The following is a 144,179-nucleotide window of genomic DNA, read 5'->3' on the forward strand; positions in this document are numbered from 1 at the left end:
ACCAGTTGCTTGAGGGCCTGATAGGAGCCCTCTGGGAACCTGATTTGGCCCCCGGGCCGCATGTTTGACACCCCTGACCTAGTGGGATCTGCAGAGGGAAGGAGGGAACTGGTTGCAATCAGCACAACCTTATATGGTATTGGCATCTTGTAATCAGAAACAACATGGAAGTTCTACTGGGAACTATAGAGGATAATGGCTATTGAAAAATTTCTTTCCCAAGTTTCTATTGTCATTTAAAGCAATTTAAGCTCAAGGTCACCATCACATAGCTGGACAATTTATTTCAAAATTTAATCATGTATTCTGTGAAGAAACACTTGGATGAACATCCTGCACAATGATGTTAAGTGTCATGGGTGCTGGGGACCCTGCAGAAGAAACTGTGCCCCTGCCACCTGCACCAGTGCCCCTGCCTCCTGCTGGAGAAGATCCAAGCCCCCCTGCCTCGCCCTCTCGGATGGCTCGTGTGCATGACCACCTTCATCAGGACCTCAGGGATCGGAGGAGGGCGGCATGCTCACGAGCAAGACGCTCCCTGAGCCCTGAGTTTTGAAAGGATTCTGGCCCTTCTAGGAGTGAGGATGCTTGAGTCTCAGCAGGATCCTGGCTGCCTCTCTGAGCCAGCAATTAGCCCAAATGGGCAACAGACAGCAGAGGGCTATATAGCTGTGGGCTTTGGGAGGAGGCTTTGTGGAAGCAACTAGTCACTTACCTGACGTTCTAGCATCCACTTTGGCTTTTGACTTTGGCTTCTGGACCCCCTGACTTTGGCTTTGACTTCTGGACCCCCTGACTTGGGCTTCTGAACCTCTGACCTGCGATACCTGGACTGTGATTCGGTTTTGGTGCCTTGGACCCTCTTTGCTCACCGGCTACAGACCTTGGACTGCCCCTGGACTTTGCCTGACCTGGACCCAGCCCGTGTCATTAAGTCTGGATGACAGTGAGGCTTATTTAGGGTTGCTAACTCTGGAGTGAGAAATCCTGGAAACTGGGATGTAGAGCCTGTAGAGGGAGCTTAGTTGGGGTATAATGCCATACAGGCCACCCTTCAAAGCAGCCAGGGGAAATGGTCTGTGTCATCTGGAGATCAGTTGTAATTCCAGGAGATCTCCAAGCCCCCCTTGGAAGTGACCCTAGCCTTATTTTTGAGCAAGAAGATATTTGCTTAAACACACTCTGCCCCAAACTGGCTTGGCCTGGGATACGGCTCTTATTCTACAGCTCCTAGTTCAAGTTCTTAAAACACCTATGATTTGCTATTATAATCTATTATATTATAGAATACACACACGCACACAATTATACACATGCACAATTATATTTCTCAGATATCTTTCTCCTCAGCTGAACACCAGCAACAGAAGTGAGGATGACAGGGGGCCGGGGAGATGTAGTGGGAGGCTGCAATGAAATTAATGGTGAACCCAGGGAAAGATCAGCTCCACATGTACCCTTTGCTCTTAAAAAAAATCAGAACCTAACCCCTGCTCTATGCATGATTGGGGCAAACTTGTTTAAACAAATTGGTCAGATAACATTGTGCCTAGTTTGGCCTTCAAAAGTTATAAGAGCTTTATAATATAATATAATATAATATAATATAATATAATATAATATAATATAATATAATATAATATAATATAATATAATATAATATAATATAATATAATATAATATATTATAAAGAGCAGTTGTAAACCATGAGTTCTCCCATAAGAGCTGGAAGAAAAAACGGAGGAGAGTGAACTGAGATCAACATATATTTAAAAATTATTTGTCAGAATGGAGAGCTGCTAAACTGTCAGTGGGAAGCAAGGAAATTATAACAAACAGTCAAAAGCGATGGCAGATGTGATTTTATTTGGGTTGACCTGTGCAAAAAGCTGCTTACTACCCATGATTAATGTCATATTAGAGAGAGTCCGCATGGAAGATCACCACCACTTCTTCAAGTAAAAAAATCATTCTGCTTCTGCAGTTCATCTACCAACAACCATATTCTGTGCTGATATGAGTGGATAACTTGCAAGAGGAGGTGGGAGCTATTTTGCACAATTACATCTTAACTGCAAATTATATCTTAACTGGTTTTATGACATAGTTACATTGTATGGAGAATCATAAATACTAAGCTTCATGCAGCCTTTGAAGGTCATCCAGTATACACTTCCTGCTCTTTCACTGTGTTAATTATTGCCCTCTAAACCACCCCTCCACTTTTTAAAAAGACAATATAAAAATATTTTATTTGCAGGAACTTTAAGCAATCTTGCACACAATGTAATATAATGGAGCGTTATTCCAATCTAAACCTATTGGAATACGCTGTCAGACTTAAGTCTCCATAGGACTGCACTGATTGTCAGATATGCTCAGCTAATAGCTCACACAAGCACAATGGGCTGTATATGTTCTCTTTCACTATATGAAGAATCATCTGTTGAAGAAGGCTTCTTCCCTCAGAGGAAGGACACTTTCCATCAACTGAAGATTTCCCAGTTAGTGAAAGGGATCCATTGCGCTGGTTATTTAACTTGCAGAGGAAGTTCCCAATGTGATCCAGTTTAGCATGCACAATGCTGCTTTTGGTCAAAACAGAGTTTTTCCATCTCCTTTTATACCTCCAAAGGTAGTTTTTAAAAACTAATAAGGCTTTCAAGAAAAGTTTGCGCCTGAATTAATCCAGAAGGAGAAATTAAGCACATTTGTTTGAACTCAGTTCTGCCACATATAACACAACAGAAGATTGTCTAGTATTTAACAAAGAGCAGGGCTAAAGCAAGCTTCTCTTTTGCTGGTGGTAGCTGCTTGCTTACCTCCCACAGCCTCACTCCCCAAACACTTAACTCTCAGTTGAGGTCTGCTCCAGTACTGGAACTCAGCTGAGGAGAACACCACAGGAGGTCCAAATGCATTGCACTCAATATTAACTTTAACCCACTTTTTATGGAAAGGGAAAAAAGTGGACAAAAGGATGAGAGGGGGATATGTTAAAGTAAGAAGCTAAGAACTCCAACTCATTTGGAACTACTTACCTTGATCTTCAGCAGCAATAACCAAGAGTGCTGTTGCTGCTGAGCCCATTAACAAGCTGAAAATGCAGACAGATGTCATAGTTCTTGCTCTGGCTGTTACAATAAGTGCAAAAGGCTGTAAGATCTGGCAGAAATATATGGTCAATGCAGAAGAGGAAGAAGTAGCAAGCAAGCAAAAACAGGGGCTTTCTGAGAAAAAGTCCACAGGGAATTGGCCTTAGAGAACAGAAAAATGCTTATCAGAAACCATCTTGTTCCTTTCAAGCACTGTGTGAGTTCTTGGCAATGTTTAGCTTAAGATTCATTTTCAGTTCCAGAAAACAGTCCTTGAACAGAGGAAAGAAGAAATAAATGTACTTGAGAGTGCATTTTAATCAGGGGTCGTTTTGTAGAAAAATAGGTGGTGGTGCTCATTAGCACAACTCATTAGCATATGCTGCCCCCCCTCCACACCAGCCAAAAGCAACTCGATGTAAGAAAGGAGAGCCCTGGGTGAGCTAGGTCTGCTTCCGCTGGCTAGAGATCCAGCCAGCCCAAGCAGGCCTCACTCACCTGGCGCTCTCCTGGGCCACCCCTCCCCACAGTCAAAAGGCCAGCAAGTCACCTGCCACCCAAAATCAAATAAGAAGTGGAGAAAGGATGGTGTGGGCTTCTCCAGGGCTTAATGAGGGCTGCTGGGGGCGTGGCAAAGCTTCTGGTGGCTGGCTGGCTGCCTGCTCTCTTAATCCAGGGATTGTTATGCAGCTGCACCTACCATTCAATGGACAAGGTAGGTGGGGAGGAAGAGGGGGACCCCTCGGAAAGGTTCAGGAGCTGTGCTCCTGTGAGCTCCTGCTGAATTCAATCATCCCACTTGCCAAGACAGCTATCAACTCTCACAGCTGGCTTAAGGTTAAATGGAAGGACTCCCTGTTCAGAAGTCAAGAGATCCAGGCTGCTTCCATACAGCAGTTATTTTCAGGTTGCTTTTATCATTGATATATAAATGCAGAGGCATTCACATTGACAAGAGAGCTGTTTTCTACAGACTTTCCTGCTATTAGCCGCTCATGGCCACTATTTTTCCTGCCTCACCACTGGATAGCTTTAAAAAAAAAAACAGTAATTGCTGTGTTGCTGTAGTATTAGAATAGTTTCTATTTGTTAGTTTGTTTAAAAGAACCTTTATTGTGATATGTTGGAGGAAAATTTTAGCCCTTAGTGGATGTTGGCAGGAGAATGTGACTGTTGGGGGTGGGGCATTTGAAAATACATTCTTCTTGACCTGATGTAGTGACAACACACTTGGACTATGTTTTTGCATAAAAGGTTGGAGCCAAGTAGGTTTTAGAAAGAGCAAATTGAAGACAAGAAAACTTGAAAAAAGGCAATGCTAAAAATGGAAGGGGGAGTGCTCCAATTTGGAAGCAAAGGCAGTGAAAAATCTTCATGTGGAAGTGGTCCCCAACATATAACCTAGGGATGCCGAACTCATTTGTTTTGAGGACCAGATCTGACATAAATGTTACTTTGCTAGTCTAGGCCATGTGTGCCATAAAATGTAATGCCAGATGCCAGAGATATAAACTTTATAAATCATAGATTCATAGAGTTGGAAGGGACCTCCAGGGTCATCAAGTCGAACCTGTTGCACAATGCAGGAACTTCCCAAATACACATACATCCCCAGTGATCCCTGTTCCATGCCCAAAAGAAAGCAAAAGCCTCCAGGATCCCTTTGTCAAACTGACCTGGAGAAAAAATTGCTGACTGACCCCAAAGCAGTATCAGCATTTCCCTGGCATGTAAGAAAGCGTCATGAGAACTAAGGACAGATGCAACCTTTCCTGTCCTCCCTCTCATTATCTACCTAAGATCACAGAATCAGCATTGCTGTAAGATGGCCATCTAACTCTGTTTAAAAGCCTCCAAAGAAGAAGAGCCCACCACCTCCAGAGGAAGCCTGTTCCACTCAGGTAGTTCTTCCTAATGTTTAGCCAAAACTCTTTTGATTTAATTTCAAGCTGTTGGTTCTGGTCCAACTTTCTGGGGCAGTAGAAAACAATTCTGTACCATCCTTTATATGACAGTCTTTCAAGTACTTGAAGGTGGGGATCATATCACCTCTCAGTCACCTCCTCTACAGGCTAAATATACCCAACTCCTTCAGACTTTCCTCACAGGACTCATTCTCCAGACCCCTCAGCTATATTCTTCTTAAATTGCGGTGTCCAGAACTGAACACAATACTCTGGGTGACACAGATAAATAAAGGACAAAGGTAAACTCAGTTAACAATATTATTTTTTACACAAAATACAAACAGAAGCAATTGATTCTTAGCAGTGAGAGCAGTTGATTTACTGGGGAACCCACAACCCTCCCTCCCTAAATGTTTTTAATCATATGCAAGATAAGTTTTTCCTCAGGGGATACCATAAAGTGGGGGGCGGATATTTTACACCATAAAAATCAGCTACTTTTTGTATTTATAGCACTTTTAGGAGATGAGTCATCATACTTACAAGTAAATAAGGTAGTTTTTCAGCACATGCCCAGCCTCAGCAGCTCAGCATGGCTACAAGAGAGAGCACTGCGATCAGGGACAAAAAATCTGTTGTCTGCCCCTGGCCCAAAAGAAGCCAGGCTGTGTGTGACGAGATGTATTAGTAAAGACTGTAATGTATTGGGCGTTTCCTTTGCTTGAGCTCTCATGGTTACGGCTAGGGGCAGGGCTATTTTGAGCAGGAACACAATTCCAGCTGGCTTTGAATCAGGAGGTGTGGCCTAATATGCAAATGAGTTCCTGCTGGACTTTTTCTACAAAAAGTGTATGAAACAATGGCGATTTCACAGGGTGTGGCCTAATATGCAAATGAGTTCCTGCTGGGCTTTTTCTACAAAAACCCTGTGGGTATGCTTTTTAAAGGTATTTCTTTGTTTGGGTTCATTGGAGCTGGAAAAACTTCAGGTTTCACCCCCCCCCTCCAAAAAAACCCCAGATTGCAATAGCAGTAAAGTATTTGGATCCAAGCTTTTTCGAGTCTAGTAAACCCAAAACAGCAAAAAAGCCACAAACATCTGAGAGGCAGCTAAGCTGAGGCTTTTTTGGGCAGTCCCTTGAAACTGGACTAGCCAACACAGCGTGCAAAGTAGCAGAGCCTGTGGGGAGAATTTTCCCTGTTGGTTCAACTGGGGCTCTGTTGGGCAGTTCGCAAGCCTCATGGGCTCAGCTGCTTTGCAGGCTGTGTTGGGAAATCCCTTTAAACTGGACTGTCCAAAAGAGCCTAAGCTGCGGCAGTGGGGAGTGCGCTCTCCTCTGGCTCAATAATTTTGTGGGCTGCCTTCTGCAGCCTCTTTAGATACCCGGTTTAAGCACTCTGTTCAAAGCAATTGCAGAAGAAAGTCTGAAAACAGCAGAGCAATCTGCTCCACCCCCTCAGCTGTTTTTCAGGGTTTGCTGGTAATTCCCAAATATATTTGGGATTTTGGGGGGGAATTTTTTTCAGTTCTTCTGAAAATTGCAGATATGTTTGGGATTCCATAATATACCCCCCAAATAAGTTGTTTTCTGGGTAAAAGGTATTTTCGGGATATATTGGGCAGATCTGAATGCATACCACTAGTTGCAACCATTTATTTATTTCTTTATTGGCTACTCTTCCCTGCAAGCAGGGGTTAGGATGGCTTACAACATTAAAATACAGTAGAGTAAAAATAAAACATTAAAAATGCCAGTATCAGTGATGAAAATAGAACATAATCCAAGATGTCCTTAAAGTTTCAGAACCCACTAGCCCCCTGGGGTAAAGGGAATGTAGGGTGATGGGAGGGAGGCAGCCGGGAGATGAGAAACTGTCACTGTCCTCAACCAAATGGCTGGTGGAACATCTCTGCCTTGCCAGCCCTACGGAAAGACAGGGCTTTTTTTCTTTTTTTTTGTAGAAAAAGCCCAGCAGGAACTCAATGGCATATTAGGCCAAACTCCCTGACATCACCATTGTTTTGCACAGGCTTTCTTGTAGAAAAAGCCCAGCAAGAACTATTAGGCCACATCCCCAACACCAAGTCAGCCAGAACTGCATTCCTGTGTGTTCCTGCTTAAAAAAAAAAAAGCCATGCAGAAAAGTAATAAACCCCCTAGGGCACAGATGTCTTCAGGCAGAGTGTTCTATCAAGTAGGGGCCAGGTCCTGGTAGGGGAAGGTCCAAAAGGGGGCCTTCTGAATAGTTGGGTCTTCTCTGGTAAGCAAGAAAATCTTAGCTTTCTTTTTTATTAGAAACCAAAAAATGGCATGATGAAAATGTTCACCATCCTTCAGGAACCTTGGAATTTTGAGGCACATTGAGCACTGGGGGTTTTTTAATAGAGAACAACTAGTCAGCTCCAGCTAAGATCAAGGAGAAGATTATGACTGGTAAATATGCACCATCACACACTAGGACAGGACATTACAAGTTTTTAAAGACCTGGACTACTTTGAAGCTAGCAGATGTAGAAACTAGGGACTTAAATTTCACACCCTGTGCACCTTTGTTATTAATATACTATTATAATTGTGGCTTTTGGGATTGCTTTGTTTTCTAGTCCTCCATGAGGGAAATTAGTCTTCCACATCTCAATCAGGGTGCCGTCTTGCATTCATTTGGCCTGTTATGAGGGGATTATAGGCTTGTAGAGGAACCATATAGTAAACCTTCCGAAAACAAATAAGGAAGAGTTTATGCATGGCTTGTTTGTTTTCCTTCTCTCTAGTCCTCTCAGTATTACAGTAACAAAGTTACTGGAGATCTCCGCCCTGAGTATGTGTAAAAGTTACAAAGCAGTGTTTTCTTGTTTGATGGATTCAGATGTATAAGATAAACAGAAGGGCTTTTAACCATTTTTGACAGGAATGGCACTCAAACTACTGTTGTTGTTGTTCAGTCACACAGTCGTGTCCGACTCTTCACAACCCTATGGGCCACATCACACCAGCCCTTCCATCTTCCACTGTCCTAAGTTCGCTGAAATTCATGTTCGTTGCATCGCTGTCTAACCATCTCATCCTTTGCTGTCCCCTTCTTTTACCTTCAGTCTTTCCCAGCATCAGGGTCTTCTCCAGTGAGTGCTCCCTTCTCATTTGGTGGCCCAAATATTTGAGCTGCAGTATCTGACCTTTCAGGAAGTCAGGATTGATTTCCTTTAAGATTGACTGATTTGAACTCCTTGCCAACCAAGGGACTCTCAGCAGTCTTTTCCAACATCACAGTTTTTTGGTGCTTGGCCTTCCTTATGGTCTCACAGCCATACATTACTACTGGGAATACCATTGCTTTGACTATACGGATTTTTGTCGGCAGTGTGATATCTCTGCTTTTCATTAGTTTAGTTTATTTGTAATTTGTATCCCACCATTCCCACCAGGTGGCTCAGGGCGGCTCATTATGCTGCCTAGGTTTGCCATAGCTTTCCTCCCAAAGAGTAGGCATCTTTTAATTTTATGACTGCAATCACTGTCTACAGTGATCTTGGATCCCAAGAATGTGAAGTCTGTCATTGCTTCCCTGTCTTCCCCTTCTATTTGCCAAGGAGTGATGGAACTGGATGCCATGATCTTAGTTTTTTTGATGCTGAGTTTCAAACCAAGTTTTTCGCTCTCCTCTTTCACCATCAGCAAGAGTCTTTTTAGATCCTCTTCACTTTCTGCCATTAGAGTGGTATCATCTGCATATCTGAGGTTGTTGATTTTTTTCTGGCAATCTTAATTCTGGTTTGTGTTTCATCCAGGCCCACATTTTGCATGATGTGGCGCAGAGTGGTAAAGCTGCAGTATTGCAGTCAGAGCCCTCTGCTCACGACCTGAGTTCGATCCCAGCGGAAGCTGGTTCAGGTAGCCGGCTCCAGGTTGACTCAGCCTTCCATCCTTCCGAGGTTGGTAAAATGAGTACCCAGTTTGCTGGTTGGAAAGTATAGATGACTGGGGAAGGCAGTGGCAAACCACCTCGTAAAAAGTCTGCCATGAAAACATTGTGAAAGCTTGCACAGGGGACTAGCTTTACCTTTACTTTGCATATAAATTAAATAAGCAGGGTGACAATATTCATCCTTTTCCTATGCCAAACCAATCAGTTGTTCCATATCTGGTTCTAACTGTCACTTCTTGACCCTTGTACGGGTTTCTCAGGAAACATGTGAGGTAGTCTGGTACTCCCATATCTTTAAGGACTTTCTACAGTTTGTTGTGATCCACACAAACAAACTATACATAGCTTTAAAATACCTGAAGTTTCTAATTGGCTTTCTGCCTAACCAGTAGAGCTTCTAACCATTCTCACACCAAAATCCAACCACCCTGGATTCTGTCAATTGGCCAGAAGTTAATCTGACAAACTTTTTTTTTCTTTTCAGCATTCCAGTCTAGATGAGCAGGAAGTTGTGCATCTAGCCTAAGAGTTCAGCAGTCTTATGCTATTTCATTGTGTGAAAAGGATGTCTTTTCTATTCTAAATAATTTCCCCATGTTTTTGGTAACTCAGGACAGGTCATCCTCTCATTTCTGCCAGTACATATTGGACCATCACATTTACTATGAGTAGATCTGAGGGGAAAAGAACTCCCAGCCTTGGAAGTGAGTGGAGGAGCAAAGGGAAAAGGGGAAGCTAATGTCACTGCTGCACATCTGAATAGTCACAGAGACAAGAGGTAAAGTGAGTGTTAGGACAGGTGGGGGATGGTGACCTCCCTTCTCCCCACATGTTCTTGGTCCATGAGGGAAAAGGGGTTGCAGGAGGATAAAAAGTCCCACCACCCCCTGAAGGTTTCAGAAACAGCCTTTCTGTCAGGTCTTCCCTAATCAACCACACCCTCCTTGATGGGTCCAATTACACCTTTTCCACCATCCACCTTTTCCCTCTCTGTCCAACCAAAACTCAGGAACCTCCCCCCCTCCTTGACCTATCCAATCAGAACCCAGAAAGTACCCCTTTCCTTCTTTCCAGTTAGAACCCAACAAGTCAAACCCCGTCACTCTTGGTCAAAAAGCCCAAAACTTTCGTTACATAAGAAAATCCCTTGTTATACTAATTGATACCCGATGGCCATTGAACCTAAGTGAACCAAAAGGGCAAAACCCATTGGGAATAACAATTTCTCTGGGACAAACTTTTCCCACAAACGCCTGAGAACCCTATCTCACCCATTCTTAATCAATACCTTGATACATATATCATAATAAAGCATAATATCATATTGTATCATAGTAAAATCATACACAATCAATATAAAATCCCACACATGTGAGACCAAGAATACTACCCATATGTGAATAATCAGGAATATGTGTAAAATCAGGAATGAATATAATTCATATGTGTGTGTATATATTCTACTTTGTCCTATTGATCTCCTAACCATTAGATGTCCACTATAGCCCTTTAGCCTATTTGGGAGGGGAGTCTAACAAATCCATTTACTAAAAATCTCCCTCTCTGTGTCCAGCCTGAATTTCTGACAGGTTTTTCCCTCTCTTGACAATCTCTCTCTCACTCCCTCCTTTCTCCAGTTCACCACAAGTGGAATGATTATTATAGAAACCCCTCTATACATCTTCCTTATCCCCTCTCATCCCCCCCCCCCCAACAGATATAGATAAGCATCCATATATTCAATAGAATTCAGGCCGTTTGCCAGCATTCCTTCACACTGGGACGCATTGCTCCATATAAGGGCATTGACAAAAGTTTCCTTCCGTAATGAGTAACAGGTTTGTTGTTTTCAATTCCAAATGGCCCAAGTCACAATGTTCTGAGAAAATGTTCTGAAAGCGACGCATTGGGACCATTAACTTTGTTTCTGTATGACGTCCATCCCAGCCATGGAGCGGAGGAGACTGCGCCGCCAGGAGCTATCCAGGTGAACGGTTTTGAAGCGCTGACCATGGAATCCACCATGGAGGGCTAATACCACATGCAGCCATCTTCCTTCCAGGCTTGACCCCATTCCAGCAAAGCGGACAGCTCACGTACTCGCCAGATGTCACCTGTGCCTGCAAGCAATCTACCCACCCCAGGAGTGGTTAATCGTCCAACCGCCACGGTCTTTGTCTAATGGAACTCAAGACAAAGACTGGTGCCAAGGAGAAGACAGAAGAAGAGGAAGACCATCTTCAGCCAGAGCCAAGTTCCTTTGTGTAAACTGGGTGTTACCTAGGCCATGATATGACCCTCTATTGCCACCCTTTTAGATAAGTCTAATAGCCTTAAGTATCTCCCCTCCCAGTAATCTCCTCTATTCTTCTCCCCAACTGTCATTTTGGAGCCTCCCCTTGGTCCATTTCAACCTGAAAGTTCACTCAGGTATCCAGGATCCAAGCCAGTCCATTGGTCAAGAGCAAACACCCAATTAGGTGCCACCAATGAACTTTCTATTGGTTGTCGCAGTAGTCCAGCCCTTATGGTCACTGCGAAATTTCCCCTTTTTGGGAGGTCATGCATCAGCTGACCACCTTCCTCCTCCCTCGTACCTCCCATCCCCTAAGGGCTCAAGAGAGTCCTTATAATCTGTGGACTAGCTACCCACAGGTGTGCTTCTATCAGTATCCCAATTCCGCTGCATAGATCCATCCCCGATTCCTGATCAGTTTCGGGTCCCTTCTCCCACTTCCTCACTCGTTGCTATTGGAGCCTTCCTTGAAGACTACGATCGGTAAATATCACCCTGTTCGTCTACCCATGTGTTTCCCTCTCTCTCTCTCTATTTTTCTTAGGACTGTATGTATGATTTTATGAGTATTTATCTTGTATGGAAGCCTATATTTTTCTTAATAAATTTTAATTGTTTTACTTAATTAAAGTCCCTAATATTTTTAAGCATTACTTTCTGGACGTGGAAAAAAGGTAAAAGATCCTGACTAAGCCAGGTGGCCCACCTGACAATTCCCCAACCTCGTTTTGAGGGCATTTTGGCTTACATGCTCAACATGGCAAAAACAGAACACATGATGAGGGAAGGGAGTTCCACGCTAGGATTGACATAGGGATAGTTAGTACATAAACACGTACTTTCATTCAACACAACTAAATCCTCGGGGCTACATGAAATGCCAGTTTGGTGTAGTGGTGCATGGACTCTTATCTGGGAGAGCCAGGTTTGATTCCCCACTCCTCCACTTGCAGCTGCTGGAATGGCCTTGGGTCAGCCATAGCAGAGTTGTCCTTGAAAGGGCAGCTTCTGTGAGAGCTCTCTCAGCCCCACCTACCTCACAGGGTGTTTGTTGTGGGGGAAGAAGGTAAAGGAGATTGTGAGCCGCTCTGAGACTCAGCTTCAGAGTGAAGGGCGGGATACAAATCCAATATCATCATCTTCTTCATCATCCAAGGGTACCAAAAGAATTTGCAGATGTAATTTCTGAGTCTGTCAATAATTTTTGAGAATTCTTGGACAACTGGTGAGGTGCTGGAAGATTGGAGGCAGGCAAATGTTGTAACCATGTTCAAGAAGGGGGAAAAGGAGGATCTGGGCAACTATTGACCTGTCATGTTTACATCTATACCTGGAAGAGTTTTAGAGCAAATCCATCAGTCCTTGAGTATTTAGAAAAGGCTGTGATTACTAAGAGCCAGGATGGGTTTCTCTTTTTTTCTTACTACTTTGCTGGATCAGGGGAATGCTATAGGTATAGGCATAGTTTATCTTGATTTCGGTAAGGCTTTTCATAAGGTTTCACATACTGTTTTTGATGACAAGTTGGTAAAAATGTGGTTTGCATTCTGTTACTGTTAGGTGGATCTGTAACTGGTCAGCAGATCACACCCAAAGAGTACTAGAAAATGGTTCCTCATCCTCTTGAAGAGGAATGACAAGTGGAGTGCCTCAGGGATCGTCCTGGGTCATGCTTTGTTCAACATCTTTATAAATGATTTAGATGAAGGAATAGAGGGGAAATGCTTATTAAATTTGCAGATGATACTATATTGGGCGGGGTCACAGTAGAAGACCGAGTCAGGACACAGGATGCTCTTGACAGGCTGGGAAACTGGGCTAAAACAAATATAAAGAATTTTAATGGGGATAAATGTAAATGCAGGAAAAATCAAATGCATAATTATCAAGTCAAGTCAAGTCAAATTTATTTTTATATCCCGCCCTCCCCCGCCAAAGGCGGGCTCAGGGCGGCTCACAGACATGGAAGCCATGATTTAAATAAAATACAATACAATGTAAACACGAATTTTAAAATACAGTTCAAATACACAAATTAGTTAAAATAAATAAAAACAGATGTTATAAGGTGCTATAAAATTACAATCAAACATAAGATGGCTAGATGGTTACAGGTCAATTCTAATTTCGATTTAGCCAGGTTCTATCTCAGGATAATTATAGGATAGAGGAGACTTGTCTTGGCAGTAATATGTGTGAAAAGGATCTAGTGGTCATATATATTTATGAAAAGGATCTAGGGGTCACAGTAGACCACACACTGAACATGACCCGGCAGTGGTAGCTAAAAAGGCAAATGTGATTTTGGGCTGTATTAACAGTAGTACCCAGGTAACAAGAAAAAATGGTATCGCTTTACTCTGCTCTGGTTAGACCTCACCTAGAGTAATGCATTCAGTTTTGGCCACCATAATTTAAGAAAGATATAGATAAGCTGGAATGGATCCAGAGGGCAATAAAGATAGTGAGGGGTCTGGAGACCAAGTCATACAAGAAAAGGTTGAAGGAGCTGGGTATGTTAAGCCTGAAGAGGAGACAACTGAAAGGTGATTCAATCACCATCTTCAAGTACTTGAAGGGATGTCATATAGAGCAGGGGTGGCCAACAGTAGCTCTCCAGATGTTTTTTGCCTACAACTCCCATCAGCCCCAGCCAGCATGGCCAATGGCTGGGGCTGATGGGAGTTGTAGGCAAAAAAACATCTGGAGAGCTACCATTGGCCACCTCTGGTATAGAGGATGATGTGGAGTTGTTTTCTGTTGCCTCAGGTCAGACCAGAATCAATGTGTTGAAATTAAATCAAGAGTTTTTGGCTGTACATTGGGAAGAACTTCCTCAGGAGGTGGTGGGCTCTCCTTTGGAGGTTTTTAAACAGAGATGAGATGGCCATCTGACAGCAATGCTGATTCTGTGAACTTAGGCAGACTGTGAGAGGGAGGGCAGGAAGGGTTGCATCAGTGCTTAGTTCTTGTAACCCTTTTTTACATGTCCAGGGAACACCATTTTGGGGTCAGGAAGCAATCTTTCTCCAGGCCAGGTTTGGCAGGGATCCTTCAGGGTTGTTATTATTATTATTCCATCTTCTAGGCATGAAGCAAGGGTCACTGTGTGTGTGTGAATTTCCTGAATTGTGGTATTTGTGAATTTCCTGAATTGTGAAGGGGGTTGTCCTAGGTGACCCTGGAGGTCCCTATCAACTATGATTCTAGCTGTTAAATGTTGGGAAGGAAGGAAGATGTACTAGAGAGAAGAGCACAAGTTTTTTACTTCCTCCAAGTTGTTAACCAGAATTAAAGTACCAGGAATATTATGGCTGTCTATAAGAGGGTGATATTGTGAATGGTTTCAAAATAAGAATGGGATTTGAGAGTACACATCCTCATAGGGCTGCCCACATATACAGACAACGCCTGCCCTTGACAGCCAAAGGGCATCACTCACCACCTCCTCATATCTCTTGAAGTAGGAAAAAAAAAAGACTCATGACATTTGCAATTTTTTTACTCAAGGATTTAATATATATGCACAAAAAATATTAAGATAATTATAATCCTTACATACACACACTTCAGTTTTCCTTCATTTTACCAAATATATGAACAATTCAGTGTATAAAAATTACATAAACACATAATTTCCTGAATGTAACAAACTTTGGCTCAAACCAGCCAACAACAACACTTTTGGACACAATTATTTCACTGGAAGAGAAATGTGCTAAATTCACTCCCAATGAAATTCCTGTGAACCTAACTCAAATTTTTGGTTAAACCTCGCCTGTCTTTACTAAGATATACAAAACAAAAAACACTGTTTTAGGCACATTACTTTTTTAAGCCACAAAGGGAATCATGAGATCATTCGGGATGGTTCTGCATAAGTAACCCTGGGGAATTTCATAGGAAAATGGGAGTTTGAACAGCCACAGTTGCATCTCATCAGAAAGGTAAATGTAGGACAAACTTCCATCCAAAACTCCCAACAAAACCCTGACATCTTCACATTCTTAACACAGGATAGTGCAATGTGTCCATAAGACAGACATGACCAATCCCCACTCCATCTAACTATTAAAAATGTAATGGCATTCTGCAAGAGTAGAAATGCAGCTCAGTTCTACGTAGAAGCAACATGCGCAAGTGCAGGATTTTTTTTTTAGGCCAATACCAATTCATACTCCAAAAGGCTTACATTATCTATATGGCTCCCTATTCTTGTGACACCACTAAGTCTTTCTCCTCAGATTTCTCACTCCATTTCCAATATTTAAAAGAAAAACAGAACTACTGGGAATCATTCATCAGCTGCAAGCTAAATGGAGCAAAGTCTTACTTCAGAAGCTCAATGCGATCAAATCAGTATCTCATAGACTATGCCTTTTCTTCTAATGAAATATCTGTATTATGTGGGACAGCAGTGTAAGACTCAGGGACAGAGCCAGTGACAGTTTTCCTAAAAAAAGAAAAAAGAAAAAAAAGGAATTAGTAAAGACACTTCTTATTTAACTCCCCCCCCAGCAATTTCTTCCTTTTTTATATCACGAAGAAAAGCAAACATATATTTAATTGCACAATATCCATTCCCCCCCCCCCCAACAAATGTTAGTCACTCTCAAGCAGTATCAATTGCAGAAGCTACAGTAGCAGAACTCTACTGAGTATCAGGTACAGGAAATAAGCAAAGCTGTTATATAGATAAATATAACAAAAATAGACTACATCAGCATTTTCCATTTGCAGGGTTGCGACCAGGTACTGGGCCACAGAAGCCTCAATACCGGGTCACAAGAAAAGCCAAAGCTAGCTCCACCCCCAGCAAAGCATGAGCTCTGCTCTGCTTCCTTCCCCATCTCTCTGTTGTGCAGAGAAAGGCTAGGCTTGAAGACTGACACAGGCTGCAAAGCCTGAGCTCCATTTTCCTTCCTTCCTTCCCCCAATGTCTCTGTGTTGTGCAGATAAAAGCTAGGCTTGAAGACTGACACAGGCTGCAAGGCCTGAGCTCCGTTTTCCTTGGAGACCTCTATAGAAGAAAGAGACAGGCTTTCCTGTCTCCTGGCTCCAACCCCAAATTTTAGTGGGCCATGAAGGAGAAGTGTAAAAATAATAGGAGAAAAAAGTTTGGGAAACCCTGGACTACATGAATCCCAGAACTAAATACATAAAAGTAACACTAGTGCATTCAACATATTCCTCTTGTTGCCCCCAAATCAGAATTCAACAGGCACTGTGCACACACAAGGGCTTCTTCACATACCCATGGATCTGCACTCAGAAGCTTTCCCATGTACAAGTGCCTCTGCTGAAACTCCCAGATGCTAAAGGAGTTGCTGAATATGGAGTTTACTGAAAGGGACAAGGTTAGGGTTTTCCAGATTCTGGAAAAATGACAGCTTAGATCAATGGCACTTAGGTGCTTTAATCACCAAAGGGCAAGGGCAGAGAGGTTCGAGGCAGGGATAACAATGGTATAATCCCTTTAAATAAGTTTCCAAACTAAATTTTTATAGAAATATCATGTGGTACATAAGATCTGGAACTCTAAAGAGGCATGTTAAAGAATCAGAATTAGCCAGTGTTCTAAGCAGGCAATTATTAATTTGGTCTTCAAAATACACTTCATTGTTAAACCAGGAGAACCAGCGATGATGTCATAGACAGTAAGGATGTGGGAAGTTTACATTCAAATGGCAGCACAAAAATAATAACTGGGATGCCCTGAGCATGTGAATGTTGCAAGGCTAAAAATTCCTTCTTGAAGCAAAGGTAGTGTGTAGGAAATTCATATGAACACACTACACCCCAGACTTGGCAGGCACGGGGAGAACAGCCTATTTGCCCTAGCAAAGTACAGATATACCTTGCTAGGGCAAAAGAATAAAAGGAACTTTGACACTTGCAAGGACAATATTTTGAAGTTCAAGAGAAATCTAATGTCAAAGCACCTTTTTTTGGAGGGGGGGGGAGCATTTGAAGTTAACAGTTACATACTGTGTTCATTACAAACATTCATGTCAGCAAAGAATGAGATATCCCCTCTACTTGTCAATGTAGATGACTGGGTGCTGACAGAGGAGCAATTTAAATTCCAAGACGCCTTTCATGACTTAAGATCATTTCAGGACTCAACTAAGACCTTTTCATCTGTGAACTATTTACAAGACAGTTGTTTTGGTGATAGACTGATTTGAAACAAACAACTGAACGGCAGGAAGTGAAGGGGGGAAATGAAGTTAGATCTTAATAGAATGAGGTTCTTATACTGTAACACTCAAGATCAGCTACAAGTACACTGGTCCAATGGACAACACCCTCTTGCCTTGATGAAATAAGACTGCCCCAAAGATGAAATGTTTATTGAAATGTGGAAAATAACAACACTTGTTTCATTCCAAATACACAGGGAAGGCCACAGCAGGAAAACCCATGTTATATACTGAGAATTATGCAAGCTGTTAGGGCTGGTGATCTGATTAAACATTTACCACACTTAACAAAAATGAAATGTTAATTCCAACTTCAAGAATGCTAGCTTGCTTCCAAACAACTCTGAAATTCAGTTCTGAATATGTGATTATTTATAAGTAAAGTGCGCCCTCAAGTCACAACTGATTTATGGTGGTCCATGAAGTTCTACCTCATGAAGTTTTCAAAGCAAGTGATAAGCAGAGGTGGCTTGTCTTTGCCCTCCTCTGCATAACAAACCCAAGTCTTCCTCAGTGGTCTCCCAGCCGAGTGCCAACTCTACTTAGCTTCGAAGCTCTAATAAGATCAGACTAGTATGGGCTAGGTTTGTTGACTAATATTTATAGTTAACAATATTTTACAATAAAGGTGAGAAATACTCATTAACTCAAGTACTTGGGTTTACCCTGAAGCTCACCCCTCAACTCTGCCTCATTACAAATATATACAATTCAGCCTTTACATGTGAATGAACTAAGCCAATGTGAGTGAAGTGGTTAATTACAGACCAGGACCTGGGAGACCCAAGTTTCTGGCTGTCTCCCAGGCTTTTGGTTAAGATAGAAGGAGGTTATTCAGAAGATTTACTTCAATAAATATATTACTATCTCAGGAAAGAACTGGAAAGTATTTAACAACAAGCAACAAGAAACACCAAACATTCCATTTCAAGAAGATGAAAGTAGCTAAAACTCTCAAAATAAAGACAGTTCTACACAGTAACAAGCCTAGGAGATTAACCTTAGGGATAGTTCTGACAACCTTGTTCCATGTCTACCTCAAGGGAAATACTTATGCTGAAAAGAACATCACATTCAGTTTGTTAAGGAGTCCTGGCAAACAGTTTCCATTAAATTGACCCGCATCCACAACCCCTTGGATTACATCAGCATACCTATAAATCAATGATTAAGCAGAGAATTAAAACACTGGAATGGTGCAGAGAGATCATTTGTAATCTTTTTGTTATGAGTTCCCTGTACTGGATGTTGGATCCAAACAGGTTTTCTGCTGGTGTAAAGGGGAGGGGGGGCATCCCGGCTCTGACCACTCCAAATGTCTGTGCTGGGGATCATGGGATCTACATTGACAAAATTCATGTGGGTCAGAGGCTGTAGTAACAAAGAGAACTGGGGACAACAGCTGTCTGGATCCAATCCAGTATCCACAGCCAGGAAATCATGTGCTGGATTAAGAAGGACACCCCTTCTTAATTAGTGTTCACCCAATTCTGTGAGCATATGTTAAAAATAACAGGAAAGCAACATACAAAACACTACATTGAAAAAAGTCACTAGGTAGCAGCCCTGTACACAAAAACACACTGAGGAAAGCAAGGAAGAAAGCAAAGAGATGTGCAAGACAAAAATGCTCTGAAGAACTCCGTTTTAATCTGTCTAGAAGACTGTAGTTGAAAATTATGACTAGACCTGTATCTCAGTTCCCAACGTAGCCTAAAAACTGCTCAGTCCTGAAGGACTTTACTGAGTTCAGTTAAGAGAACACTCAAGGAACTGATTTCATGGTTGGGTCTGAAAGGCAGTAACAAGCTATTGACATCTGTGGATTGGGACACAAATCATGTTTGCACCATACTTTGACAATATTAGAGATTTTAGGGACTTCAATACCAGATTTTTCTACTACATACAAGACATTTCCAAGCCAGTATCAGAAGTGTAAATGATGCATATAATTTCCATCACTACAAAATGGCAGTGCAAAGCACCTGATAAAAAGCAGCAGATTAGGCATTCTAGACAAATAACGATGCTTTAGTTGCTTTCTGTCTGTTGCACAACAGGTCAGTACAGTTGTTCAGGATGCAACACACCAGCCTTTCTGGACAGCAAGCACATTTATATGGAAAAGTAGGTTCAGAGAAACCCAGAAGTATACACTTGCTCCAAGAGCCACAAAAAGTCTATAAGGAATCCAAGAAAGCATATCTTCAGCGGACTCACCCCTGTCTTTTATGGTGAGCTCTGTATTTCAGAGCAGCAACAACTATAGCAACCACAGCTATAACAGCAACAGCAGCTCCTTAAAGGGAAGGAAAAATCCCCCAGTGATAAACATTACCATAGTTTACAAGATGAAGCAACTAACAGTTTTTCAGTTTATGAACAAATCCTGAAGTTAGTGCATCAACACAGAATAAAATGTATTTCCATTGGTAGCTTTTGAGACAAGACCCTAAACAGGGCTTGAATCTACATCAACCTTAATTAAAAAATGTCACTGGTGAAAACTCAAAGGCAAAACAAGGTTCCACTTGCTCTCAAGCTACATCCTAGGACTAAAAGCAGAGCTAGTAATGAGGACTATGCTTGAGATGCTTGACGACAACTCACTGGTTTCCAATTTTAAACCAATTATCAGATATGTTGCCTCACAGGAGGAAACAGATATTTCCAGGTTGCTGGCCCACAAGGGAACTATGTTGCATATGAAAGTAGAATATTACCTATTCTGTGTGCACTAAGCAGTGTGAGCTGTATGAAACCTATATATATGTCAAACAATCAAAATACATATTGTCTATTCTATGTGAGTGAATTGCATTCTTAGATGCTAAAAATATTGTTAAAGATTTAGTTTTCTTGAGCAGGGAATCTGGGTGAGAAGCAAAATCATAGAGACTTATATGTCCCATACCACAAAGGTTGCAGGCTGGTCCAAGTTGTGAAAATTGCCAGACTGGCATTTCTCCAACTGTGCCAGCTTAGGCAACTGGCCCCTTACCTGTCCTGCCCTGACCTAGCCACAGTAATCCATGCAATAGTCACCTCCAGGATAGACTACTGTAATTCTCTCTACACAGGCATATCCTTGCATCTGATCCGGAAGCTCCAACTGACCCAGAGCACAACTGTGTGGAGCACCACATAAAGTCCAAGGTCTTAGTTTTTACCTTTAAGGCCCTTAGCAGTCAGGGACCCACCTCTCTCAATCTGCCCCTGAAAGAGTGTTATGCTCTGGGAATAAGAACCTCCTAGTGGCCCCCAGCCTGAGACAGATCCAGACATCCTCACCTTTTTGGCCCTGACTCCTGCCTGGCAGAACACTCTACCAGAGGATGTCCATGCCCTGTGGGAAAGTAAGGCAGGGAAAGTAAGGCAGAGATGTCCCACAGAGCATTTGGTTGAAGACAGCGACAGTGCACTATACAATCTGGCACTCTTGTATTTCCCCCCATGGTCTGCAACCCTTCCCTCCTAGTCAGCCTTTAGAAACATTTTCTCACCATCTCAAGAATTGTATTGTTTTTATTGTATTTTAAATTTTTAAATGAGTTATTTATTGCTCCTTTTTTGTTGTAAGTTGCTCTAAGGGTGACTAAGAAAACTAATTTAATAAAATAAATACATTTATATCACAGTAAAATATTTTACATCAATTACTTACCAACAGTAACTGGAACATATGTGCTAGATCCTGGGGGGAGGGGGGAAGAGAGTAAACATTTGAAGTTAAACAAGTGCCAGAAATACACAAAGACAGTGGCAGATCATACCACACCTTTTAAGTAATGAGTCAGAAATTGTAGACAATATTTTTATTGTACTAACACTTATTGTAAACTGTAAGCTATCATACAAGTCTCCTTGACTGAAAGACAGTATAAACAAAGGAAAGGAAATATCCACCCCAATAGCAGTCATACCAGACCCCTCCTCTTGCTGAGGGGCAGTTTACAGCTAGAAAACCATAAACATCCCTCCTCAAATATAATCTCAAATATTGTAAATGCAATGCACTGCCATGCCTAAAGTGACACAAAATGGATGCCAGCCAGGGACAAGTCTGGACATATAGTTCGAAAGTATGGGAAAGAGCAGCTGGCTAGCTATCGACCTCCACTCCATCCTAGAGAGACATATAATTTAGGACAACTGATCTCCCAAGAAAACTCTTTTCACCTTGGATTATCCTCATCCACACCGAGCCTCGCCTTCTCTCATCCATTTACCCTAAATAAGCAACACTTAACACTATTCACAAAACCTGGTGGCTTTTCCCATCTGGTACTTACAGGGTCATCAAGCACCATTTACACCTATACTTCACCTCAGGAAAACCCATCAAGTCCAAATCATTGTCCATCTTCAGACAAACCATTAATTTATTGTTTTTGGGGCCAATACATTAGTTTGTCCCAGGGAGTGTCTTGCCCCATAAAGTATGGCATTCTGCTGCAAAGTATTGGATCTTCCACACATCCCCAGATGCACATGGGCCTTCTCTTTTCCATGAAATGCTGTTTGTTTTCCTGCTGCCTCTGCAGACCTCTATCTTTGACACGGGTAACTATAGCCTTTCTCAAAACTGTTTTCTCTCCTCTGTTCCCTGATTTTCTCTTAGCCGGCTTGTGTGCTTTTTGTGTATTTATACATGTGTGCTTTGCCCTGTTATTCCTATTTCAATAAAACTCTTTATCTTCTTGATTGTTATATACAAGCTTAATTTTATGGCATGCATGAATCACAGGAGAAATACTGAGCCTCCGAAAATCTTTAACAACTTAATCTCTTAAACGGCAGGAGAAAAGCCTAAGGAATGTCTCATTTGGCACACCGCTGTCCCAGGTCATCAGCAACTGGGAACATTAGTCTCTGCCTAAATTACCAGCAAAGGAAGGAAAGTCATAGATTTCTACAGGGCTGAGGCCCAGAAGGCTAAAATGCAAAATCCTTTCTGCCTCATTCTGTCACCTCCCAGCAGGTTAATCAGGAACTGTGGGAAAGAAGTGGTCCCTGGAGAACCTACCTACCTCTCATTTCCTCCTCAGTCTGATGTTCTGTATCAACACAAAGCTGCTCTGAATAAAAAAGCTGCCTTACTTATTGTAACTACAACAACCAACTAGAATGCACCTCACCACCAACACCCTTTACCTGGTCCATCCGTAGTCAATTCTGGTGTCTGTGTATCTCCTACATGAAAGAAAAAAAAGGCTTCTTAGTTTGAGGGGGGAAAGTCCTCTTCAACTTCCTACTGCTGCTACTCTCATATCTTCTTTCTAATCAAAATTTCTTCATTATCATCCAATATATTAACAAGCATGTTCTTTTTCTGCCATCTTCATTATTTTTAAAATAAATTTTATTTCAATATATAATTACAAAAACATAAAAACTACAATAGTCTCAATCATGTGTAGAACACAAACAATAATCTACTACTTCAATAATATACAACAAAAAACCAGCAATATCCAATACAAAAAAGCCAGCAGGAACTCATTTGCATATTAGGCCACACCCCCTGATGCCAAGCCAGCCAGAACTGCATTCCTGTGTGTTCCTGCTCAGAAAAAAGCCCTGTACACAACCATAAATGTCACTCTGTCAGGCTGGACCGTATGTGCCATAAAATGCAATACGAGGCATTGGAGATATAAACTTTATAAATACTATTTCAGATGCTGAATAGCAATAGGCTTGATTGGATTACATGTAGAGGGGTAGTAGGCATAGAGATATCATCATTGGTAATAAGACAGGAAACCTAGGTCTCAGTTCAATCCAGGAAGATGCAAAGAATAAATGGACACAAGTCTGAAGAGGTGAGTAGTTATTCATGAAAGCTCATACTCTGCCACAAATTTGTTAAGTCTTCAAGATGCTACTGGATTCTTACTCTTTCTACAGCTGTAAGAAACCACAACATTAAAAAAAGAAGTGTGTGTGTGGGGCGGGGGACCTTTTAACCTTCCAGGGCATTCAGTTGCTGCCCTAAGAGTATCAGTTGTCTTAGAAAGGAATTTCAAAGTCAGATAAGAGAGACTGCTGAATTGCAACTGATAATGAAGCTCAATATATTCTCCTGGGCTGACTTGAGACCTAGGTTTCTTCTCTTATTACCAATGGTTGCTATTGTTATTTGGCATCTGAAATCACTTCACTCTCCAAGATATAAGGACAGATTGACTCACATTCTAGCTATAGCTGAAAAGTGAGCAATGATGCATGAAAACTCATGCCTTGCCACTAATTTTGTTAGTTATTAGGGTGCTAACTGGGGGCTTGCTCCCTTCCACTAATAAAGATTGTAAGTTGCGCTGTTAGATTTCTTTCATTATTTTTTTTTCATCTTTAGAACTGGAAAGGGGGATCTCTCTAATCAAAATAATGTGTTGCTTTCAGACTGGACAAAATCCACTCACTGCTAGTGATGATAATAAAAAGTTTAAAAAGAAGGGGAGGTATGAGAAAAAGACAGCCAGTGAGGTGGGAGGGGAGAGAGCAAGACCCCATGTTGAACTGGAGTATATGGAATCATAAATGTATTTTTAAATACATAGCCATCTACTTACAGTCATTAAACCATGGAATCCAATTCAAGTGTTGTAACTCCTAATCAGGATCTTTTTGAAAGAAAATATTTTTTTTGGGGGGGGGGTAATTTTCCTCCAGCATCTTTGGATTTTTTTGGAGTCTAATACACCATTCATATCTTGAAAAAATAATGTTTGATAAAAACTTTCAAATAATTCATTTTTAGTATTGTTTGTGATATATATTTACGCCAATGTACATACTTGTCCTGGTAACCTAGCCTTCAAAATCAAGTATTTTCCATTTTGATTTTTTAATTCTTTGAGAACTTCTAAAATGTTGTTAATATATATTGCTACACCGTTATTCTTCATTTGTGCAAATGCAATATATACTTTACCCAGTCTTCTGCTATTCAATATATGTTCATTTTTTTATTTCTTCGATACATAATATATCTGCTTTTAGTTCCTTCAACTAAAACTTTGATCATTTAGAGGGCAAGTTTAATTCGTTCAAGTTTATAGAAATTATTTTAAGTTTATCCTCCCCCCCCCTTCTTTTTCTCCTCTCTTTTCCTTATAACCCCTTCCTCTTCTCTAGATGAGGGCCCAGCACCTCCTGCTCCCAAACTCTGATCACCATCCTTAGCTTTCAGTTCTTGTAAGAGGTCTTTGGCTTCTTCAATTGTTATTATTTTCTTACCCTATGTCAAAAATATTTTTAAAGCAAAGAATTTGTATTTCTACCTGACAGTAGCACAAATTACACTTGCAGCAAGTGTAAGTTAGTGGCCCTGCTGGAGGAGAAGATACAGGGACTGGAGGCATGATGTCTGCTGTCTGCCAGGAGCACGCATCCAGCATGTGACAAAAAGGATTGGAAGACTTATCAAGTCCACAGATTACTATCCTTTCTTGCTGATCCACGTGGGAACGAATGATACTGCCCATCATATAGCCCTGAATGTATTAGAAAAGACTATGTGGTTCTGGGTCAGAAGGTGAAGGAGCTGGGCAGGTTGTGTTCTCGTCAGTGCTTCCTGTGGCTTAGAATGAGAAAGAAGAATACTTCAAATAAATGACTGGCTACGTCAATGGTGTTGTCAGGAAAGACTCTGGAGACCAGCCGGGACTCCAGGCTCTGCACTGGCTGCCAATACTCTACCGAGTTCGGTACAAGGTGCTGGTCATTACCTTTAAAGCCCTATATGGCCTAGGACCTGCCTACCTGAGGGACCGTCTCTTCCCACATGTTCCCCGGAGAGTACTGAGATCGGGAACTCAAAATCTCCTGGTTGTCCCCGGGCCAAAGGAAGCCCGTTTGAAAACTACAAGGGACAGGGCCTTCTCCGTAATGGCCCCTTCCTGGTGGAACCAGCTGCCGGAAGAGGTAAGGGCCCTACGGGACCTTGCTCAATTCCGCAGGGCCTGTAAGACAGCCCTCTTCTGGCTGGCCCACAACTAACCGGCACTGAACTTGAACTGAGTGTAGCTGTAAGATCGCTGTATGGTTTAATGTTTATGTATATAACTGTGATAAATGTCTAGATTTTAACTACATAAATTATGAAATATTAACTTTTTATGTTTAATTTTATATTCTATGCTAGTTTTATATGTTAGTTTTTACACGTTGTAAGCCGCCCTGAGCCACCTGATGGGAAGGGCGGGATATAAATTCCAAATAAATAAAATAAATAAAAAATAAATTTGGATTTCTGGACCACGGCTTAAGCTTTTGAGATGGTGGTCTTCTATCGGGAGATGGTTTGCACCTTATGGCGGTAGGGGAAAAGGTTTTTGGTAACAGCCTTGCTAACCTAATAAGGAGGGCTTTAAACTAAATTGTATGGGGGAGCGAGACAATAATTCAAAGCCTCGTATGATGCCAGAAACTGGGGATAAGAACATTAAAGATTTGTAGAGAGTGGCGCATACACTAGGTAATGTTAACTTGCAGGCTTGTACGGAAACCAAACCCTCGGGATGCATAAAATGTGGATTCTGATGTCTCTACACTAATGCACAAAGTATGGGAAACAAACAGGAAGAACTGGAAGTCCCGCTAAAGGAAGGAGACTATGGCATAATAGGCCTTACTGAAACGTGGTGGGATGACACTCACAACTGGAATTTTAGGATTCAGGGATACAACTTTTTTAAAAGGGACAGGCAAATAAGAAAGGGTAGAGGCATAGCAGTATATGTGAAAGAGGTATATACTTGTGAGGAAATATGTGAATCGGAGCATGGCAACTCAGTTGAGAGTCTCTGGGTAAAAATAAAAGGAGTAAAAAACAAAGTGATATTATTGTGGGGGTCTGCTATAGACCACTAAGTCATGCAGAGGACTTGGATGAGATACTTCTACAGCAGACTGCAAAGTTCTTCAAGAGAAGGGATACAGTGAACATGGGAAATTTCAATTACCCAGACAATCTGTTGGAAGTCCAACTCTGTTAAAAATGAAAAGTCAAATAGATTCCTGACTTGTCTTGCTGACAACTTCTTTTTCCAGAAAGTGAAGAAGGAAACAAGGGGATTAGTTATCTTAGATTTTATTCTCACCAACAAGGAAGAATTGAAGAAGTAGAAATAGTGGGCACCCTGGGCAGTAGTGACCATGTGATTTTGGAATTTACAGTCTTAGGGAAGGGAAAAGCTATACGTAGTCAGATTTATAGGTTGGACTTCAGAAAGGCAAACTTTGATAAACTTAGAACTATGCTGGGTAAAATCCCATGGTCAGAAATACTTAGGAGGAAGGGGGTTCAGGACGGATGGGAGTTTCTTAAAAGCGAAATACTGAAAGCGCAATCATAGACGATTCCTATGAGAAGAAAAAATGGAAAAAAGCCTAAAGAAGCCGAAGTGGCTCCATAAACAGCTCTCTAAAGACTTGAAAAATAAAAAAGACTCCTTCAGGAATTGGAAGGAGGGCCTTATAACCAAGGATGAATATAAACAAATCACCAGTGCTTGTAGAGAAAAAGTTAGGAAAGCTAAAGCTCAGTATGAGCTTCGGCTGGCCAAAGATGCTAAAAACAACAAAAAAGCATTCTTTTCTTATTTTCAGAGTAAGAAAAAGAGCAAGGACATGGTAGGCCCATTGCGAGGGCAAGAAAGTGAAATTGTAACAGGTAATGAAGAGAGGGCGGAATTGCTCAATTCCTACTTTTCCTCAGTCTTCTCTTCTGAGAGGAACGGTGCTCAACATGGCAAAAACAGAACATATAAGGAGGGTATGAAGTTCCAACCTAGGATCAACATAGGGGTAGTACATAATTTGTATGTACATAATTTGTAGTACATAATTTGTATGTAATATCAGTATGAGCTTCGGCTGGCCAAAGATGCTAAAAACAACAAAAAAGCATTCTTTTCTTATTTTCAGAGTAAGAAAAAGAGCAAGGACATGGTAGGCCCATTGCGAGGGCAAGAAAGTGAAATTGTAACAGGTAATGAAGAGAGGGCGGAATTGCTCAATTCCTACTTTTCCTCAGTCTTCTCTTCTGAGAGGAACGGTGCTCAACATGGCAAAAACAGAACATATAAGGAGGGTATGAAGTTCCAACCTAGGATCAACATAGGGGTAGTACATAAACACCTAGTTTCTTTAAATGAAACTAAGGCCTCAGAGCAAGATGAACTGCATCCAAGGGTTCTAAAAGAGTTTGCGGATGTAATTTCTGAGCCACTGGCTATTATTTTTGAGAATTCTTGGAGAACAGGAGAGGTGCCGGAAGATTGGAGGAGAGCGAATGTTGTCCTCAGAAGGGGAAAAAAGAGGATCCGGGTAACTACCAACCTGTCAGCTTGACGTCTATACCTGGAAAAGTTTTAGAACAAATCATCAGTTGGTCCTGGAACATTTAGAAAGAATGGATGTGATTACTAAGAGCCAGCATGGTTCTCTCAAGAACAAGTCATGTCAGACTAACCTGATCTCTTTTTTTGAGAAAGCGACTACCTTGCTGGATCAGGGGAATGCTGTAGACATCATTTATCTTGATTTCAGTCAGCCTTTTGATAAGGTTCCACATACTATCCTTGTTGACAAGTTGGTAAAATGTGGTTTGGATCCTGTTACCGTTAGGTGGATCTGTAACTGGTTGATAGATCGCACCCAAAGAGTGCTTGTGAATGGTTCCTCATCCTCTTGGAGAGGAGTGACAAGTAGAGTGCCTCAGGGATCTGTCCTGGGACCTGTTTTGTTCAATGTCTTTATCAATGATTTGGATGAAGGAATAGAGGGAATGCTTATTAAATTTGCAGATGATACTAAATTGGGGGGGATGCAAACACAGAAGACAGAAACAGGATGACCCTGACAGGCTGGAAAACTGGGCTAAAACCAATGCAATGAATTTCAATGGGGATAAATGTAAAGTTCTGCATTTAGGTAGGAAAAATCCAATGCATGGTTATAGAATGGGGGAGACTTGTCTTAGCAGTAGTATGTGCGAAAAGGATCTAGGGGTCTTAATGGATCATACGCTGAACATGAGCCAACAATGTGATACGGTGGCTAAAAAGGCAAATGCAATTTTGGGCTGTATCAACAGAAGTATAGTGTCCAGATCACGTGATGTGATGGTATCACTTTACTCCGCTGTGGTAAGACCTCACCTGGAGTACTGTGTTCAGTTTTGGGCACCACATTTTAAGAAGGATATAGACAAGCTGGAACGGGTCCAGAGAAGGGCGACGAAGATGTTGAGAGGTCTGGAGACCAAGTCCTATGAGGAAAGGTTGAAGAAGCTGGGGATGTTTAGCCTGGAGAGAAGGCGGCTGAGAGGTGATATGATCACCATATTCAAGTACTTGAAGGGCTGTCATATAGAGGATGGTGTGGAATTGTTTTCTGTGGCCCCGGAAGGTAAGACCAGAACCAATGGGTTGAAATTAAATCAAGAGTTTCTGGCTCAACATTAGAAAGAACTTCCTGACAGAGTCAGTGGAACAGGCTTTCTCGGGAGGTGGTGGGCTCTCCTTCCTTGGAGGTTTTTAAACAGAGGCTAGATGGCCATCTGAGAGCAATGAAGATCCTGTGAATTTAGGGGGAAGTGTTTGTGAGTTTCCTGCATTGTGCAGGGGGTTGGACTAGATGACCCTAGAGGTCCCTTCTAACTCTATGATTCTTCAAATTCTTTACTTTTCTATATTGTATTTGGTGGTAGGTCTTGAAATATTTTATTTCTTCTCCTTCAGTTTTGAGAATGGTATGTTTTAATAAGATTGTATCTTTTAATTTTTTAATGGATAAAAACTGACTAGGACTTCCCATGGTAGTTTATTTTGATTTGTGTAGTTTGAATTAATTCTGAAAATTTGTTCAATTTTGGGGAAGCTGTTTTGCACCTTCAAATAATCATATATTTGTTTTCAAAATCATTTCCCTAAATCCAAGTCACCAAAATTTTCTGGGATAACGTGGAACTGTAAATTGTTGCTTCTATGTTTCATTTCTAAGACTTCGATTACTTTATCTGCTTATATCAGAGAGCTTGCTTGTAGTTCTTGCACTAATTCTATTTTTTCTTGTTTCCATTTAAGTTATTTTTGATAATTTGACTGTCTTATTTTCTTGAATTTTTTCACATACTTCTTGCTATCCAGATGAAATCTATGTCTGTATCCTTTGTATATCTTCCATAAAAGTTCCCTGCACTTTTTGATCTGTTTGCTCTAATTGAATTAGGAGCTTCTGCTTGTCATATATCCTTGATAATGTCCTGAATCTTTTAGGCACTTTATTAAGTTAATACATTTTTGTTTCCTTGTCTTAACTCTGTTCAGAGGGCTTTAATTTGTTGTGAAAGAGAAAAATGTTATCTTCTCAAATTTCTATATCATCTTCATAGCTGAGTTCTTTTTTGGCTGCTCTGGTATCTGTCGCCATTTTTTTTTTAATTTTGCCAACCTTCTTCTGTATTTAAATGCTCTGTACGGTTTTTTCATAAAACCATGAAATCATAAAACCATGTAATCTTAAACAATATAACAATATAGCCATACAAATATTTTATATAAACAGACTTTACCTTAATTTTCTATGAACCCCCACTGGGGTTAATTAACTAACCCTGTCTGGCAGATTTATGCCTTTGATGTATATGTGCCTTCAGTCAGTTTCCATCTTGGATTCCTTCCAACTTCATTAGTCTTGACAGAAGATTTCTCCGCTTACTACTTCTAGGTGTTTCAGAAACATACCCCTTCATCTCTACTTCTTACCACGCATCCTTTCTGCAAGCTCCAGCCTCCAGTAGCTTATAGTTTAGAGGGGGAGGGCAGAGTATGCCATGGGGAGTCCTTTTGGCAGAATAGCCTGCCCAACATCATGAAAGCTCCTGCACTTCTAATGCTTCACAAAATGTGTATAATGGAACTACTAAGGAACACATTTTTAGAAAGAGAACAGGGACCTGACCTGGAGTTTTCTAAATAAAGGTTACAGGGTTGGAATTAGTTTCCTGTGAGTTTCACTTGGTTCCTTCTTCCCATCTTCATATTTTATTCTGATAGGTACATTATGTAATTTTTTTAGCTTTCAATTTTTACTTAATTATGAATTCAGACTAGCGTATTATTTTTATTTCACTGTTTAATATGTACAATAACACTGGGTTATATACTTATACTAGTCTTTTTCACACTGTCCTTATACTCTCAAATTATTTGGAATACCACTTGAAACCATGAGGACAACTGTGCTATCTCATTATATTGCTGAGGTTCAAAGCAATGCGAGCAAGCAGCATTGTGCTGAGGTGGTGAAGAATGTGGTCTCAGTCTTTTATTGTCCTTTCTTTGTCCCTAACATGCTCAACAACAAAGCTGGAACAAACTCTCCTTTTGGTTAAATGGGTTTTTAAAAAAACATTTGCTAACTAGGACATTTCCCCCCCAGAACAGCAATATTGATTATTTACTTTATTTAGATGCCACTTTACTTACTCAATTGTTTTATTTAGAGGACTTGCATGTACTAGAGAAATTTATTTCTGTTCCTGTCGCCTTTTCTATAAAAAGTGCCATATAAGGATCTAATCAGGCTTTCTGCTGGTGGCTTCCAGTCAGAGAAGACTTTACATTGGGCCAGCATATTTTGTGTGCTGGGCTTCCCATTTTTACATAGCTTTGCGCCTCTCAGCTTAAAACTTGATTTGGTTTAATCTTTTAGAACTGTAATGATTATGTATTTAGCTAGGTTTAAGAAATCTGATTTTCATCATATGAATTTTCCTGGTGTTGTGTATATGATCTGCAATTTATGTATTTAATGGCATTCTTGCCTGGCTCATTGGAGCCTGTAGGATTGAGCTTGGGGATTCAAATCCCTACTGCCCTGCTCCAATCACGGGCCCCCTGCTGGTTTGAATGGTCCAATAACGTGCTTGCATGGGAACCCTGAGTGTATATAAGTTGGCCTCGTTGGCCCTGTAGTCAGACTTTTCAGTGCAGCTCTATACTATGCTGTACCTAACAGAGAGCTATGATCACTACCACCTCGCTTCTTCCTCACACTGAACCCACTATATTATACCTGGATTTGTAGTATTAGTCTGGACCATGCCTAACATCATGCTTTCTTTTCAATAAAATCATTATTGCAAAGAAATTCTGATTGTTTTGCTGGCAAAAAAACCTGATGTATACTATTTCATTGTGCAGCAAGAGTTAAGTCTCTCAGAGTCTGCTTAATAGTCCCTAACTTGGACTTCCACACCTGTGTTCAGCTAATAATGCTTCAACTCTCTAGTCGGGATTTTTTGGGGCCACCAGATAGGAGGTATTTAAAGAGACTGCCTTCCCTTTAAACACTTCCAGCTGAACTCACCACTTCAGAGTCCACTCATGGTGCAGCTTGCAAAAAGCATTCCCTTTACATGCCTTTTTTCTCCTCCACTGGAAATAATGGCGGACATGGGTACCTTCTTTTGGGGCTCACAGAACTGGACCCCCTAGTCCAATGTTTTTGAAATTTGGGGGGAGGGGTTGAGGAGAGGCACCAGCAGCTATACTGCACATGTGGTGCCTCTACCTCAAAAAACAGCACCCAGAGCGCTCCAGCTAACCCTGGATCAACTCTCCATTATATCTTATAGGGACCACTGACTAGAATGGTCCCCATAGGAAAAAATGGAGCTGAAAAATTTCAAGAATCCTGAATATTTACAGAATCTGAATACCATAATGGAACTGGGATTCAGGAAATACTGGTGCTTTTTTCCCCAACAAATCCAAACTCCAAAAATACTCGGGGGTTTTTTTGCACACCCCAATCCTAAATGAACAATGATCTCATTTCCTCTAAAACAATGTCCTTGAATATTTATGTTTAACACAATATATGGAACGATAGACGTGTACCAGGGGAAACAACCTGAACCTTAGATACCAGGCACATGCAACCATGTAATAGGAGATCTGTTTTACCAATTTCAGTTTTAGTAGTTTCTTCCATTGGTTTTACTGTTGACCCAACAGATGGCCGTTCAGCTGACTCTGTGTTAACAAGAGATATGGACTAAGCTTCTCATGCTGGCTGTAATGTTTGTTTAATAATAATAATAATAATAATAAATTTTATTTGTACCCCACCCTCCCCCGCCGAAGCAGGCTCAGGGCGGCTAACAACACAGTGACCAATGGTACATTAATAAATAAAACATTAATAAACAACATAGTAACCAATGGTGCATTAATTAAAACCATTACATTAAGAACATTAAATTAAGCATTAACTTAACCTTAAAAACCAGTAGAACATTAATTAAAACAAACTATAACATTATCATTGACGCTATTCTAGTTAGTGCTAATGGCGGATTTTCTTCGTTGTAAAATTGTACTTCAGCTGTTCATAAAAGCTAATTTAAAAAGAGTGGTCTTGCAGGCCCTGCGGAACTGATCAAGGTTCCGCAGGGCCCGCACCTCCTCTGGAAGTTGGTTCCAGAGATATGGGGCCGCAGCCGAGAAGGCCCGTGAGCGGGTGTTCTGTAGTTTAACTTCTCTTGGCCCAGGGGTAGTCAGTCTGTTTTTTCCTACTGACCTCAGTGCTCTCTGGGGCTCATACGGGGAGAGGCGGTCCTTCAGGTAGGCCGGTCCTCGGCCATATAGGGCTTTAAAGGTAATAACCAGCACTTTGTACTGGACCCGGTATACAATCGGCAACCAGTGCAGCTCGCGTAGCCCCGGCCGTACAAGTTCCCATCTTGGGAGACCAAGCAGCAGCCTGGCCGCCGCGTTCTGCACTAGTTGTAATTTCCGGGTCCGGCACAGAGGCAGCCCCATGTAGAGGGCGTTACAGTAGTCCAGTCGTGAGGTGACCGTCGCATGGATCACCGTCGCTAGGTCCCGACGCTCCAGGAAAGGGGCCAACTGCTTCGCCCGCCTCAGATGGAAGAATGCTGACTTGGCAGTGGCTGTTATCTGGGCCTCCATTGATAATGAAGGCTCCAGCAGGACACCCAGACTCTTCACCCGCTGCGCCGCCTTTAGCTGCACACCGTCGAAGGTCGGGAGGGATATTTCCCTTCCTGGAGCGCCGCGACCCACACAGAGAACCTCTGTCTTTGCCGGATTTAACTTCAGCCTAACATGTCTGAAAAAATCCCAACGGAATGCCATTAAAAGAAATTCACACAAACTGCTGTTTCTCAGGCCATCCCTGAAACCAAGTTTGATAACGTGAGAACTTCTGAATTACCACATTTGCTATGCATGCTTTCTCACTCCATACATTCAAGCAGCTGCACTATACATTGAATGCAAACCTATGGTTTACAATGGATGCCTTTTAACCTGAACAATTTTTATTCCAGATTGACAGAATATGAAGCAATGACATCTACACCTTACTAAAGAGTTGAGAAAGTCTATAAAGCCATCACAAATTTACACACAGCTGCCAATTTCATGTTTCAAGCAAAATTACCCAAAGTTAATATTTTTGCTTATTTTATGCTGCTTCTGAAAGTGATGAGTGATGAAGACAATTATGCTTGGTAGGAAGGCCCCACCCTCATGAAAATTCCTCTCAGCTTTCTCTCACTTCTGAGATTTTACTAACCATTGCCTGCACGTTTTTCAGTCTGCAAGCCTTTACACATTTGCTTTAAAAGAAGCCTCTCCAAGCAAATCAAGAATGAGTTTGCTAGCAAGGAAAACATAAAAGGACCTTATGACAAATGGTGCTACACATACCAAATATCAAATGCTCATATTTCATAATACTGAATCAAGAAAATGCTTCCTTACTGTTGATGGGCACAAACCTCACCAAGACCTAGTTTCATCACGAACAAAGCTGTTCATAAATCATGAGACCTCAGTTTGCAAGTCTGCATCTCCCATGAACCACCCATGAACTGCCATTTTTTCATGGGGGTTTGTGAGGTTTGTGCTGACAGTTCATGAGCCACACATGCTGGCACAAATTAATTGTCAAAGCAACAGTGGGAGGGAACTGAATTCTGCAGCCCTAGAAATATCTACAGTAGTCCTCCAAAGTATGACAGGTAGCTCTGGCTGCCAATAAGATAGTTTCCATTCTGCTCTATGAAAGCAGAATTATATATACCACAAGCTCACACACAGCTCTTTTTACTTGGCAGCAGGCAGTTAGGCAGAAAGGGAGTTAACTGTAAGAGGAAGAGAGGGAAGGAGTACTGTGAACAGTGCTGGTGCTTCAGGGCTCCCTGAGGCACCTGTCCCTCTGCTACAGTCAGGCAGAAGGGCTGAGCTAGTGGGTTCCTCAACTGAGGACCCACATAGTCCCCCTCAGTGGGAGTTTTCAACATCTCTGAGCTACCACCTATCCCTCTGCTACAGCCAGGAAGAGGGGCTCAGGCAGTGGGTTCTTTGGCTGAAGACCCAGCCTATTGCTTAAATGTCAACACACCTCTGTACTATGGGAGTGAGCATGGGGGACAGGGGTGTTCATCATGGTCCATCCCCCCAGTCCCATAGGCCCCCATCCCTGTGGAGCAAGCCTGACATTCCAGTCCAGCTGTATTGTAGTGTCACCAGGGGGCTCAGAGGCAACTCCTCTTTTGCTTGATGTGTTCTTGGGAAGGCAAAAAAGCTACTCGTTCTGCCCAAACAAGAGGACTAAAAATGTTTGTGGAGAAAGAATCTGACAGTGGTGAGCTAGGGGGTGGTGGGAAAACATCCAGCCCCTGAGGGGGAATGGAACCTTCAGCCACAGGCAGGCCACCCTCAGAGGTAACTCCCAAGGAGATGTTGGCACTGCCAAGCAAAAGGACTAGGGGGAAGGTCCAGGAGGCAATTACTCACCTCATTGGTGAAATGGTTGCAGTGTATGGTCTTTGTGAAGGATTTGGCCTTTTGCCAGCTGTCCCCCCACAGAGGATCCTGAGCCAGTGAGCCTTGCCCTCCATACACCACTCTGAAGTGGAGATGGTCAAGGTTGAGCTTTCCAGAGAGTGAAGGTGGATTGTATGATTCATGTCAACATGTGGAGCAGCCAGAACCATGGCTACCTCTTCCTCACTGCTCACTGGTGGCAACCAGAAGACCTCTGGACTGCCAAGGCAATACCAGGGCCCCATGAAGGAGGGAACAGTCCTGCCACTGGGCTACAAAATGGTTCTGCTCAATGCACAGGGGATGCAGACCACATGGCCAAGAACATCACTGTGGCGACCCATGCTAGCCTAAGGGAGTGGGTGATGAGGTTCACATCCTCCATGGCTACATGGACGCTGGTACCAACATGCTAGTGGAGGTGAAGGCTGCACACATCAAGGGCATCATCTGCTTGGTGCACACTCTGCACCTTGTGGTGCTCTAAAAAGTGGCTGACCCTCTCCCAAATGATCCATCTACTGAAGCCATTCCAGGGCAGAACCAATATCCTCTGCTCCATATGGCAAGCCATCTCCTTGATCCATGGGCTGGACTGAGCACTGGACTTGATACTGAAACAGGTGGCAGCTCTCCTCCCAAGGGCCAGAGCCTTGGTGGAGAGATTGAGGAGAGGGTATGGCCATTCGATCGCATCCTCTCTGCAAAGAGAAGGAGAACAAAATGGCTTGCGTTTATGACCCCCATACAAAGGGCAGCATCGCTCTCTGTAATGTGGTGCTCCTGCAATAGAGGCAGCATCTCTGCAGATAAGTGTGGAGGCTGCACACCAACCAATGTGGCCAGAATGAACAGGGGATGGAAGAGGAGGAGCAGCAGCAGCAGCCCAGCACTTCAGTCCCCAAGAGCCCAACCAGAAAGAATCCCTTCCAGTAGAGGACCTCAGTGGTGAGGCTAGGAGGTTGATCACCAACTCAGGAACATCAGGAATCCTTCTGGACACACAGATTAGGCACCTTAGCCCCCAAGGGTCTAAACAACTGCATTGATTATTTTTGCTTTTTATGAACAGTTAGTCCCCTTAATGTAAATTGCTTCAAATGTAATTCTGTTGTGCAGTATTACTATGTATTTCTGATCTTGCCACTTTAATTGTAACAGGTATTTGAAATTAACAAGGCTTGCCATTATTTAATGTTCCTGTAGCTGAAGTTTTGAGAGTTCTCTCCACCGCAGACTATCTATGCTTGGTATGAATATGAACAAATTGGGAGTGGTGAGTTTTTTCTCCTTATTGCATAAAGGGTTTAGGAAGTGTTATGAGTTTGATTGGAAAATGTATGTTATATTTCAGTTTCAGTTTATATCTCGCCCTTCTCACCGAAGCTGCTCAGGGCAGCTCACAACATAAGATCTAACATAGATTTTGGTTTTAAAAATACATCAATTTACAACAATTAAAACAGTAAAATAATAAAACAAATAAAACAGTGATCTATTAGAATACTACACTACAACCTTCTATAAAGTTTCCACTGCCAGTTAGTTATAGGCCAGCCGGAAGAGGGCTGTCTTACAGGCCCTGCGGAACTAGCCAAGGTCCCGCAGGGCCCTCACCTCTTCCGGCAGCTGGTTCCACCAGCAAGGAGCCATTACAGAAAAGGCCCTGTCCCTGGTGGATTTCAGACGGGCCTCCTTTGGCCCGGGGATAACAAGCAGATTTTGAGAGCCCGATCTCAGTACTCTCTGGGGAACACGTGGGGAGAGACGGTCCCTAAGGTAGGCAGGTCCTAGGCCATATAGGGCTTTAAAGGTAATAACCAGCACCTTGTACCGGACTCGGTATATTATTGGCATATCATATATAATAATAATAATAATAATAATAATAACTTTTATTTCTATCCCGCCCTCCCCGCCTAGGCGGCTCAGGGCGGCTAACAACAACTTACATATTAACATAAATAATAAAACTTTAAATTTAACAATTAAAATTAAACATAAAAACCAGTCAGTTAAATTAAAATATAATATATTATACAGACTTGGAATCTATTAGATTGTGGACAACTGACCAATACCTCCATGAGGAAGGTTGACTGAAAGTGATATTAGAGGCTGTTTTTGGGGGCCCAGCATAAGATTTTGGGATGCAACATCTATTACATATGAAAATCAGTGCTGCACAAGCACTTTATTGGACTGGATAAGTTTATTTTTCAACATACAGGAAACTACTGTGTCTTGTCTAACTCAAAGTATGAATTGATTATTGAATGATTGAGCTATTTTGTATGAATTTACTCTAAATACGTTGTGTAAAATTTATTATCCTACCACAGTCTATTTGTATATAAGGCATTATTGTTCTACGGTTCTCTCTTTTTACAATAGACCTCTTTACAGGCCTTGTAGAACTGTAATGTCCCACAGGGCCCTGATCTCACCTGGGAGCGTGTTCCACCAGGCCAGAGCCAGAGTTGAGAACACTCTGGCTCTGGTCAAGGCTAGGCATATGTCTCCTGGGCTGGGGATCTCCAGTAAGATATCAAGAGAACATATCAGAAGATTGGTGTCACATAAAATTACAGGTATGTGAAAATTCAATTTTAGTACTCTAATTCACGGCAATTAATGTAACTGAAGAATCATTAATCTGCCTTGAATAAAATGCCATGACTCAGATCTGGACAATGATGTAAGAAGTTCCATGGACCAGACACATTTCTTAAGCAGACTGCCTGGACAGATGGCAACCATCTTTCAAAACCAAGTAGCATCTCATATACAGTTTAGCATATGTTATGGTTATCTGCTATTCAAAGGAAAGCTCTCTAGGCAACCCAAATTGTTGGCTACACCTAAAATAGCCCTTTGGATCCCTGACTTTATGTTAGCTAGAACAGAAGCAAGGGGCAGACTGCAAAATTATAGAATAGATGAGTTTATGAAACACCCTGTTGCTGACTCCAAGGCAAAAATATGCATCTAAAAATTCAGTGCCTTAATCTAATCATGATACAGCTCACCTGCTGAAGTTTGATTTTTCCTATTTCCTCCTGAAGAAGTTGGATGAAAAGCTGGCCAACGGGGGAAGTGAAGGGAAGATAACTGATGGTTTAGTGCTACACTTACAATGGTCAGAATTAAACACTGGTCAAAATATATGAAATATTTACCCCGGACACATTCTGGAAGAGAAGGCTGCCAACTACTATCAGCTCCACAAACACAATCTCCTCTGTTATCTTTTAGCTTAAATCCTGGGTCACATTCAAACAGTACTCTGTGCTGATATCTGTATGAAGACTGCCATGAAGTTATCATTCTTCCATTCGGGACAGAAGGTGTCCTACAGCTCACCGCTGGAAAAAGAAGAGCAGCATTAAATAAAAAAAAAAATATTTGCACCAAAGAAAAAAATTGGGGACCAATTCTTCAAGGTGAAAATAATCATGAACCACCTCTGGTGCTTAATTAGCAGCTATGCTTGCCTTTTTGTTTGCAAAAAAAAATCAAAATGAAAATTGAATGTAAGAGCTACTGTGCTTTCAGTTAAAACACAGTGTAAGGGTCAGCATTTATAGTTCTCAAGGCTTTCATTAATTGTGGTCAAGCTGCTAGGTTTTACAGGTTAGTTGCAGCCTGTTCGAGCTGAGCATTAACTAAAAGCACCTGGTGGCCTTGACCAGCTGATACAGGACACTCGTATTTAGTTGCCTGGGAGCCCCAGGAAGACAGAGGTTCATGACTTCAAGATGGAATGCCAAGACAGGAATGGACTCTCTTTCTTAAGCCTCTGGGTGAGACAGTCAGATCGCTGGACTATCCCAGAGAGGGAAGCCAGCAAGCATTTAATGTTTTAGAGACTCAGTGTCTACCCAGCACAAGAATATTATTTTCTGTGCCACTGTTGTGATCTGAGAGTGATTTCTGTTTTGCATACACTCTTCATTATCTGGAAAACGAAATAAAGGCAAAGGTAGCTTTTATTTTGTTGCATCAGGGGTATTGCTGAAGGTCTGTTTATATCCTCAAAGCAAACCCAAAGGCCTCAATAAAGGACCAGCACCCCGTGAGACCTTAGTGACTCCAGGTGGCTATGGGCTCAGTGCCTGTGAACAGGAGTAGAGGTGGTCCTTGGTCCAGACAGACAAATAGCTAAGACATAACATTGTTGAGACGGTAAGCAGCCCACTCCACATTCTTAAACTTATTTCAAAGCACACTTAACAGTATTTACATCCCTGATGCCACTAAATAAAGTGACTGCAAGATACTATACTAAGGATTAAGGACTAGTCTGTGATCTGAAGTTTGTTTATTTAGAAACCAGTAAAATTAATCTGATTATTCTTACCATTGTGGCTTGCTTTCACCATGTGGTAGAGAAGGTAGAGAAAGAAGTACTTTTCTCCCTTTCTCACAATACAAGAACTCGTGGACATTCAATGATATTGCTGAGCAGTCGGGTTAGAACTGATAAAGGAAGTATTTCTTCACCCAAAGGGTGATTAACATGTGGAATTCACTGCCACAGGAGGTGGTGGCGGCTACAAGCATAGACAACTTCAAGAGGGGAATGGATAAGCATATGGAGCAGAGGTGCATCAGTGGCTATTAGCCACAGCTTATTGTGGGAATTCTCTGTCTGGGGCAGTGATGCTCTGTATTCTTGGTGCTTGGGGAAGGGGCACAGCGGGAGGGCTTTCAGCCCCACTGGTGGCCCTCCTGATGGCACGATTTTCTTGGCCACTGTGTGACACAGAGTTTTGGACTGGATGGGCAATTGGCTTCTCTTATGTTCTTAAATAAAAACTATCTTAAGACCCACAGAAATACACAGATCCATTTGCCAAATATATGTTTCACTGAAAGCAGTATAACAATGCAATCATTATTAAGTTAAGCTGTATAATGGCTATGCTGAAACACTCCCCCCCCCGGCCCAAATCATTTTAGCAAGATATATAGAAGGACAATAACCTCCCCCCTTATCACTGTTCCTACACAACTTCCATTAGATCCCTCATGCAAACAAAATGACAGGGAGTTGTCCAGTAATACAGTGCTTGTGGGATTGTGCTGCTACCAAGTATTTTCATCCCCGCCTCACAGTTATTTAAAAGGAAAACAAATTAACACATAGCAAGGAAAGTATAAGCAAGCATTTCCATCACCTTTACATTCGGGTGCAGGTCTATTCCACTTTCCATTCAGGTTTTGGTCAGATATACATGTAAGACTCTCTTCTCCAATCAGAGACAATTCACGGTTATCACATCTGTATGTTACTGCTGTGCCAACTGTATAGTCCCTCAGTTCATTATAGTAACCATTGGCAATTTTAGGAGGTGGAAGACAAGGAATACCTAGGGAGATCAGTGACATTTTGTTTAAGGAGTTCAGTTGCAAAGTACAATACCCTATTTGGGCTGTAGCTTTCATTTACAAATGGCCAGTTAGTTGCAGCAGTCAAGCAGGTGTACCTCCTGACACCATTCTGGAAGAGAAATAAACTTTCTTCTAGATAAATCAATACATTCAATAGTTCCAAAACCATTTGAGCCAATATATATGGTCTTCCCTACTTCATTTCATACTCAACAATCTTGCTAAATAGGTTTGGATGAGAGTGAGCGGCCTAAGCTCATCCAGCAAGCTTCATGGCAGACAAGAGTTATGAATACAGGTTTCCCAAATCCATGTATGATATTCTAGCTATTATTTTATGCTAGCTCAAGGAGCTGACATCTTTCCAATGCCTTCTAAACATAACAGCTGAAAGTTTCCAGTGCCTTCTAAACATAATAGCTGAAATGGTCTGGTAAACTGATTATTCTCCCAAGATCAGCTTCTACAGATAGTTATTTTTGAACAGATGCTGATACGATAAAAATTTGCACACTAGACAGCACAATTTTCTAGTCCAGAATATAGCAGTTCTGACAAAATCCTGATAATTTTACTTTCAGTATACATTTTTGGCCTCACAAGTATGTGAGAAGAAACACTTTAAAGTTCAATAAAGAGATCTAGTAGGTACTGTTTTCTATAAGCCCAGTGCCTTCTTGGGAGGCCTCCAGTGATCAAAGGACGTAATTCTCACCCAATTCATTCTCCCAAACAATCTGCCCTAACCCTATCAGTGCAATATTCTGAAGCAGGCAAAGTACAAGTGGAAAGAATGGAGCAAGATTAAACCAGGCTGATCCATCTCAAACTTGAAAAACCATTGTAATAATATGGAAACGATTTCTGGTTTAATCCATCCCATCAACTGAAAAAAGTGAGTCTATCATTCAGAATTCTGGATTATGCAAAGCAATGCTATGTCAGACAGAGCAGCCTAGAAATAAACTTCAGCTTACAGATACCAAACTTTGGGTTATTGTCTATGGATCTCTTCCATTAACAATGGTAAAAGAGCACAGTTATCATGCCTTTTACTAGTATGTATAATCTACAAATACTTCCTAATTCTACACAGCACACATACACACACAAAATAAGGAGGCTGAAGAAATGGGAATCTGATGAGCCCTTTGGCAGCACTTCAGTTATTAACTCAGGTTTTCCTCTCTTCTCACACAAATCCCAACTGCTTCCCACAACTCTGAAGAAACTTTCCCATCCCATGAGATTTTCCAAACACAGATGACAAGCCAAAGTGGCTGTCATTTCACAGTGTTTTCATGCCTTCAGAGAGGCAGCAAGGCAACAGCTGAGTGAAAATTATTGTTGTAAATTCATTACCCCAAATCAGTGATGAATGCCAGTTTGGGGGAAGGAGGGAAGGCCAAGACAATATAAGGAGATTATGCCTCCCTGAGGATCAGTACATTAAAACATTTTAAACACTAGGGTTTTTTACTAAGGCCTCAGCAGCTTGAGAGTCACACTGAAATACTTCAATAAAGTCCTTAATGAGCAAATCAACTTACGTTCGCAAAATGGAGGATCATTATTCCAAACGACTTTGTTATCTTGCAATATACACTGAGCTCCATTCTGCCCAACAGGTCTGTGTCTAAAAGGAAGAGAGTTTTACATATTAGAGCACATGGCACAATATGAAAATACAGAATGTTTTCTCAGGAGGTGGAAAACCCACATTGCCACAAAACTCCTTATTACTGTATCTTTAAACCTTTATGTCAGGGGTGTTGAATTTATTTCTTACGAGGGCTGGATCTGACATAAATGAGACCTTGTCAGGATAGGCCACGTGTGTCATAAAATGTAATGCCAGGAAGTGGATATGTAAACTTTATAAAGGGCACAAACAAACACAATTAAAGATTTTTTTTAAAAAAAAAGCTTAAAACAAAAAACGCTTTAAACATTAGCACTCTTGCAATATTGTGTTTATTTAACAGTTTCTGACAACTGACACCACTTGCTCTGAATTATTGCATCAAAATCTAGAGATGTCTGTGCTGTAGCAATCTTGAGTATGCTGTTCAAGGTGTGTATCTATAAATTGCAAACCTACTTCTGATTCATTGCCCTTCATTACAGAAATCTCATAGTCAATGCTCTGCGCCCTAGGACCCAGGAGAAAACATGAAATGGCTGGTTGCTTTATGTGCTGGTAAAGAACAAGTGAAGGCACCATGGCACAGACTGAGGGCTACGTGTTTATCTACAAAGCTATAGTCTTTCCCAGAAAAATAAATGCAATTCTTATGAGGCAGTGCAAGAACAGAGAGATAATAATATACAGTGGTCAGTATTAGCCTACTATCTGGGAAGCCTAAGTTCAAAACCTGCAGTGTCTACCTCACTGGGTTCTTGTTATTCCTCATCTGAACAATTCACATTGCTTTCCTACTGAGAAAGATTGAATCATGAGGGCATGAACACAGTGAAAAGGAAGAAGGAACCCAGTTGCACTAGGAAAGCCCTGGAAAAATCAGACTAAGAATGGGGGGTAGAGGGAGGGAGATGGGGAAGGAGAGAGAGGGAGGGAGAGGGAACAAAGCTCTTACTTACCTTGAATAAAATTGTATTGGTTCCATGGGATTGAAGCAGCCAAGCAAAGCAGCGTCTCTCTCCTCCAAGGGAAGGGGAGGGAGGAGGAACCTCAGCTAATGAAGCCTCAGCTAATGGGGCAGCTTGGCTCTGTAGTTCTGTTGTGTGATTGAGAGAGCCTGGCACAGCTCTAGCTTTGATTGAGAGAGCTCTAGTTGTGCCAGGCTCTTTCAATCAAACAGCCAAGCTACAGAGACAAGCTACTCCATTGGCTGAAACTCCTCCTCCTCCCTCTCCCTCCCGTGGGGAAGAGGAAAAGAGTGAGGAGAGGCTGCTTTGTTCGGCTGCCTCAATCTCATGGAGAAAAACAAAAACGGTAACAAAAGCAGGAGAGAGGAAGAAGGAAGCAAATCAATACCAGGCTGCACAGAAGGCCTCTGGGAGCCTGATCAGGCCCGTGAACCAGACATTTGACACCCCTGATTTATATGCTAGAAGCTATGTTTTCAGAGATTCCAGTGGATCTTCTTAGTTCAAAACATTCATTTACCAGGAAATACTTGCTTTTGTTCTTAGTTTAAGAACAGTCATTAAAAAACAACTAAAAACAAGAAACAAAGCAGGTCCACATGAGTTCACAGTATGCTTGCCTAAGACTGCGATCACACACACTAAATAATGCACTTTCAATCCACTTTCCAACTGGATTTTATCAGTTCACACAATAAAAGAGTGAGACAATAAGACAAAGCTTTATGGAAAAACTAGGAATAAGGGCCATTGTGAGGAAAAATACAATGGGCTCTAGAAAGAGGCTCTGGGCAAGTGCCCCCCCACCCCTGCTGTCTTTCCACCCACCCAATAGAAGGCATTCACTCCCCCCACCCTTGGTTTCTTCCCTCCCATCCACCCACAACAGGGGAGCATATTGATGGTCACACAGATGCTGTGGGAATCAAAGCAGCTTACATCATTATTTTCCACCCTTTTTGAACTCCACAACAACCCTGGGAGGTAGGTTAGGCTGAAAGTTTGTGACTGGTCTGAAATTACCCAGTCAGTTCCCACAGCAAGAACCAGGGTCTGGCAGACCCTGCTCTGAAGTGCTGTTTCAAGTTATATGAAGTTCATACAAGCTTTTCTGCAGTTATCTCAAAAAGGATATTTATGTGGGGCTTGCAGGTTTTTAGCAGCCCTGTGGTGCAGAGTGGTAAAGATGCAGTACTGCAGTCTGAACTCTCTGCTCACGACCTGAGTGATTCCAGTGGAAGCTGGATTCAGGTAGCCGGCTCAAGGTTGACTCAGCCTTCCATCCTTCCGAGGTCGGTAAAATGAGTACCCAGCTTGCTGGGGGAAAGCGTAGATGACTGGGGAAGGCAGTGGCAAACCACCCCGTAAAAAGTCTTTCATGAAAACGTTGTGATGCGACATCACCCCAGAGTCGGAAACGACTGGTGTTTGCACAGGGGACCTTTCCTTTCCTGCAGCTTTTTACTGGCTGTGTTTCCCTTGCCTTTAAAATCAATTCCCATGCCTTTAAAATCAAGCCAGTGAACTTCTTTCATCCTTTTTTATATCTACAGGAGAAATTTAAATTGGGTGTCAGACAGCTGTTAGAAGCAGGACCAGTAAAATGGTGCCAGGTTCATAGTACCATCACTTCCAGTGCTGTTGAGATATACAGCAGTAATCTCCAATAATCTCTTTCTGACCCACACCTCTCAGTCTCACTCACACAGAATCTCATAGAAAGGCCAGCTGGCTACAACTGGAGTTGCCAACTTTTCAGTGGCAGAGCTCCTATGTCTGCAACAACACTATGATGAACAGAAAAGTTTCATCCAGAGGAGAGGAGAGGAGAGGAGAGGCGAGGAGAGGAGAGGAAGAACATAAGAGATGCCATGCTGGATCAGGCCAGTAGACCATCCAGTCCAAAATTCTCCCATACAATGCTCAAAAAGCACAAGAATGTCCACCAATGGGGCCAGAGCACTAGAAGCCTTCCCACTGTTGCTTCCCCCCCAGCACCAAGAATACAGACACAGCATTACTTGCAAGGAAAGAAAGAAGGAAGGGGGACAAAGAAAAAAAAGCCTTACTCACCATCAACCTGCCTTTGGCAGGGGAGGGCGGGATACAAAAATAAATTTATTATTATTATTGTTATTATTATCAGATGACCCCAGTCAGCAACAATTCTGCCCAGGGGTCGTTTGAAAAAAAAATAGCTTCAGAATGCCCTCTCCCCGCCCCTCCTGGCTGAAAAAAAATCCCCCCTTCTTTGCTGCCCAGGCCTACCGGGAAAATCTCCCCAATAAAACATACTGCAAGGCACATGAAAACTCATATCTTGAAGAACACTTCATGGGTCTAAAGTGCCAGTGGATGCCAGCTTTTCTCTCAAACACTGGGAGGGGGAGAGAAGGAAGGAGGCAGCCCAGCTCCTCTCTGCACAACACAGAGATAGGGGAAGGAAGGAGGCCAAACAGAGCTCAGACTTTGCAGCCTGTGTTAGTCTTCAAGGCTAGCTTTTCTCTGCACAACAGAGAGACAGGGGAAGGAAGAAAGCCAAATGCAGCTCAGGCTTTGAAGCCTGTGTCAGTCTTCATGGCTAGCTTTTCTCTGCACAATAGAGACGGGGGAAGGAAGGAAGCAGAGCAGAGGTCATGCTTTGCTGAAGGGAGGGCTAGCTTTGGCTTTTCTTGTGACCCGGTAGTGAGGCTTCCGTGGCCTGGTACCGGGTCACGACCCTGCAAATGGGAAACACTGTGGTACGCTGCTTCCTCAAAGGCCAAAACAGTCCTGGAAAGGACTTCCTCCTCCCCCTCCTGCACCTTTTTCTGACAGAACCAAGCTTGGAATACTAGAAACAGCCACTGAAGGAAAATGGAGGACCTAGAGCAGGGGTCCTCAAACTATGGCCCGCGGGACAGATGTGGCCCGTTGAGGACGTTTATGCGGCCCGCCGGTTATGGCAAAATCAGACTGGGTAGAACGACAGGGCCCCGCTTCACCCTTGGAAGACTATCTGCCCGGTAACAACGAACGCACAGTATCAAACCTCCTCGATCTATTGGCTATGCAAATCGACGAAGGGACAGGAACAACCCCCCCTGCTTTTAAAGTCCCCCCTCCCGCCTCGCAACTTTCGCAGAGGGAGGGAGGACTCCGGAAAAGCCAAGCAAGACCCCTCCTGCGCTGAGGCCGCCGCCCTTCTTCGCTTCGCTGCAGGAAGTGAAGCGCGCTTATATGGGAACGTGCTCTTCCAATTCCGGGGGCTTTACTTCTGAGTAAATCTGCAGAGGGGCGCCCCCTCCCTTCCTACGCTCAGACTTCAGCCCAATCTCTGCCCTTACTGATTTGGAACTGGTAAGGAATTGCAGACGGCACTTTTGAAGGGAGCGCAGCCAGTGTGAAGGGAAGGTTTTGCTCCCCCCCCCCCCCGGAGCTGAGCCAGCGGAAATAAACAGCTCCCCCCTCCAATGAATGTTTCGGGGCGGGCTAGTTGTTTAGGAAGCCTTGCTCCCCAGTAAACCCGAAAGCAGCTCTCCCTTCACATTAAGCAACTCCTCCGCTTCCTCTCGTTGAGACCAGCAGCGGGGGGGAGGGCGATTAACAGTGCACGCCGAGCTCGTCTACTCAGAAGTAAGTCCCACTAGGTTCAGAGGGACTTTCTTGCGGGTAAGCGTGCCTTTAAGACTGCGATCGTTTACTAGCGAGTAATCCCCATTGCATTTAGTGGGGATTTGCTTATGACACTGAGCACACGTGCCTAGGCACGGTGGTCTTTGGTGGTTTTAGTGCTGCTGCTGCTATTTTATTATTATTATTCGAGAAGCCACACGAAGAGCCTCCGGGTGCCGCTTAACATTTGGGAGGCTTGAAAACTTGCAAGGGGGTTAATGAAAAATGGCAAGGTGAGTTGTGCAGATGTGCGTCCCGCGTGCAAAGTTATCTTTGCTGGGGGGGCAGCGGGAATGGCGCTTCCCCTGCTCAGTAATTCCTAGAAAGTGCGACCCAGAAGCCTGGCGGACACCACCGCCTGTCAATCAGGCGCACCCTCAAGGGAAAGGCGGGGCTGTATGCGCGGCTGGCTTTCTCTTCTGTACTAGGGCCGCCTCCCTTTGGGGGTGTGGGCAGGGAAACTTCGTAGGAGGAGGGTGGCGGCTCTGGGCACTGTCCTCACTTCCTTTGGGGGTGGAGGGGAGAGAGGGGCTGGCGGTTTGGAGGTTGTTTTATTCGCACTGCTGCCGTTTTGTTGGGGTACCCACCGATGCCTGGGCATGTGGCCAGGTGCCTGGGTGTTGCTGCCCAGGGGCTTGGCTTGAACCAGCCTAACCATGGCCATATTGTATTTGTTCCCGTTTTGTTTCTTCACTTCAAAATAAGATATATGCAGCGTGCATAGGAATTTGTTCATAGTTTTTGTTTTTACTATAGTCCGGCCCTCCAACAGTCTGAGGGACAGTGAACTGGCCCCCTATTTAAAAAGTTTGAGGACCCCTGACCTAGAGGAATGGGACAATATGACGCAAAGGCAGCTTCCCCAGAATGGCTGCCCAGGCAGCAACAGCAGCCTCTTTGTGTGGCCCAGGTCCCCTCCGAATGGCCGCCACTTGCCAGACTTGCTGTCACTCGAGGAGACAGGTGCTTTTTTGGGCCAGGGAAGACATGAGCAAGCCAGCAGTGGATGGGGGGGAGGAGCAGCCCCAGCCAATGGAATATAAGTATAATAATAATATAATAATAACTTTTTATTTGTATCCCGCCCTCCCCGCAAGCAGGCTCAGGGCGGCTCACAACACAGTTGAGTGGCACTCACTTTTCCTTTGTACTAGGATGCAGTGGCAGTATCCACAGACTCAGGGAGATATTTGGTCCCTTAACTTCAAGGTCTTACAGAGACTCATAACAACATCTTGAAAAAGATTTAAAGGCTGTTTTTAAAAAATAGGTTTCAAAATGGGAAGGTGAGGAGGGAGAGGACAGAGTGTGTATTTACCAGCGAGGTTACAAGCACAACCCAGGTGGGCAGCTGTGTTGGTCCAAAGCAGGAGAACAAGCAGCACCTTTAAGACCAACAAAGTTTTATTCAGAATGTAAGTTTTCATTTGGTAGAAGCACACTTCATCAGACAATAGAATGGAATGGTAAGCAGTCCTAAATATAGAGAAAGTGGGCAGTGAATTAGAATGCAAAATCATGGAAATGTTTTTTAGCAGATTAATAGATTCAAAAGTTGGGGTCTGCTGATTGTTAGTTTGTGTTGACTGGGCTGAAACAACGAGGGCAATAAAAGTCGAAATAGCAGATTGATGTCTGTCTCATCAGGCATCTAAGTGTGGTGCAAAAAATTAGAGCCTGTTATAATGTTAGCTCTGAGTTAAATTGAGGGCATTAGTTTCTCAGAGGTTTAATTTAAACATGTAACACACATATAAACATTATTCTAGTTGCCATTAGAGAAAAAGAATACATTAAAATATAAAATATAAATTAAAATTGCTGTTTTGCTGCAAAGGAACTTCAAGAACAGAATAGAGAGGGAAATTGCTGAATTACAAATTATTAAGAAACTTGGAACAAACACCTCCCCAGGACTGAACAGGGATGTTGTTTTTTTATCTCATTACATATACTAAACCCACTTTCACCAAGTATAGCTATATATACACAGTACTCCATTGTATTCCATTGTATTTCTCTCTTAGAACAGCACATCAGAATAATGATTTTTGTATTGACATACTCAAATAAGGGATATTGGCTGTTTATCTCATTACATACACTAATCCATCTTCCACTATATTTAACGTATTCTTTTTCTCCAATGACAAACTAGAATGATGTGTATATATGTGCTACATATATAAACATATATGTAACACACATACATATTCATAAGTTACACATATATGTGTGTTACATATTTGTGTTAAACCTCTGAGAAACTAATGCCCTGAATTTAACCCAGAGCTAACATTATAACAGACTCTTATCGCACGTCACATCCAGGATACCTAATGAGACAGACATCAATCTTTTATTGCCCTTGTTGTTTCAGCCCCTTAATGGTGGAAACAACTGCCTGAGGAGGTCAGAGTCTTGTGGGAACTTGCCCAGTTCCGCAAGGCCTGTAAGATGATACTACTTCAATTAGCCTTTAACTAAATGCTGACAACCACCAAGATACTAGATCTAATGGATGCTTAAGATCACTGCATGCCATCTTTAAACTGCATCAAAATTAGTACCAAATTTTTTCAAACTGTTTTAATGTTAATGTTCTTAATGTAAATGTTTTCATTGTATTTCACTATGTATTGTGAGCCGCCCTAAGCCTGCTTCGGCAAGGAGGGTGGGATATGAATCCAATAAATCAAATCAGTCAACACAAATTAACAATCACTGAACCTCAACTTGTTTTTTTTTCTTTAAAAATAAAAGGATTTACTTATAAATATAGAGCATTTGCAGATGATATAATGTTTATAAATGAACACCCCACTCAAGTGACACCTTTGCTGTTAGCTAAAATTCAAGATTATGGAGAACTGGCGGGATTTTATATAAATAGAGAAAAATCAAAAAATTTATGTAAAAATATGCAAGTAAGTAAACAAAAGGAGTTACAAAAACTAACGGGTTGTGAAGTTACTTTGAAGGTAAAATATTTGGGTGTGGAAATAACAATGAAGAATACTGATTTGTTTAAAAATAATTATGAGAAGCTATGGCGTAAAATGGATGAAGATATGATAAAATGGAATAAACTTAATTTGTCATTGTTGGGAAGAATAGCGGCAATTAAAATGAATATTTTACCAAGAATAATATATTTATTCCAAACTATTCCGATTGTGAAGGACAGTAAAACAGTTCAACAGATGGCAGAGGAAGATCTCAGAATTTGTGTGGGCTGGGAAAAAACCAAGTATTAAAATGAAAATTTTAACAGATGCAAAAGAGAGAGAGGAGGATTCCAATTACCAGATTTAAAACTATATCATGAAGCAGTCTGCTTAGTGTGGATAAAGGAATGGGTGATGCTACTAAACAGAAAACTTTTGCCGTTGGAAGGTCATGAAAATAAATTTGGCTGGCACGCTTATATGTACTATGGAAAAAAAAAGATGGATGTTTTTTTCTCTCACCATTATATAAGAAAGTTTGTTGAATACGTGGATGAAATATAAGAAATATGGGGATGAGAGAAAACCGTTATGGATGGTGCCAGCAGAAGTGATAAAAATAACAGCTGAAGAGGGAGAAGAAAAGTGGTTGTCATATAATCAGCTATTAAAAATACAAGGCGGTAAAATAGAGTTGAAAACTGCGCAAGAGTTGGACAATAAATATGATTGGTTTCAAATGCAACAAATAAAGAGCTTAGTGGAAAAAAGATATCATAACTGAAGGAATAAGACAAGAACAGACAGAAATGGAAATAGTTCTGCTTGGAGACAATGAAAAATTAATTTCAAAACTATATAAACTGCTTTTGAAATGGTCTACAGAAGATGAAGTAGTGAAAACTCAAATGATTAAGTGGGCAATTAATGAAAATAAAGAAATACAGATGGAAACTTGGGAATATCTTTGGAAGAACTCTATAAAGCTTTCAACATGTCATAGTATTAAAGAGAACTGTTTTAAAATGATGTATAGATGGTATATAACTCCTAAAAAGTTGGCAAAGATGAACAACAAGATGCCAGATAGATGTTGGAAATGCAAAAAACATGAAGGTTCTTTTTACCATATGTGGTGGACTTGTGAAAGAGCAAAGAAATATTGGCAGATGATTCAACAAGAAATATCTAGGATCTTGGGATATGAAATTAAGAAAGTCGCAGAGACTTTTCTGTTGGGATTATATATGGAAAAATTTCCAAAAGATAGAACTATAATTTGGTACTTGCTTTCAGCTGCTAGGACATTGTATCCGCAGTTGTGGAAGCAAGAGAAAATACCAGAGAAATGGGATTGGATCTTAAAAGTTATAACATGGAGTGAAATGGACAAATTGACAAGAATTTTAAAAGACTATGATTTAGAAACTTTTAGGTTGGAATGGAAGAAGTTTAGAAGTTATATAGAAAAAGAGTGGAAAATAAAAGGACATTGGACAATTTTGGATAATGATAAGTCCTAAAAGAAATATAGAAATTTTTGTTTTATTAGTGGTACCTTTAAATATTAGTATTTTAAGTATACAACAACGGCGGGGGTCAAGAAACGGGGGAATGAGAAAAGTAATATATGGGATAGATAAAAGAAGTAATTAATAATGCGAAGAATTGATTGTTACCATATGTCACTGAAATAAAATTGTTTTAAAGAAAAAATTGTTTTAAAGATGAACCTCAACTTGTGATTCTTCTAATTGCTAAAAAATATTTCCATGATTTTGCATACTAATTAACTGCCCACTTTCTCTATATTTAGGACTGCTTACCATTCCATCCTATGTCTGATGAAGTGTGCTTCTAGAGCATGAAAGTTTGCATTCTGAATAAAACTTTGTTGGTTTTAAAGGCACTATCCAGTAACTGTGCCCTAATGTGCAAGCACAACCCATATTGTACTGTTCAAAGTTTTTCAGCCTATTGGTCAAGAGGCTGAGCTGTGAACATACAGAATCCCCAATTATCCAGATGGCCTTAAGCAAGCTGCTTACATTCAGCTTAGTCCCCACACAAATATTACTTATTTGATATTTATTCTCACATTTTCTGTTCAGCTCAAGCAGCTTACAAATATGACCACAGGAGACAAATCATAGCTGAAAATAGCCAGCTTGGTGTGGTGGTTAAGTGTGCGGACTCTTATCTGGGAGAACCGGGTTTGATTCCCCACTTCTCCACTTGCACCTGCTGGAATGGCCTTGGGTCAGCCATAGCTCTCACAGAGGCTGTCCTTGAAAGGGCAGCTTCTGTGAGAGTCCTCTCAGCTCCACCCGCCTCACAGGGTGTCTATTGTGGGGGAGGAAGATAAAGAAGACTGTAAACCGCTCTGAGTGGAGGGCGCAATATAAATCCGATGTCGTCTTCTTCTATAACAAATTTACTAAGCTTCCAAAGAAAGCAACACCAAACACCTGTCAGACACTATCAAGATAACAGTAAATAATGTCAATACAAACCATATGAAATGCAACGTGAAGATTTATGACTGCTGATTGTACGCTAGCAGTCTTGTGGTGAAATTTTATAAATTTCCAAACTCTAAATGAAGGTTGAGCAAATAACTTAGTTAATTGGTGACAACTCAACTATTAAACTACTTATGTAGTAATTCTATTCCTTACTCTAAAAATGCACCAACACCTTAGAGTGAGATACTATTACACTATCAACCTAATCTGAAAAGAACAGACCTAAAATCTTATATTCAAATAAACCCATCTTGCAGGCAACCTACAGCTCACCCTTCAAAGCAGGCAAAGGTTATTCGATCACCAAACCGAAGTTCACTGTCTTCTACTATTCTGCCATTCGGTATATTGGGAATACGACATCGTTTTCCTAGGACAAAGATTAGGCCATTACCTTATTATATCATAAAAATAGTAGTACTAAAACACAGAAAATATGGCTTTTATCTTGTGTGCTATTTCTCAAAAAAAACAGAACTTTCTGCAGTATCTACCAATTCCTTTCTTCTATAGCAGACCCCCAACTTACCCTGTGGCACTGATAAAGGAGGAAGAGAAGGAGGAAGAAGAGGAGGGGAAAGAGAAAGAAGAGGAGGGGAAGAAGAGGAAGAGGAAGACTGTAGATTTATACCCTGCCCTTCTCTCTGAATCAGTCTCAGAGCAGCTTACAACCTCCTTTACCTCCTTCCCTCATAACAAACGCTCTGTGAGGTAGGTGGGGCTGAGAGAGCTCTCATAGAAGCTGCCCCTTCAAGGACAGCCCTGCGAGAGCTATGGCTGACCCAAGGCCATTCCAGCAGCTGCAAGTGGAGGAGTGGGGAATCAAACCCCGTTCTCCCAGATAAGAGTCCGCACACTTAAGCACTACACCAAACTAGGTCTCTGACCCCAACTATCACAGAAGAAAACTCTAGGGGGCTCAACAAGCTGCAGGTGGTGGTAGGAAAGTTCATGATCAGCTTGCAGATCTCATAGAATAAAAGCCAAAGTCTTTGATTAGTGATTTCTATTGACTAACATATTTGACATGCAAGAAACTGAAATATGCAAACACTCAAGAATAAGAATCCCACTACTGGGGTATACACATATGGTAAGATCCAGACTAAACAGGCATTTTCAACTGATTCTCTCTTCCCACTGCAGACCCTCCCTAATGTTATTCCTGAGGATCCTTTACACCCAGAAGCAATATTTTGTAGAGTTCAGTGGGCTGCAGTTGGAAGGGGGATAAAGGAGAGTTTCATTCTACTGATGGAAAATTTAGTCTGGATTCAACTCATATGATCGTGATATGCAAGTCAGTCCAAAGGCAAGCGGAACTGTATTATATTTCATTCATGTCCTGGAACCAATGGAAAGAGACATCCAATGTCCTGCAAATTTTGATTGAATTCTTTTATCCAATCCCTTTCCCTCCCAAGGACTTTGGAAGGGTCTACTTATCCCACACCACCATCCTGATAAATACTGGGCACAGAGAGAACAATTTGCTAGAGACCACCCAATGAGTTTCATGCCACAGTGAAAATCTGAATACAGGTTTCCACTTATCCTTTTCATTACCACAAGTGTAATGTAGAAGATCCATAGATATCTTTTGGCAGATACTGGGGAAGGTGGTACAGGTAACAAGGACAGAATCCAGACATTACACAATGTGGAAGACCTCCAAAATGCTAAATTTAATCCTGCAGATAATTTAGGGGGAGAGCAGGGAATAGTCACTGCTGATCCCTCTCATCTTTACAACATCATCAACAGCTAGTTCAACAGCTGCATTTCAGTTCTGTTTATGTAACATGGAAGAAAAGATCAAGGATGCTGTAGTCTAATGCTGAATAATAAATAAATGATATTTATGCAGCCCTAGATTTTTGCACCTCTGCATTTATCAGTAACAGTTCCTGTTCAGAGGACTAATAACATACATTGAAGAGATAAGCAAGCCTTTTTTTTTTTAAGCAGGAATGCAATTCTGGCTGGCTTGGTGTCAGGGGTGTGTGGCCAAATATGCAAATGAGTTCCTGCTGGGCTTTTCCTACAAAAATAGCCCCATGTAAAGCGATGTCAGGGGTGGGCCTAATATGCAAATGAGCTCCTGCTGGGCTTTTTCTACCAAAAAAAGCTGTGGAGACAAGCGATCACATATGGCACAGTCAGGTGGATTGTTAGGTAGGCCAGGAAGGCTTTGTAACCAGTTTGGTGTAGTGGTTAAGTGTGCAGACTCTTATCTGGGAGAACCGGGTTTGATTCCCTACTCCTCCACTTGCACCTGCTAGCATGGCCTTGGGTCAGCCATAGCTCTGGCAGAGGTCATCCTTGAAAGGGCAGCTGCTGTGAGAGCCCTCTCAACCCCACCCACCTCACAGGGTGTCTGTTGTGGGGGAGGAAGGTAAAGGAGATTGTGAGCCGCTCTGAGACTCTTCGGAGTAGAGGGCGGGATATAAATCCAATATCATCTTCTTCTTAAACCAAGGATCAAGAAATCCCTACTGCTATTTTGTTTTTAGAGAACACAGCTAAGACGGTATGTGCCCTAAGTACCATGATAATCCCCAAGGGTTTTATAACTTTCTACAGCATCAGGATCTGACTGAACCCTGATGCAAGATGTTAAGGGTTAAATAAGATGTGTGTGTTTCTGCAGCTTCTAGTGTTTTAAGAAAGCTGCAGGAGCATGTGTGACTTAATTTGGATTAGGACCACAGTACAAGGAGGAGAGGTGAGCCACTGCTTACAAGTTTCCCCAAACCTGACACTTACCTGTAACCCTATTAGTACACAGGTTTCCCCAATGGGGCAAAAATTCCCTGGGGCTAGTTCATGTTGGGAAAGTGGGAGGTGGATGACTTTAATGTCACTTGCATCAAGCTCCTGGTCAGAATTCAGTTCCCATGTGTTTGATACTTACATATGAAAAAACACTGGAAACTGTGGAAATGTGTACATGCAGAGTTTGACCCTGGGAGACTCTCGGTCTGACCTAGAACACACATTCTGCAATTCTGCATATTCAACTAGCAGTTATTACTTTTGCAGCACATTTGCTACTTCTTGAACTGCTAGGTACAAGGAAGATTAAAAAATAAAAGTACAGAAGGCTTTGCATGTGTTTTTATCCATATTTTAGAAGATACGCACCTTGACAAGGCTCAGGAATCTGTGACCATTCTGAATTTTCAAGGCATTCAATAACTAGTCGCGATCCAGGAATAATTTCATAACCTGGGTTGCAAGTGTAAGTCAAGTTGGTCCTAAGAGGATAGCTTTGCTTTGGGTCTCCCTTTGGCCTCGCAGTGAAGAAGCGTTTTGGAGGGTCACAATCACCTGGAAATAAAGATACACATGAAGATTTGATTATGTTGTGGGAAAGAAAGTTGATTGCACTGCTGGACTCTAGAGAATTCATAAAGCCTCATCAGTGAAAAATAGACAGAGCTTCACAAAAATGTTCACGGAGACTCTTGGAGTTAATCTGTTGAAAGCAACTGGATCAAGACTAATAGCGATAAGACTTGTTTTATCTATAAATGAGTCTTCTGGAAAATCTCCCAGAAAAAAAACTGTCCTGAATAGAGCATGGCCTGATCTATTGCATTAATTTTGACTTACATTTAGTAAGGCATGACCTGATCTATTGCATTAATTTTGGCTTACATTTAGTAAACATTAGAATTTTATGTTCTAATGGAAAATACTTGAACTAAAATATTTGACTAGGGGAAAAGTGCAAGTCAAATTTATTTATTATATTGAACTATTGCAGGGCTCTGGACATTATACAACGTGATAAAAACATTTAAAAATTAAATAATAATAATAGAAAAAGTGATGAAAATTAAAATTACAGTTTCAAATTCTTCCTAATTAAGGACTGTGTCTACCTCATGGGATTGGGGGGGGGGGGGGAGAAACCAATCTGAGGGGGAGGAGAATAAAGGAGGATGCCAGCCAGAGTGGAACCTATAGCTGCCCTCAACCAAAAGCCTGGTGGAACATGTCCGCCTTACAGGCCCTACATAATTGCATAGGATCCAGCATGGCTATAATGGTGTTTGGCAGAAAATTCCACCATGTTGGGGCCAAGACTAAAAAAGCCTTGGTCCTAGTCAAGGACAGCCAGATGTATTTGGGGTCAGGGATCACCAGTAGCTGGTTATCCTGGGATCCACAGCCTCACAGATTGCTTGAGGCTTTAAAGGTTAACATCAGAACCTTGAAGTTGACTCAATACTCCACGGGAAGCCAGTGCAGCTGGCACATCACAGGCTGTATATGCACTGTGATGTTCCTGTCAAGATTTGCACTGCTGCATTCTGACCCAGTTGGAGCTTCCAGGTCATCCTCAAGGGCAGGCCAGCATAGAGCAAGTCTAACTTGGAGGTGACTGTTGCATGGATTATCATGGCTAGGTCAGGAAATGACAGGAAAGGGGCCAGCTGCTGAGCCTGACATAGATGGAAAAACACCAGCCTGGCAATATGTGTGAACAGGGCTTCCATATTCAAGGAGGCATCCAGGATCATGGCCAGACTCTTGATGGACTGTGCCTTGTCAATGGAGCCCCACCAAGGGAAAGGAGTCTGTGCCCTAGCACTGAAGCCTCCCCCCTCCAGCCACAGAACCTCCATCTTCAATGGGTTCAGTTTCAGCCTGCTCTTTTTTATCCACTCATCCACAGCCTACAAATCCATGGTCACATTTTGCAGGGTGATATCCAGATGTCCATCCAGTAACACATACAGCTGGGCGTCATCAGCATACTGGTGACATAAGAACATAAGAGAAACCACGTTGGATCAGGCCAATGGCCCATCCAGTACAACACTCTCTCACACAGTGGCCGAAAAACCTGGTGCCATCAGGAGGGTCACCAGTGGGGACAGGACACTAGAAGTCCTCCCACTGTTGCCCCTCCAAGCACCAAGAATACAGAGCATTACTTCTCCAGACAGAGAGTTCCAACAATAAGCTGTAGCTAACAGCCATTGATGGACCTCTGCTCCATATATTCATCCAAACTCCTCTTGAAGCTGTTTATGCTTGCAGCTGCCACCACCTCCTGTGGCAGTGAATTCCAGGTGTTAATCACTCTTTGGGTGAAGAAGTACTTCCTTTTATCCTTTCTAACCTGACTGCTCATGATTTCACTGAGTGTTCATGAGTTCTTGTATTGTGAGAAAGGGAGAAAAGTACTTCTTTCTCTACCTTCTCTATCCCATGCATAATCTTGTAAGCCTCTATCATGTCACCCTGCAGTTGATGTTTCTCCAAGCTGAAGAGCCCCAAGCGCTTTAACCTTTCTTCAAAGAGAAAATATCCCAACTCTTTAATAATTCTCGTTGGCCTTTTCTGCGTTTTTTTTCCAATGCTACAATCTTTTTTGAGGAGTGTCAACCAGAATTGTACACAGTATTCCAAATGAGTGCACACCATTGATTTATACAGGAGCATTAGGATACCATAAAGGGGCATTATGATATACCCAAGCCCAAATCTCTGTACTAGCTGGGCAGGGGGCCCATGCAGCTGTTAAATAACATGAGGGAGAGAAGTGCCCCCCTGAGGGATCCCACACATTAGGAGGGTGTCTGGGGGACATATTCTCTCCCAACACCACCTTCTGTCCCTGATCTCAGAAAAATTACATAAGCCATTGAAGGAACTGCCCCCACCAAACTCCTATGTCAGTGAGGCGGTGGGTCAAAAGGTCACAGTTGGCCGTGAAAGACAATGCTATAAAATCTAATAGTAGCAGCACCAACCCACTTCGATCCAGCTGTATAACAAAGATTGTCTGTCAAGGTGACCAACACTGTCTCCATTCATGGCCAAAGTGGAAGCTGAACTGGACCTAAGTCCAATGTGTCATCCAGGAAACCTTGGAGCTGTTCAGCTACCACTCTCTCAGTTACCTTACCCAAGAGACATAGGTTCAAAATTGGGCAGTGATTAGCTGGATCGGCAGGATTCAAAGTCAATTTTTTAAAGAGCAGTATGACCACAACCTCCTTAAGGCCCTTCAGATAGACCTGATTCCAGGGACCATCTGAATGGTCTGTTGACAATATCTACCAACAGGCTCTGTATTCTCTCATTGCCAGGTTTCACTAGCTACAAGGGGCACAGATCTAGGAGGTTTAAATGTTATATTCAAACCAATTCAGAGCTCTTTATGAAAATTATTTTCATCTGAAAAATCCTTTTATCTATTTAAAAACAATACAGCTACTACTTTCTCCATGCCATTAAATTTCCTCACAAAAAACACCACTGCACTTAAGACTGCTGACATGTAATTTTAGCATACTTAAACAACAGTACATGATATGCTACTGAGATGGTTGTCCATTTATTTGTTTCAGAGTAATTTAACTATAGTCCACAAAGATCACTGTGGTACCTCATCACTTGCATTAGTTCCATACTAAACTGGCAATTGCAATTTCCCTTCCACAGATGAAAGGAGACAAATTTCAGCTCAGGCTTTTATTGATCTCCAACGCCAATCCTGTGCATTTATAACTTTTTACAAACTTAAGATATATGTATTTGTGGTTTTATTCCCTCCTAAAATAAACAAAATATACATATAAGTTCTCATGCAATTCCTAATCATCAGCAAAACAGTAATTACAACTTTGAACTGCCAGATTTTCTTACAATATTAATGTATCAGCCATGGCATTCATTCATTGCTGTGTATTTTATAAAATAAGTACCTTTAGAAATGGAAAGTTTCTCATGGAAAAAATAAAATCAGTGGAAAATGTTCTACACCACATCTCTATTGCATGTTACTCCAAGGAAACGGCATTTGTGATTTCACTTTTACACGACTTCCTGATAGAGATGTTAGGGGCATCAGGCATTCAGCACCAAAAAAGAAAGTCTCTTATAATCAGTCTAGTGAGATCAGCTTATAGCTACCCTCTGAAGCGCCCTTATCTTGAGCCAGACCACTGGTCTATCAGGGTTAATAATGCCTGAACTAACTAGCAGTTAGTGTCTCAGATATATGTCTTTCCTATCACTTGTTACTCAGTCCTTTAGGCTGGGCATGTTGGAGACTAATCCTGGGACTGCCTACAAAGCTACAAACCAGGATTGCAGAGCATCATCTAATTTACCTTATTTTTGATTCATCTCCAGATCGAAACACAAGTAGTTGGTTAGCTTGGAACCATCTTAAGGGCCAAACTAAACTTCATAAGAGTTGTTCAGTGTCTTTCTCTCCCTCCATCAAAACATCCAGTTAAACACGCAATACATGATATAATGCTTTTGCATCATTCTTTTCCAAATAAGAGGCAAGGTGGGGCAACACGCCAGTGAAGAATGTCACCTCATACACAGTGTTTCAGCTATATTCACAGTGCATTCCTAAGCAGAGTTACACCCTACTAAATCCACTGAATGATATGGGCATAAGTTTCCTTAAGACAGCACTGTTAGAAAACTTCTAGTCATCCTTCTAGTTTTCTAGAACTAGATACTATATTTATTTATAAAATTAATGAAGGAAAGACTAAATCAAATTCTGTTCTGCTACTCTCATTGTCTATGTAACACACAAATCATATTCACACAAACTTTTAAACCATTTACTTGATTGTGGTAGGTTCTTTCCAACCATGGCAATGATCACTCAACTTTTCTACAAATTATCTATTAGAAACTGTGACAAGATCAGGAGAGTTTTATCTTTGTAAAGGTAAAGGTAGTCCCCTGTGCAAGCACCAGTCGTTTTCGACTCTGGGGTGACGTTGCTTTCACAACATTTTCACAGCACACTTTTTATGGGGTGGTTTGCCATTGCCTTTCCCAGTCATCTACATTTCCCCCCCAGCAAGCTGGGTACTCATTTTACCAACTTCAGAAGGATGGAAGGCTGAGTCAACCTCGAGCTACCTGAACCAGCTTCCGCTGGGATCGAACTCAGGTCATGAGCAGAGGTCTCCAACTGCAGTACTGCAGCTTTACCACTCTGTGGCACAGGGCTTTTGAATTATCTTTGTATTATTTTGGAATTATCTTTTATCTTTGTACAGTACTGTAAAAATGAAAGTTTTACTCCAGCATAGGTACAAAACAAGCTTATGAGAGTATCTTCAGAAAATCTTTTTCCTTTATCACTGTTCTTAATAACCCTGAGGAAGACTACCCTGCCATGATATATTTTGGGATTTAGCATTTTCTATTATATATTTTTGATACATACTTCCTGAATAGTGATGTTTTCAATAACATGAGTTTACTCTTTTGCTTGCCTAGAAAAAAGCCTGATGGTCTAAGTACGGAGGCTACTAATCTCGTGCTTTTGCTGAAGAAACAGAACAAAACTAATAGATTCCTCAGAAAAGGCCTGTTGACAAAACCTGTGAGGAGTTTTGACTGAGTAATAAAATATATATTTACTTTACTAGTACTAGCCTTAGTTTTATTTTTTTTAAATATCTTAGTGATGGGTTGAGGCTCTAGCTTTCCACTGAATGTACTTCATTCTATAATCAAACAGTCTTCAGTCACTCAGCATATAAATGCAATTTGTCTTCTGACAGCGAGGCATACCCAAAAGGAACCCAGCTCCCTCAAGTCGAAAAAAGTAATATGCAGCAATGTTTTGCACTGACATCTCAGAATTCCAAATCTCTCTCATTTCACAGTCCCACTATTTATTGAACAAAATCAGCTTCCAATACATAAAATTTTAATCTGCTTTTGTAACTATTAAGTTTATATGCTCACATACAACAAAGCAAGAAACAAAACCCAGTATAGCTAAAATCACCAGAACTAGCTCTGGGATAATCTCTCTGTTTTGCACTGCACCTAGCACACTGCTGAAGCTAAATAGCAACCACCACTTCTCCTGAAAAAGTAGCATATTTCTTCAGCTCCGCTTCTAGAACCCCTTACTTGTTAAGTTATGCTTCTATAGGAATGATATCGTTTAACTATGATTTGTTTTATAAAAAAATAATTTCCCAGACTTTCCCAGTGCCTTTCCCAGAGCTATTCTCTATAAAGTACTCTCACCCTTTAAAAAAAAAAAAAACTATAGAAGAATTGCAGATTTATACCCCACCCTTCTCCCTGAGAAAAAATTGATAAATTATAATGACAGCCATCTACATTTCACTACCTTAAATGATTAAGTGAAAGCAACCGGGGAAACCCTCTTACACCAGAAAGGCCATAATGAAAGACAGCCAAGCCCTCCTTACTCACCACGAGCCTCAGACAACAACACCAGCAACACAGACGCTAGAAACGCACCATGATAAGCAGACAGAAGCACCATTATGGCAATGAGAAGTAATAAGCCTGAGAACGTAGAAGAGGAAACGGGCAGCTGCCCCAACTGAGAACAGCTCAGCAGAGGAGGGAGGAGACCCTGACGGGAAGTCAGGCCTTTACCATTCGCTGGGCGTCACAGCAGCAGTACTTTTAGCAGTCGCTGTTCCCGAGAAACAACGCGAACATCCTACCGCGAGAGGATACACAATAAGGCCCCACCCTCTCTCTCGCAGCCAACGCATGCCCGTATTAAAGTTGTAGGCGCTTGCGTGTAGAGACTGTTAAAGAGGCGCCCTCTTGATTTTGCTAGAAGAGTTTACACGCCGCAAATCGAATTGATGAGGAAAGCATGTGTGTAACGTTGGACGCGAGTCTAGTTGCATCCTCCTCAGGCAGTTGGCACGCATACTCGTCTCACTGAATATAGCGCGATTTGTTAGCAACGAAACATGCACAGGATTCGCATGTCTTGACAGCAAAGTGGAGGGGTGGTTAATTTCTACAAAATTGAGATTGGCCTTGTGATGTGGGAGAGCAAGTACATGTGCTTAAATGTACAGTTGAGTGCACCGTTTAAACGAACATGTCTGTAAATGTAGTTATATTCGTTTTCTACCCTCTCACTTTTTTAACACTTCAAGACACAACTCTATATTAGTTTCAAGGAAAGGTACACTGAACTAAATGGGATTTGCTTTAAACAAGCAAGTTTAGGATTGCGCTCTGCTTCTTTTCGTACCAGAATGTTTTGTAATAATTCCTTTGCTTCAACAAGAACATGGGGATTGCTTCTGTATAGAGATGCTCTGAGCAGGGGCATGGGGAAAATAGTCTTTCCCTGTTTGTTTCCACTCTTTGGTTATTGGAGATATGTTACCTCTGAATATGGATGCCCAATTTTTTGTTTAGCCTGCCTAGTAACCAATGTCAGAGCTATTCTCTATAAAGTACTCTCACCCTTTAAAAAAAAAAAACTATAGAAGAATTGCAGATTTATACCCCACCCTTCTCCCTGAATCAGAGACTCAGAGCGGCTTACAATCTCCTGTCAGGGGTGACCATAGAATAGAACTGTTGTCAAGGAAGTGTCTTAGCCACTTCCCTATGAGTCAGCTTTCCTGTTGCCTGACAGACCTAATATCAGTTTCTCAGTTCTATAGTACACATGGCTTCAATTTTTGCAGTCTTGGGCAGCACATGACCTGAGAAATCATGAAGGAGTGGCTCCTGACTCAGGGCTGCTCTCAGGGTTACTAAAAAGCAAACACACGAGGCCCTGGGGGCAATCAAGCTCAAGCAAAGGAAACCCCCAGTAAATCGTACATTAGTCTTCACCAATACTTCACCATGTAATAGTATATAACGGGTGGCCAACGGTAGCTCTCCAGATTGGCTATGCTGGCTGGGGCTGATGGGAGTTGTAGGCAAAAAAACATCTGGAGATGTTAGCCACCCCTGTCCTATGTCTTCTTCCCGCACAACAGACACCCTGTGAGGTGGGTAAGGCTGAGAGCACTCTCACAGTAACTACCCTTTCAAGGACGAGTCCTGCAATAGCTACCCAAGGCCATTCCAGCAGGTGCATGTGGAGGAGTGGGGAATCAAACCCAGCTCTCCCAGATGAGTCCGCACACTTAACCACTACACCAATAGGCCATAACAAAATTTTTAAAAGTGCCATGGAAGTACTTTCTTTTTGCCTGTCATTAATCCATTTTTCATTGGATGTCTGCAGGTTTTAATATTGTTGGGTGTGTAGGTGTGAGACTTCCTCTTATTCTTTCCACTATATAGCAGGGCTTTTTTGACAGAAAATGCCCAGCAGGAACTCATTTGCATATGAAGCCACACACCCTTATGCCAAGCCATCTGCGTTCCTGCTCAAAAAGTGCCGATTTATAGCATTTATAAGCCTGTCATGATTGGCACACACTTCTTGTCTTTTTGTACTTAAGAAGTCCCCATGTTTTTAGTCTTTCCTTGTAACTTTTCTTCTTTACAATAGATCTTTTTTATTTGCCAAGTCTCTTTATATTTTGTGGCAGTAAGGTACTTGCCATGATATGAGAGTGAAGCAGCCAGCCCAAATGAGAAAGGTGTTTCATTGTGTTTGCTTACTTCTGTTGCCTAATTGTGGACAAGGAAGTACAAAGTTATCAACACTTAAGGTGCCACTAGAATGTTAGTTCAGAAAACAACCAACCCAGATATTTTGAATTTCACTTCCCCCTTTATAGAAGAAAAGTAGCTTTTAAATTGCCATGTTGATTAGGGAGTTATGTAGGAAAGGGCTATTAGCTTAGTTTAAGCATACAAGCCTTTATAGTCTCCATGAGTTCTTGTACATGGTGAAACTTGCATATAAATAGAGAATATGTCCAGAGACTGATGTTTATGGAATCCATGTGAACAGCTTCTCTTTACTGCTTATCAATTGTGTAGCCATATATATAATTACACAAAAACATTTACCTTACCTTACCTTAAATTTATATCCCGTCCTCTCCATGAATGGACTCAGGGCGGCTAACAATCAAGCAGAACCATTACAATACTAAAATCACTAAACAGTACTAAAATCACTAAAATACAAACATAATAGTGCTGCTCAATAGCAGGCGGATTTAGTGGGAATTGCATGATTCAGTCTTAAATGAGAAGAATTTGCTTAACTCTTCTCATCTAGTTCAACATCTTATTTCTTAAAGTGGCCAAGCAGATGCCTTGAAAGGGCATGATGGGCAAAATATCCCAGAAAAAAAAAGATCTGACGTGTACATGCATATGAAAGATTATACCCTGAATAAAACTTTGTTGCCACTAGACTCAAACTGTGTTCTACTGCTTCAGACCAACACTGCCACTCACTTGAATCTACTTTGAACTAAGTCCAGGGTCCAAGGCACAGTCATTATGGTATCTACATATCCACTCCCATGAATTTAGCTAATCAGTGAGAAGGTATTTGAAGTAAACACATTAGTACACTTTCTCCTTTTGTTGCTTCTCTGTATTTTTAGTAAACATTTCTCATGGTGAACAGTTTCCAAAGTTCTCTGGTATATAGCTTGAGTGCAACACAGTCACATATTTAGTAAATGAAATTATTGTTTTAGACTTTTGGAGAAGCTCTGGCTCTGTGACTGATGTTTACACCCTGATTTCATGTACTGGGGACAAACATTGAAAAAGTTTTAATCAAGCCTACTGTTATTTAAGACTGACGGTATTAATTCAGAACTATTATAGCATGTGTTTATTAATCTCAGATTAACCTTCATACTCCAGTCCAACAGTACATGGAGCTTGAGTCTGCAACAAGACCCCACCATGGACTCAGGCAGCCCCTATCACTTCACTATGCAGTGAAATGTTCTTGCGGTTCTGTCACTGATTTTAAAATGAATGAGAATCACTGGAATTTCAGCCTGCACAGAGTAAGTGGGCTCAGAGCTGAATTAGAACCTCTCTCATCCAAGGTTTATGAATGTGCATAGCGCTAATTTAACCAATTCATGTTGATTCCAAAACTTATTCTAATAATGAAATTTATTTATTTATTACAACTGTGGGGTAATAATCAGGATCAACCAAAAGCACAAAGGCAAAGGGAAAAAAGGAGGTAGGCTAATTGGTCTATGGAATCAAAAGCCATGTAATACATTTTATTGATCATCCAAAATAATACAAAACAGTCTAAATGTTTGAATGTTAAATAAAATACAATGGTATTGGGTAGGTATTGTCAGATGTCTTAGAAGTTCCATGCAAAAAATCACAGTCAGTTGTAGAGGAAGAAGTAGCTTAGGGGTACATGTGAAAGATTCTAGGTTCAGTCCCTGGCATTTCCATTTTTATGATTCTATGGGTTTTATGGAGAGGTTCCATTTGCACAGAATGCTCTAGCTTTGAATGTCTTGCATTCACAGAGATTGGGCTAGATGCTCTCTATTCCAATTCGGAGATTCTAAAGAGGGCTAACATTTTTGTTCCCCTTCTGTCTCCACTTTTACTTATTCTGTTTAATACCAACCTGAAAAAAATTTTTTTGTGAACCTGCTAGGTTATTTACTTGCTACTTTGGTATTTGTATTGGTTCTAATAAAAGTATTCTATAACTTTTGGATTTTCTGACTGAATTTTGAATTTTTTATTGTAACTGAACTTTCTGTCTGATTCAGAATATCAGTTATGTTGCTTTAGAAGCACTTTCTTAATTAATTGCATTGCTTTCTAATGGATGATGAATTTTGCTGTGCTGGATTTGTAGGTTCTTTGATCTACAGTAAATTTTTGGTAGTCATGACAAACTGCTACTTCCTTACTGAGAAATTCATCATCTAATGCAAGCCAGGTTATGGCAATATGTGAAATTAGCTTTTAGTTTTATCTGCAGCCTCATTCACTCTCCGCATTGCAGATATTCTTGTATTTCATAATATGAGAAAACTCTGGGGAGGAGAGATTTGGAACATTCAGAGACTACTAAAAGGGATCATATTCGCAAAAACATTTCTCAGCCGTTATAATGCCATGGATATTTCTGAAAATTTCTATGCATACATTTTTCTAAGGCTGATACACTGAGAAACATACAGAAGCTTTAACTTAAAACTTAACATTTTATTTTACCGTATTTATATCTTGCTCTCCCCTAGCGGGCTCGGGGTGGCTAACAACAGTTAAAAGCAACATAGAGGTTAAAAACAATATAAAATGAAATCATTTCATATAATTTACAATCCCTAAAAATCCAAGATAGAGTTGCTATGTTGAAATGTTTTGAAAAGGAAAATTTATCAGTCTCTGTTTAAAAATTTAAAGATGTTGTTAGCCATATAAAGTGCCAGCTCTCACTGTGCCTTAGTAGACCCATATTCCAATTTACTATTAGAATACTTACACAACTGTCACATTCCATGTGTAAAACACAGAGTTCCACCAGGCCTACAGTTAAGACAGCAATGGTTTTTATCTTGGTTTCCATATGGCCTTACTGATCCCAGCATGCAATCCACCCTATGGAGGGAGCAAAGTTATGCTTGCGCTGTTTTTTTATCTGGAGAAACTATGCTGTTTTAACCATTTATTTTTTATTTATAGTTTTTAAAGGTGATGATTAATTTATGATGTGCATCAATCACTCTGAACCCACCCTTCAGGGGAGGCCGGTTTATAAATTTAATAAATAATAATAAATAATGTGTGCCAACCCGAAGCACACACGTAGCAAATCTCTCTCTCGGCTTGACTTCGCGAACAAAGATTTAAGAAAGGTGCAGTAGTCCACGTCTGCTGCAGGCTCACTGATGGCTGACAAGACCAATGCGGGACAGGCAGATCCGGCCACAGTGGCCGCAGGGAAAAGTCTGATTTGGGGTTGGTGCTGTAGCAGTACGATTCTTCCTCAATCTCCTTTTGTCCTCAAGACCAGCTATGCGTGCGTTCTCAAAGGAAGAGACAGCCTGGTGGATGGTGCGCCTCCATGCTTTGCGATCTAAGGCTAGGTCAGACCACTGGTGATGGTTGATGCGACAGGTGCCAAGGGATTTCTTCAAGGAGTCCTTGTACCTCTTCTTTGGTGCCCCTCTATTTTGATGGCCGGTGGAAAGTTCGCTATACAGAGCAATCTTGGGAAGGCGGTGGTTTTCCATCCTAGAAATATGCCCTGCCCAGCGCAGCTGCGTCTTCAACAGCAGTGCCTCGATGCTTGTAACCTCCGCCCTCTTGAGGACTTCAGTGTTGGTCACAAAGTCACTCCAGTGGATGGTGAGGATAGTGCGAAGGCAGCGCTGATGAAAGCGCTCAAGGAGTCGCAGGTGATGACGGTATAAAACCCACGATTCGGAGCCGTAGATGAGGGTTGTCATCACAACCGCTTTGTAAACATTGACCTTTGTGCCTTTTTTCAGATGCTTGTTGCTCCACACTCTTTTATGCAGTCGGCCAAATGCACGGTTTGCCTTTGCCAGTCTATTGTCAATCTCCTTGTCGATCTTGGCGTCTGAGGAGATGATGCACCCCAGGTAGCTGAACTGCTGGACTGTCTTCAAAACTGATGCACCCACAGTGATGCAAGGAGGGTGATAATCTTCCTGGGGTGCAGGCTGGTGGAGAACTTCTGTCTTCTTCAGACTAACTTCTAGGCCGAATAGCTTGCAGCCTCTGCAAAGCAGGACGTCATATGCTGCAGAGCTGATACCGAGTGGGAAACAAGTGCAGCATCATCAGCAAACAGTAGCTCTTGGATAAGTTCTTCCATTGTCTTGGAGTGGGCCTTTAGTCGCCTCAGGTTGAACAGACTGCCATCGGTACGATAGCGGATGTAGACACCATCATCATCATCTAAATTTACTGTGGCTCTTTGAAGCATCATGCTAAAGAAGATCGTAAAGAGAGCTGGCTCGAGAACACAGCCTTGCTTTACACCTGTGCCTATTGGGAAGGGCTCCGAGAGATTGTTGCAGTGTCTGACTTGGCCTCGCTGGTCTTCATGTAGCTGGATGACCATACTGAGGAACCTTGGGGGACATCCTAAACGTTTCAAGATTTGCCACAGGCCGTTCCTGCTAATGGTATCAAAGGCTTTGGTAAGGTCGACAAAAGTCACATATAGACCTTTGTTCTGTTCCCTGCATTTCTCTTGGAGCTGCCTGAGAACAAATACCATGTCAGTGGTGCTCCTGTTAGCTCTGAAGCCGCACTGGCTCTCTGGGAGGAGTTCTTCTGCAATGGTGGGCACCAGTCTGTTCAGGAGTATTCTGGCAAGAATTTTGCCTGCGATGGAGAGCAGGGTTATCCCCCGGTAGTTGGAGCAGTCTGACTTTTCCCCTTTGTTCTTATGTAGAGTAATGATGATTGCATTGCAAAAGTCCTGTGGTAGTTTGCCTTGTTCCCAGCAGGTGACAAGTACTTTGTGAAGTGTGCTATGTAGTACTATGCCTCCATGCTTCCAGATCTCTGGTGGGATTCCATCAACTCCCGCTGCCTTGCCACTTTTCAGTTGCTTGATGGCTTTAACAGTCTCTTCTAGGGTGGGGATCTCATCCAACTCTGTTTTCACTGGTTGAAGTGGGGTGAGGTGAATTGCTGAATCTTGAACTACACGATTGGCACTGAAGAGAACCTGAAAATACTCCGACCACCGGTTCAGTATGGATGCCTTGTCTGTGAGGAGCACTTGGCCATCTGCACTACACAAGGGACTCTGAGCCTGATATGATGGACCATATACTGCCTTCAGGGCTTCGTAGAACCCTCTTAAATCACCAGTGTCTGCACACAGCTGTGTTCTCTCTGCAAGCTTGGTCCACCACTCATTCTGAATATCTTGAAGCTTGCGCTGGAGGTTGCTACATGCAGCGCGAAAGGTTGCTTTTTTCCCAGGACAAGAGGGCTGAGCAAGATATTCTTGGTAGGCAGATCTCTTTTTCGCCAGTAATTCTTGGATCTCTTGATTGTTCTCGTCAAACCAGTCCTTGTTCTTCCTTGTGGAGAACCCGAGAACTTCTTCAGAGGTCAACAGGATGGTAGTTTTTAGGTGTTCCCAGAGTGCTTCTGGAGAAGGATCTGTGAGGCAACTGGGGTCCTCAATTCTTGTCTGGAGTTTTGCCTGGAAGGCAGCTTTAACTTCAGCTGACTGAAGGCTGCCAACCTGAAACTTCCTCCGGGGGATACCGCCTCTCCTGGTTGTAGATTTAAAGTGAAGACGGAGATTGCAGCATACAAGACGATGATCCGTATGACATTCTGCACTGGGCATTACTCGGGTGTGTAAGACATCTCGAAGGTCTCTCTGGCGCACCAGAATGTAGTCAATAAGGTGCCAATGCTTGGACCGTGGGTGCATCCAGGTTGTCTTCAAACTGTTCTTCTGCTGGAAGATAGTGTTGGTAATGGTGAGCTGATGCTCTGTGCAGAATTCTAGCAGGAGGCGCCCGTTATCATTACAGTTGCCAATGCCGTGTTTGCCAAGTACTCCTTTCCAGGCTTCCGAGTCTTTACCTACTCTGGCATTGAAGTCGCCAAGGATGATCACCTTGTCCTCCGTAGGGGTCTTCCGTACGAGGTTGCGTAGATCAGCATAGAACTTGTTCTTTTCTGCAGGATCTGCTTGAAGGGTTGGGGCATACACACTGAAGAGTGTTGCATGCTGCTTGTTTTGAAGTGGGAGGCGCATAAACATAATGCAATCTGAGTGACCTGTTGGCAGGTTTTCGAGTTTAGAGGCAATGGAGTTCCTGACCATAAAGCCAACGCCAGAAAGGCGGCTCTCAGCCTTTGACGTACCCGACCAGTAGAGGGTATAGCCAGCATCGTGTTCTTGAAGACTACCTTCCTCAGGGAAACGGACCTCACTGAGAGCTGCTATGTCGATATTCAACCTGAGAAGTTCGTGGGCAACTAGAGCAGAGCGTTGTTCAGGGCGACCACTGTCTACTGTGTCAAGCATGGTTCTGATGTTCCAACATGCAAGCTTTAGTCTTTGCACACTTTGTGAGGCAGGTGCATGCCTTTTCTTTGTTGTTATTTTTCGACCGCAAGTAAGGATGCTTGTTGACCGCGGCTAGCCAACTGGGGGGGGGGGGGGAGGAGACGAGCTTTGTTTAGGCCACCTTTTCTAGGTCCCTCTCCATATGGAGCAAGCAATGCTGTCCCTAAATAAGGCTGCTTGGTCGTTCAGGGTGCTGCCGAAAAATGTTTTCGTCTCCGGGTCAGCATCAGGCGACCAATACCCTCAACTGCCTACATGCAGGATCGGGACTGCGGCTTCCAGTGGCACCTTCCACCTGCCGTTTCACCCTTGCCCATCGCTGCAGGACTTGGTATGTTGTGGGTTGTGGATATCCTTCAGGCCTGCGCAGAGGAATTTTTAGGTGAAGCACACTGTGCGCGGTACTGGCTCCACCCTTTCACCATGGGGTCATCTGCCATGGGCCAGTAAGCCGGGATGCCGGCATCGAGTCCTCCAGGTGGTAGATGTTACATTAACGAGCTCGGTCTGCCCGGGCTTGATGTTAGAGTTTTCCTTCTCTTGGCTGGCGAGGTTGGTGAGCCCAACCTGCCCATCCGGTTATACCGCCGGACATTCGGTCGCACCATGACGTGGCAAACTCTGTGAAACCGGGGGGGGACCTTCGAGAAGGTGTTGCCACGGATGCAGTAATGTAGGAGAGGCCATTGCAGTGACCATCTGCCAGGCATAGCCAGACAGTGACCATGCAGCGTTCACTACACCGGGAAAGGAGAGGCGATGTATTGCGCATGCACTTTCCCTGGGGGGGCAGGACACCCAGAGGGAGCCCACCCCCACCCCCCGCAGCAAATCTACAACCCCATATATCACAGAGAGAGAGAGATCCTGCATCCCTAAGGTGTTTCAGGCAACTCACAGTAGATTAGGGTTGACTCTAACTGGCACAAAAGGTGACATAATGATGTCACCTGGAAGTGACATCATCACATCACCCACATAACACAGCAACGTATTATGACTGGGGGTCTTAAAAGCTCAAAGTGGCCTGGGTATGCTTAATAGATCCCCATCCCCCACCCCTAATCCTGCTTTTGTCTGCTTCTGGACAAACCTGAAAGGCTGGAATTTGAATTCAAGAAGACTGATTTCCATTTGATGTCTCAAGAGGGGGAAACTGTTGTGTATGCAAATCACTTATTCTCAGAGATAGATGTGCGGGGAGAGAATGTACTAACAGTTTTCAGGAAGTGACACATATTAGTTTTCCACTGTACATAAAAGAACTACCAAGCCCTTCCAGCGACTGTAATCCATATCAAGATAATCTTAGTCTCTGAGCCTTGTTAAAATAAATAAAGGTTATGACCAAGCACTGACACTCAGGCTTTCAGGAAGCTGTTCATAGCATTATGTACAAAGGATGTGCTTTCCTTTCAAATAGTGAACTCTAAACTTGTGACTGTATTTAGTGAATGGAACATTTAAAAGATGATTCTGCCTTAATGTGCAGTAGTTTGCTGATGCCTCTTCACTACACTCTTGTCTTTATTTCAGTTCCTCCTGTTGCTATGATGGGTGGTGGCTACTGTAATCTGGAAGAAGTTAATACAAATCAGAAGACAGATACAGATCACCAACACAGCTGCAAAATATGAGAAAAAAATGCTGCTTGTGACTGTTAATACCATGTTTTACAAATTCCACCATTAGTGATTTAAGAGTGCAAATGCTCTATTCACTCCTGTCTTTTCAAATAGTAAAATATCATCTCCTGTATTAACTTTAGCAGTAAAATACTTCACTTCTGTGCTGGTTGTCAGTGGCTATTAAACAGTGTGCTCATCATTAAAGGGAAATTTCCCCATACTGATACCAATAGTAGCTTCCCATATGGATTTATTTTGACAAAGGGCATATGAAAAAGAAGCTGAATTTGAAACTGCTTGGGAGTGCAGAAAACATTAAACATCTGAAAACATTCTAATAGTAATTTAACAGTCACTGCTAGTCTAGTGCTTGCCCTATCTTATCTGACACACTTTTATTCTAACTTTCCTCCAAGAAGCTCAGAGCAACATATATGCCTCTCCTTTCCTCATTTGACCCTCTCAGTAACACTGTAAAATAGGTTGAGTGTGTGTGACCATCTCAAGGTCACCCAGCAAACTTCATCGCTGAACTGGGATTTGAATACAGGTCTGTGTAAAGTAATATTGCCTTTTGATAAGAACATAAGAACAGCCCTACTGTATCAGACCAATGGGCCATCTAATCCAGCATCCTGCCTCACACAATGGCCAACCAGTTCCTCTGGAGGGCCAACAAAAGGGCATAGAGACTGAGGCCTTCCCCTGATATTGCCTACTGGCTCTGGGATTCAGAGGTCTAATGTCTTTGAATGTGGAAGTTCCCCTCAAACTAGTAGCCACTGATAGATTTAAGGTCTTCTAGATCCTAATCTGATACTTTAACCATTACATCACACTGGTTTTCAGGTCCAGCAGCAATGAAAACCCATATAGCTATTTTATGTTACTTACCCATTTCTCACTACAAGCAATTCTGTATGCAGTTGCAAATATCATTTTTGTTGTTGTTTGAGAATACAGAGTAGGGATGGGCACAGAACATGAAAACAGCGGTTCACTGCGTGGTTTGTGGGTTTGCCTGAATTGGTGGTTCAGTTCAGTTCAGTTTGTTTTGTTTTTAATTTTCTGAATGAATTGTGGTTCATTTGGTTTGGGAGGGTGAATGTGCTCAGCATGATGACACTATCACACTGAGCATGTTTGCCAATAATGACACAGATGAACCACCCAAAAAACAAGTTGCTTCGTTGTGTGAGTTGTGCATAGTACAAGTACCTGAACCAATTTGGAACAAACCATGAATTGGTCATTGTAGGCACAAATTATAATTTGTACTTTGATTTATGCCTATCCCTAACATAGAGTTAGCTAAGAGTTTGGAACCTATCGGCTTTTTTTGTAGCAGGAACTCCTTTGCATATTAGACCACACACCTCTGATATAGCCAATCCTCCAGGAGCTTACAGTAGGCCCTATACTAAGAACCCTGTAAGCTTTAGTTGTTGTAGATTTTCCAGGCTGTGTGGCTGTGGTCTTGGCATAGTAGCACCTGACGTTTCACCAGCAGCTATGACCGGCATCCTCAGAGGTATAACACAGAAAAACAGAGTTCTCTCTGTGTCAAAGTGAGAGGAAGGAAAGAAATGGTAGGAATTTGTATCTATTCAGGAAGGTGGGGTAGGGCTGAATTATTATCTTGTAGGAATTTCCCAGGCTGTGACATGTTAATGGAGGACCTTTCCGGAGGAGCTTCTTTTACATATGGAGCTTTCCTGAGGAGGTTCTTTGCATATGGCATGGCTGTAAACTCTGTAAACTCTGTAATCCTGTAAACTCTTGGAGGATTGGCTACAATCAGGGGTGTGTGGCCTAATACGCAAAGGAGTTCCTGCTACAAAAAATCCCTGTGTACATGTAAGAGTCAATTAAACTCTACAAAGTTTTATTCTTTACCACTCAGAGAAACATATACTTTCAAAACAAAATCTACTTTTCAAATAAAAGATTGGCCCCATTTATTTATTTGTGTAAAAATTATATCCTGCATTTCTTTTTCTTTTTACAAAAATACATGTTATCTTACAAAACAACTACAAGTTAAAACTGGAAGAACAATCATAAAGCAGAACAATTATTGCTAGAATGAAATTTAAACATGGGATTTTATTACTCTGAGGATAAACTCAAGAAGATGTAATTGCCAAAGAATGTGAATACCCTATCATAAAGCTGAAATCAAGATTAAACAAATGCTTAAGTCACATAGCTGTTTCTCTTTAGTTTTATATGGCTTCTTGTTTTGATTATTTCCTCACCTAGCCTAGCATATCGGCTCACAATCTTTCCACTGTAGCAGAACCATATCTCAGATGCATTTCATGGGAAAAGGCTGAGTCTTAGGGACAATGATTGAGCATTTAAGTGAAACCTCCCTTCAGGCAGATTCTCAGTGGTGTTTCAGTCTTTTTACATGCCAATTTAAGCACCCTTAATCAAAGAAAAGCACATGATTCATCCTTCTAGGTGGAGAAGAAAGGAAAACATGTATTTTTATTTCACCAAATTCATAATGTTTTGCTACTTCAACCAAAACCAAGAAGTTTTTAATTTATTTCATGCTCTGGGACAGCCATACATGGATACCAGATTCAGTATAAGTGCCATAAATACATTTTGCTGGATGAAAGCAACTAACAGGATGTACAGAATGTCAGATAGCCATATACATTCAGTGAAGTCCTGCTCTTTGAGTCTTCATTCTCTAGAGCCTTAATTATTATTATTTTTAACACAAGGGAAAAACACCATAGAGATACTATGGAGATCCTGCCATACACACTCATTAGAGCCCAGCATCACTGCATGTGCCCTCAGCATATGAAGTACAGCTAGATGACACATAAATAACTCACTGTTACAGTCATGAGATCTAGAAACTATTGCTCACAGCTCCCTCTTCCTAATGATCAGGACAGCCCAACAGTGAACTATTTACAGCTGGCTTCATCTTTGCTGTGGTGCTGATAGATGAAGTGCCCAAGATCTTAAGAAATGAGAAGTAACTCATGTCAGCTTCAATGGGACCTTTTCCCTGAAAGGAGTTGAATGGGATCTGGCCAGGCAAAGCCAGGGTTGTGTCTGTTTCACAAAAATCTGGTAACTACCTAGATAACAGTTGATGCTATAGGGCTGAGTCTGGGGTACTGAGAAATGCTATTGATTTCATTCAGCACAGATCTGAGTGTTTCAATGGAAAGCACAAAAAGAGGGGAGAACTTAATAAACAAGTTTTATCCCTGAGGAATGCAAAAGGCTCACTGCCCCCTGATTTAAAAAGTTTCCTCAGAAAAAATGAGTTCTAGAAAGCTTTCTTGAGAGCCTTTCTGTAGATCACCTTTACCATTCAGATGTATAAACAGCTCTGATAGAAAAGCTAAACTAGCTCTCATCGCTTGCTACAAAAACTGCTCTGTATCAACGGTGGGGGGGAGGTGAGCAAGAGGTATTTGTTCTAAGGTCATTTTTATCCAGTGCAAAGAAGGGGGGCAATCTCACTCAAAGTTTAACGTTAGCTCTTTTTATTTACTGCTAGTGCTCTTAAGAGATTGATTCGTGGTGTCCAGAATATCGTAATGTGTTCTATATGTATAAAATATGGTGTTCTTGCCTGGCTCATTGGAGCCTGTAGGACTGAGCTTGGGGACTCAGGAACAATAGGCAGCAGGATCCAAATCCCTGCTGTCCTGCTCCAGTCACTGGCCCCCTGCTGGTTTGAATGGTCTAATAGCATGCTAGTGTGGGAACCCTGAATGTCTATATAGTTGGCCCTGTTGGCCCAGTAGGCATTTTTAGAGTACAGCCCTATACTATGCTGTGATAATAAAAAGAGCTATGATCACTACCACCTCACCTCCTCATTGCATTGAACCCACTATATTATATAATGACTGCAACAGGATAATTCTATTACTTAAAAGCACTAAACCAAAACTTTTTAAAACTGAAAACTGTAATTTTATAAGTGCCTGTTAGTGAGAACATAAAAGCTTGGAGCAGGTATGACTGATTTCACTGTCTGTAAATAAAGGCATATCAAGATTTAAGTATACAGTAGATTTTGAGCCTGGAGCTTCAGGGATGTGAGGTGAGAATGAAACCAGAGTGTCATGCTAAGTACTGGCTAAAGGAGGGAACTTGCTAGGCAACTGAGGAAGCCCCTTTACAGTCAAGTATCACAACAGGCCATGTGTTACCTTGGACTCTTAAAATTTCTAAGGTGAGCATCATGATTCTGCTCTTTTTTCCAACCTTATCTTAACTCATTTTGGAACAGCAACAAAAGTAGTAATGTAGCCCTTTAAACACTCCCTCCCCAGAAATCTGAGAAGTTTATGCTGCCAAGTATCCTGGAAGTCTCCTGGGACCTTGCCATCTTGGCTTGGCTGGAGCCTGCTCAAATACATAGCAACACGACTGTATACAAAATTGCACAGGTGATTTATCAGGTGCTTGATTAGAGACAGCTGACCTACACTTCCAACTGCCACAAGGCACCAAGCAAAGCTACAGCTTCTGTTCTGATCCTCTCCCTTGCTCATGTCCAACAAATTTCTATCACATTACTATCTCACAAGAGACAGGATATATTTTACAATGCCTAGTGGCCTAAAAGGGGCAATTTTCACTACAGTAATGATGGGGAAATATCAGTACATGTAGTTGGTCTGAGTTTTTTCTTCCAGTTTCAAGTTTATGATTGTTCTTCCAGTTTTAACTTGTAGTTGTTTTGTAAGATAACGTGTATTTTTGTAAAAAGAAAAAGTATTGCAGGATATAATTTTTACACAAATAAATAAATGGGGCCAATCTTTGATTTGAAAAGTAGATTTTGTTTTGAAAGTATATGTGAGGAAGAAGATAAATGAAATGTCTTCACATAGCAAATACCAGGGATGGCTTTTTTTGTAGAAAAAAGGTCACACCCCCTGACATCACCATTGTTTCCCACAGGGATTTTTTTGTAGAAAAAGCTCAGCAGGAACTCAGTTGCATCTTAGGCTACACCTCTTGACACCAAGCCAGCCGAAATTGTGTTCCTGCTAAAAAAAAAAGCCCTGGCAAATACTATTTGAATTTAGTTTTAAGTCAGCAGTTCTACATATAAAATTTAGTAGTGCTACATTTACACATAACACGGACTTATATGCCTGATACAATGTGATTGGTTTTAATAATAAATGCAACCTTTTTTATCTGATAAGGTGATTAAAGATCAAATTACCAAGCATCTAACTGGGTTTGTATGAAACTTGCACTCTTGTTGGCAAAACACTTAAGTGTCACAGATCTACAAAGTACTGATTCATTAGCCTGGTATGCTGATTTACGGAAGCCAGAGAATCAACTATTGTAGTTACAGACCAAATTTGGAAAGATAGGTCAGCTGTGTCAATCAATACTGGTGTAAACTTACTTTAATATAGAATAAAATTCAAGTCGTGGCACTGGACTCAAATTTTGTTCTTCCAGTCTGGTGTAGGGGTCAGGAGTGCAGTCTCTAATCTGGGAGAACCAGGTTTAATTTCCCACTCCTCTGCATGCACCTGCTGAGTGACCTTAGGTCAATCACAGTTCTTGAAAGAGCTCTCTCAGCCCCACCTATCTCAGCCCAACCGAGGTAGCCTCTAGATAAGATAAATGAATAAATCATGACATAGGGCCACAAAAAACAGCGCTGAACTGTTCTACCAAACAGAATTTTTAAAATAGCTATAGCTGAATCCTACATAGTTTGTGTAAGGATATCATACATCTTCACTGTGTACATCAAAGGAAAAGTTGAATTGAGGTCAAGTGCCCTGTTGACATGTTCAAACATGAGAACAGACTATCCCCTCCCACTCTACAGAAAAAAGCCAGTAAAAATGAAATAACAATGAAGCCATAGATCTGTATAAAAAATTATCCATAACAGCAATTAAAATATTAGCTCCTGCATGATGAGTGACCACAATGAAATGGATTTCCCCTTGAGGCAGTAGTAAAGAAGTCTGGAAACGGTAGTCAGAACATTGTCCTTGGGTGTAAGAGCTCAGCTGTAGTCTTCCCTTCAAGACAGTGGGTCTCTCCCCACCATTCATTTCTTCAGAGTAAAGAGATTTAATAAATTGTTGTAAAAATAGAACAATGTGAATTTAAAACAGTAACTGTTACAGGGTTTTGTTTTGTTTGGTTAGTTAGTTCTGAGGCATTTACAAAAAGGAGTGTGTGAAGAAAAAAACTCTGATTTTGGAACCGTACTTCTCTCTACTGAATCCTAAAACGGCAATTAAGCAGCAGTGCAGGAAGAGAGCTCCTTTCTTGTTGTGTTGTGTTAAAACACTTGGGACTCTTTAGGTTGGAGAAACATCGACTGAGGTTTACAAGATTATGCGTGGGAGAGAGAAGGTAGAGAAAGAAAGGTACTTTTCTCGCTTTATCCCAATATGAGAACTCATGGGCATTCAATGAAATTGCTGAGCAGTCGGGTTAGAACAGATAAAAGAAAGTACTTCTTCACCCAAAGGGTGATTAACATGTGGAAATCACTGCCACAGGAGGTGGTGGCGGCTACAGGCATGGCCAGCTTCAAGAGGGGATTGGATAAACATGGAACAGAGGTCCATCAGTGGCTATTAGCCACAGCGCATCGTTGGAACTCTGTCTGGGGCAAGTGATGCTCTGTATTCTTGATGCTTGAGAGGGGCAATGGGGTGAGGGCTTCTGTTGCCCTGGCCTCACTGATGGTTTTCTTGGCCACTGTGTGACAGAGTGTTGGAATGGTTGGGCCAATGGCCTGATCCAACATGGCTTCTCTTATGTTCTTATGTTCTATTTGTTTCTTTTCAGAAAATGAAAAGGTCTTTCTTTGCACATTCCCTCCCATCCTTTCCTGTCAGTCTGCTACTATTCCCTATGGGGGCCTTTTTGGGGGCGAGGGGGTTAGGATGGCTGTTTTTCAGTCAAATGACACCAAAAATTGCAGTGGAGCAAGCGATACTGATCCACTAAAGAACTCACCAAAGTTTCAAGCAAATTGGACTATGGAGTTGAACTTTACAGGCTTCTGAAAAAGCTGCCCCTAGCTCTCTATTTTCCCAGCCACAGTACTTGCAAAAACCCAAAAGGCTCCACCCCCACAAGGAAGGGAGGGAAAAAGAACTAAACCTTTTTGTAGCTTGTCTTTAAAAGTGATTGGCTAGTAGTGCTCTGTGCTCCTTCCCCAGAAAAATATGACTGAAAGAGAGCACTATCACTGGCTGGGAAATCAGTTGAATCAAAGGGAAAAAAATGAGTGCATGCTGTAGCCGGGGAGCAGTAGGAATTTTGTAAAGTACAACCCCTACTTACAATTACCAATGAGGGTTTTAGATTGTTTAGTTTTAACAAAAATGCAAACTAAAATTAAAAAGTTTCAAAAACCTATCTGTACATGCACTTTTAAACACAGATAGCATCAATTACTTAAAGAGATACCATTTATGGGACAAATTCAGCTGTTGTAAGTTGATGGTGGAATAATTAATAGTGGCCACAGCTAGCTTCAGTTTCCATATGGAATCTATTCCAATTAAGTTTTTAAAAGCTTATCACAAAGGAGGGGACAGAAGGCCCTAAAAATCTGAAGCTACAATGGGAGAGGAGCTGAAGACTTGAAGATTCCAACAAATGCAGTGCAGAACTAGGAGTTATGAACTACAGTCAGAAGGATACAGCTGTAACAGCTCACAACTTGCCAGCCCAGACTACAGAACAAAAATCTATAAATTTAACCCTAGATTCCATACTGTTTGGAATAGGGTTGACAAGTCCAACCCCAAAAATATCTGGGGACTTTGGGGGTGGAGCCAGGAGACACTTGGGTGGAGCTAGGGGGGGAAACGGCGCTGGGGAGCGTGGCGAGCCGCCTCGTCTCGGAGCAGGCGACGCCGCCGCGCCACTGCTGCCTCTTCTCTGCTCGCCGTGGCTGCTCCTCCGAGATGGGCTCAGCCTGAACCCATCTCGGAGGAGCAGCCACAGCGAGCGGAGAAGAGGCGGCAGCGGCCTTGCCCGCTCCACCTCTGGGGCGGAATCGGAGGGGGGGTGGAGGCGGGCCGGGGGTGTGGTGAGCCACGAGTCCGGGTCCTAGAAGGGCCTGGATTCGCGGCTCACCATGCTCCTGGCCTGCCTCGCCCTCCCCTTCTCTGGTTTTGCCTGCGCTGCTCTTGGCTGCTCCTCCGAGATGGGCTCAGCCTGGGCCCATCTCGGAGGAGCAGCTGCGGTGGGCGGGGGGGCGGCAGCGGCGCGGCGGCCTCGCCCGCTCCAGGATCAGGCGGCTTGCCATGCTTCCCGGCGCCGTTTCCCCCCTCCCCCCGCTTCCGGTTTTTTTGGGAGCGGGGGAAGAGGGTGGAAATCCTGGGGTCCCCTGCCAGGGCGGGAGGTTTGGGAAGCCTAGTTTGGAACCACAACAGTAATACCTTTTATAACTTGGTAATACCTTTTAAATTATTATTCTATTGATGTGGATTGCCCATTTGGGTCTGGTATATTTTTAGAATGCAATCGTAAGAAACAACTGGTGAGACCTTGGTAAAAATTAAACATAACATCCTCATAATAATAATAATAATTTTTATTTATATCCCGCCCTCCCCGCCGAGGCAGGCTCAGGGCGGCTCACAGACATGGAAAGTACCACGATTACAGTTAATACATTATACGATAAAATACATTAAATAAATAAATTAAAATCACTACAATTAAGGTGCTATAATGTCAGACAGTGTATATCAGATGACTAGGTGTCATTTCAGGATGCCGTCTTGTAGGCCATTTGGAAAAGGATAGTTTTGCAGGCCTTGCGGAACTGATTATAGTCCCGCAGGGCTCGAACCTCCACTGGTAATTGGTTCCACCAATGAGGAGCCGTTACTGAGAAGGCCTCCTCTCGGGTTGCTTTCAATTTGGCCTCCCTTGGTCCAGAATCTTTAAGAGATTTTGGGAGCTAGATCTCAGTGCTCTCTGGGGGATATATGGAGAGAGGCCGTCCCTAAGGTAGACAGGTCCTCGGCCATATAGGGCTTTAAAGGTAATAACCAGCACCTTGTAACGAACTCGGAACACAACTGGCAGCCAGTGCAGCTCCCGCAACCTAGGCTGCACGTGCTCCCACCGAGGTAGTCCCACTAACAGCCTGGCCGCTGCATTCTGCACCAGCTGCAGTTTCCAAGTTCGGTAGAGGGGCAGCCCCATGTAGAGGGCATTACAGTAGTCCAACCTTGAGGTGACCGTTGCATGGATCACTGTTGCTAGGTCGCCACGTTCCAGGACAGGGGCCAACTGCTTCACCCTCCTAAGATGGAAAAAGGCGGCTTTGGCAGTGGCTGCTATCTGTGCCTCCATTGTCAAGGAAGGCTCCAGAAGCACTCCCAGGCTTTTGACCCTGCGCACTGGTATCAGCGACGCACCGTCAAAAGCTGGTAGGGAGATCTCCTCCCCTGGCCCGCCGCGGCCCACGCAAAGGACCTCTGTCTTCACTGGATTCAACTTCAGCCCACTCGACTTGATCCACCCTGCCACGGCTTGCAACGCTCGGTCCAGGTTTTCAGGGACGTCTCCAGTCCGGCCGCCCATCAATAGATAGAGCTGGGTGTCATCAGCATACTGGTGACAACCCAGCCCGTACCTTCGGGCAATCTGGGCAAGGGGGCACATGAAGATGTTAAACAGCATCGGGGAGAGAACTGCCCCGAGGCACCCCACAGCTGAGTAGGCGCCTCTGGGACACCTCTCCGCCAATTGCCAACCTTTGTCTCCGACCTTCAAGGAAGGAGGAAAGCCACATGTTTTTAGTCCCTTCAGGATCTTCCTCCAAAAATTCTGCAATTATTTTTATTGTCCTGTAATTTTTCTGTCAGTTTCTTATATGCTCTTCTGTCATTTATCACTTGTCTTGGCAACTCCTTCATAATTCTTACTCTGCTGCCTCCCACTATCAATGTCTTTTCAAAGTTTTTATTCATGATTTTTCCCACCATTTCTTTTGTCATATATCTTATAACCACATCTCTTGGTAGATTATTTTTTTTGGCATATAGTGAGTTCACTCTATACATATAGTCATACATATAAGAACTATGGAGATGAGAGAATTATGGATAGTGCCAGGAGAATTATGGATAGTGCCAGGAGAAGTAATAAAAATAACAGCTGAGACAGGTGAAGAAAAGTGGTTGTCATATAATCAACTATTTAAAATACAAAGTGGCAAAATAGAATTGAAAACAGCTGAAGAGCTGAATAATAAATATGATTGGTTCAAATGCAACAAATAAAGAGCTTGATGGATAATGATATTAAAACGGAAGGAATAAGAAAAGCGCAAACAGAAATGGAAAGAGTTCTGCTTGGAGACAATGAAAAATTAATTTCAAAACTATATAAATTACTTTTAAAATGGTCTACGGAAGATGAAGTAGTGAAATGTCAAATGATTGTGGGTTTCCTGCCTGAAGGTCTTAAGGCCCACTCTACTAGAGCAGTCTCGACGTCTTCGGCTTTCCTACAGGGCGTCTTCCTAGAGGACATCTGTGCGGCTGCGTCGTGGTCCTCACCTACCACGTTCGTCTCCCACTACGCATTAGACGTCCGTGCGAGACGTGACGCCTCCTTCGGTCAAGCGGTCCTCAGATCCATCTTCCACTGAAGTCAGGGGTGAGTGCATCCACTTCCATCTCTATGTTGCATACTATGTTATGCTTTGGTTACGTGACTAACTTTCTTTCTTTACCAGCACCCTCCACCAGGACATTTAGCTGGCTAGTCACCCATATGTGGGACTGCACAGAGACCACGAAGAAGATAAACAGGTTGCTTACCTGTAACTTATGATCTTCGAGTGGTCATCTGTGCAGTCACACACGCCCACCCAGCCTTCCCCGCTGCTGGCTTTTTCTTATTGTTCCTTACCTTATACTCTTAGTTACCTTATACTGCTAGTGTCAGTGGCGGCTGGAAGAAACTGAGTGGGATGGTCGCTCCCCCCCCCCCCCGCTCCAGGCATGCGCGGTCGGTGCCTGCTCCCCAGGGCGGGAGGGAAGCGCGCCAAAAATCCCTATAGGCTAGCTATTGGAGCTCCGAGGTATGGATCCGTTGCCTGCGGCAAGACCCATGTGTGGGACTGCACAGAGACCACGAAGAAGATCTTCAAGGTTCAGCAAGAAGGCTAGCCAGGTGGAAACAAAGATAGGCAAATCAGCATTACCTGCAGCTTGCTCATCCAACTCACATAGTTTTAGGTTATTTTGCCTCCCTTTATGTTCCAAGAGAATTTTTTCAAGTATTGACTCACTGGCAGTTCTGAGGGCTCTTGTTTCTTCTTGAACAGTCATGTAGTTTCTGCAGTTTGTTTCACCTCTTCATTCATTCATTCATTCATATTTGTATTCTACCCTCTCTGCAAGTGGACTCAGGGTGGGTTCCATCATAAAATTGCCTGTGTTGCTCTTTAAGCTGTAGAGTAAATGCCTGTAAAATTTGAGTAATTCTTTCTGAAAGGTGTTGGCTGAAGTCTTAAGACTCGGAAATCCCATTTCCAAATAAGAGTTAAGTCTTACTCATCTGCCAAATGATCCAGCACCACTCTGGGGTTTGTACTTTCTCCTAGGCCCAACTGCATGCTTTGGTTTCCTGGAGTTAGAGAAGCTTTCATGGGTGAGCTGCTTACTCTTGCAGATTTTCCTTTGTTTCCTTTTGAGCTACCCATGCTTTGTTTGTTGTTTATCTGGCTTTGTAGTGTAGAATTAGAGATTATGAGGAGCGGGGTTCAGGAGCCCTAGTTTCATCATGCATCGCTTCCCCCCCTTTTATTATTTTTTGAATGACACGAAAGAGAGGCGGTGTGCTGTAGTAGTTGAAGTGCTGGATTAGGAGCTGGGAGACCTGGGTTTGAATCCCCACTTTGCCATAAAAGTCTGCTGGATGACCTTGTGCCAGTCACACACTTTCAGCCTAACTTACCTTAGAGGACTGCTGTGATGATAAAATGGAGAGGAGTGTCAAGCATGCTATTTCTGTTGATTCTATCCATACCTTTATTTCCTTTACTCCCTTTTCTTCTACCTCCCCCCTGTGAATGCATAATAAAACCATCCGGGTCCAGGATGTTTAGTGTAACCTTGTATTAACGGTGTAAAATGCCTCTGGCTGGAGCAAGGTGCCATGCTCTCCCCCCCTCCCACAATGAATGCATCTCCCCCAGATTCACATAGCCATGCTTTATCAGCTAGCAGAGAACGTGTGAGAAATGGAGATATTAACATTCCTTAGCCATAAAAGAGATACTAGAGAGTAGCCTTTGAACCTTCAACCCAATTTGCATCTTTATGTTATTCTTTTGAAGTTATCTGTAACCCTTCCTTTTGAAGTCTGTCTATAAGATACTATTCAATACTATGTAATCCATTACTTCCAAGGAATCCGTTCTTGGAGCAAGTCATAGAGTTTCCAATAAAACAAGTCTTTGATTAAGTAACAAAAGTTTGATTATTGCGAAATATCAATGCTTGACAAGGAGAACATAAATGCTGGGGGGGGGGGGGGGTTAGAATATATGTATATAGTTACCTTTACATTCAGGTGCAGGGCCACTCCAGATTCCCATTGTTTTATCTTTAGTTGTGCAATAAATAAAAGCCTCTCCAATTAGTAAAGAGTCATTATCGCATCTGTAAGTTACTGTTGAGTTATAGGCAAATTTTTCAATACTTCCTTCTCCATCATAAGTGCCCCCACTGATACTTGGAGGAGAAGAGCATGTGATTGCTGAAAGACAGAAAAGCACTTCAAAATTAACACAAGTTTCTGCTGATTGGCGCTCAACGTACAACTATTTGACTATGAGTTTCCTTCAATGATAGTAGCATGAGAATAGCTTACATGTGGGGTGTATTCACTAGCCCAAGCCAAATTCCAGTGTATCCCAAGGTGCAACACACAAAGTCAGTCTCATCTCAGTGGCTGAAGCCACCATGTTTCACAACTCCCAAAACTGGCTGTAAACATCAAAGCTTTCAAATCAAGTGGAATTTTCTTCAATTTAATTCTCTTCTCTATTTTTGCATATTTAAAAACTAATAGTTTTATTTATTTATTTTTATTTATTCATGTTATTTATAGTTGGCCTTTCCCTCTGTGACTCGAGGTGGGTTACACCAAATAATAATAATAATAATAATAATAATAATAATAATAATAATAATAATAATAATAATACAACTTTTATTTATATCCCACCCTCCCCACCAAGGCAGGCTCAGGGCGGCTAACAAGACATGGTAAAACCATGATACAATAAAACAATATATAATTAATAATTTAAACAGTAAAACCAATAAAACAATATAACATTATAATATAAACAAATTGTGTATAAGATGGCACAGTGATTATTGATGTTATCAAGGGTTCCGTCTTAAAAAGCTAGCTGGAAGAAGACAGTTTTGCAGGCCCTACAGAATTGGTTAAAATCCCGCAGGGCCCACACCTCTTCCGGCAGTTGATTCCACCATTGGGGGGCCTTTGTAGAGAACGCCTGTTCTATGGTAGTTTTTAGTTTGGTTTCTTTTGGCCCAGGGATTTCAAGAAGATTTTTTGAACTTGATCGTAGTGCTCTCTGGGGAACATATGGAGAGAGGCAGGTCCCTAAGGTAGGCAGGTCCTCGACCATATAGGGCTTTAAAGGTAATGACCAGCACCTTGTAACGGACCCGGTAAACAATTGGCAGCCAGTGCAACTCTTGCAGCCTAGGCTGTACATGTTCCCACCGAGGCAGTCCCAATAACAGCCTGGCTGCTGCATTTTGCACTAGCTGCAGTTTCCGGGTTCGGTACAGGGGCAGCCCCATGTAGAGGGCATTACAGTAGTCTAACCTCAAGGTGACCGTTGCGTGGATCACTGTTGCCAGGTCGCTGCGCTCCAGGAAGGGGGCCAACTGCCTCGCCCGTCTAAGATGAAAAAAGGCGGACTTGGCAGTAGCTGTTATCTGGGCCTCCATTGTCAAGGAAGGCTCCAGTAAGACTCCCAAGCTCTTAACTCTGCGCACTGCTAAGAGTTGCGCCCCGTCAAAAACTGAAAGAGGGACCCCATTCTCTGAACCGCCGCGGCCCAGGCAAAGGACCTCTGTCTTCACTGGATTCAATTTCAGCCCACTCAGCTTAATCCAGTCTGCCACGGCTTGCAACACCCGGTTCAAATTTTACGGGGCATTGCCAGACCGGTCGCCCATCAATAGATAGAGCTGGGTATCATCAGCATACTGATGACAACCCAGCCCATATCTCCGGGCTATCTGGGCACGGGGGCGCATGAAGATGTTAAATAGCATCGGAGAGAGAACTGCTCCCTGCGGCACCCCACAGTCAAGTGAGTGTCTCCAGGACAGCTCTCCCCCAATTGCCACCCTTTGTCCCCGACCCTCAAAGAAAGAGGAAAGCCATTGTAAAGCTGACCCCTGAATCCCTGCGTCGGCGAGGCGGCTGGTCAGCAGCCAGTGATCGACCATATCGAACGCAGCTGGGTCAATGCAATCAACAGAGTGGGACATCCAATAGACAATGCAATAGGATTTGACTTGGAGAAATCTAGAGAGCAACCAGAGCTGAAGTGCAGCATTAATACTGAGATCACATATTAAACAAAAGCAAAAATAACATAGTAGGAACCTGCTTACAGTAACAGATAGTATGGATTATACACAGTTAACAGTCCAGGCCCATGATCAGGAAATTTTTAGGGGGGGGGGGGTCACTGAGGAAACTGGTGGGGCATAATGTCACAAATTTTAAAATAAAAAAGCTCCAGATGTGTCCCTGTAATTCTGCCCTGTGGTGGAGAGAAAGTGCACATACCTGAGGGGTGAGTGTCCAGGAGCCAGTCAAGTAGTAAGCATGTGGGATTTGGTGGCGAGAAAGGAATGTGCACCACACATGTTCACAGTGAGAAAATGTTTCTACACTACAAGATAGCCTGCTGGTGAGACCCACAATGCATAAAAGCAAGCCCTGGGCATCCCTTCTCTAGCCGCCATGGTCCTGAGCACTGAGCTGGACAGAGACATTCAGTGTGGGAGGGGGAGAGAGCATGGCACCTTGCTCCAGAATCTCTGAATACAGGCAGGAAATCCCACATTCTCCCTTCTAGCAGCCCAATCTGATGTAGATTTGTTTTGCAGCAAGCCAGCCTGAGAACTGAACACCTAGGAGCCAGCAGAGGAGTGAGCGCACCTCCCTGATGGAGCAAGAGCGTGGGCTAGGCTGCTTGTGCTGTGGCAGCACCAGCAGGAACTGAGTACCTCGAGCCAGCCTGGCCACTTGCCCGCTGCCACTGATGCTTTCCACCTGAAAATGCCACCCCACAGGACCCTAAGATCTTCCAGCCCTTAGTGGCAACACCAGAGCTCCGTTCAAAGGGCCAATACAGTTTAACCTAAAGTTTACCCCAAGTTTCTATTTGAATCATATAATTACAGTGCAACCCCATTTTCTGTGCAGAAAAGCCCTCTTAAATACTTCAGTTTTGCGTAGCTTGCAAAAAGCCAGGAGGGGAAGAGCCTTCCTGACTTCCTCAGGCAGGCCATTACATAAGGTGAGGGTGTGACAGACTTAAAAGTGCTGTCCTTACAACTACAGGACTGTGAAAGGTTAATTCTTCACAGAGCCAGAAAGCCTTAAGTGACAGGCTGCTCCAGACAATCGTACTGGTTGGCATTAGCTGAACAGAAAAAGTCTTGTGAAAGCTGTAGGCCAAGAGAATTCAGTTCAGATTCCTGCCTTAACTGAGAAGAGATGTGTACTGAAACCTTCTGAAAATAGCCCTGACAGAAAACGAGTTAGTGTCAACAAAGTCAGAGATTTCAGTCATGACTCAATACAGTGAATTCAGCATTAGCTGAGAGCAGTTTAAAAACAGAAAACTGGGGGAAAGTTTGGCAAGAGATCTGGGCAGTAGAGAAGACTCCCATTCAGACCAATGGAAAGGAGATAGATATTCTAGAGCAGGGGTCCCCAACCCCTGGGCTGCGGACCGCTACCGGTCCGTGGCCTGTTAGCAACCAGGCCACCACTCCCCATCCTCTGCCTCCCTCCCGCTGCCCCCCACTCCCCTTCACAGCATTGCAAACTGGCACCGCGTTCCATAGCACAAAGAGGCTCTGCTCCCTGCCATGGCCCGCCCCTTCCCTTCCCCAGCGTTGCACCCCAGGCTCTGCTCCCCCCGCCCCCGGCCCACAAGAGCAGAGGAGCGAGGAGGCTCGGAGGAGTCAGTCCTACCTGCTTCGGCAGGAACCAGGCTGATTCTAAGTTTTTTGAAGAACAGGCTGGAGGAGGAAGAGTTTCGCCCCCTCCCTCCTTTCTGGAAGTGAAGGGGCGGGGGAGAGAAGCCTCCTTCAGCATGCTATTAAAATTACTTAGAATCAGCCTGGTTCCTGCCGAAGCTGCCCAAGCCTCGTCACAGCGTCCCTCTGATTGCGGTGGGGGTGGGGGGCGATGAGGCTCGGCTCTAAAACTTTGGCAGGAACCGGGCTGATTCTAAGTTATTTTAATAGCATGCTGAAGGCGGTTCCCCCCCATACACACACTCCTCTGAGCCTCCTTGCTCCTCTGCTCGCGCGGGGGGGGGGGGGGGGCGAAACACAGTGTGGCACTGGGGAAGGGAGGGGGCGGGTTAGGGTTGTCAATCCCCAGGTGGAGGCAGGGGATCCCCCAGTTTGGAGGCCTTCCCCCGCTTCAGGGTCATCAGAAAGCAGGGGGAGCGGAGGGAAATGTCTGCTGGGAACCCTATTACTCCCTATGGAGACATTCCCATAGGGAATAATGGAGAATTGATCCACGGGTATCTGGGGCTCTGGAGGGGCTGTATTTTGAAGTAGAGGCACAAACATTGCAGCATAGCATCCAGTGCCTCTCTCCAAAATACCCCCCAAGTTTCAAAAAGATTGGACCAGGGGATCCAATTCTATGAGTCCCAAAAGAAGATGCCCCTATCCATTATTTCCTATGGAAGGAAGGCATTAAAAAAGGTGTGCGGTCCCTTTAAATGTGATGGCCAGCACTTTCTTTGGAGTTCAATTATGCTTGTCACACCCTTGCTCCTGGCTCCACCCCCAAAGTCTCCTGGCTCCACCCTCAAAGTGCCCAGATATTTCTTGAATTGGACTTGGCAACCCTAGGGCAGGCCGTGGCGGCAGCAGTAGCAGCAAAACTGGTCCCTGGTGCCAAAAAGGTTGGGGACCACTTTCTAAAGAAAAAAGAATCCCTATCCAGTCGAACTGGGAGAGTTATCTCTGAGGAGAACAGAGATCCCTGGTCTGGAGTGATTAAAAACTGCTTTTAGAGACTTAAAAGTCTGTTAACAACTCAAGAAGGGTACTGGTGTTCCAAGGGGAGGGGTTTGGTACCAGCCTTCTGGGAACCAAAAAAGTCAGCAATTATACAAATAAGTTGTATTAGAGTGTTTGGGAAAACACTGGCACACAGCCTCTCAATATAGAGTTATAAGTAACTCTGAATAATTTAAGAACCTCTCTTTAGTCTGATACATAAGAACAAAATTCTGTGTTTATACTGTTTTTACTACAGTAATTTCACCTGACGTTTCCACTTGATGTTAAAAAAATTTTTTTGTTATTTTTGAATTTTACATTACTTCAAGTGTCATTTTCAAGGGTTTAAGTTAAGGGGCAATCCCATTTTTTCCCTCAGGTTCCTGGCTGAGCAAATAGCCAACATATATTGCTGACACAGAGTGGGACAACCAAAGTTTCTTCAGGGCTGCGATCACATACACTAAATAATGCACTTTTAATGCACTTTCCAACTGGATTTTACTGTATGAACTGGCAAAATCCAGTTGGAAAGTCATTGAAACGGGATTGAAAGTCTATTATAATATTTAGTGTGTGTGACCACAGCCCAGGAGAACACACATTCCCAAGACGGCTCAGTCAGTGGACAGGAAAATGGAGGGGAAATCTAGCCTCTGAGGGAGGGGAGGGGATGGTGTTCGTTGTAGGGGGCCACAACTGAGAATGTATGTGTATGGGCATTTGTGGATATAGAACAGCAGGTGGGGAATCTCTGTCCAAGGGTCATATACGGCCCTCGAGGTCACTTGGTGTGGCCCTTGGAGATTGCTGGACCAAACCAAGACGTGGCAGCCTCTCTTGGGCCCAGTCACACTGTGGGATCCAGCAAGGATTGTGGGGTCCAGCCACACTGTGCAGCAGCTTCCCCAGGGCCAGGCAGGGATCACAGGGCCCAGGTGTACTGTGCGGTGGCCTCCCTGGGGCCTGGCTGGCTGGCTGGCCGGCCAGAATTGCTGCAGGGCCTGGAAAAGTTACTGTTACAGTTCTGTTTCCACTTTATTATCCCACATGGTGTGGCCTAATATGCTAATGATTGTCTGACCTAATATGCTAACATTAGGGGATGTGTTCTAATATGCTGAGTTCCTGCTGGGATTTTTCTACAAAAAAGCCCTGGACCAATGCATTTGCCTAGGGCGGCGGGCCGTGTGTGTGTGTGTCCCAGATTAGGCTCTCCTCACATGACTTCAAATAGAAAAACAATTATTTGCATTAATTTTGCTGGCCTGAATCATTCTCCCTCAGTGGAGCACTGTTTTTCAAGTTGATAATTTTTTATGGCCCGCAAATGATGTTATATCCATATGGGCCTCGGCAGAAAAAAGGTTCCCCACCCCTTATATAGAATGTCATCAGATCATCTTTCTGTGAAATGAGGGAGATCAGTTGGTTTTTCTGTAGTTGTTTTTATACCTCAAGTACTGTTTTATTCACAGGAAAAATCTGTAAGTAGTAAGTGACTGTGAAACCAATCCTAGGCAGGCATACTCAGAATCCTATTCAGGTCCGTTCAATGGGGCTTACTATTCAATGTCCTTACGATTGTACTGTATCATTTAGAGATGTAGAATGCAATCTTAAGAACATTTTCCTGGGAGTAGAGCTTGCTGAATAGAATGGAGCATACTTCTAAGCAGACCTGCTTAAGATCACTAACATTATTTACTATTAGAAATAATTAGCCAGTATGATGTGATTAGGGGGAAAAAATCAACTATTCTTATAATAAACAACAAATGCAGTTTGATTCCTCTAGCAATAAAGTAATACCTAACCCACATAATCTTGATAGGTCAGTAGTGAGCACAGGTAATTTTCCTATATGTATAAAAGCTGTTTCATTTTGGCAAAACTGAGCTCCCTCATTGGTTGGGACTGCACTGCATCAACCTTTGGCCCATCAAACCATAAATGAAGAGTACTTGCGTGCCAATGGTAGAGTCTGCTCCTCTCTCCTGCCTGAGTAGCTGTTACTAGCTAGCCAAGCTGATTCTGTCAGTAAAAGGAAACCAACCTTGGTTCTGGCAGTTGCTGGCTCTCCCTACTCTCCCACTGACTGAGCTACCTGTTGCACTGCTATGCAGAGGAGAGAAAGAAAGCCTTTCCTCGATGGACTGAGGGAGGGAGGAGGAGGGAAATAGCTAGAGAAAGCCTTTCCTTTGATTGGCTGAGGGAGGAGGGAAAGAGCCAGAGAAAGCCTTCTCTTGATTGGCTCTCATCCCTCTCCTCCTCTGACAGGAACATAAGAGAAGCCATGTTGGATCAGACCAATGGCCCATCCAATCCAACACTCTGTGTCACACAGTGGCCAAAAAAATTATACACACACACACACACACACTGTGGCTAATAGCCACTGATGGACCTCTGCTTCATATTTTTACCTAACCTCCTCTTGAAGCTGTCTATGCTTGTAGCTGCCACCACCTCCTGTGGCAGTGAATTTCACATGTTAATCACCCTTTGGTGAAGAAGTACTTCCTTTTATCCGTTTTAACCTGACTGCTCAGCAATTTCATTGAATGCCCACGAGTTCTTGTATTGTGAGAAAGGGAGAAAAGTATTTCTTTCTCTACTTTCTCCATTTCATGCATTATCTTGTAAACCTCTAAAAATGTGCCCACTGGCAGCAAATCAGATATGGGGAGAGAGGATGGGAGAGAAAGCAAGACAAAGAGAGAGAGAGACTGAAGTTCTGTGCTTAAGACCAACAACGCTATCAGAGAGTGAGTGTTGGTCTGAAAGGTATCACTAAAGGTCTCTGAGGGATAATTCATAGGGGCCAGGCCTAAGTAGGGTTGCTAGTTCCAGGTTGGCGAGAAATTCCTGGAGATTCTGTGGTGGAGTTTGAGGAGAGCATAGGAGTTAGGGCTTCAGAGCGGGGTCTGTCAGACCCAGGTTCTTGCTGTGGAAGCTGACTGGGTGATTTTGGACCACTAACGGACTTGCAGCCTAACCCACCACACAAGGTTGTTGTGCAGATCACAGGGAGGAGGCGAATGATGTAAGCTGCTTTGGTCCCCTCCACACAGTGGAGAAAGACTGTTCTTTTCCTATGTAGAGGCTGCAGGGAGGGGCGAGGCAATGGATAGCTGAAGTCAGAGGGGCAGATAAAGGGAAAGAGATAGGGCTGCGAATTCCAGGTTAGGAAATTCCTGGAGATTTAAGGGGTGGAGCCTGGAGATGGTGGCGTTTGAGGAGGTGTGGGACTTCAGACAGGTACAATGCCATACACTCCACCCTCCAAACCAGCCATTTCCTCTTGGGGAACCAGCTGCCAATCTCCAGGTGAGAGCTGGAGAACACTCAGAATTACAACTGCTCTCCAGATGGCAAAGATCAGCTCCCCTTGAGGTGGGGGGAGTAGATGCCTTTACTTGCGTGGGTGGGACGACAGCAAGGGTAGGGGACCATTTGCCCTGAGCCTCTTCTAGAGCCTGTTGTATTTTTCTTCACAACAGGCCTTATTCCTAGTACAGATCTATTAATAGACAACTTTAGTAGAAAAGGATTTGGGATGTTTTATGTGTTATTTTCACCCAATGTCTCAAATGACACAGTTTACTCAAAAGATCTGGACTTACTATCTCACTTTTAATTTTCAGAAAATGTCAAAGTTAAAGCAGCTTTAAAAGTAACTTAAGATTTGTCCTGCAGCCACAAAGATGGGTTGCTTCATTACATGGGCCACAGGAGCTGCTGTAGCACACTGAGTAACGTGAAGTATGAGGCATGCAGGATGAGCCCATGCTATGAGAATCAGTTTGGTGTAGTGGTTAAGTGCATGGACTCTTATCTTGGGGAACTGGGTTTGATTCCCCACTTCTCCACTGGTACCTGCTGGAATGGCCTTGAGTCAGCTATAGCTTTTGTAGGAGTTGTCCTTGAAAGGGCAGCTGCTGTAAGAGCTCTCTTAGCCCCACCTACCTCACACGGTATCTGTTGTGGGGGGGGAGGAGGTGAAGGAGACTGTGACCGCTCTGAGACTCTGAGATTCAGAATATAGGGTGGGATATAAATCCAATATCTTATAATCTAATATCTTCCTTTTACTCAGTTTGCCAAGATTTAAAGCTGGTGGAGGAAGAAGCACAGTATGCACTTCATCTATAGAGTTTGGGGCTTCTCACCACTAGCCCAATAATGTAGAATTAAGTGACACTGCAGTGGTTCACATCAGAGATGTGGTGCTAAAAATAGAAAATTTTATTTAGAAAACTTCTAGTGCATATTTTTTCTGCAGAAGATTTTCTGTTCCTAAAAATTCATTTTTTCTTATAATATAATACTTGGCAAATTGTACTTAATTAGATTAATGAATATGGAGCATGATAAATTGCCTTTGCTTAGAGACATGAGTAAAATCATGCTTCCATACAACTTGTTTGAGCCTGCAGGCACCTTTCGAATTCTGCAATAGGGTAATGGGCACAAATACAAAATGGCTGCCACAAGAGGCACAGCCAACCTCAAAATGGCTGCTAAGAAGGTGCACCCACATACATTCCAAGTACAGGGGAGAAGAGGAGCAATTAAATACACTGGCAAAGAGGTGTGTGAGAAAATAAAACAAACACTGTGGAGACAGCTGTGCTACAATTTGTGTATCAACACTTTTCAGTGCATATTTTTATCCCTTTAAATGTATTATACTTTATTTTAAATTTTTAGAAGTACTGCCAATAAAAATAACTTCCATACAAAGTAATAAATTTGTTTGAATGCAATGCTTCAACCAGATTTGATTTTTTTCTCCTTAATCCAATATTTCAGTTAAATTACTCAGTGAAGTGGGGACATAAAATTTACGTTCATTCATTTTAAAAAGTTTTTTCAAGAGAGATTATCACCTCTGTATCAACCATCCTGACAGTTTAAACATCAGCATTCGGCCCTGTTCAGTTTAAAGCAATAGCCTGTTTCCTGATGTGCCATTCAAGTGTAAAGAACACTAGGGAGAGCTCAGTATCAAATACTTATCATTTTTCTTCTGTTTCCAGACCAAGACAAAAAGAATGAGGTCATACCTTAGAATATCAAAGTGATCTGAGTTAATTATACTCATATAGGAAGAGGGAGTTCTGTTCTTCTTCAAGAATAAACTTTTGGATGATGTTCTTGAGTGGCTTATATTGTTCAGCGGTCCAGTTTTCCTATAAAGTTAGTTTACAACGTCTGGAACAAGTTTTTCCAAGCATAGCCTAATAACACCATCAGGGCCATGGACCATCTTGCTGCATCTCCAGCCTTTTGCTTTGTTACTTATGCTGATTTGAATATACTGTAACCTGCCTGCCTCACTTATGTATGTGTATGTAGAAAGATAGATTTCATTTTGTTGCAACTGTCTATTCTTGCTTATATTAAGCCCAAATTTTTTGCCACTGTGTGACACAGAGTGTTGGACTTGATGGGCCGTTGGCCTGATCCAACATGGCTTCTCTTATGTTCTTATGTTCAAACCGCTTTTCTAAACTTTTTCATTAAAGCCTGTTGCTTTTATTGGTGTGTGCTACTGTGTGTAAAAGAGTCCAAAACCAGCCTCAGTCAAGCAATCAGAAGAGAATTTGTTCCAGTGTCCCAAGTGTGAGGACAGGAACCGGATCACCCTTGCAACAAAATGGTAGATCAAACCCCCTAGCAGTTTTGTTTACTAATTATTTATTTATTTTACAATTTAAATTTATATACTGCCCTTCTCTGAATTCACAGAGCTCAGGATGTTTAACAACAGAAACTGTACAATTTAAAATCCAGAAATCAAAATACCTAAAAATAACATCAGATGGCATCAAAACAATATGCATTACTGTCTCACAATAAGCAGAAAAAAGCAGCATGGGGGAAGGAAAGTGAAGGGAGTGTCAGGTAAGGTGGTACCCATTGCTGTCCTCAACCAAAAGTCTGGTGGAACATCTCTACCTTGCATGCCCTTGCAGGGTGCAGATGTTATTTGGCAGACAGTTCCAGCCGGACATCTTTAGGGCTAGGGGTCACCAGTAAGTTGTTTTCCGCAGAGTGCACAGCTCTTCAGGGGACAGAACAGAGTGCACAGCTCTTCAGGGGACAGAACAGAGGAAGCAGTCTCATAGATGCATGGGTTCCAGACCGCTCATGGTCTTAAAGGCCAGTACCAAAACCTTGAACCTGACCCGGTACTCCACTGGGAGCCAGTGTAGCTGGTGCAGTGCAGGTTGAATATGTGTGGTCTGTGGTGCTCCCATCAGGACCCATGCCACCATATTCTGGACCTGCTGGAGTTTCTGGATCAGTCTCAAGGGCAGGCCAGCATAAAACGAGTTATAGTAATCCAGTCTGGAGGTGACCCCTGCATGGATTACTGTGGCTAGGTCAAGGAGAGACAGGAAAGGGGCCAGTTGGTAAAATGCCAGCTTGGCAGCATTCATGAACTGGGCTACCACAGATAAGGTGGTATCCAAGACCATGCCCAAACTCTAGTCAGCTTGTACTGATATTAGAGATGTGCCATCAAGAGTGGAAAGTCAGGACCCCAATCCTGAATCCCACCCAGTCACAGATCCTTCAACTTGTTTGGATTCAGTTTCAGCCAGTTCTTCCTCAATAATGCCACCATGGCCTCCAGCCCCTCAGCCAGATTTTGTGGGGCAGTGTCTGGGCAGCCACCCATCAACAGATACTGCTGGATGTCATCAGCATACTGGTGACATTCCAGCCCAAAACTCCGTGACAGTTGGGCAAGGGGGCACATCTTGATTTTTAAACATCAGGGATAGGATTACCCTCTGAGGAACCCCATATGTTAAGGGCACCCTAGTTGATACCCTTCCCCTTAGTTCTACCCTCTGTCTCCGATCTTCAAGAAATGAGGTAAGCCACTGTAAGACTACTCCACAAATTCCTATATCAGTGTTCCAACAATAACAGCAGCTTTGGTCCAGTTGTCAATACAGATCATCCATAAGGGAGACCAATGCCATCTCCATCCCATGGCCAGGATAGAAACTGGGCTGGAACAGGTCGAGTGCCAATGTGTCATCCAGGAAGTGTTGGGAGCTGCTTGGCTACTAATCTCAGTTACCTTGCCCAGAAACAACAGATTTGAAATTGGGTGGTATACAAGTTAAAATAAATATGCTGACTTAAATTATGCTGCATTTACGGCATTGTAAAATTTCCCAATTTCACTGTTTCTGAAAACCACAGATCACTAGCTTACATGCCTCTAGAGTATTGCGAATTCCATGCTTACACTATCTAAAACCATAGGGAGACACTTACGTTGACAATCTGGAGGCTCCTTATTCCATTTAACAGTATTACTCTTCGCTAAACACAGGGTAAAAGGTGATCCTATTAATCTGTACCTAAAGAAAAAAGAAGATTTCTACTTATCTTACTGCTCGGTAGTACCTTTAATAACTCATCACTATAAAGCACACATCCTTCTATCATTAACCAAAGGAACTCTTAGCTCAGATAGTATGTTTCTGAGGATTTCTCCCACTAACACTATAGGCATGAATGAGGTTCTATCCATATTATGCCATTTTCTGTATGGTAAGATGAACAAGTTGATCTCACAAGGTCTGAGACTGTGTACATAAAAGATTTTACAGTACAAGGAGAGAAAGTCACACTCCATGGACAAAAATCCTTCTGCAGAAACATTGTTTTGGATCCAACCCATCATCTTTGTATCATGAAGTTCAGTGCAGTTGTTTCTATTCACCAGCAGCGGATAAGAAACACTTTAGATAAAACTATTCCCTATTTCTTTCTGAATCAAATTCAAGGCAAGAGCCAGTCTGGTGTAGTGGTTAAGTGTGTGGACTCCTATCTGGGAGAACCAGGGTTGATTCCCCACTCCTCCACTTGCAGCTGCTGGAATGGCCTTGGGTCAGCCATAGCTCTTGCAGAGCTGTCCTTGAAAGGGCAGCTTCTGTGAGAGCTCTCAGCCCCATCTACCTCACAGGGTGTTTGTTGTGGGGGAGGAAGATAAAGGAAATTGTGAGCCACTCTGAGACTCTGAGATTGAGTGGAGGGTGGGATATAAATCCAAAATCATATTATCTATAAATTACCTTTAAAGCCCTGAATGCTCTGAGATCAGGCTACATAAATGGTTATCTTCTCCTGTCTCACCTGATGCAAATGGAAAGGAGAAACAAAATCAGGTAACATTTGCATTTCCCCCAATCCTTAGCATTGGTTTCTTTCCTCTTTCTTCTCTTCCTCTTATTTTAAAAGGTGGTTCTAACATTTTCAGAGCTGGCTGGCTGGCTGGCATAGATTTTATGTCTGTCCCAAACTTGATGTTTTAGCTGTATTTTAGTGTTGGCGTCTGGGGGCAGCAGGTCAGATAAAGTGTGCAACCAGAGCATCTGAAATCACTCTACTCTGCAAGGTATAAAGACGAATCCAAGTGGTCTAATTCCTAATCAGTGTCTTTTTGAAAGAAATTAAAATCCAGATAGTGACAGTGAAATTCTATCTAAACCAAAATAATTTCCTCAGTGTGAATTATGCTTGTAAGAATTAATCCATCCACTCACCCAAGAATTGGATGTACTCCATCCTGAGTCTGCTTGCAGGGAGAAGAGAGAGAGAGAGAGAAAGAGAGAGAAAGAGAGAGAAAGAGAGAGAAAGAGAGAGAAAGAGAGAGAAAGAGAGAGAAAGAGAGAGAAAGAGAGAGAGAGAGAAAGAGAGAGAGAGAGAAAGAGAGAAAGAGAGAAAGAGAGAAAGAGAGAAAGAGAGAAAGAGAGAAAGAGAGAAAGAGAGAAAGAGAGAAAGAGAGAAAGAAAGAAAGAAAGAAAGAAAGAAAGAAAGAAAGAAAGAAAGAAAGAAAGAAAGAAAGAAAGAAAGAAAGAAAGAAAGAAAGAAAGAAAGAAAGAAAGAAAGTTTATACCTGGAATAAAACATTATTGGTCTTACAGCTGCCATCACGGGACAACTTTGTTTTCTCTCTCTTTCTTCCCTCTCCATTCCTCCATAAAAGAGGAACAGCAGCAGCCCCAGAGACCGAAGCAGCTCTCTATGTGTGTGTGTGTGGGGGGGAGAGTTTTGTCTTCCTGTAGAAAGCAGCCACAGAGCTGGGGGGGGGGGGGGGTGGCATATTCGCTGGTATGCTCTGGGTTCAAGAGGCTTAAGAATATACAGCACACTGACTTGTGCTTAACTATATATATTTATTTAGAGATATACAAGTTATAGTTGTCCTGGTTTACACCGGTCAAAGTGCTTCGCCAGACATACATATGATAGCAGAGGATATACTGTACAAGCTCTCCTCAGTTATATACAGATGGCTATATACACGCACCAATCAGCACACAGTGCTGAGTCATTCTGCTTAAGCACAAGTCCTCTGGGACAGAACCAGTTTGCATCTGCTAAGGGAAGCTGTCAGGAACTGTCATAGATCATGAACTGTCAGTTGCATTAGACTCCAGCCTGAAGTCTTACTAGCAAGCATATGCTGATGGGGGGGGGGGGGGAGGAAGCAAAAAGCCACTGAAGGAGCTGGGGGAGGGGCAGCAAGCTATGGTGCTGCTGCAGTAGCAGCCTTAGGAAAGGAAGCAGAAGAAGGAAGTTGCTCAGGAGACGGATTTGAGCCCTGAGAGGGCTGGATCCATCCCGCAGACCGTAGGTCTGACACCCTGACCAAGAGCAAATGTAGTCACTGTGATACTTCCTTGATGTGGGGGCTGGTCAGACTACAATTACTTTGTCAAATCCTATATGTGCTGCATCCCACCATCACAGTTGACAGAGCAAAGGCCTCTGTGATGTCCTCTCAGTTCACACCCCTTATTTCTCCTTCTGCCGTCCCCTCAAGAGCAGCCATTTCTTCACCATTCCTGGACAATCTGAGATCTCAGGTAAAATAGCCCAAAGACTTCCCAAAAGTTGGCATTAGCTTGTCATATGTAAGAAGCATCAACACAACTAATTTGGTTATGTTTTATAAGCAAAACAAAACAATCCTGGCCGCAGTCCAGCACAGAATTAAATAGACTTGAGACCACAAATTGCAATGCGTCAACACACACTGAAGTCTGTGTTACATCCTCTTTGGTTTAAAATTCCCAGGTACTTGTGAATCTTCAAACTAAAAATTAGTTAAGGAAAGTAAGTGTGCAGTAAACCTGTAGACCTTATATAAGTAGACCTTATATAAACCTGTGGGGTTTATATAATATATTCTATACTAATAAAGGAATATTGATTTGCTAATTTCCCTGCAGCTTCTTTGTGAAATATTTGACAAGAAAGCTCAGAGAACTAGAATAATAGAATCACGAAGTTGGAAGGGACCTCTAGTCCAACCATCTAGTCCAACGCCCTACACAATGCAGGAAATTCACAAATACCTCCCCCTAAATTCACAGAACACTAGATTAGAGGCAGAATTGGCAAAATATATTTTCTTAATTACTCTTTACACAGTTTATTCTTGAAATCCAAAAAAATCAGTTTGTTTGTATTGTTTTTAAGAATTTGGTGTCAGTTTCTAATTAATTCCAGATTGATCAAACAGAAATTTGAAGAGAGGAGTGGCAGGAAGAGAGGCTATGCACATTTTCAGAATTTCCCTGTGTCAATGCTCAGAGGCAAACAGTGAATACCTTTCTATCCTACTGCTAGAGCACCACCCTATGGTATGTAATATAAAACAACTGTACAGGCTGAAGTTGCAAAAAAATGCATCCTTCTTTTAAAAGAAGAAAAAAGAGAGAATCAATGGTTATATCTGAAAAAGTGAATCTTGGGAAAGCAGTTCCCCTTCCCATAATGCCACTAATTGGAGGTTTATTTTGTTAGTAGAGGAAATATACAACAGATTCTAGAAAGAGGCTCTGGGCAAGTGCACCCCATCCTTGCTGTCTTCCCACCCTTGATGTCTTCCCACCCCCCTACAACCACCCCCCCAACTACCTCTTTCTCTGGGAGAGCAGCTGTACTTCTGAGTGATCTCCAACCCTCACCTAGAAATTGGCAACAATGTTTCCTCATGATGAAATGGTTGGTTTGGAGGGTGGAATCTGTGTCATTGCACCTCTCTAAGGTCCCACCCCTCCTCAAACCCACCCTCTTCAGGCTCCACCCCTCAAATTTCCCAACCTAGAGTTGGCAACCCTACTTCCTTCCAAGTCAACCATCAACCAATCTTTATCTGGCCTCCAGCTTTCCATCTGCTTCCCCCTCCCTCCAGCCTCTTTCTCCACAGTATGAGCCAAAGCAGCTTACATCATTCTCCTTTCCCCTGTTTTGATATATACAACAGCCCTGTGAGGTAGGTTAGGCTGCAAGTCTGTGACTAGTCCAAAATGCACCCAGTCAGCTTCCACAACAAGAACATGGGTCTGGCAAACCCTGTTCTGAAGAGCTAACCTTCAGGTGGAGAATGAAGATCTGGTATCACAACTGAACTCCCCCTGGACTCTATGGCATTATATTCAGCAGAGGCCTGTCCTGTCCCCAAACTCTGGCTTTTGTAGACTCCACCATAAAATCTCCAGTTTCCCCTTGGTGTCAGACCTCTTAAATAAACATGCACATGAAATTTAAAAAAAATAAAAAACAAAAACATCTCCAGGAATTTCCTACTAACCTGGAACTGGCAGCCCTAGTTAGGATTGGGTGCAATGAGTTCTCAATGAGTCTATCTGTTTCTATTCCAGAGGAGGAGGGGGAGGAGCCCTCAGCCAATCGAGAGAAGCCTTTCTCTGGCTTTTTCCCTTCTTCACCCTCCCTCAGCCAATCAACGAAAGGCTTTCTTTTTCTCCTCTACAAAGCAGTAAAGCCAATGGGAGAGTAGGGAGAGCTAAAAACTTCCTAACCAAGGTTGGTTGCCTTTTACTGGCAGAATCAGCTTGGCTGGCTAGCAACAGCCACTCAGGCGGGAGAGAGGAACAGACTCAACCAATGGTATACAAGTACTCTTGACTGGTACTTTGACAGGCCAAAGGTTGATGGAGCTCACCCCCAACCAATGAGAGAGCTCCATTTTGCCAAGACAAAAGGACTTTTATATCTATAGGATCCTATTTCTGCATGTTTGATGACACTACTTTATTGAGATGTAAAATACCACAATCCATTTAATTACTGAAATATACTGACATTTTCCTTGCAACAGAGCCCAACTGCACATTTTACAGCTTTTTTCCAATACAAACTTTAGTAATTTAAAGCAATAAACAACAGCATTCTGCATGACTCTTCTTGATCATCTGCAGAAAATGACTTTCACCAAGCTCTCCCAAAGGTTCTATAGCTTATGACAAATTCTTTTGGTTTTATTTTTTTAAAAAATCAGATAGTTCATGGATTTGTTCTGTTCCCTAAAGTTCACCCATGCTTTGTTATCATAACAAATTTTGTAGCTCAGCTAGTACAACCTCAGTACACACCCTTCGTCACAAGTGAAATTCACTTTTGCTCGAAACAGGAGATCAGTTAGAATAACAGCTCTGCCATTTTGTGGTATTCCTGGATCGCCACATGATTTTCCTAGTGGAGAGCAAAGTTAAGAGTTAGCATGCTAGACCACAGTATGGCATTAACTGAGGAACAATTTAACACTAGCCTGAGTTCACAGGGGCATGAAGAATGCATATGATCCACCTCCCATTTCACTTGAAAATCTAGGAAATTTTATAAGCAGACATGAACACAGTGTGAGTAGCTGAGCCTGGTACTGGTGGTGATAGGAACAAATAACCTATTTTACCCACACAAGCCCTCTGATTGCAATCCAACACAGATTTTAGCATATTTAAATCAACTGAAATTAATGGACATAAGTATACTTAGTTCTATATTTTTATCTGTGTACGTAGTCTTAAACTTTCATACCGGGCAACAAATGTGTTCGCTTCTGCATCAACTTTTTCAGAATACTAGTTATTTGCGGATCATGTGTCTGTGATGTAATTCAATTTCCTAAAAACTAGAGTCATTTAAGCACTACTGCACCAATTTGTAAACTTGCACATAATACAACATACTGTATCTTTTGAAATTCTTAATGTTATAGGACATGTGGCTAGAAAATACTGTAGGCAAAAGTAGCTCTTGCAATCCTTTTAACTACAGGAACAGTATACTAACCTTTACAAAAAACAGGGACTTCTGACCAAGTGTTATTCTGAAGACAAGTTACAACTGGACTCACTCCAGGGATTCTGTCATAGCCTCGGCGACAAATATAGGTCACAGTAGTTCCAGCAGTAAAGTAACTCCTGAATGCATCTTCTGGATTTGGTTGAGCATATTTTGAACTAGTTGGTACAGAACAACTGCCTGGCAACAAACAGAAAAACAAAGACTGTGCAAGGAAAGACTATATAAGAACATTCCTTTTTGCTTTTTAAAACCCATTTCTTTGTGACAGAGCATGTTAAACAACCCATACGTCAGGAAGGTTGTTAGTGGCTTTTGTTAATATCAGAGCAGTTTGGACACTAAAAGCTGCTGGGGCCTCTTAAAATCAAAAGCTTTTTTTATGTTCTCTGGTCTGACTTGATTGTGTCTCATGCTTGGGTTGGCATCATTCAAATTTCACTAGTCCCATGGAATGTTTTTAAAAGAATGCTGCAATCTTTCAGGCATACTTTTGCACCTGGCCGATACTCCACATCTTCTCTCAGCCTGAGGGCAGGGCAGTGCATTCAAACAGAGTATGATTACATGTCACAAACATGTGACACACTTTTAATGCCCAACATGCCCCTCTGTCCCTCCTGAACCCCCTCTATATAATTTCTTGTTTTATGTATTTAAAACATTTACATGCCACCTCTTCAGAGATCTGCTTAAGGCATCTCACAAGCTAAAATCCACAAAAGATAAGATCAAAGCATTCAAAACCTAGCCAACAAAACCCAGAATATAAAAATACAATACCAAAACCCCCAAAGCATAAAACATAATGGTGTGCCATTGAGTCGCAACTAACTCATGGTAACCATGGAGTTTTCAAGGCAAAAGCTGAGCAGAGGTGTTTTGCTTGCCTTCCTCTGCATAGCAACCCCAGTCTTCCTTGGTGATCTCCAGGGCTTTTATTGTAGAAAAAGCCCAGCAGGAACTCATTTGCATATTAGGCCACACCCCCTGATGCACCAATTTTTCACGTAGGGTATTTTTGTTGAAAAAGCCCTGCAGGTACTCATTTGCATATTAGGCCACACCCCTGGCACTAAGCCAGCCAGAACTGCATTCCTGCTCAAGAAAAGCCATTGTGATCTCCCAATCAACTACTAAGTATGTCTGACCTGCTTAGCAGCCAAGTTCTGACACAATCAGGCTAGTCAGGATTATTCAGGCTGCTGGAAAAACATCTAGCAACCTAAAATATTTTCATAACATCCATTAGGCTAGAAGTAGATTGTAAACAATCAGCGAGGCCAAGTCAGACACTGCAACGACCTCTCGGAGCCCTTCCCAATAGGCACAGGTGTAAAGCAAGGCTGCGTTCTCGCGCCAACTCTCTTTACGATCTTCTTTAGCATGATGCTTCAAAGAGCCGCAGTAGATCTAGATGATGACGATGGTGTCTATATCCGCTATCGCACTGATGGCAGCCTGTTCAACCTGAGGCGACTAAAGGCTCACTCCAAGACAATGGAAAAACTCATCCAAGAGCTACTATTTGCTGATGATGCTGCACTCGTCTCCCACTCGGTATCAGCTCTGCAGCATATGACGTCCTGCTTTGCAGAGGCTGCAAGCTATTCGGCCTAGAAGTTAGTCTGAAGAAGACAGAAGTTCTCCACCAGCCTGCACCCCAGGAAGATTATCACCCTCCCTGCATGTCACGGCTGGGGCTGGGTCAGGCAAAGTCCAAGGGCAGGCCGAGGTCTGTAGCCGGTAGGCAAGAGGGTCCGAGGCGCCAAATCCGAATCACCGTCCAGGTAACGCAGGTCAGAGGTTCAGAAGCCGAAGTCAGGGAGTCCAGAAGTCAAGAGCCGAAGTCAGGGAGTCCAAAAGCCAAAGTCAAAGCCGGAGTGGATGCTAGAACATCAGGTAGATGACTAGTTGCTTCCACAAAGCCTCCTCCCAAAGCCCACAGCTATATAGCCCTCTGCTGGCTGTTGCCCATTTGGGCTAATTGCTGGCTCAGAGAGGCAGCCAGGATCCTGCTACAACTCAAGCATCCTTGCCCTTAGAAGGGCCAGAATCCTTTCAAAACTCAGGGCTCAGGGAGCGTCTTGCTTGTGAGCGTGCCGCCCTCCTCCGATCCCTGAGGTCCTGACGAAGGCAGTCACGCACACGAGCCACCCGAGAGGGTGAGGCAGGGGGGCTTGGATCTTCTCCAGCAGGAGGCAGGGGCGCTGGTGCAGGTGGCAGGGGCACAGTTTCCTCTGCAGGCTCCGCTCCTTCTGCAGAGTCCCCAGCACCCATGACACTGCATCACTGTGGGTGAATCAGTTCTGAAGACAGTCCAGCAGTTCAGCTACCTGGGGTGCATCATCTCCTCAGATGCCAAGATCGACAAGGAGATTGACAACAGGCTGGCAAAGGCAAATCGTGCATTTGGCCAACTGCACAAAAGAGTGTGGAGCAACAAGCATCTGAAAAAAGGCACAAAGATCAATGTTTACAAAGCAGTTGTGATGACAACCCTCATCTATGGCTCCGAATCGTGGGTTTTATACCGTCATCACCTGCGACTCCTTGAGCGCTTTCATCAGCGCTGCCTTCGCACCATCCTCACCATCCACTGGAGTGACTTTGTGACCAACACTGAAGTCCTCAAGAGGGCGGAGGTTACAAGCATCGAGGCACTGCTGTTGAAGATGCAGCTGCGCTGGGCAGGGCATATTTCTAGGATGGAAAACCACCGCCTTCCCAAGATTGCTCTGTATGGCGAACTTTCCACCGGCCATCGAAATAGAGGGGCACCAAAGAAGAGGTACAAGGACTCCTTGAAGAAATCCCTTGGCACCTGTCGCATCAACCATCACCAGTGGTCTGACCTAGCCTCAGATCGCAAAGCATGGAGGCACACCATCCACCAGGCTGTCTCTTCCTTTGAGAACGCACGCATAGCTGGTCTTGAGGACAAAAGGAGACTGAGGAAGAATCGCACTGCTACAGCACCAACCCCAAATCAGACTTTTCCCTGCAGCCACTGTGGCCGGATCTGCCTGTCCCGCATTGGTCTTGTCAGCCACCAGCGAGCCTGCAGCAGACGTGTACTGCAACCTTCTTAAATCTTCGTTCGCGAAGTCAAGCCGAGAGAGAGAGAGAGATTGTAAACACTAATTAAAAACTTAGCTAAGAAAGAAATGTTTTGGCACGCTGCCTAAAAGAAAATAGCATAGATGCTAGGTGAGCCTCAACAGGGAGAGCATTTTAGTCCTCAGTGTGTTTTAGAAAACCATGTTTTCTTTCTTTCTTGCCCTGGGTTCCCAGAATTCATGAGGACTATGAGAAACACCAAAATTAGCAGACAAACCCACCCCCAACAAAAAGTACTGCAAAACTGTCAGAACTAAACAAAGAAAATGGATTCAGAAAACAGCAAACATACATGTAAGATACAATGGTCAAAGTATTTTATTGTTGCAGTCATAGGCCATAACAACCCAGCAAACCCTGCAAAGTATGCAGTTTACTTCTAGCCAAAAAATTAAAACATAAAAAATACATAGCAAAATACAGTACTATGAACAAGATTTAAAACATATATAATAAAACATGACAGAATGAGACTATAACTTGGCCAAAATTCTTGTATGGGTGGTTGTAGTTATCCTCTTCCTTATTTTTATTGCTAAAAAGATGAAAGTAGCCACCTTAAGGGTAACATCTGAAATTGCATCAGCCAATAAAAATTTAATACATTCCTCTTCTGATTTAAACTTTATGAGAAATTGATTCAGCAGTTTATTTTGAATGGGTCCATAAAATAGACAGGATAGAATACAATGAATAATATCTGACTGATACCACAGGAACAAAGATGCTGGTCCACGGGTATTTTTTTGAAATCTACCCTGAAGGTACAAAGAAGGCATAGTTTGGAAACGGGTTTGGGTACAAGGAAGGCATAGTTTGGAAACGGGCTTGCCCTTCTTAAAGGGGCATACAGTGTTTCTCTTAAAGGAGATAGTGGTGAACGAATAGAGGGCATGAATCAATGCTCAAGTCCTGTGTTACTGAGGGAGGAGTTAAAATGACAAGGAAAATGACAGCACCTCCCCTCTCTCTGTTAGGATAGAATAGGGGTATTCAATGCAATGCCCCTGGGTGCCATAGTGCCTGCCAACATCTTTCCTGGTGCCTGCCAAGTGTTTTTAGAAAGTAGGCATGGCTGGGTAGGGCTTTTGACCAGAAAAGTTTTTGGTTGGCCATTGGTGATTTGATTAACTGTGGTTTTTAAAAAATACATTTATTTGGTGGTAGCAGCCACTGCTGCACAAGGATCTGCAACAGCCATTTTGTGACTGGCTGTGCCTCCTGTGGCTGCATCCACCAAGCTGTGTCAGAATTCCTAGCAAAGGTGCCAGCAGGTTCAAAAAGGCTGGGGCCCTCTGAGATAAAACTATCCCATTCCTGTATCAGCAGCTTGATAATCAAGCAAACATAATTTAAGTAAATGCTTGAAATGGAAAGACAGTTCTCTGAAGAAACACACACTTTTAAAGGGCTGAATTAGTGCTCATGTAGATAAGATTCTATCTTAAAAATACAAAGCTGCTTTAAAACAAGCAAGGCTTTTTTCAGCAGCAACACACAAGAACAGTTTCGGCTGGCTTGGTGTCAGAGGGTGTGGCCTAATATGCAAATGAGTTCCTGCTGGACTTTTTCTACAAAAAAGCCCTGAAAACAAGTCAGAGTGCCCCCCGACCCTTGCTATCTTCTGAAACTGAAACTGGTAGTAAACTTCCCAGGCTTATTACCTGAGATGCTTTACCTGCAGTCTTGAACTTGTGGCTTCTACAGGGAAAATATGTGTTCTGTCACTCTGTTATCATGTAAACATGAGCCCCTCCTCCAAGGTTCACTCTGGCCTTGATGCCAGACTCTCTGGACTTGTAGTTATGTACATGTGTCCTGCTCCACTGATGAGGGCTGCTATCTTCGGGTTCAGAAACTCTTGGGAGATTCAGGAGTGGAGCTTGGGGAGGGAAGGGACCTCTGCAGGATACAATGCCATGAAGTTCACCCTCCAAAGCAGCTACTTTCTCCAGAGGAACTGATCCCTGTAGTCTGGAGATCAGGAGATCACCACCTCAAAGGGACAAGTGTGGTATTCATCATGGACACCCCGTAACAGATGTTATGATGGTCACTTCAAAACACTGAATAATCTGTTGCAGCAAAACTTACCACATTTCTGGAAGGTAACATCCATAGCGTGAGAAATTACAGCTTTACAATACCATCTCCTGGTCTCTGAAAAGTGACTGTCTATGCAACTGTACAATGTGCAGTTTCCTGTTCATCAGAGATCCTACTTCCTTTTGCTGGCACTTATTCATAAAACCATTCTAGTTTTTCAATTTCTATGGTTTCTATATTATTGTCCATTAATTCAAAAATCTCTCAATATTTTGCCATTGTACCAATTCATGGGCACTTTTCAGGCAGAAAATAGAGATCTAGATCCTATGAATGAGTTCCACTCATGCTAGAAGCATTTCACAGCAGACACTATCTAGTGCTCATAAAACGTAATCATAAGATTCAAGCCATGGATTTGACACAAGAAAATAACATTATCCTGTAAATACAAAATAAAGCTAATTGGACACAATAATGTATAAGTGTTATGCAACCAGTAGAAAAGATGTCCCATTTTTCATAAACAGAAGATGATGTGTCATGAATGAGTACATTAAAAAATAAAGGCTTACTTTCACAAAAGTCTTCTACATCTGTCCACTGTGAATTTGAAAGGCATGTTGTAACATCTAATTTCCCATGGATATTATAGAATCCATCCAGACATTTGTAAATTACTACTGTACCAATAGGGAAGCTCACTGCATCAACATTTGTCTCACAGACTGCATTCTTTAATTTTGGAGGAGTTCCACAATCACCTATAAGAAGCAGACAATATTGATTTTAATCGGATAAACTGAGCTTTTTTAAAAAAGCATTTTATAGATTTTCATTTAATGTCAACAGCAATGCATATCACAAATACATGCCATTTCAGCTGAATGAATACATATTTCAATATTACAATAACTTAATTTATAGTTCACTCTTCAAATTTGTTACTTCTCATTCATCTTAACAAAATCTCATTCAGGGCTTTTTTAGTAGCAGGCACTCCTTTGTATATTAGGCCCTGATGTAGCCAATCCTCCTGGAGCCTACAGTAAGCCCTGTACTAAGAGCTCTGTAAGCTCCTGGAGGATTGGCTACATCAGGGGTATGTGGCCTAATATGCAAAGGAGTTCCTGCTACAAAAAAACACCTGCTCTCATTCAATCTCATGACAATTGAGACTAGGAATAAGGCCCGTGGTGGAGGTAAATACCGTGGGCTCTAGAAAGAGGCTCTGGGTGAGTGCCCTCCCAACCTGCCTGTGTTCCTACCCAGTCACCCAAGTGGAGGCATTCACTCCTCCCAATCTTGGTTAATTCCCACCCACCCAAGGCAGCTGTTTTCTGTAGGAGAACTGACTTCAGTTTTCCATATAATGATACAGAATCCACCCTGCAAAGCAGCCATTTTCTCCAGGGGAGCTGATCTCCGCCATCTGGAGAGCAGTCATAATTCTGAGTTATCTCCAGCCTTCACTTGGAGTAGGCTTCCCAATCCCCAGGTCCCAGCGGGGGATCCCCAGGTTTTACAGGCTTCCCCCCTCCCCCAGCCAGCTGGCCGGCGGGGGAAGCCCCACCCCCACAGCCATTATACACCTCCATGAATGATTCCCATAGGGAATGATGGGGAATTGATCTGCGGGTATCGGGGGCTCTGGGGGGGCTGTTTTTTTGAGGTAGAGGCACCAAATTTTCAGTATAGCATCAAGTGCCTATCCCCCCAAAAACCCCCAAGTTTCAAAAGGATTGGACCAGGGGGTCCAATTCTATGAGCCCCAAAAGAAGGTGCCCCTATCTTTCATTATTTTCTATGGAAGGAAGGCATTTTAAAAGGTGTGCTGTCCCTTTAAATGTGATGGCCAGAACTCCTTTGGAGTTCAATTCTGCTTATCACACCCTTGCTCCTGGCTCCACCCCCAAAGTCTCCTGGCTCCACCCCCAAAGTCCCCAGATATTTCTTGAGTTGGACTTGGCAACCCTAACTTGGAGATTTGCAACAGTGGTTCCCCAGGAAAAAGTTGCTAGTTTGGAGGGTGGAGTCTATGGCACTGTACCTGTCTGAGGCCCCGCCCTCTCCAGGAACCACCCCTCAAATCTCCAGGAATTTCTTAATTTGGAGTTGGCAACCTTATTGCCTTTCCAGCAGCTGTAGCAAGCAGTCAGGCTTAGGGTAGCCAACCTCCAAGTGGAGCCTAAAGATCTCCTGGTATTGCAGAATCCTGAATCTGAATTGCAGAAAACTCTCCTGAATCTCCTGAATTGCAGAAAACAGATCTCTCTCTCCCTGAAGAAAATAAATGCTTTGGAAAGTGGACTCTGTGGCATTATATTCAGCTCAGGCCTCTCCCCTCCCCAAAATCTGACTTCTGCAGACTCCACCACAAAATCTCCAGGAATTTCCCACCAACCTGGAACTGGCAGCCCTAGTCAGGACTGGGCCCAATGAGTTCTCCCTCAAAGGCCAAAAGAGATCTGGAAAGGGCCTCTTTATTGAAAGAAACACCCCCCCCCCGCCCCTGCCTTTTACTGAGAACCAAGATTGATTGCCGTTTACTGACAGAAGCAAGATTGGTTGCCTAGCAACAGCTACTGCCTAGTATAATTATATATATTTATTTATTTATTTTAAACTCACAGAAATAAGGTTTTTAATTATGTGTGTGTGTGTAGAAAAACTTAACTCTATGAATTTAAAATAAAGAATTCCTTTAAAAGTCTGAAATATGTCATTTCTGTTTGTATTTTTGAAACACTGAATAAGATAAATGAATAAAAAGAATATCATCATTTAGCCATAACATATAGAACAAACAAACAGAGAAACCAATCACACTTTTATTTGCTGTCCTTATCAGCAGCCCAAGATAGATTAGATGAACAGAGAGACAGGGCACCACAATTTACTCATATCAAAATTTTGTAAAAATCATATGTAGGAATCCTGTACACTCAGTCTCCACTACTTGGTTTTTATATAATACCCACGTAATGGAAATATCAAAAACACAGATATACCGTACATTACTCATTTGACCTCAGCCAGGCAATATTCCTTTATAGCAAGAGTTCACAACATGGTGCCTGCAGACACAATGATGCCCGTGGGCCCATGGGCACTTTCTTAATGCTTACCAAGTGATTTTAGAAACTGGGCAAGCCCAGGAGGACTTCTCCCCAGCAGGACTTCTGACTGACCGTTGGAGGTCAGATGGAGTGCTCAGTTTTTTTTAAAAAAAAGTTGCTTCAGTGGTCACTGTAGCAATGATATAAGGATCACAGCTGTACAACAAAATAAGTTGCCACCATCCTTCATCATTACCCCCTTCAAACCCCTCCAGGCCTGGGGTGGATGGGAAGACAAAAGTAAAACTTTCCTTGTGTAAGCTAACAGAGTTGCTTTCCTGCCAAGTACTACTACAGCCAAGGACCCAGTAAGGGAAAGAAAAGCTTTTTGCTTCTGTTGAAATCTCCTGGTTTCACTTCCTCTTGAACTCCACCACTGCAGCCCAGGAAGCCGAGGAGAGAGTAGCGATCTGGGTGGTGTACTGACTGCCTAATGCACTGCTAGAGAGCCTACCTGCCCTGCTGGACGTGGCATCCACCTGGGCACTGAACTTCCCCAGACTTTTAGTTCTGGGGGGATTTCAATGTCCATGTTGATGACACTGCATCCTTGCAGGCCCAGGACCTGGTGTCGTCCATCGAGACACTGGGATTCAGCCAATTTGTATCGACCCCCTGACACCAGGCCAGGCACACGCTAGATCTGATCTTCAGGGCAGGGATATTGGTGAATCTGGTAATAGCAGATACTGTTCCATGGTCAGACCACTATGCCATGAAAGTCCGGCAATTCCAGCCCTGTTTAGGCGGCGAGTGGATTTATGCTTACCCACGGAGCCAAATGGACCCAGAGCAGTTTCAGCAGGCCCTGCAGGATCCAATGCCCCCTGGTGGGTCATTAGATGAGCTTGTGCAGGACTGGTATTCCCAGCTCTCTACTGACATCAATGACATCACCCCCTGGCACCCTCTTTGCTGTCATATCAAGGCAGCTCCTTGGTATTCCTTGGATCTGCTAAGGATGAAATGACAGCTTAGACGGTTAGTGAGTGTGGCGACATCCTTGTGACGTAGAGTCCAGAACTTCTTATAGAATGTTTATGAAAGTCTATGAGAAGGCTGTGAAGTCCACTAAGAAAAATTTCTATGTGGCCTCCATAGAGTCTGTGAAGTTATGCCCAGCTCAATTATTTAGAGTGATTCAGTCTCTGACAACGTTGCCATCGAGCAACCAAAAATATAGGGATTTGGATATCAGTTCTGAGGCCTTTGCGACATATTTTGCAGATAAAATCTTGACTCTCCACCAGGACCTCCCAGTCACAGTTGATGCAGTACATGAACTGGAAGCCCCTTGGCCGTTGCACGGTCCAATACTGGACCGCTTCAGTCGACTCACATTGGAGGATGTAGACAGGATCCTTGCTGCAGTGAAGACTACTACCTGCCCCCTGGACCCGTTCATCCTGGCTTGTGAAGGCTCGCCAGGATGATGTCAGGGTTTCTCTGGGTGATATTGTTAACTTGTCCCTGACAAGTGGGACATTCCCAGAGAAATTAAAGCAGGCAGTAATTCCCTCACTGGACCTTATGGTTCTAGCTAACTACCATCCAGTTTTGAACCAATTGTTCTAGGGAAAGGTAGTTGAGAAGGTGGTGATGGAGCAGCTACAGGTTTTCCTGGATGAAACATCTGCCCTGGAACCATTCCAATCCAGCTTCCACATGGGCCAAGGGACAGACAATACTAGTTGCCCTCACAGATGACCTGAGAAGACATCTGGACCAAGGTGGGTCAGCGCTGCTGATTCTTCTCAGCCTGTCAGTAGCGTTTGACGTAGTCGACTATGATCTATTGACCCACCACCTCACCATCGCCAGAATACAGGGAGTAGCCATGCAATGGTTCTCCTCCTCCCTCTGGGGATGGGGACAAAGGGTGATGCTGGGCAAGCAGACCTCCCTGCGACACCCACTTATCTGTTTGCACAACTGAGCCAAGACAGTTTTGAACACAATCATCTGGGAAATTCTTCTGAGTCAGTCCCACTAAAATGAGGAGGAACTGTGCAATGTGGCCATTTCCCTCACATAGCTGTAAAATTCTTATCTTCCACACTAACTTTTCATCGTATGGTCATGTACACAATTCCATGGAGAAATTTAGCATTTTGAAGCAGCCTTAGAGAGGTGGATACCATGCTCACAGTCTGAAATGGCTCCTTTACATTTAAAAATAGTGGGGCTGAGAAAGAACACATGAAGTTGCCTTGAGCTGAATCTGCCATCAGTCCATCAAAGTCAATATTGTCTATTTAGACTGGGAGCAGCTCTCCAGGGTCTCAGGCACATCACCCTCCTACCTGATCCTTTTAACTGGAGATGCCAGGAACTGAACCTGGGGCTTTCTGCTCTTATCACGCAACCCCTAATGTATTGCCCAATGTAAGAAGCCTTGTGTTGCTGTGATGAGTATACATGAGCCATTCAAAAATTTCCTTTGTGTGTATCACTGTTTAAAAATGTTCATTTAATCAATAGATACTTGTCTTCAGTTTGTGATACTGATGACCTGAAGAATACTTCTTCAGGATTCACTGTCAGCAGTTCTCGTGTTGAAATGCGGTTTCCTGTAGACACTGGTACTACTCCAACTTATATAATTGTTCCATGACTTTCTCAATTTCATGGTGCTCATCAGAAATTGCTTAAGCATTGCTTCATTCAAGATGCCACTGCCAAGGGGAGGGACGGTGGCTCAGGGGAGGGACGGTGGCTCAGTGATAGAGCATCTGCTTGGGAAGCAGAAGGTCCCAGGTTCAATCCCTGGCATCTCCAAAAAAGGGTCCAGGCAAATAGGTGTGAAAAACCTCAGCTTGAGACCCTGGAGAGCCGCTGCCAGTCTGAGAAGACAATACTGACTTTGATGGACCAAGGGTCTGATTCAGTATAAGGCAGCTTCATATGATTATCAATATTTGTTGTAAGTACAGCCAAAATCCTACCAAAAGGCTACAGACTGTTACGACTCCCACGCATCAGGCTGGGCACACATTAGATCTGATCTTTGCGACCGGGATTCAAGTGAACGAAATCGCAACGGAGACGATACCATGGTCGGATCACTTAGCCCTCAAGGCTCGTATGGAGACGCTACCACAACCCTGTAAGGGCGGAGAGCCTATTTTGGCTCGCCCGCGGAGCCTGATGGACCCGGAACGGTTCCAAATGGCTCTTCGGGATCCTTGGCCCCCTGGCGATTCCCTTGATGCCCTGGTTGATGCCTGGCAAGATCGGCTATCCGGGGCAATCAACGAGATCGCACCTCGACGTCCTCTGCGCCCTCGTTCAAGGCTGGCTCCTTGGTATACCTTGGAGCTACGCCGGTTGAAACAAGGACTCCGACGACTAGAGAGGCAGTGGCGGCGCACTCGTGACGAAGCGGCGAGAACATCCTATAGAACGTTTATGAGGTCTTATGAGGTGGCAGTCAAGGCCGCGAAGAAGAAGTACTTCGCGGCCAAGATTGCGTCTGCAAATTCGCGCCCAGCACAATTGTTTAAAATAATTGGACAGTTAACCACACTGCCCCAAGGCAGACCAAACGTTAGAGAATTGGAAATAGGCTGTGAGGCTTTTGCGAAATTTTTTGCAGACAAAATCACGTCGCTCCGCCAGGACCTGCCCATCACCTTGGATACAGTATGTGAGCCCGAGGCCCTGTGCCTGTCTTCGGATTTAATCCTGGATCACTTCAACCCGCTCAGCCTGGAGGAAGTTGATGGAATTCTCTCCTCTGCACGCCCTACAACTTGCGATTTGGACCCATGCCCCTCCTGGCTAATTAAATCCTGCCTGAGGGAGCTTGAATGTCCTTTACGGGACATCATAAATAGATCCCTCTCGGAGGGGTGCTTTCCATCATCTCTAAAAGAGGCTTTGGTCCGTCCCCTCTTGAAAAAAAGTACAGCGGATCCGGCTGAATTGGCAAACTACCGACCGGTCTCTAATTTACCATTTTTAGGTAAAATTATAGAGAGGGCAGTGGCGTCACAGTTGCAGAGCTTTCTGGATGACGCTTCCATCCTAGACCCTTGCCAGTCCGGCTTTCGCCCGGGTTACGGGACGGAGACAGTACTGGTCGCCCTGGTAGATGATCTCCAACGGCACCTGGATCGGGGCGGTGTGGCGGTGCTGATGTTGTTGGACCTGTCGGCTGCGTTCGACACGGTTGACCATCGGCTACTGACCCGCCGCCTCGCCGATGTAGGGGTGAGGGGGTCTGCCTTACAGTGGCTTGCCTCCTTCCTCGAGGATCGGGGACAAAGGGTGGCAATTGGGGGCGAGCTGTCCCAGAGGCGCACACTGGATTGTGGAGTGCCTCAGGGGGCAGTTCTCTCACCAATGTTATTTAATATCTACATGCGCCCCCTTGCCCAGATTGCCAGGAGACATGGACTTGGGTGCCATCAATATGCAGATGACACCCAACTCTATCTGCTAATGGACGGCCGGCCTGACTGCGTCCCAGAGAATTTAGACCGGGCCCTGCAGGATTTGGCAACCTGGTTGAGGAAGAGCGGGCTGAAACTGAATCCAGCGAAGACAGAAGTCCTTTGTCTGGGTCGGGGCACTCGCGGAGGGGAAATACCTCTCCCGGTCTTCGACGGGGCGCCGTTGAAAGCGGCGCACCGAGTTAAGAGCCTGGGAGTTTTACTGGAGCCTGCATTATCAATGGAGGCCCAGATTGCAGCCACTGCCAAGTCAGCCTTTTTCCATCTAAGGCGGGCAAAGCAGTTGGCTCCCTTCCTAGAGCTCCAAGATCTGGCAATGGTGCTTCATGCAACGGTCACCTCGAGACTGGATTACTGTAATGCCCTCTACATGGGGCTGCCTCTGTACTGAACCCGGAAGCTGCAGCTGGTGCAGAACGCAGCGGCTAGACTGTTGCTGGGACTCCCTAAATGGGAGCACATACAGCCTGGGCTGCGCGAACTGCACTGGCTGCCAGTTACATACCGGGTTCGTTACAAAGTGCTGGTCATTACCTTTAAAGCCCTATATGGTCGAGGACCTGTCTACCTTAGGGACCGTCTCTCCTCATATGAACCCCAGAGAGCATTGAGGTCAGCCGGGAAAAACCTGCTGACTATCCCCGGACCGAGAGAGGTGAAGCTGCAAAGCACCCGTAACCGGGCCTTCTCCTCTATAGCCCCGAGCCTATGGAACCAACTTCCAGAGGAAATGCGGGCCCTGCGGGACCTAGAACAGTTCCGCAGGGCCTGCAAGACCTTCCTCTTCAGATTGGCTTTCCCTGATGAAAATGGAAATTGCGAAGGAAACCGCCATCAGAAAAAGTAAACATAGCACTAGCACTTTTAAAAATTAATTAATTTAATTTTAAAGCTTAACCAGATTTTAATTAAATGCTGATAATGTTTAATGTAGTTTTATTTACTTGTATAATTTAACTTTGAACCATGTTGTTAGCCGCCCTGAGCCTGCTCCGGCGGGGAGGGCGGGATACAAATAAAATTTGTTGTTGTTGTTGTTGTTGTACAGATCCTTCCATCTTCAGATACTCCTTTTTGTATCCAAGAAACAGGCATCCAAGAAACGGATGTTAGGTTCCCAGAACTATGGCAGTTACTTACATGAACCAGAGTTTTACACAGTAGAATTCACAAAGACTATTCCTTAAATGAGTATACAACAAACTTGTATAGTATTTGGAAGTAAATAACACTGTACTCCTGAGTTATATGCATCTAAGTTTATCAAAGTCAGTGTTCTAACTACATAGGATTGTAATATAAAAATACCTATTTCAATCACATGTAACAAGATTGTTGCTCTTTAATTTTGTGCAATATTCAGTATCCTTTCCCAAGCTCAACAAAGCTATTGATAAACAATTGAAAAGCTCAGTCTCCCCCCCCACAAAAAAACCACTAAGAAAAGACAAGCAACTTTTTTAAAGTGTGTGTTCCAGGTTGTGACTTTTTAAAGATAAGAACCAGCAACCTGATTTACATTGGCATCAAAAATGATTTTCTAATAATAGAAGTTGTCAGAAGTGAGACCTTTTATTTATGGAGACATTTCAAGGCTACCCTTCTCTCCAAATGGACATAAAGTACCTTACAGAATCCCCCCCCAAAAAAAAAAATCAGTTAAAACAAATAAACACATCCTGGGTTTGCTTAGCACTGGGCTGGCTTATCATAGGCTCCAGGTTGGGGGCCTCTTGCCCTTCAGGTTGTAGTGTTGGTCATAGAATCAGAGTTGGAATGTATCTCCAGGGTCATCTAGTCCAACTCCCTGAACAATGCAGGAAATTCACAAATAACTCCTACACACACACACCCAGTGACACCTGCTCCACGCCCAGAAGATGCCATGCCCAGACTTACATTCTTTTGGGCAGAGGAAAACTCCCTATTATGTTCCCCTTCAATATTTTTTCTAAAATGAAAAGCCACACCTGGAAGGTGACTCAATAAATTTTAAGTCTCAATGTAGTCCTATCTGTGGATACTTAAACTCTGGAGATTGGGGCCAAGGACAGACAAGGCATATCTTTCTACAAATCTGAGAAAAGCCCCAGGTTTGCAGAAAAAAATTGAAATCTTGAAAAAAATTCCAGGGGTGGGGGTGGGGGATAGAATGTTGAAGGTTCTGATCTGCCTCAGCGAGAGTGTATTGTCTGGGTCTGCCTGAGTAAAAAAGCAGACATTTCAAAGGGTACCTCTGCCTGGTTGCTTGGCAGAGTGGTTTAACTTTACCTCTGGAAGATAATTGAGTGCCTGATTGTTAGGTCTGTCTCTGGCAGGAGCGTAGACTTTTCAGTTTTCAAGGGGTAGATAGGGTTGAACCTGGTCCAGGCTTATACTGAGAAATCTGTATTAAACTATTTCACTATTATATTTCCAAAAACCATGCATTATCTACAACTAATCATGCGGTTTTAAAAGTATATATTTTTTCACTTATAATAGTTTGTATATCAGTCAAAGAAACAGAAATCTGTAAAAGGAAAGATCTATTGAACTTCACTGAGACACTGAAGTGTGCATACACACAAAAGCCTACACCGAGAACTAAATTTAGTTGGCCTTAAAGGTGCCACTGGACTCAAACTTTGCTTCACTGAGTCAATTTGAGGAAAGATGTCATTCATTCATACTTCCGCGTTGTACAGCCATACACTGTTTTTTTAAAAGACTGAAATATTTCCATTTTTTCTGTTTCTTTTTTTCCTAAGGTGTAGAAAGCCAGCTTGGTGTAGTGATTAAAAGCAGCAGACTGTAACATAGAGAACCTGGTTTGATTCCCTGCTCCTGCACATCAAGCCAGCTGGGTGACCTTCGGACAATCTCAGTTCTCTCAGAGTTTGGGAGCAACATGTGACTGTTTCACACATATTGTGTGGGTCTCAAAGCCCCCACTACCCCATCAGCGGATTTGGAGAAGGCATTTCTCTCCTTAAATCACTTCAAGCCAAGCCAGCCAGCAGCTTGGAGAATGCACTTAAAGTTTAAGTTGCTTTCTTTCCACCTCCCACACCCGTCTATTTACCTTCCTTCATGGCTCTCAAACATCTGATGTTCATATCTTGCAACTCTCAAACATTCTATGTGGCTCTTATGCTAAATAAGTTTGGTCACCCCTGCTCTATGCCCTAGCACAGAATTAGCCCCTTTTCTTGCTCCTACTTATTATAAGCTATCTATATAGAGGCCATTTACATTGCCTTCAATATCTCTTTCCAGTTCTGCCATCATCAATTCAGACCTAGGTCGTTGGGGGGGTGCCCTAATGTGCATCATCAATTTGCCACATTGTTCGATAAATCCCTCTGGAGCTCATGGTATGTTTGCTTTCCATTGTCTTGAAAAATCTGCAGAAACCTGGATCTCACTGCTTACTCCTAATTCCTAATCATTTATGAACAAATAAAATAGCACTAATTCCAATGCAAAATCTCACTGCTTTCTTGCTTTCATAAAATTTGTTTCCTCACCTGCTGCTTCCTCTTGTTTAACCATTTGCTAACCCACCATGGACCCTTCCTCTGAATTCTTGAATAAAAGGCTGGATCTTTTTCTAGTCCCCCCCCCATAAAGAACAGCTGTTATGATCACTGTTAATTAGCATTTATGATTCTAAATCAAACGTAATATTCCTGAATTATTAGTTAACCAGAATACTATCCTTTGAACGTCTGCACTAGCGAACTGACTTAAACCTGGTCTAGCAATACATCAGACTGAGGAAGCCAAAAGGTGGCAGAGTGCTGAACTGGAACAACCGACGGTTATCACTTCAGATGGGGGCGGTATATTTTTCAACGTCCCTTACATTAATAATGCCCGTACGCGAAAGGCTCCCACAGCACGCTTCAAAACTGAGTTAGAAATTAGAACTCATACCCTGCTGACCTAATGCTTTATTTGCAGGAAGTTTTTAAAGGAGGATTATTGAAGCATTTAACTCTCCTTCCCTTACCTACTGTTTTTAGTAGTACAGCCCACTCTGCCACGGGCCCTCATTGCGCTGGAGAAAGAATGTGTCTCAACTTGGCTTACATAGAACAGAGAAAAATTGAGCACTACCTCAACGTAAGGCGCTCTTCCCATTAGGTGAAGAAACTCATTTCTTGTAAGGAAGGCGTTATAGTTGAAGGCCAGGGAGCTGGGCGTTGGCTAGCACTGCGACTAACCCTTACTTTCGAGTCGTTGCGTCCAACCCCGTCACTACTGTACTTACCTCTAATTATAGAAATCAGCGAAAAGAGCACAAAGAGCTTGGCCTTAGTGCGAGATACCAAACATCTCAGCATTATTGCAACACGCGCCGTCCACGCCCGCCTGACTCCCTACTTCAAGCTACCAGCAGTTCCAGCAAAGCGATGAAAATGAAGGCAGGGGGCGCAGTCTCCAATAAAGGGGGTGGGATAGAGGCTGGTTCTAGCAGTAGTAGGAGTTCGTTTTTTGCTCGCTTAGTAGGGTTTGGTCCCAGTCTACCGGAGAGGAAAAAGGGGGCAGCCCTGAAAGCGGCTGGGGGTGGAGTTTTCAAGAAGCTGAAAAAGCAAAAGAGGAGCGCACCCAGGCCTCCTTGACTTGAAAAATTAAAAGGTGATGACCGTTCTTTTTCTTGGATTCCCTCCCTGTTTCTGTGTCGCGGGCACTATTGCCGCTTTCTTCCTTGCATGCTAAGTGCTGAAGTTTCATTGCCAGGGTAACAAAATAAGGCAGGGAGGGAAGCTGTCGGAAGAATAAGGTCATATCACAGATTCGTTGGTGCTCTGACTCAGCAAGTTTAGGCAGGAATTCTTTTGAGCAACAGTTTAGCTGGTGGCAGATTGTATAACTGACTCGCCCGCCTATAAATTAGGAAGCATTTCAGGGGCGATAGGTGGTAACTGCTAGAAGCATGCCTGTATGTTGCACCACACTTTTATACCATTTGAACTTTAACATAGTGTGCTGTGTGTAACAGGGAGAATTATTAATCATTGTTTCTGTGTGTTATTTAAACTACACTGCATTTTGTTTATATTGCCACAAACACTCATTCCTAGCAAGCTCAGCTTGAGCTTCCGTGTCTCAGAAGAGGTATGATTCAAGAAAGTTCAGAGAAAATTAGCTGGCATTCTGATACCTTTTTCAAGTGTGCAAAATGTACAGTGCTAGGTGTGTAACTCTATGCAACATTAGGCTGGCTGAATCCTATTTCCTCTAATGAAGTTTAAACAGCCTGTCCTGCAGAAATGGCAACCTGATGCTGTAGGGGTGGCCAAACTGGATCTTTCACACATATTGTGTGGTTCTCAAAGCCCCCACTGCCCCTTCGTCTGGCTTAGAGAGGGTATTTCTCTCTTTAAATCACTTCTCCAAGACAGTTCATGTGTTGTGGCTCTCAAATATCTGATGTTCACGTCTTTTAGCTCTCAGACATCTGACTTTTATTTTATGTGGCTCTTACATTAAGCAAGTTTGACCATCCCTGCTAAAGTCCAATGCATTTTTGCCTGGGAGCAAGACCTGCATAGGTTCAGACATAAAAATGAGTAATATGTAAATTCTTACTAAAATCAGTAGGAAGAAGTAGCCATAGCTGGTTTAATTCTCATTCCTATGGAACTGAAGTGCAATTTATTTTCTCTTGACTAGGGGCACTAAGTTTGGAAAGCAAGCACAATACAATAACCTAAAACATGTTTCATGTGGGGTAGCCATGTTGGTCTGAAGCAGCATATCAAAGTTTGAGTCCAGTGGCTCAGATACCTGTATATCCGAAGAAGTGTGTGTGCACATGAAAGCTTATACTGTGAATAAAACTTTGTTGGTCTTAAAGGTGCTGCTGGACTCAAACTTTATAATGTTTCAGGTGGGTAACTGTTGGGCTGCAGTAGAAGCGTAAGATATGAGTCCAGTAGCACTGTAAAGACTAACAAGTTTTACAAGGTATAAGCTTGAGAGTCAAAACAGTCTTCGTTGGATACCAAAAATATGTTAAAAATAGTTGGAATGTAGGGGTTGTTTTACTTAACAGTATGTTTTTCCTTGGACCCATGATTATTGCATTAATGAGGTCCTGTCTACAGATCACTATAGTGGAACAGGGAGTAAGTACCAGGCTCCCTAATGGAGACCTTGGCCACAGTAACATACAGTTAGATAACTGGAATGGCATTAATCCTTTCATGAAAGGATTAGTGATTTTGAGCAGTGATCATCAAATAATGGAATATAAATGTAAAAAAAAAAAATTAATGAGAACTTAAAGCCTACTTGCATTTATAATATTTGCAAGCAAATTTCTTATTAACGTTATTTTATGTGCAGTAGAAATGAACAACGACAGGATTTGTGATTTAGAGGTTCACCAGGATGCTAAGGGGCAAATTAGTGGAGGCAGAACAAGATAGGGGAGAGTCAGTATTAACATGGCATTATGATAAAAAAAATAATAATGAGAACTTAAAGCCTACTTGCATTTATAATATTTGCAAGCAAATTTCTTATTACCGTTATTTTATGTGCAGTAGAAATGAACAACGACAGGATTTGTGATTTAGAGGTTCACCAGGATGCTAAGGGACAAATTAGTGGAGGCAGAACAAGATAGGGGAGAGTCAGTATTAACATGGCATTATGATAAAACGTTCATGTCTGCCTATCACTTAGCCTGTCTTGTAGTATGCAGGGGCTACAGACTGACAGATAAGCTGGGGAAATGATAGACAGCCCATGACTGCTGCCAGAACTCATTCAACCCACCACAGCTGGCCAAACATAGAAGGACATGCAGATTAGCCACAATTATTTTTAAAAAACTGGGTCCTGCCAATGAATTCATCCAAAATTATTGGCTCAACCACATCAGCTTGTAAGCAAATCCCTCCAAAGACATGATGAATGGTGGAGCACTTGGGAAAATTCTATCTCATTGCAATATGTAATTAGTTTAACCTTTGTAATGAATGCACATAGTCTTATGAATCCTTTGCATATCTACCAACAACAGAAAAAGGGGAAAATAAAAGAGACTTCAGTGCAGTGTGGGATTTCCATTACATTGAGCGCTCTGGTTTATCCATGCAGGATTTGTCCGTTTCACTTCAGCAGTGAAGGGGATTCCTTTTCTACTCCAGAGCATAATCCGTTTCACTAAGACTCTGAAAAGCCTTCTCAGATTTGCTAGATACTATTATCTTCATATCCTAACATGTAGAACTCTTTTGATCAAGGTAAGACTTGTGGTGATTTGTACTCTGTAAAGTAGTCACACACAGCTTGCAAAGGAAGACAGCTAGAAAGATCTCTGAAATGCTGGATCACATGGAAATTCATCCACAGGGCCGGTATCAGACTTTTTCATACCCTGGACAACCCATAGCCATCCCCCTTCTAGGGGACGGGGAAGGCCCTATCCTCCCCCTGCTACATCCAGCCCTCACCTTACCACACCACCAAAGCTTTCCAGATGGTGCCTCCTTCAGCAGCGGTGGTGGACATTGCCCACCCACGGCCCCCCATCACTGCCTAGGCCTGGGGATGCTCCCTGCCTTCTTGGCTTGGCATCCTTCCCCCTCCTTCTCTTCCTCCTCCTCCAGCTGGGCTGAGGCTCACCTGGAAAACTCTTGCCCATAAATAGAAAGGTGACCATAATTATTTCAAGTTTCTTTTACTGTCCTCTTTCAGTAAGTCTGTGAGTACGTCCATTTCCACTGTTTCTCAGAACTTTGTGATTAGTTCTTGCTTTGTTGGTGTTGTCATCTTCTTCCAGCCTTTGGCGTATTGAATTCTTGCTGCCGTTATTAAATGAACATATATATGTTTCAAATTCTTATCTGTAACACCTGGCATTATATCTAATAAAAAAGTTCTGGTTTAAATGGGATTATATTGTTACAGATTTTTTATAGGATTTTGTGTATCATGGACCAATATTTCTGAGCCTTTCTACACGACCACCACATGTGGTAAAAAGTTCCCTCCTTGTCCTTCCAACAAGACTCTGACATTCCCTTAAACATTTTTGCCAATTTTACTGGAGTCACATACCACCAAAAAAACATTTTATATGAATTTTCTTGCAATGCTATCGATTTAGATATTTTTATATTGGTCGCCCACATCTGTTCTCACTGCTCCATCTGGATGTTATATCCAAAATTCTGTGCCCACTTAATCATGGATTCTTTTACTACCTCCCCCTCCATTTTCAGTTGTAATAAAAAGGCATAGATCTTTTTAATCAGTTTTTCACCTGGGCCACAGATAATTTTATTTTGTAGATTGTTCCTTTTCAAAGCCTATTATTTTATCTTATGAATACCTATTATTTTTTTTCTTTTGAATGAAAGTACAAGAAGTAGAAGATAAAGAATGAACTTTAAGTAGACTCAGGGTTTGTTAAATCAGATTTGACATAAGGGTTTAAAAAGTATAATTGGAGAAATATGTTTAGTTTGCTCTTATGTATAACTGTATTGTGTTTTTTGTTTAATAATAATAATAATAATAATAATAATAATAATACGGACTTCCGGGGTTGGAAAATGGCAAGCTGAGTTGCTTTCCCTAACGGGGGCAGGCTGACACTTCTGTTCAGGGTAGTAAAAGACAAATTAATGCCTTCTGCCTACATTTCTCAGCTACAGAATTGTCCAAGATGTGCACAGATACTTTGAGGAGACTTACCTTGGCTGAAAGGGAGTCCCGGGGGGGGGGGGGGGGGCTCCATTGAGGCTTTGAGGGATCTCCAAAGAGAAGTTGCATATTCAGCGTCTGCAGAAGTTTCCAGAGTCATCAATTTGGCATAAGCTCAACAGGATCCAAACCTTCTTTTACAATTTTAAACATCTAATCTACAAAGGACTGGGGTTGAGTTGGTTAAACAACAGAAAAAAGATACTGATTGCTATCTCTTCATTCCTGGACTAATTAAAGTTAAACAAAACAAAAGTAAAAGGTGGGAGTTGGAAATACTGAAAGCCTGAAAGGAGAAGAAGATAAGGGGCTAAATTTGAACTTTCTAAACTTAAAAGACAGTGTTAAAAGAAGAAAGGAATTTATTGTTTAGTCTATCTGTGGTTCAGGAGGCAGCCCCAAGCGTTACAGTTCTGCAACATCCACAGTCAACACAGGAAATACGTCAGATATCATGAGATTTCTCTACCAGTGAAACGAGATTTGAAGGCCAGAAAAGCAGGAAGTATTGGAGGAAGAAGAAGGAAGCAAACGAAGCAAACAGCCTACTCTAGGATTATAATACCAGAGAGAAACATCGGTGGCCATAGTTGTTGGGTGGACTAAGTTTTAACATTGTTTTTAAAGTGATTGGGACATTAAAAATTGGTGGAGTGAACAGATTTGGCAATTAAAAATTATTACTGTTGGATAGTAGATAAGAAGACTTGAACTGGTAAAAGGGAAAAAAGGAAAAAAATTTAAAGTGAAGCAAAAGTTGTGACTTATTTTGGGAGAAATAAAAACTTTAAACATTAATATCTGAGCCTGGGAGGCTCAGAGGACAGTGAAATTGGGTGCACTGGAAAGGGTGAGCTTCACTTTATCAAACCTGATGGTTCAAATTTAATTTGGTGAGATCAAAATTTTTGATTTTTTTTTTTACATGTCAGACCCGAAACAAACTCGTGCTAGGTCTGCTTCAATAGAGAAAATGCAAGCCCAATTAGATACAATGGAAGCTAAGATAATGAAGGGGGTGAAAGAAATGATAACTGCCTCTGAAAAAGAAATAAGAAAGGATATCGAGGACTCAAAGAAAGAATTAAAAAAATAAATAGAGAATCTCAGAAATGACACTGTGGTAATAACAAAGAAAGTATAAGAAGTGGAAAAGAGAGTGAAAACACATGACTCCACCTTGTTAAAATTACAAGAAAAAGTAACAATTCATGACTGCAAACTGATGGAAACTCAGATCTGTCTGAGAGGTGTGCCTGAAGATGAAGAATCACACTTGAAAGAATACATAATAAAAATAATTGCAGAATTTTTGGAGGAAGATCCTGAAGGGAATAGAAATATGTATGACTATATGTATAGAGTAAATTAACTCCATGCAAAAAAGAATAATCTGCCAAGAGATGTGGTCATAAGATTTATGACGAAAGAAATGGTGGGAAAGATCATGAATAAAAACTTTCAAAGATCACTGACAGTGGAAGGCAGTAGAGTAAGAATTATGAAAGAACTGCCAACACAAGTGTTAACTGACAGAAAGGCATATAAAAATTGACAGAAAAACTACGTGACAATGGAATGAGGTATAGATGGATAATACCTGAAGGTTTGAGCTTTGAACTTCAAGGGAAAAGGATTACACTCACAAATACACAGGAACTGCAGAGATTTTATGAAGAAAATAAAGAATTTGCACCATGATGGATTACAAACTGATATCATGGAATGTAAATGGACTAAATTCACCACAAAAAAGAAAGGCAATGTTTCATTGCATAAAAAAACAAAAGAAGAGAGGAGTAGTCTTTTATATTAAACAAGAATTATACCCGAAATTGGTATTTAAAGATAAAGATGGAAGGTATATAGCGGTATAAATTATTTGAATGCCAAAAAAAGTTGTTCTTGGGACTTTATGCTCTAAATGGTGCTAAAGACATTTTCTTTAAAAATATTACATATCTTGATAAAGTGACCTATGAGCAAATTTTATTGATGGGGGACTTTAACGGAACAATTCAGAATACGATACATAGATCTGAGAAGAAAAAAAATGATAAAGAAGGGAAATTGCCAAAGTCTTTTTTTGAATTGGTTAAACAGGAGAGTTTGGAAGATATATGGAGGAAGTTTAATCCTGAAGTACGGGATTATACCTTCTTTTCAGCTAGACATAGCTCTTTCTCTATAATTGACATGTTGTGGGGGTACTAAAGATTTGGGACTTAAAAAAATAGAGATATTACCTAAAATAGGAGCTGATCATAACCCAATAATGTGGATTACAAAACTGTCGAAAAAGTCAAGAAGATGGAGATTAAATGAAGATTTACTACAAAATAAAGAAATAGTGACATCTCTAGAAAATGAAACTAAAGCGTACTTCCAAGTAAATGACAGAGAGGATATAGACTTCCAGACGGTATGGAATGCCTACAAGGCAGTAATGAGATGATTACTAATAACATTGAATAATAAAGACAAGAGAGCAAAAGATAAACAGATGTTGGACATTCAAAATGAAATTAAGAAAAAAGGTGAATTAAGAAAAAGGCCAGGAAAAAAAATTATATGGGAGATTACAATATTGAAAGCACAAATGAGACATTTGTTAAATAAAGAATTGGAATTTAATTTGAAAAAATTAAAACAGAAATCTTTTGAGGGAGCGAATAAACCTAGAAAATATTTGGCCTGGCAACTGAAGAAAAAGAGAGAAAGTAAAATTATTAATAAAATTGTGGCTGATGGAAGAGAGATGGTGGATCAAGAAGGAATAAAGAGAGAATTTTTTAAATATTATGCTAAACTATTTAAAGATGTTAAAGTAAAGAAGGAAAAGATGGAAGCGTATTTGCAGAAGATTAAAATAGCACAACTGATTATATGGAAAAAGTTTCCAATGATCCAATTGAGAAAACAGAAATTGAAGTAGCGATTAATGCAATGAAAATTGGAAAGGCTCCTGAACCAGATGGATTTACGGCAAAATTTTTTAAAACGTTTAAAGAAGAATTCCGAAATTTCAAAAATTAATGAATGTGATAAGAATAAATGGGAAAATACCAAATACATGGAAGGAAGCAGTAATTTCGTTGATTCCAAAGGAAGATAGAGATGTCACTAATGTAAAGAACTATAGACCAATCTCATTATTAAACAATGATTATAAGATATACACAAGAATCTTAACAGAACGGCTTAAACAATATTTAATAAACTTTATAAAGGAAGACCAAGCTGGTTTTCTCCCTAAAAGGCAAATAAGAGACAATATTATTCTTTGCGGACGCAGAGAAAGCTTTTGATCATTTGATTTGGGGCTTTATGTTTGCAGTAATGGAGAAAATAAAGTTGGGGGAAAACTTTATAAGAATGATAAAAGCAATTTATACTGAACAACGTGCAAAATTATGTATAAATGAAAATCTTACAGAAGAAATGATAATCAGCAAAGGTACAAGGCAAGGTTGTTCGCTTTCACCATTGTTGTTTATAATGACTCTTGAAATCTTATTGCTGCAAATACAAGATGATGAAGAAATTGAAGGAATGAGAATTAAAGGATTTTCCTATAAATATAGAGCATTTGCAGGTGATGTAATGTTTATAAATGAAAATCCTACGCAAGTAACACCTTTGTTGTTAGCCAAAATACAAGATTTTGGAGAATTGGCGGGACTTTATGTTAATAAAGAAAAGTCAAATTTTGTGTAAAAATATGCAAGTAAGTAAACAAAAGGAATTACAGAGATTAACGGGATGTGACGTTACCCCTAAAGTAAAATATTTGGGCATGGAAATAACAGTGAAGAATATTGATTTGTTTAAAAACAATTATGAAAAGTTATGGCATAAAATGGACGAAGATATGATAAGATGGAACAAGCTTAATCTGTCACTGCTTGCAATTAAGATGAACATTTTGCCGAGAATAATGTATTTGTTTCAAACGATTCCGATTGTGAAAAACAGTAAACAATATAATAAATGGCAAAGAAAGATTTCAGAATTTGTATGGGCCGGGAAAAAACCATGGATTAAAATGAAAGTTTTAACAGATGCTAAAGGAAGAGGAGGATTTCAACTACCAGATTTAAGATTATATCATGAAGCAGTTTGTCTAGTGTGGATAAAAGATTGGGTGAAGCTGTTGAATAAAAAACTCTTAACGTTGGAAGGTCATGGAAATAAATTCAGCTGGCACGCTTATATGTACTATGGAAAGAAAAGTCGGATGGTTTTTTTTTCTCACCATTATATAAGAAATAATCTACTAAATATTTGGATGAAGTACAAGAAATATGGCGAAGAAAGAAAACCACTATGGATAGTGCCAGCAGAAGTAATAAGAATAACAGCTGAGATAGGAGAGAAAAAAGGGATGTCATATAATCAATTATTAAAAATACAAAGCAGTAAAATAGAATTGAAAACTGCTGAAGAGTTGAATAATAAATACGATTGTTTTCAAATGCAACAAATAAAAAGTTTGGTGGAAAGCGATGTTAAAACTGAAGGAATAAGACGAGAACAAACAAATGGAAAAAGTTTTGCTTGGAGATAATGAAAAATTAATTTCAAAAATCTATAAGCTACTTTTAAAATGGTCTACGGAAGATGAAGTGAAATCTCAAATGATTAAGTGGGCAATTAATGAAAATCTCTCGGCTTGACTTCGCGTACGAAGATTTAAGAAGGGTGCAGTAGTCCACGTCTGCTGCAGGCTCGCTGGTGCTAACAAGACCAATGTGGGACAGGCAGATCCGGCCACAGTGGCTGCAGGGAAAAGTCTGATTTGGGGTTGGTGCTGACCCAAAGATGCTTACAACCAGGGCTATTTTCGTAGAAAAAGCCCAGCAGGAACTCATCTGCATATTAGGCCACACCCCCTGATGTCACCATTGTTTCACATAGGGCTTTTTTGTATAAAAAGCCCAGTAGGAACTTATTTGGATATTAGGCCACACCCACTGACACCAAGCCAGCCGGAACTGTGTTCCTGTGCGTTCCTGCTATAAAAAAAGCTCTGCGTATAGCATTCTTCTCCATTGTGAGGATAAAGTGGAGAAGAATGCTGTAAGTTTCTTTGGATCCACATCGGAGAGAGAAGTGCAATATAAATCAAGTAAATAATAAATATGGGGGCAGAGAAAAAGTATGTTGGTTATGGGAAGGAATGAGAGAAGGAAGCAGGGAAAAATGAGGACAGAGGAATGGCCATGAAGGGAGAAATAGTATGAAAAGGGGAATACAGGGGGAGAGAAAGGTGCCCCTCACAAGTCTTTGCAGGTTCCCTACAATACAAGAGAAGGTATTGGTGATTTTAGGAAGAAAAAGGAAATAGTGAAGGAGAGAAAAATTAGACACCCCCCCCAAAGTCCTTACAGATGTCCTGCTTGTTATACTATAATAAATATATGCTTCAAATTCGAACCTGGAATCTAAAAATCGAGAACTATATAGTAGACCTTGTGATAAAGTCTAAGTCAAGGCTCAAAAGGGCTTCACTGAAATTTATTGTGCACTTGATCGCCTGTGAGGCAGCTGCTGTGAGAGTCCTCTCAGCCCCACCCACCTTACAGGGTGTCTGTTGTGGGGAGGAGAAGATATAGGAGACTGTAAGCCGCTCTGAGTCTCTGATTCAGAGAGAAGGGGGGGTATAAATCTGCAGTCGTCTTCTTCTAATGTTAGGAAAAGTTGAAGGCAGCAGGAAAAGAGGAAGACCCAGCATGAGATGGACTGACTCAATCAAGGAAGCCAGAATTCTCAGTTTGCAAGACCTGAGCAAGGCTGTTAACAATAAGACTCTTTGGAGATAATTAATTCATAAGGTCACCATAAGTCAGAAATGATTTGAGACAAACACACAGCTTTTTCCAACAAGATTCAGGAGGAGGGAACCCTGTATAATAGGCATTATTAAAGCTTTTCCTGTCTAGAGTGATAGGAAAATGGTTGTCCAGATTAGTTCTGTTTATTATGCAGCTGTTAAAGGTAGAAGAGCATGATCAGAACCTTGCTGATCTCCCTGACACTTACCCTTCATCACAAGTAAAATTTACTGTGGGGCCAAAAAGAAAATCTTTTCGTGCAATCAGGCTGCCATTATTTGGTTGTCCAGAATCTCCACATGATTGTTCTAGCAGGAAACAAGACAAATGTTATTGCCCCCCAAGCTTGGAATAAAGAGTCAGACACAATGCGTTGGTATAAAATTGGGCCACTTTATTTCTCTCTCTCTCTCTCGGCTTGGCTTCACGAACGAAGATTTAAGAAGGGTGCAATAGTCCACGTTTGCTGCAGGCTCGCTGGTGGCTGACAAGACCAATGCGGGACAGGCAGGTCCGGCCACAGTGGCTGCAGGGAAAAGTCTGATTTAGGGTTGGTGCTGTAGCAGTGCGATTCTTCCTCAATCTCCTTTTGTCCTCAAGACAAGCTATGCGTGCGTTCTCAAAAGAAGAGACAGCCTGGTGGATGGTGTGCCTCCATGCTTTGCGATCTGAGGCTAGGTCAGACCACTGGTGATGGTTGATGCGACAGGTGCCAAGGGATTTCTTCAAGGAGTCCTTGTACCTCTTCTTTGGTGCCCCTCTATTTCGATGGCCGGTGGAGAGTTCGCCATACAGGGCAATCTTGGGAAGGCGGTGGTTTTCCATCCTAGAAATATGCCCTGCCCAGCGCAGCTGCGTCTTCAACAGCAGTGCCTCGATGCTGGTAACCTCCGCCCGCTTGAGAACTTCAGTGTTGGTCACAAAGTCACTCCAGTGGATGTTGAGGATGGTGCGAAGGCAGCGCTGATGAAAGCGCTCAAGGAGTCGCAGGTGATGACGGTATAAAACCCACGATTCGGAGCCGTAGATGAGGTTGTCATCACAACCGCTTTGTAAACATTGATCTTTGTGCCTTTTTTCAGATGCTTGTTGCTCCACACTCTTTTGTGCAGTCGGCCAAAGGCACGGTTTGCCTTTGCCAGCCTGTTGTCAATCTCCTTGTCGATCTTGGCATCTGAGGAGATGAAGCACCCCAGGTAGCTGAACTGCTGGACTGTCTTCAGAACTGATTCACCCACAGTGATGCAGGGAGGGTGATAATCTTCCTGGGGTGCAGGCTGGTGGAGAACTTCTGTCTTCTTCAGACTAATTTCTAGGCCACTTTATTAGACATCATAATAAACAGCAAGGACACCCAACCAGCGGCCTGGCCAGGGCTAGGGGTCACTGTGACCGCTCCCCTGCCATTAGCGGGCAAGAGACCTAGCCCCCCAGCCGGAGCTGTATGACTCAGCTCCTGCCAGGCAGGCCCAGCAGGGAGGCATGCACCAGAGGGCCCAAACCCAGACGCACGTCTCAACGGAAAGGCACCCTCTAGTCGAGCCTCCAGGACGGTCTGCATTCTCCACACCCCGGGTCACCAAACCCCAAGGTTGATCATGCCAGACCCCTAATTCCCCAAAAGGGGGATGCTTCACAGTCCTCCCCAAGCCGCATAGTGTCCTAAACCCCAAAAACCAGACAACTAAAGTGACTGCCTATTTAATAGCACCTCCCGATAGCCACTTCCACAATCCACTGCACTGCTATGTAGGGTAGGCAAAAAACACACCCCTGCAACTGCCAATCAGCTGGGGCATAAAAAATTTCTACCTGGCCCCTACCAAATGAGGCAACTAGCAACCGCCTACATAACAGACAGGGTGGGCGAAAGGTCCGATCGTCTGCAGGACTGTCAGCAAAGAGCGGAGGTCTGGCCATTAAGACAGCCAGGCCCCGCCCACCACCTTGCGTGCCCAAACGGGCGAAGACTGACTCTATCCTTTTCTGGGTGGCAAAACAGGCTGTAGTAGCCTAGCAGCAAAGCTGCAGGCTGCAAGCCTCATATTGCCCCCCAAGGTCGGAATAAAGAGTCAGACACAATGTGTTGGTATAAAATTGGACCACTTTATTAAACATCATAATAAACGGCAACGGCACCCAACCAGCGGCCTGGCCAGGGCTAGGGATCACCGCGACCGCTCCCCTGCCATCAGCGGGTGAGAGACCCAGCCGGAGCTGTATGACTCAGCTCCCGCCAGGCAGGCCCAGCAGGGAGGCACGCACCAGAGGGCCCAAACCCAGATGTACGTCTCGACAGAAAGGCACCCTCTAGTCGAGCCTCCAGGACGGTCTGCATTCTCCATACCCCGGGAACCAAACCCCAAGGTTGATCATGCCAGACCCCTAATTCCCCAAAAGGGGGATGCTTCACAGTCCTCCCCTAGCCAGATAGGGTCCTAAACCCCAAAAACCTGCCACTACTAAGTCTCTACTTAGGGCTTAGCACCCACCGGGAGGTCCAAAGCCACCTGCAACCCTTGCTGCAAATCTCTCAGGAAAAGCATATTACCCTTTTCTGAGAGATGCACCCCATCCCCTCTGTAGAGGTCAGGAAATTTCGACGAAATATCCGGATGGGGCAGATAGTGGCCCAACTCCCCTTTCAAGACCTTCTTAAACTTTTTATTAGCCTTATACTGAGCGCTCTCAATAGCTGCAGGGTCCCAAGCAAAGCGTCAAACAAGTCGGGGCAGCATGGCTGACCAAATTATAGTGGTCCCCGGCCATCGCTCCCTAATATAGCGAAAACCATAGCGGGCCTGCCAAACTTAGGCCTTGCCCTTTAAAAGCCCCAGATCATTACCTCCCAGGTGAACGATTAAAACATGAGGAGAAGGACCCACACTATGTTGAAATAACAGAGGCAGCAGGCCCGGCCACTGAAGGCCCCGGCGCCCCCGCCACTCAATACTAACATGTTGGCTGAGTCCCAGCTGAGAGCCAACCGAAGTTCTCCGCGCCTGATAAGTGGCCCAAACACATGGCTATGGCCACAGACGAGAACTCTGCTCATCTGGCCAGGAACAACAGCATCTAAAGAGAAAAAACAGTTAAACAAGAACAGAACCTTTGTAGCGTGCCCTCTCAATAGCTGCAGGGTCCCACACACTGCGCCAAACAAGGCGGGGAAGCATGGCTGACCAAATTATAGTGATCCCAGGCCATCGCTCCCAAATGTACTGAAAATCCTCATGGGCCTACAAGACAACACCTTGCCTTGTACTAGCCCAAGATCATTCCCTCCTAGGTGAATAATTAAAACCTGAGGAGGAAGGCCCATGCTCCCTTGGACTTACAAAGGCAGCAGGCCCAGCCACTGAAGGTCCCGGCGCCCCTGCCACTCAACACAAACATATTGTCCCAGCTGAGAGCCAAACGAAGTTCTCCACGCCTGATGAGCAGCCCAAAACACATGGCTGTGGCCACAGACGAGAACTTGGCTCCTCTGGCCAGGAACAACAGCATCTAAAAAGAAAAAAACGGTCAAACAAGAACATAAACCAGTAACATTACAGTCAAACAAGCAAAGCTAGGGACTGAGCAACAGTCGAACATAAGATTTGTAATCCAATGAGCGCCAACGTCCCAAACGCTGAATGGAGGAGGAAAGATACCCCAGGGCAGCAGCTGTCGAAGCTGCCCCAATTCTAAAGGAGTGGGTCCCAAACTGCACCCCAGACAACCCCAGCTTACCTAAAGCCTGTGACGTTACAGCCAAAAACTGATGCTTTGTCAGCGGGCTACCCTTATTGTGACAAAACAAAAACCCTTCCTTAGGCCCCCGAACTGCCAAATAAGCAGCCAAAGCAGAACTGGAACAGCTCAAACTCAGAGCAGGTGCCAAGCTCCAGCACAGTACCTCTTTGACACTGGTCCGTCTTAGAGCAACGGACAGTAATGACTGCCTTACCATCAGTTAACCTCAGGTCGTGTCACAACAAAGCATTACCATAAATTAAAGGACTCCAAAAATTCTTGCCAAACACCCAAATCTTCCCTCATGCTGCTGGTAACCCATGTTCTATGCTGTGGCAAGCGTAGACCTGCCATTGCTTTAACTACCTGCTCTAAACCCTTAAGAGAACTAAGTTTCCCAGACAAAAACGGAACCTGGGGCCCCTGAAAAGGGATCCTAAAACCAAACTTGAAATCATTTAACAGGTAAATGCTGTCAGCTCTCTGTGGATACCTGGACAGCCAGCGCTCAAGAAGACACACCTTTATTGGACTGGGCTCCTTTTCCAGCCTGATAACTTCCCCCTCCTCCTCCTGGCTTCTTTTAATTCTTACGCACCCAGGCTTTAGGGCAGTTATTGAAGGAGTGAGGCCCGCCACACATGGGGCATTCGTGCTTGAACTGACAAGGCTTTCTGCTACACACTCCCTGAGAACTAAATTCCCAACAAAGCAGGCGGGGTTGAACCCCCTGCCCCGCAGAACTGCAGGAAGAGGCTGCAGAAGCCGAGGAGGTAGCACCCGACCTGGCCACCAAATGACCGCTATCAGAGCTGTCACCTAAATTTGGCCGGGCAGGGGACATAACCTGCAGCCACAGCTGCTGGTGAATACGGTCCCACTAAAAGGAAGGGTACAATGCGGCCCTCATCCTGAATTCCTCTTCATATTGAATCCAGGCAGGCCCACTAAACATAGTGTACCCTTTATAAATTATATCCAAGTACTGGATGAGTGCAGACACCCTCCAAGGCTGGGCACGTGTATTCATTCCAGCATAGATAAAAAAACCCTGGAAGCCAATTCGCCCAGGTCCGATCCACCTTGTGCTTCTTCAATTTTTCCTTCTCCTTGTTGTCCAGATCCTCCTCATCCTTTTCCAACTCCCGAAACAGAAGGGAGAAGATATCGACATACACCCCCTTTAAGATCTTATCTTTTGTTGCAGGCAACAAATGATCCCCTAAAGGCAAAGCAACCTCCCCAAAAGGTAAGGCGGTAAAAGGAACCATCCCATAAGAAGAAGGGGCGCCCCAATTCCCCCAATAAGGAGAGCCAGTTTGGTGTAGTGGTTAAGTGTGCGGACTCTTATCTGGGAGAACCGGGTTTGATTCCCCACTCCTCCACTTGCACCTGCTGGAATGGCCTTGGGTCAGCCATAGCTCTGGCAGAAGTTGTCCTTGAAAGGGCAGCTGCTGTGAGAGCCCTCTCCAGCCCCACCCACCTCACAGGGTGTTTGTTGTGGGGGAGGAAGGTAAAGGAGATTGTGAGCCGCTCTGAGACTCTTCGGAGTGTAGGGCGGGATATAAATCCAATATCATCTTCTTCCCGATGAAAGAGTCTGCACTACCTTGCTGTCCCACACCCGGCCAAACTGCACCGGGGCCACATTGCCCAGTAGGCCAAGCCCAATTTGATAATGGCTCCAAACCTGCGGGGGAAGCAAACCTTGTACTCACAGCAGGGATGCCCTGCCCCGCAGGCGAAGCCAGACCCCAAGATACCCAAGGCAAGGCTAGCCCTGCATACGCTTGCGAGATGTCCCCAACCTTACCGACTGATCCAGCTGGCACCACCGTTGACCCAGCTCCTGCAACTCCAGATGATTACACTGATCCCGCGTCTGGACCGCCAAGGCCCATGGCACTGCCAGTGAAGAATGCACCAGATCTGCCCTCAAGAATAGACAACCTGGTTAGTACATTCGCTTGGAGCTCCCTCTTTGAAGCCCTTTCCCCTCCTGCCCCTTCAGAAGGAGAAATGCCTGACGACTGTTCCAGCACCTGCAGCCTTTGCATAATGTTCGCATTAACAGTCTCATCACCCTCCTCCTCAGAAGACGACAGCTGGGGTGGAGGCCTCTTACCAGGGGCCTTTGGCGCCAGCTGCTTCCCTTTTGGCTTCCCCGACCCCTTTCCTCCAGGCATCTCTATAACTAAAGCAGACCTTCCAAATGGCTTCCGCACAATGCCAACTAAAATGGCCTCCCTCCCTTAACTAAGAAGAAGGGGACCCAATATGGCCGACCTACAAAATATCAGGGAAGCAAAATGGTGATGCAGCTAAAACAGTAATCCTCCCCCTGCCTGCCTGAAGTAAAACCACCAAATCCAACCACTTCCCTGTAAAAAAAAGAGGGAGGAGGGCACCCTAACAATAAGAAGAGAAAAAAAGACCGTCTTGTGTGATCCTGGCTCCAAACAGCTGATGACCCTCAGCGTTCGTCCTCACCACCCCAAAACGACAAGGGAGTGCACAGCTCACAGGAGAGGCCCTTTGCCCGTCAAGACGGCCGCCGCTGCCAAAGACACAGCCTCCAAGCCTAGAGAGCGCCCAGCTCCCAAGAGACTTCATTCACCTGCAAAGACGGCCGCCGCCACCACAGATGCAGCCTCCAAGCCTGGGGAGTGCCCAGCTCCCAAGAGACTTCCTTCACCTGCAAAGACGGCCACCGCTGCCACAGACGTGGCCTCTGAGCCTGGGGAGCACCAAGCTCCCAAGAGACTTCCTTCAACTGCAAAGACAGCTGCCACCACCACAGAAGCAGTCTCCAAGCCTGGGGAGCGCCCAGCTCCCAAGAGACTTCCCTTGCCTGCAAAGGCGGCCGCTGCCACCACAGACACGGCCTGGGGAGCGCCCAGCTCCCAAGAGACTTCCCTTGCCTGCAAAGGCGGATACCGCCACCACAGATGCAGCCTCCGAGCCTGGGGAGCACCTAGCTCCCAAGAGACTTCCCTCGCCTGCAAAAGCGGCCGCCGCCACAAACACAGCCTCTGAGCCTGGGGAGCTCCCAGCTCCCAAGAGACTTCCCTTGCCTGCAAAGGCGGCCACTGCCACCGCCACAGATGCAGCCTCCGAGCCTGGGGAGCACCCAGCTCCCAAGAGACTTTCTTTGCCTGCAAAGGAGGCCGCCGCCACAGACGCAGCTTCCGAGCCTGGGGAGCATGCAGCTCCCAAGAGACTTCCTCGCCTGCAAAGGTGGCCGCCGCCATCACAGACGCGGCCTACAAGCCTGGGGAGCGCCCAACTCCCAAGAGACTTCCCTCGCCTGCAAAGACGGCTGCCACAGCCAGAGATGCAACCTCCAAGCCTGGGGAGCGCTCAGCTCCCAAGAGACTTCCCGCGCCTGCAAAGGCAGCCGCCACCGCCACAGACGCAGCCTCCGAGCCTGGGGAGCACCCAGCTTCCAAGAGACTTCCCTTGCCTGCAAAGGCGGCTGCCACAGCCAGAGATGCAATCTCCAAGCCTGGGGAGCGCTCAGCTCCCAAGAGACTTCCCTCTCCTGCAAAGGCAGCGGCCGCCACCACAAACGCAGCCTCCGAGCCTGGGGAGTGCCCAGCTCCCAAGAGACTTCCCTTGCCTGCAAAGGCGGCTGCCGCCAGTCACAGCCTCCAAGCCTCAGGCTCCTGAATCCCCTCAAGTCCGTGCTAACCCCGACGAAGAGGCAAGGCCTCCTCCCCCTCAGCACTCCAAGCCTATGAATATCGAGCCTTCAAAGCCAATCGTCTGCAGGACTGTCAGCAAAGGGTGGAGGTCTGGCCGTTAAGACAGCCAGGCCCCACCCACCACCTTGCGCGCCCAAACGGGCGAAGACTGACTCTATCCTTTTCTGGGCAGCAAAACAAGCTGTAGCAGCCTAGCAGCAAAGCTGCAGGCTGCAAGCCTCATATTTTGTGCAAATGTTGTCTTTCCTTTCTTATATTAAGATGCCTTAAAGTGCAAAGGTAACCATTCTTTATAATTTTCATTTAAAATAAATACATGTAATATTGCAGAATTGTAAAACTTGTTTTGTTGCCTATTCAAAGAGATTTTTAGGCATGAGGTAGTATCCTTGGGTAAAGGACTGATCAGATTTTTTCCCCTCTTTAATAACTAGCACAAGAATGTTGAGAGACTCAATTTTACACAGCAAACAAACATGACGGCTTCATGCTTGCAAGACACTTAATAAAGAATGGTATTTCAGGGGACTTCCAGGGTTGGAAAAATGGAGAGCTGACACGCTTCTTTGAAGAGTAGCGAACCAGACCCTTTGTTTTGGGCATAAAAGGCGACTCCAACGCCTGTGCCTACTTTTTCCAGAAAGGGAATTGTCTAAGACATGCTTGAAGAATTTTGAGGAGGTTTACAGACGAGGTTGGCAGACAAGGAGCCCCTGTGGAATTCCTTTTCTGCTTTGAAGAACCTCTGGTGAAGAATTGCATTCCATTGTCTACAAAGGGTCTTCGGAGTCATTAATTTGACATAAGCTCATCCAAATTCCAGCTTTCTATGGATTACAATAGCATCTGAAAGGGAAGAGATCGGTGCACAGGAGAATAGACATTTATTAAGGTATCTACTACTCCGGGACTGAAATAAGCTTTTTAAAATTAAAAGATTAAGATCTGGGACTGTGAGAGCAAAAGGTTAAGAAAAAGGGGGTATATGTGGAATTTTTGGGATTTAAGATAAGCTGGAAAGTGCAGAAAAATAACTGATGTTTGACATACCTGCGGTTTCGAAAAACCCTCCCCCCCCCCGACGTAACAGAATTGCTGTTCTTCAAGACGAAACAGGAAGTGACGTTTTACTATCGTGAGATTTTAAATCATTGAGAACGAGACTTCATGGCCAGGGAGTCAGGAAGTAGAAGTTGGAAGAAGGGGAATCTTCAAGCCTCCAGAGACATCTCTAGAGCCAAAAACCATAGAGAAACACCGGCAGCCATTAAAGAAAAGTCAAAGGTTTTATATTCTTAAATAAAGAACGGGACTTTAAAAGTTTTTAAAACGGGCAGAAAGCATCCTAGAAAGGAGAAACATTTTGGATTATATGAGTAAAATTAAGTTTTAAGCATTATTGAAAAAAGGAAAACTTTTTAAAAAGGGGGCTTGGAAAAGTCACAGCTGTCATTTTGGATTTTATATAAACTTTAAAAATTAATATCTTGAGCTAGGAAGCTCAGAGGACGGCAATTTTGGGCTTGTTGGAAAGGGCATGCCCTAATCTATTGAACTCTGTACTTGGTTTGCTGATTGGTGAGGTCAACGTCAGAGCCTATTTTATGCAATGGGAGGACAGTGATGTCTGATCAAAAGCCGGTAACACGTTTGAGATCAGGCTCATTGGGGGAAGGAAAAATGGAAAGTCAAGAGACACTTAGTGGTTTTTGACAATATTATTTGAGCTTTTAAGGGGAAGATAAAATGGCAACATGGATTTCTGATCTGATATATAACTTAGTAGAAGTTAGACTATGAGATAAATATAGGGTTAATTTTAATAATGATCAGTATATAGTCTTGATTTATTTTATATTAAGGTAAACAGGAAAAGAAGATTCTATAAGCGTGAATTTTACCTTTTTTTCTTTTTAATTGTATTAAGCATCGGCGGAGGTCAAGAAATAGAGGGCTGGGGGGAGGTGAAAACTTTGTAATGTATTGATCAGTATTTTGAAATTTATATTTGATAAATGTCTTTCAATATGTTGCGAAAATAATAAAATTGGTTTTAAACTGAGAATGGTATTTCAGGTTCTTTAGTATAGCTTAGTTGACACATTTCACAACTGATCCAACAGGATAGGCAGATGGGCTGGGGTGCGGGGCGATGCCGGACGGGTTTCCTGGCATGGCTGACATTGGGCCACCAATGGTGTTGTCAATTCCCAGCCAACATACATAGCTGCAGGCCAGCGCCTTCATGCGCTCAATCCCCGGATGGGTTTTGTGCAGCGCTGTTGGGACTCACTGTCACAGTACCGAAGGCACCACCACCCTACTTCCCCACAACAGACACCCTTTATGCACAGACAGTTCGTCCCGGTGGGATGCAAATGCCGAGAATTCTGAGCCCACCCAGCCTTCAGGCCACTCCCTCCACACCCAGTTCAGAACCTGGGAGAGGGTTTTGTCCTTAGAGGAGCAGCAGGCAATTTCCTTGGCATGCACCGGGCGGTCTGGAAGGGACTCCAGTGACATGAGTTGGAATGCCAGGGTTAGATCAGGGTCTGTTGAGGGCAGCAGCAGGCAGCTCAGAGTGTTGACGTGACCTTCCCTGGGCGTTACTTGAGGTCATACTGATACCCCGCCAGGAAGATGGACCACCTCAACACAGTGAAAGCATTTGGGGCGTTTGTCGGTTGGGGGCGAACAGGCCCAGCAGAGGCTTGTGGTTCATCAAGATGGTGAAGGGCCGGCTGTACAGGTAATCGTGGAATTATTTAACCCCTGCCACGATGGCCAGGCCCTCTTTGTCTATCTGAGCATAGTTTCGCTCCGTTTTTTGTCCTAGAATAATATGCTACCAGAATCTCACGGCCATCTGGTAGCACGTGGGCCAACACAGTGCCCACCCTGTATGGTGAAGCGTCGCACACTAGAACGATGGGCAGTCGCTTGTTGAAGTGAGCCAGCAGCTGTTTGAAGTCAAAATGCCCTTACCTGCGACCCCAAACCCATGGCGGCCTTTTGTCCAACAGTCTGTGTAAGGGTTCTGCTATTGCTGCTGTGTGGGGAAGGAAGGCATGGTAGAAGTTGAGAAGGCCCAGGAAAGATTGTAATTCCACCTTGTTGGTGGGAGCCAGCACTTCGCAAATGGCCTTTATTTTGTCCTGGGCCGGGTGAATGCCACTAGTGTCCACTGTGTACCCCAGAAAGTCTATGGTGGGCACCCCCAACACACATTTCTCCCATTTTACTTTCTGCCCTGCCCCATCAAAATGCTGCAACATCGTTTGGAGGTCACTGGCGAATTTTTCTTCGGTGGCTGCGGCTATCAGCACATTGTTGAAGAACGGCTGGACCCCGGGGATACCTTTAAGAAGGGAGTTCATCGAGTTCTGAAAAATCCCAGGAGCCACGCTGACCTGAACTGCAAGCGCTTAACTCTGAAAGCCCCCTGGTGCATTATGATAGTTTGAGCTTCTGTGGTGGCGTCCACAGGAAGCTGTTGGTACACCTGTGCCAAATCCAGTTTCCCAAAATTTTTTGCCCCGGCTAATGACACTAGCATGTGGCTCACCACCAGGCCCAGGTATGCATGGCCTTGCAACAGCTTATTAATCATACATTTGTAATCGGCACAAATGCGGACGCTGCCATTGGGTTTGATCAGGGTGACAATGGGAGTCTCCCACTTCGTATTAGCGACTGATTCCAGAACCCCTTGAGCCACGAGGTGGTCTAGCTCCTCTTCAATCCTGGATCCCACAGCTAGGGGCACGCGCCTGGCCTTCAGCCATATGGGCTGCACGTTGAGGTTCAGTTGTAATGCTACGGTGGCCCTGGTGTACGTCCCCAGGATGCTGTCGAAAACAGCGGGGAATTCTTCACACACCTTTTGAGAATCTCTTTGAAAGGGGTGTGATGGATACCCATTACTCGGATTCCCAGGACCTTGAACCAGGACCGTCTCAGGAAGCTACACAGATCCCCTTCTACAACGATTAGGGGAAGCTTGCCCTTGAACTTCCCATATGTAACATGGACCAGCCCCACTCCCAGGACTGCAACCTCCCGCTTCTGAAAATCACGGACTATGAATGGGGATGGTTGTAACTGGGATTTCCCCCGGGGCACAACTCCCTGAATGTGTGGGTTGAAATAACCATCTGGCCCGCCCCGTAGTCTACCTCCATTTTGGAGGGCTTGCCTTCAGTGAACAGTCACTTGATATTTGTCTGGGGAGGGAAGGGGCAACTGGCATACCTGGGTCCCTGTAGTGATGAGTGCCTGGATGTCGTCCACGAGCGTGACCTCGTGGTGGCGGCCATTTTCTTGGCGTGGAGGTTTCCCTTGGCACATCGCCAATGGTTGGCATACCTGTGCCAGATGTCCGGCCTTTCCGCACGTGTGGCAGGTTGTGTTCCAGAACCTGCAGGTGCATTGCCCGTGTGGCTCCCCGCAGCTGGAGCAGGTCTTTGGGGTGGTCAGTTCCTCAGGTTCCTGAGGCCATGAACTTCATGAGCAGAGCGTCTTCAAGTTGTGCGCCATATGCCGCCTTCCTGACCATGTCGCGTAGGCAGGCTAGGAAGGTCGCTACAGTCTCGTTTGGTTCCTGAAACCTGTCAAGGAACTGTAGTTGTCGGGTGAGGCTGGTTGGCTTCGGGACAAAATGGTCGGTCAGTGCCTCGATGATCTTGTTGAAGAAGGACTCAAGCGTTTCTGGTGTGACCAGGCCCTCAGCGAGCTGTAGGGTGGCGATGCCACAGTTGCTCAGCAGGATGGCCTTCTTGATCTCCAGTTCGTCATCCTTGGTTCGTTGCGCCACGAGGTGGTACTTGAGTCTTTTGACCCAGGCTTCCCAGGCCTCAGGCTGCACTGTGTTGAACTTCGGAATGGAGTTTTGCAATCCAGATGCGGTCGGCATAGTCGGGCTGGGCAGTGGTGCCTATTGTGCGGTAGCACTAGAGCTTGGTGTGCTTGGCGGTGCAGAGGGGCCTTGGGCCTAGCTCATCCGGATCCCATTCTTGTCGCCACTATTGTATAGTGGGTTCTTTGCATGGAGGAGTCACAGGATGAGTGATAACAAGCTCTTTAATAGTAGCATAGTATAAGGCTACATTACAAGACTGGGACCGGGGCCAATGGGGCCAAACTTATATACATCGCTGGGTTCCCATGCAAGCACGTTATTGGGTCATTCAACCCGGTGGGGGCTTGTGATTGGTCCAGGGCTGCAGAGATTTGGATCCTGCAGTGCTTTGTTCACAAGTCCCCAAGCTCAGTTCGTATGGCTCCAATGAGCCAGGCAGGAACACCCAAAGGACTTCCCTTGAGTCCACATACATAACAAGAGAGAGAAAGAAAGAAAGAAAGGAATTTCTTTAACTGCTTCTATTCCCTGTGTGCTGAGTTGCTGAGAATCCTACCAATGACACCTCAGTCTGGAATATGAAGTGCTACCACTGATCATAAAGGCAATACCTGATTTTCTATAATGTCCACAACTGACCTTAAAATATAACCCTTCCAGATCTTCCCCCAAATCTTTTATTTCAATTCCTCTCTCCAAAAATATGTTTTCCTAAAACATGTTCCCCACATCTCTTCAAGTAATTCCTCCCTCTGATATCCTGCTACTGCTCTCCTACAAAAAAAAATAAAAATGTTAGTTTGTATCATTCATCATTCAGTCCTGTCTTTACTTAAAATCATAATTCAGCAGCAGCCTAATCCTATGAATGATTCATCCTCTGTTCTGTCTCCTGCTCCAGGTAGTGTAAGAAGATGTGAGAACAAAGGCATTGGAATTCAAGGGACCACTGGACTCAAGTTTAATTTTGCTAATTAATAGCTATTTGGCCCCTGCTATTACATCTATCTCTATTGAATCTCTTGTACAGACCCCACTGAAATACTCAGTAACACACTACTTGAGATTGCACTGTTATATAACACTGAGGAGGATTCTTCTCATCCAGGATTTATGCACAAGAAGACAAAAATGCGAAAAACACCAAACATGGATTTTCCTCATCACCTTTGCATTCTGGTGCAGGTCCACTCCACTTTGTGGTTAAGCCATTTCTTTCAGTTGTACAAAAAATGACATTTTCTCCAATGAAAGAGAAACCACTATCACTCTAGTATACTACCTCTGAGCTGTATACAAAGTTGTCTCCATCTCTGCCAACATAGGTACCATTGGCAATTGTAGGAGAGGTAAGACAAGGAATGCTTGGAGAGATCATTCACATCAGTTATAGTATAATTGCCAATGCACGGCTATTACAGCTGAACTAATTTTCAGCTGATGAATCAATCATGTAAAGACACATTTTGGGATGGCTTTTGACATAAATTGGAATAAGAAAGAATGCCTCTAGTTCTATCCACTTTACACAGAACTGATCTTTCCTAAATGATCTTATCCCCAAGAAGCTCACTTGTTCTGTGCCCTTCCAAGCACTAAATATGCAAGAAAAAACATTATTTTATATCCCCCTGCTCCCAACTACTGAAGCACATGTATGGGTAATCAATCAATGGTTGGAATGCCCCTGATAACTGCTTTAATCTAACCTTACCTATACTTACCATTCAGTTACTTATGCATCCTGAATTTAATTAGCTACCTATATGCAACTAACCACCCCCCACCACACGTAAGGCACGAGGAAGCCTGTTTCAATGTAATTGAAGATATGTACATGCACACAAAAGCTTATAGCCAGAATTGATCTTAAAGTTGCCACTGGACTCAAACTTTGTTCTGTTGCTTCAGACCAACACAGCTACCCACCAGAATCTACTAAAGTTGTCATTAGGGAGATCCCTGAAGCTCTTGTCTCCTATGTACTGGCATACAGGAAGGTCCTCAGTTTGCAAATCCTGAGCAAGGCTGTTAAGGAGGTTTGGGAGGTTGCTGATTTGTAGATCTCCATCAGCCGCAAGCGAATTGGCAGCACTTAACCCCCACACAGGTGGACCCAGGCTCTGGCTCAGGGGAGAGCAGCTCTGCTTCTTATTATTCACAATCCTCCCCAAAGAGCAGTTCATTGTCATGGTTTTCCAGCTTGGACACAGATCTGTGACTCCGCTCTGGCACACGCTGTGCCTCTCTGCTGC

General features: G+C 43.2%; 2 protein-coding genes across 15 annotated transcripts; both read right to left on the reverse strand.

Moving 5' to 3' along the window:
* Window positions 1–14,795: 14,795 nt before the first annotated feature.
* LOC132566343 (complement component receptor 1-like protein) lies at window positions 14,796–61,960 on the reverse strand. Of its 14 annotated transcripts, none has more exons than XM_060231258.1 (12): window positions 61,667–61,919; window positions 55,577–55,762; window positions 52,706–52,802; window positions 42,246–42,331; window positions 40,482–40,673; window positions 38,481–38,666; window positions 38,331–38,381; window positions 32,410–32,478; window positions 22,583–22,621; window positions 21,093–21,122; window positions 19,649–19,727; window positions 14,796–15,675 (listed from the first exon to the last, which is right to left on the reverse strand). In XM_060231258.1, the coding sequence occupies exons 1-12, from the start codon at window positions 61,737–61,739 to the stop codon at window positions 15,594–15,596; spliced, it is 1,170 nt and encodes a 389-aa protein (XP_060087241.1). In that variant the 5' UTR covers window positions 61,740–61,919; the 3' UTR covers window positions 14,796–15,593. The 14 variants fall into 14 exon arrangements, with proteins under 14 accessions (XP_060087241.1, XP_060087242.1, XP_060087246.1 ...); XM_060231259.1 differs by having other exon boundaries at window positions 61,715–61,875; XM_060231263.1 differs by lacking the exon at window positions 19,649–19,727 and having other exon boundaries at window positions 61,667–61,958.
* Window positions 61,961–71,521: 9,561 nt separating this feature from the next.
* On the reverse strand, window positions 71,522–119,620 carry LOC132566344 (complement decay-accelerating factor-like). Its single transcript, XM_060231274.1, has 7 exons — window positions 119,340–119,620; window positions 108,087–108,275; window positions 102,334–102,525; window positions 101,634–101,733; window positions 96,499–96,584; window positions 84,443–84,640; window positions 71,522–71,803 (listed from the first exon to the last, which is right to left on the reverse strand). Exons 1-7 carry the CDS (start codon window positions 119,410–119,412, stop codon window positions 71,778–71,780), a joined length of 864 nt encoding a protein of 287 aa, XP_060087257.1. The 5' UTR covers window positions 119,413–119,620; the 3' UTR covers window positions 71,522–71,777.
* Window positions 119,621–144,179: the final 24,559 nt, after the last annotated feature.

The sequence above is a fragment of the Heteronotia binoei genome, chromosome 2 (genome assembly GCF_032191835.1).
Source record: "Heteronotia binoei isolate CCM8104 ecotype False Entrance Well chromosome 2, APGP_CSIRO_Hbin_v1, whole genome shotgun sequence".
NCBI classification, from domain to species: domain Eukaryota; kingdom Metazoa; phylum Chordata; class Lepidosauria; order Squamata; family Gekkonidae; genus Heteronotia; species Heteronotia binoei.

Excerpts from the sequence above, each read along its gene's own strand:
- LOC132566343 (XM_060231258.1), bottom strand. The coding sequence starts at position 61,739 with ATGGTGCTTCTGTCTGCTTATCATGGTGCGTTTCTAGCGTCTGTGTTG. Across the intron at positions 52,803-55,576 it reads GATTCCTGAGCCTTGTCAAG|GAAAACGATGTCGTATTCCC; the intron begins GTGCGTATCTTC and ends TCTTTGTCCTAG. Across the intron at positions 38,667-40,481 it reads ACCTGCACCCGAATGTAAAG|CGGTGAGCTGTAGGACACCT; the intron begins GTGATGGAAATG and ends TTCTTTTTCCAG.
- LOC132566344 (XM_060231274.1), bottom strand. The coding sequence starts at position 119,412 with ATGCTGAGATGTTTGGTATCTCGCACTAAGGCCAAGCTCTTTGTGCTC. Across the intron at positions 102,526-108,086 it reads TGTAGAAGACTTTTGTGAAA|GCAGTTGTTCTGTACCAACT; the intron begins GTAAGCCTTTAT and ends GTTTGTTGCCAG. Across the intron at positions 71,804-84,442 it reads CCCTGCACCTGAATGTAAAG|ATTACAGTAGCCACCACCCA; the intron begins GTAACTATATAC and ends AACTTCTTCCAG.